The 144,179-nt window shown below is 42.6% G+C and overlaps 2 protein-coding genes across 2 annotated transcripts; one reads left to right on the top strand and one right to left on the bottom strand.

Annotated features, from left to right (window-relative positions):
* Positions 1-4,850: 4,850 nt before the first annotated feature.
* LRIT1 (leucine rich repeat, Ig-like and transmembrane domains 1) lies at positions 4,851-49,358 on the bottom strand. Its single transcript, XM_068258849.1, has 5 exons — positions 49,043-49,358; positions 44,513-44,979; positions 27,149-27,454; positions 12,281-12,457; positions 4,851-5,784 (listed from the first exon to the last, which is right to left on the bottom strand). The coding sequence occupies exons 1-5, from the start codon at positions 49,162-49,164 to the stop codon at positions 5,015-5,017; spliced, it is 1,842 nt and encodes a 613-aa protein (XP_068114950.1). The 5' UTR covers positions 49,165-49,358; the 3' UTR covers positions 4,851-5,014.
* Positions 49,359-88,583: 39,225 nt separating this feature from the next.
* On the top strand, positions 88,584-133,760 carry RGR (retinal G protein coupled receptor). Its single transcript, XM_068258848.1, has 7 exons — positions 88,584-88,947; positions 97,991-98,147; positions 101,012-101,133; positions 120,260-120,413; positions 125,344-125,461; positions 129,557-129,670; positions 133,445-133,760. Exons 1-7 carry the CDS (start codon positions 88,869-88,871, stop codon positions 133,586-133,588), a joined length of 888 nt encoding a protein of 295 aa, XP_068114949.1. The 5' UTR covers positions 88,584-88,868; the 3' UTR covers positions 133,589-133,760.
* The last annotated feature ends 10,419 nt before the right edge of the window (positions 133,761-144,179 follow it).

The following is a 144,179-nucleotide window of genomic DNA, read 5'->3' as shown; positions in this document are numbered from 1 at the left end:
CTACATCAGCTACATATGTAGGTTAACTCAATGCATTTTACTGCATTCTGACATTTTATGTTGCTGAAAAATGTACACTGGAGTCAGGGCCGGCCCGCTCATGAGGCGGGGTGAAACTTTTGCCTCAGGCGGCAAATTTCTAGGGGCGGCATCCGCCCATCGGTGGGTGCAGGGAGCCGGCCGCCCAGCTGGAGGGGTAGCGGGCAGGACGGGGGTATTGGGCCTAGCGGCGGGGAGGGGGATCTGACCCCCCCTCCCTCGCCTGGGTCCCCCGTCCTCCGCTCCCCTCCACCCTTAAATACATCAGAAGCGCAACTCGTAAGAGGCAGTGGGCGGGGAGGACTCACCTCTTCCTCGCTCGATCCAGCGTGCGCTCCACTGACGTCACTTCCTGCAACGCCGCCCACTGTATTGTAAATGGACGGCGCTGCAGGAAGGGACGTCAGTGGAGCGCATGCTGGATCGAGCGAGGAAGAGGTGAGTCCTCCCCGCCCACTGCCTCTTACGAGAGTTGCGCTTCTGATGTATTTAAGGCTGGAGGGGAGCGGAGGATGGGGGACCCAGGCGAGGGAGAAGGGGGGTCCGACCCCCTCCCCGCCGCTAGGCCCAATACCCCCGCCCTGCCCGCTACCCCTCCAGCTCAGTGCCCCCCCCCCCACGGGGGGGCGGCGGCAGCAATAATTTTTTCAAAATTTGCCTCAGGCGGCAAAAAGTCTAGGGCCGGCCCTGACTGGAGTAAGTATGTTTATTCACTGAGAAGAAGGTAAAAAGTATACCATAATGCATGTACTGATTCAGGTTTTTAGTGATTTGGAAAAAAATACATAATACTGTGGAAAGATTTTTAGCGTTAGAAGTTTGCTGTGTTCATTTCACCTTGGATTACCTTTAACTTTTGAATTGTATCCCAATGAGAGAGTATCACTATGCTACTGCTGTATTTTAAGACCACAACTTCTCCTAAATATCCCTGACATTGTTTCATGTTAAAGGATACACGAACTGACATGTGACATGATGAGATAGACATGTGTATGTACAGTGCCTAGCACACAAATAACTATGCTGTGTTCCTTTTTTTCTTTCTCTGCCTGAAAGAGTTAAATATCAGGTATGTAAGTGGCTGACTCAGTCCTGACAGGAAGTGACTACAGTGTGACCCTCACTGATAAGAATTTCCCCTTTTTTACCTCTTTCTTGCCCTCAGAAGCCATTTTCTGCTAGGAAAGTGTTTTATAGTTGGAATTTCTTATCAGTGAGGGTCACACTGCAGTTACTTCCTGTCTGAGTCAGGACTGAGTCAGCCACTTAAATACCTGATATTTAACTCTTTCAGGCAGAGAAAGAAAAAAAAGAACACAGCCGAGTTATTTGTGTGCTAGGCACTGTACATACCCATGTCTATCTCATCATGTCACATGTCAGTTCGGGTATCCTTTAATGTCATAGTTTTCATTAATGGGAACCTGCAGTGACAGGGATATGGGGGCTGTCATATTTATTTAAATAGACCTTGAACAAGCATGCAGATCAGATGTTTCTGAAAAAAGTATGACAAGATTAGCCACATGCTTATTTTAGGTGCGTGATTTAGATGATACTGATGATGATCAAGCTGGTATTGTTCACAAGTAAATAAATATGGTAGCCTCCATATTCCTCTCGCTTCAGGATTCCTTTAATTTCCAGAAATGCTCCAAAATCCAAGGAATCGTCTTTTCTGCCAGGACCCATTCCGGTTTCATTTAAAAAATAACCTCTTTTTTATGAAAGGTTCAACAACTATTATCCCACAATGTTAGAAACAGTAAAAATAAATTGCTACCAATTTCACAGCTTTTATCCTGGTAAATATGAAAAATGTTAACTACTTTAGGACCGTGGTGGTTGAAATCTACGCCGTTTTGGTGGGATCCTGGCTGGCAGGGCGTAGATTTCAATCACCGCCCACAGCACGCATCCGCTGTTTCCGTTGCTCACCGCCGATGGCACCGCTCAAACCCAATGTTTCTCGCCACAGCTCACAGGGTCTGCATGTCTCTATGACGGCAGAGCCAAGTGAGAAGGTTCCATTGGCTCCCGGCCATGTCTATCAATGTAAGCCGCTCCCATTGGCTTACATTGATAGACACGGTCAGGAGCCAATGAAACTGGCTCCTGACCGGCTCACATGACTCTTCTGTCATAGAGATGGCAGTGTCTATGTCCTGAGGATCCCGGCGTCCGGCGATGATGGTGGTTGCGGCAGGTATGCACGCCGATTCATCGGGGATTCCGTTGTTCTTGTACTAGCGGTCTCTGGTCCCTAAGGGGGCTGAGACTGCTGGTACTTAAAGCGGAATATAACCCTGCATTTCAACTTTGCTCTAAAACATTATTTACAGCATATTATATGCAAAAAGCATTTTTTTTTTACTAGACCAGCATTGGAAGGGTTAAACACAGAGGTTTTAAGTTCCGTGCAGACATTCAGATGGTTACATTCTATTTAGTTAGTGTGTAACTGTTTATCAATAGATACATCTCTTTGGCTGTCCTCCAAGCTCCTTCTCAGTGAGAGAGATGAGTCATAATAAACACATATTTGTAAACAAAAAGTATCTAACTCAAGTTCGGATTCGGTTGCAGAAATCTCTAGGGACTTTAAAGCCCTGTGTAACCCTTCCAATGCTGGTCTAGTAAAAAAAAAAATGCTGGTTGCATATAATATACTGTAAATAATGTTTTAGAGCAAAGTTGAAATGCAGGGTTATATTCCGCTTTAAGTGGTTAAAGTATTCCACATTCATGCAGACTACAAAAAAAAAAATTATATAACAGGTTACGACATGAGAACCTTGAGAAACTACCGTACGTTAGATATATTTAATAATAAATATTAAAGTGCATTAAGTGTATGTTGTAATATTTGATATTATATAAATCTCAGAGTCAGCATTTGTTAGTGTGCGGAATGATTGATTTGGTCTATGGATTGGTCTGGTAGCTCTTGATGCACATACACCTGACAGCCTCACTGTGAGCCTCCTTTTCTCATCTTGAGAAAATAAATAGGATGCCTCAACATTGGTATCAAAATTTATTTCAGTATAACATATAGGTTGTACAGAAATACACAAAAAAATATGATAATGTACCTGTATACAAAACACAGGAAATAAAACAATACCAGATACCTAAAAATATCCACATCATCTGTGTATTTTCCCTCTAACATTTTACACATTGACATTACCAGGAGGATGGTGAGTTTAAAAATAGCAATTTTAGTATAAAAATAAAATCCTGAATATATTTGTTCAGATGCCTTTCCTCATTTTGTCAGTAGGAGTGCAGAAACTTTCCAAGTCCCTTCTAACGTAACAGGATTGTGAAATGTCCCAGAGTCAGACTAGATTGAATGATACACTCAGTAGTATGATAATGCTACTTTGTTGCAATTGTTCCTACAGTTGTTTTATTATCTTCCTGATTCCTGAATGTGAGGCAGGGGCGTAGCAATAGGGGGTGCAGAGGTTGTGACCGCATCAGGGCCCTTGGGCCAGAGGGGCCCTCCCTCAACTGCAGCATTAGCTCTCTATTGGTCCTGTGCTGGTAATAATCACTTCTATAGATACTTTGAATGGTGGTAATCATTAACACACTGTTCCCCATCCCCTTTTTGCACCTCTGATACTGTAGTTGCCAATGGCAGGTTTTGGTGGGCCATATCAATTGTTATGTATAGAGTGCTTGGGGGGCCCCAATGTAAAACTCGCAGTGGGGGCCACAGCTCCTTAGCTACGCCACTGATGTGAGGGATGGGGGAAAGGATCCATATAGTGTGTACATCTTGAGCAATTGAGCTATTGAGCTATGGTTTTAAAATTATACTGGTGCTGCTTGACTGCATGTATTGAGGTTATATTCCTGATCCTTTAATGTGCATCTCAGGGCTGGTTCACACTCAGATTGCAGCAATCGCGATTTTGCAATATGATTTTTTGGTGATTTTCCAGAGGTTAATTTAGGGTGAAGCCAATTAACTCATGTGTGTTGTTTTGGGATGAGGGAGGAAACCAGACTGGAAGTGGGAGGAAACCCACGCAGACACGAGGAGAACATACAAACTCCTTGCAGATGTTAACTTGGCTGGGATTTGAACCGGGGACCCAGCGCTGCAAGGCGAGAGCTCTAACCACTACTTCACCATGCGGCCCACAAACTGATGAGGAACTATACCCTTGGCCCATGACCCATGACCACATCAGCAGTGAGTGCATTTGATTGTACCACTTCTAAACTGTTTACAATTTGCACCTAATTTGCATGCAAGTCAAAATTACTTCTATTTCATTGACCATATATACTAATGTTAGATTGCCTGTGACACCTGTAGGCATTGAAAGAGTTGTGTAACTATGGCTGCACTGTATACTTATGAAGGTAAAAAGAAACTGCAAGAAAAATAATGGCCATAAAGTGTACCCGAGGCGATGTGGCATGATGAGTGTATGTACAGACAAAACATTAATAACCAGGCTGTTTTACTGGTTTTATTTTGCTGCCTGAAAGATTTAATTTCTAGGCATGGAAGTGAAAGCTTCTGTCTTGTCGGTACCTGACTGATAAGCAAATTACAGCCTTAAAAGTTTTCCTGGCACAATACAACTGAGGGCAGGGAGAGAAAAAAATACATGAACTATTGACCTCTGGGACACCTAATAGGCTGATAAGAGATAGTCAATGAACGAATGTAAGTATGCCTCTTTCACTGCTTTGTCAACTGATTTAAACATAAATTTGATAAAGTCCATCAAAGTCTTGTATGAATATCCAGAGTCCTTGTAACTGAAATAAATATTAACATGTTGTGAGTTTATAGCTTTAATGAAGCCACAGGCTTAAAATCAAGTCATTTTTACATCCACAGTTCTGGCACATTGTGAATTAACTTCTTTTACATGAGTAAACTGTATATGTATGCACAGAAAAGCCAGTTCCAAAGTATACTTGGAAGTGTGCAAGTCCATCATCAGCAAAAGAATTCGTTTGGCTGTCCATCAGGTTTTGGTATGGCTTCAGAGTCTACACTAGACCTTGCAGACAAGAGTCTGTTTGATTCATCTGGATGGTGTCTAGTCAAATATTCCCCTTCAGATGTCTTTGTTTTATTGCTTGTGGAAAGGCTTTCAAATGTCACATAAGAGTCCTGAAGATCTTTAGATTTCCGGCAGAAGCCTTTTTTGCATCGTCTCTTCAAGGCTCCACAACAGACTATCAAAGTAAGAGGGACAGCAATAACACAGGCAACACTGATAACCACAACATTGATCAGTTTCTGCGTGCCACCAGCGCTAACAGCCTCATCTGTAGAAAAGATAATGCATTGCTCCTTTTTGGGGATCAGTCCTTTCACACAAACGCATGCAATATATTTTGTCTGCGGTATTAAACCATCTATAGTAATTTTGGTTTTGCCAGGCTCCACGTTTATTCTTCGCATGTCCCTCTCTCCAAATATTGCATACAGAACACTAAAAACGGTCACATTTTTTGCAAGAGGAGCTTTCCATGCAAGAGACACACTGTGATCAGTATCACCAATGACTTTAACACCTCTAACCAAACGTTCTGTCTCAGGCTGCTTTGTTCCAGAACTCAGTAAAATGTTACCAGGATCCTTAGTGTCTGATCTTATAACGGAGTTAGGATTAATATTCTGTACTTCACTGTCTTGACCTTGGTTACCACTGAATTTGTATCTCTGTATGCCATTGTTCCCTCCTGCAGACAGAGGTTTCCCTGCAAAAATAATACGTAATACATCTTTAAGAATTTTAATCTTAAAATCCAATATTTAGGTGCTACACTATACATTTTAAAGCATTTATTTAAGTGTGGATTCTTTTCCTGCAGTACAGAACAGAGAACATCTATCTATTCCAATCACATGATGATGTCACATGTCTCACAGTACCACCTCCAAGAAGTTCCTGAGAGGTATAAATAGCATCTGGGCTACTCTGGTTGCCAAATAGGTACCAAGCTCTGACACTCCTTTGATCAGGTAAGATCTTTTTCTAGCCCCCACAACTTTGTTCCTGGTGCACAGTGTTTTTTTTGTATTGCTCTTTTGGCTTGTGCAATTAAGAGTGTGGGTTCTTTATAGCATGTAACCATTAGGGAAGAACAAGGAGATGCAAATACTTCTGAAATAATGCACATTTTTATGTAAATGTATGCAGCTTGAAAAAAGACCAATCAATTTAAACCTGGGTTTAAATTGATTGGTTTATTTTTCAAACCGCATACATTTGTATAAAAATTTGCATCAATTTGCATCAACTCAGAAGATTTTGTATCTCTTTGGTCATCCCAGGTAACCATAAATTTAACCCAGCAACTTATGACATTAATCACTCCACTCTTACTACCACATGTAAGAGTTTTTTTCTGAATGTCTACTTCATAGATGGGCTTTTCTAATCCACACTGCTTTGTTTAGGTTACTTATGTTTTTGATTACGATGCTTTTACAGCACCACAGTCAAAGTATATTAATCACTAAACCTAGCCAGATAAGATGTACAGCAACTAACATGCAAGTAAACATTTTTGCATACAATTTATATGAATGAGAAATTCATGATCAATTCTGGACTCATATAAACTGCTAATGTACTATATTGGACTAGTCATTCATATTTGTGTGACTAACCGTTATGATGTAAATCCACCACAAATTATTTTCTATCCATTAGTGCCTTTGTGTTCTTCTTTAGCTCTACCTAATCTTATCAGTAACTGTCCATTAGTGGAGCTGCAAATCTAATGCCATAACAATGGTGTTGCACTGCTGGTGTTGCTGCTCCTAAATGTCAATAAAGATGCATACAACATTGTGTATGTGGTACTTACTTGTTTTCACAACAATGTGTATGTGGTACACACTTGTTTCCAGCACTTGCTTCATGCTTCCTGTCATTGAATACTCTGGTGGTGCAGTAGTTAGATATGATATAAGACTCTGTTCCCTCTAGAGCCGAGAACAGACTTTTTTGTTCGTTCGCCACTCATTGCTATGTTATACATAGGAGCAGTTCAGACTTGTCACGCTGCAATGGTTATACAGTATCCTTGTCAGTAAGCGGACGACACTTCTGTGCAGTCCGCAATAATCCCGGGCCAGGTGGATGCATTCCCCCATATAGCCTATGTCGGAGAGCATCTGTCGCATCACTGTGGACCAGCAGAGCAGACATTATACTGTCCGCTCCCAACGGCCGAACGGGATGTGGAAGTAAGTGGGAACCAAGACTAATACCAAAAACACACAAACTATCACCAATAATTTTTTCAAAACCAGTATTTGTCAACGGACCTTAAAAGGAACACTTTCACACAAAAAAATACATTTATAATACATATTTATAAGAAATACAATTCTCCCAGAATAAAATGCACCATAAATTACTTTTATCACAAGTCCCTGTCGCCTAGAGGACAACTGAAGTGAGAAGAATACGGTGGCTGCCATATTTATTTCCTTTTGTGCATTGCCAGCTGCCTGGCAGCCCTGTTGATCTATTTGGCTGCAGCAGTGTCTGAATAACACCAGAAACAAGCATGCAGCTAATCTTGTCAGATCAGACAATAATGCCAGAAACATCTGATCTGCATAGGCTTATTTAGGGTCTTTAGCTAAAAGTATTAGAGGCTGATTAAATAGGGACATAGATTAAACATCAACACTGCTCTGGTCCATAAGGGGAAAACAAGGTCTGGAAGCAAAGTGGTTAAAGAAATTACCTAAATGAAGTGTGCATACATTCATTCTACGGTTATCTAGTTTCTGGGACTTGGTTAACTGAGCCACAGGCAAGCAAGAAATACTCAGAATAATTTTTACAATACTTTTTCACCTACTTTTTGGTAATTTTTAAATGAAGAGTGCTGAGAAATTATTTTAAGCAGAACATGAAAAATTATCTTTTAGGAGAAAACTTAAAGGGAATCTGAAGTGAAAATAAACTTTGAGATAATGAATTGTATCAGTAGTACAGCTAGGAAATAGAACAGTAGTAACAAAGATTTGAGTCTCACATTGTTTCCAGTACAGGAAGAGTTAAAGAGAATCTGTACTCTAAAATTCTTACAATAAAAAGCATACCATTCTATTCCTTATGTTCTCCTGGGCCCCTCTGTGCTGTTTCTGCCACTCCCTGCTGCAATCCTAGTTTGTAATTAACAGTTTTAGGCAGTGTTTACAAACAAATGACTGGCTTCTAACCAGAGTATCATAGGCTGAGAACTAGCTTACTGTGTGACTCATGCAGAGCTTGGAGGGGGTGTGTAAAGCTTCTGCCAATGACAAGCAGTGCTGCACATTCCACACATTCCAGCCTCAGCCCGACAGACATGACAGAGGAAAGGAGATAAGATTTATTACAGAGGCAGTGCAAGTAGGAAAGGCTGCAGTAAGACAGACCACATTAGAACAGTAATAGGAACTTATAGGATAGAAGAAATAAGGCTCAAAATTTTGTTACAGAGTCTCTTTAAGAAATTTCACTTTGTATCTATGCAAAAGAGCTTCTCTGGGCTCTCCAACAAATGCAGTGCTATTTCTAAAGCAACTATACATCAAAGAGTTAAAGTCAACTTCAGAAAGGATATTATTGCAGGGAAGTTGTAAGGGTCATTAGCTGTGCTGTTTCATAATTTGAAATGCAGAGTGTAGTTTGTAAACTGCAAATATTAGAGAATGATGCTGTGTTATATAACAAAAAGCTATATAACTGAAAATAAAAATATGAGACTTTCTTTGCTACTAATGTTCTATTAATTATCCAGACTACACATACAATTCATTATATCATAAGTTTTTGGGGTTTTTTTTCGATTCAGCGTCACTTTAAGCGAAAAGTGCATTGGATCGGTTGGACCCAATGGTCCTTTTTTTCAATTCACTTTTTTCTCCTAGGTTTTCTACTGATATTTTAAGACCTGTTATCAATAAAATGGCTTTTAACCACTTGCCGACCGCACACTCATAACGTGCGTCGGCAAAGTGGCAGCTGCAGGACCAGCGACGCAGTACTGCGTCGCCAGCTGCAGCCTAATTAATCAGGAAGCAGCCGCTCGTACGAGCGGCTGCTTCCTGTCAAATCACGGCGGGGGGCTCCGTGAATAGCCTGCGGGCCGCCGATGGCGGCTCGCAGGCTAGATGTAAACACAAGCGGAAATAATCCGCTTTGTTTACATTTGTACGGCGCTGCTGCGCAGCAGCGCCGTAAGGCAGATCGGCGATCCCCGGCCAATCAGCGGCTGGGGATCGCCGCCATGTGACAGACCACATCCTGTCACTGGCTGCACAGGACGGATAGCGTCCTGTGCAGCCCGGAACACCAGGGGGAGGCAGCAGGTAGGAGAGGGAGGGGGAATTTCGCCGCGGAGGGGGGCTTTGAGGTGCCCCCCCCCCGCCACCCACAGCAGGCAGGAGAGATCAGACCCCCCAGCACATCATCCCTATAGGGGGGAAAAAAGGGGGGCAATCTGATCTCCCTGCCTGCACCCTGATCTGTGCTGGGGGCTGCAGAGCCCACCCAGCACAGATCAATCAAACCAGCGCTGGTCCTTAAGGGGGGGTAAAGGGTGGGTCATCAAGTGGTTAAACCACTTGCAAGACCAAGAAAATAATTTTGGCAGTCAATTTTTAACTACTTTTTGATACTTTTTCAATTACACAGTGCTGAAAAAATATTTTTAACAGAAGATGAAAAAGTATCCCCTAAAAAAAAAAGAGAGGAAAGGTGAATTGAATAAGGGTTTAAAGTATCAGATTAAAGGAAAAATATCAAAGAATGTAGTTTTGTGGCAACATTTTTAATGGATTTAAAAGCAATATAAATAAAAGTGGTGGCTGGATGGTGTAATGGTTAAGGGCTCTGCCTCTGACACAGGAAATCCAGGGTTCGAATCTCGGCTCTGTCTGTTCAGTAAGCCAGCACCTATTCAGTAGGAGACCCTAGGCAAGTCGTCATCCTAACACTGCTACTGCCTATAGAGCATGTCCTAGTGGCTGTAGCTCTGATGTTTTGAGTCCACCAGGAGAAAAGTGTGATATAAATGTTATTTGTCTTTGTCTAAAGTACTCTGCATATGTTTTTGCTAGTAGACGAGTAGTTACAGGCAGCACCCAACCACCTAAATGCGACATGCTATTGGTCGTTGTCCCTCTGTCTCCAGGAACAGCAAGCAGAAACTCCAAGAGAAGAGACCCAGCACTGTCTTCAAGTGTATTATAAGCTTTTATTTATTTAAAGCATCAGAAAGACAAAAAGGGCAAGTCTGTGCGACGTTTCGAGAGGCGACTCCTCTCTTTCTCAAGCTGACAAGCCCTCTGAATACATGAAACACAATCAGCCTTAAATAGTCCTTGCTCTACTAGGGAGCCAATCAGAATGGTCTGGACGCCCTGTCATCAACCAATTAGGCTAAGTTCCTGCTTGTAGGCCCTCCCATCTGGTGGAGGACCTGATGGGGAACTACATCTATTTATACACTTCAATCATTTTAAAATGGCCACTGGAGGGCTGACCAATGAGGGTAGAGCATGTTCTGAATAGAAAAAAAGTCATTTAACCGTCACGTGGAAATCCGCATTGAAAATCCGCATGTGGTTAAATTCAATGCGTATGCGTAAAAACGTACGCGTAAAACCACGTTCCAATCCAATTACCACGCGGAAATCCGAATTGGAGATCCGCATATGGTTAAAGTCAATGCGTACGCGTAAAAACCCGGAAGCAAAAATCGTCTAAACCATAGACGTTTCAATCCAATCGCCTATACCGGTTACGCATTAAACGTATATTTTCAGATTAAAAAAGGGAACATGCTCCTAACCCTAATGGGAATGAGTGTCAACAATATATAATAAGAGAAATCTGAAAAAATGAAAAAAAAAAAGCAAATGACAAAACTAACGCCAGGTGTCTGGCGGCCACCTACAGTGGCGGCCAGACACCGAACATCGCAACAAAGACAATAATCACATCTCATCCCCCCAGACTGGCGTCCGCCTCAATAGTGGTGGCCAGTATGGGCCGGCGAGAACAAAAATCATGTTTTTGCTGTGTAGTTTTTTTTCTTTAATGAGCTTCCCATCAGTGGCGTAGCTAAGAAGCGGTGGGCCCCGGTGCAAGTTGTACATGGGGCCCCCCAAGCACTCTATACATAACAATTGATATGGCGCACCAAAACCTGCCAAGGACTACAATAGTGTCAGAGGTGCAAGTAGGAGATGGGAAACAGTTTGTTAATGATCACTACTATTTAAAGCATCTATAGAAATGATTATTACCAACACAGGGCCAATAGAGAGCTAATATTGTGCTTGAGGGAGGGCCCCTCTGACCCAAGGGCCCCGATGCGGTCGCTACTGCTGCAACCCCTATTGCTACGCCACTGCTTCCCATAGAAAGCAGTAGACAGAGGAATAGTCCACTTTTGTAGGTGAGGTCATTGAGGTTAAATATGTAGTGAAGCCTTCCCTGCCCCCCCCCCATTTGTAAATCACGTGGTCACTGCAGTAATTGCTAATATGTCTGTCAGTAGGAAATACATGTCTGTCATGTATTTCTTTGAACACTGTGTCTGCCGCGCCATTGGAGGTTTTGCTGTTGCTATGCAATGGCAAAGAACTAGGCAAAGGAGAGCGGAAACATTCCATTCTGCAGAGCAATTTGGTTATATTTTAGTGTAGACGGTGCGCAGCATAACAGGACACTTCTGCCCTCCTTTGCTCAATGATGCAGCAGACACAGTTGGTGCACAAGAAAGGACAGGAGCAAGAGAAGGGAGAGACACTCTCGCTCCTCTAACATCCTATTGGTGGGCATCACAGCAATTACTGCGGTGGCCATGTGAGTTAAAACTCGCGTTGGGGAGGGGGTGAGCAGCATAACAGGAGCAAGAGTGGTTCTCTTGCTCGCTCCTCAAACATCTCTGTGTGTTGTGGGGAAGAGGCAGGGCCATGCCATCCAGTTTTTACATCAGAGGCATCACCCACAAAGGTGGGCTATTCCTCTGTCCCGATGCTGTCAGTGTTCTCAGGGGACACTGACTTACAGGTACCTAGGATATAAAAGGCACTACAGAGGAGAAATATATGCAGATGCCATTATTTATATTGCTTTTATATCCATTACCAATGCTGCCACAAAACGACTTTCTTTATAGTGTTCCTTTAAATAATACATGTCAAACTAGTACATTTCAAAATATTGCAAATTACCACTGTCATTTGGCTCATCAGTTGTGTTGGAGTCAGTGACAAAGACAGAAATATAGGCTTCTGTCATTCCCAGAATGTTTTTAGCTTTGCAGATATACTCTCCAGAATCTTTGAAGGAGGCAGCAGGCAAGTTTAACATGGACCAGCTCATTCCATCACTAGATATTTCCTGGTGTACTGCAAAAGAATAGCAATAATCAATCAATGAGGGTACCTTAATTAATATTGTGAAACAGGTACATAGCTAAAATTGGCTTTACTGAATCTACAACATAATTTATATTAAAGCAACTGGTCATAAGTGTACAAAAAAATCCTTTCCACACTGCTCTATTGCTGCGGAAACGTCAAGTGTTTTTGCGGATCAGCCAACATTTTTATACATAAAATACGAGATAAAAGTTGAGGGTTGGCGTATGCTCAAGTAAAGATCAATGTATCAATAAAGATAGGATCCCCCATGCAGATTGCACATTGGAAATGCTGCAGAGTATGTGTTGGAAGCATGCCCATATTATAGCTACCTCTCCTGGCTCTGGCAGGCTCTGGGGCTCTCTTTCATGTGACCATAGTTAAGACCTCATGCTCTCGCACGAAGCTTGAAGCAGAAGGGGAGATGGGATTATCGCTACCGGAGCCAGGAGAGGTAACTATACTTACAGTCATGCTTCCAACGCACATGATCCCAGGTTAAATGTCAAGGCAATGCAAAGGAATTCCAGGCCAGCAACAGCTTGATACAACCACTCTAATGGTACACTAACTATCATTTACAAGGAACAATAGTTACCAGATGAACAATATTGGAACGACTGGGATGCAACGATGGGATGCAGCAATCATCATACACATATTAACGATCGTTCTCGCAGTAAAGAACGATCAGAGGGAAATGTTGCGTACATATTTATATAAAATTAAAAAAAATATCAAACATGGGGTTACAATAGATAAGAATATATGATAGTTAACTTGAAAACAAAGTTTGTTTAAAATTTATAATGTAAGAATTGTTCTGGCTCGCCCTACACAGGAAGTACAGAAGCGGGGCAAAATCCAGCGCAGACGCATTGGCCCTTATAAGGATCGTGCTTGGCAGAGAACTTCACACACTATAGTTTTGTAACGATTGTCGTTCAATATGATCCGTCCTGTTGGATTTTCTCATCATGCCGATATCGTTCGTTCGTCGATGTACTTAATGTTTGTTTGGTAATGGTAATGTTCTTTACCCGATTGTCAGCAGACTGATCATTAAGCTGCTGTTTCAAACGACCATAGTCGCAAGTGTGTACGTACCATTAGGATCTCTTTTTTTCTCTACTATTATATCTTTCTATCACGCGCTACCTTTTTTGTCCTCATAATTAATGGGTGAAACAGAAATAAGTATACCTTGCAGCTTTTGGGCAATACTGTACTGTATTTTTGACCATGCAGTATATGCACCATACTTTGGAACTTTATACCTCTGGAAAATGTTTACACCAGATAGGAGGAAAATTCTCAAGCTTTTGGACAGTAAATCTTTTCTAGGTATTGCTGCTTAATGTTAATCTGTTAGGATTAGGTTAGGTTTTGGAGAGAAATTTAGATGCTTGTGGAGCCCAATAAAATAGCGGGCAGGCACCCAAATTTCCTTCATGTACATGGGTGCCTATAGGGTGCCCAAACTTCATCAATACCTGATATTTTTTGTTTACAGCAGTGAGTGTGGTGATTGTGGGGTTTGCAGCATGGGACGGGTGGGTTAGGCTACTTTGGGGGGGGGGGGGTTAGGGAAAGGAAGTGGGGGGGGGATCGGTTAAGGTTAGACATCATTGGGGAGGTAGTCTAAACTTAGGCATTGGTGAGGAGGATTTGTTAGGGTCGGGTTATCAGTGAGAGGGATTGGTTAGGCATCATGGGGGGGGGGGGGGGGTTGGGTTGGTTATATTTAGGAATCAGTTGGGGGATTGGTTAGGGTTAGGCATAGAGGGAGGATTCTGTGAGAATTTACTGATTTTCCAGAAGCAACTATTTCCAGCGTCCATATTTTTCTGCCACCCTTTTTGCATGTATGCTCGAAAGGGTACCTGAAGTGTCATGAAGTATGATGAGATAAACGTGAACATACAATCAGTCCTGCTTTAAACTTGCTTGTGTTTATTTTCTGATTTTTCATTGCAAAGATTTTTAAAGGACTCAGCTGGAACAAAACTACAAATCCCATCATGCCTCTGCCTACCCGAGTTATGCTTAGAGCTGTCAGAGCATTGCAATGCCTCACGGGACTTGTAGTTCCACCACAGCTGGAGTGTCAAGGTTAGCCATCACTGCTCCAATGTATCTAAAATAATCACTTCCCTCTTAATAACAGTTGAAAACATAGCAAATCAGCTTTCATGATGCAATATGCACAGGCCTATAATATTTTGATGAAATATTTGAACAATATTTAGATGAATTCATAAGGATTTCTTTTTTTCTTTAGATAAGTTTAGATATGCTTTCATATTTTATCGCATCATATACATCCTGTTTTTTGATCAAAAATGTAAAAAGCAGTAGGCAGGAATACTGATAAAATATATGTAGCAAAAAAATAAATAAATACAATTATAAATTAAGTGCTATTTGTCCAAACTGCGCTATCCCAACCCAAAAAATTCTACAGATGCCATCCTGTAAAAATGGTTTGAGTTTAATGGTTTGTTCAATATTGCACTTACATTTGGAGAAAAGTCTCAAGCTACCACTGCCAGTATTACTGTTGCACAAATCATGACTTACGACTAGTAATGGAGAAGAAATTCTTAAAGTGTACCTGAGCCAAAGCTGTGGTATAAAATTAGCTACTTCCCTAAAGAGAGGGAAGCCGCAGGATCCTATGGAGGCTTCCCTCCCTGCTCTGATATGAGAACAGATTGCAAAATGCTAAGTACACTTTAACTAGTTACTGCACCGCAGGTCTTCACTGCACTGCACTGCATTCCGCAGGGGGCGCATGCTCACACAGTTTCCATTCACCGACCTAAGAGAAACTTGGCCTTGGTTACCAGTGGACATTTCAGCATGACAGTGACCCAAAACACACAGCAAAAGTGATGAAGAAAGTCCTGACTTGAATCAAATTGAGAATCTGTGGAGGGAGCTAAAGATCAGGGTGATGGCAAGAAGACCCACCAATCTGAAAGATTTGGAGCTCATTGCTAAAGATGAATGGGCAAAAATATCTGTGGAGACATGCAATAAGCTGGTATGCAATTATAGGAAGCATTTCATTGCTGTATTAGCCAATAAAGGTGTTTCTATTTATTATTGAGAAGGGTATGAATAATTTTGGACTGGACACTTTTTGCTCAAATGTAAATAAAAACTGAGAAATGTTTTTTTTCCACAATAACAATGCCTCTTTGCACATCGTCGTATCTTTTGGGAGACACGTATGTCATTTCTCATCAAAAATTACTTGCTGGCTAAACCCATCCATGACTCTGACGATGAGACCACATCCCAAACCTCTCAAGCCGAAATACCGGACCGGGACGCTACCTTGCTCCATAAAATCAAGTCCCTGCTGCAACGCGAGCTCCACCGTGAACTCGACTCCGCCACCACAAAGCTGGCCGCGCATTTCACCCGTGAGCTCACTAAACTGGGTTCGCGGGTAGAAGAAGTAGAGGAACGAGTCGACAATGCCACAACAGTGCTTGAAGCCCATGAGCAGGACATCGTGGAGTTAAAAGCAGATAATGCCAACATGAAGGCTGATCTAGCGGATGCTCACCTCAGGCAGGAGGACGCTGAAAATAGAGCTCGCAGAGGCAACCTCCGGATCAGGGGCCTCCCGGAATCTATCGAGGACATCAACTCCACAGCCACAGCCCTCTTTCAGGAGCTTGTGCCCTCCATCCCAATCGAACGTCTCGAGTTCGACAGGATCCATAGGGCGCTAGGCCCTAAACGCCCTGATGGCACGCCACGCGACATTGTGATTGCATTTACCTTCTACAAGACGAAGGAGGCCATCTTGAGAGCCGCATGGGAGAAAAAGGACCTGGAGTTTCAGTCCCATCCGTACAAAATCTTCCCCGATGTGGCACAGTCAACATTACTGAAGCGAAAAGCCATGAAGCCCTTCACTAACATCCTGATCTCCCAAGGGATCAAATATAAATGGGGGCATCCATTCAAGCTCATTTTTACCTACAACGGCCGCACACATGGCGCCAATACAGCAGATGACGCGCAGTGGCTGTTTGAAAAGTTGAAGCTTGTCTCCCCAGAAGCGAAATCTAACCGCTCCCAACCACCTGGATCGCAAGACTCACAACGGCCATCTACATCACGCTCGGAATGGAAGCGAGTCCCCCAGAGGAGGCCCTCCGCTCGTGGTCTATCTCCGAACCGCAACCTGTCTCCAGCCCGCAGCGAGAGTCCCTAAACCATGCACTCTACCCTACCGTTAGTGCCGCAGCACTTGAAAGGAAAATGATTTGACAACCTGAGCCTTCCTCAGGTACTCACCCCGATGTCCGTTCCGGGGCCCCGTGAACAGAGGCCACCCCATCATCTGATCACGAGGTACATTAATGTCTAGATGAAGCCTCAAACTGTAAGTACAACTTTTATAGGTTATGCGACATTTCCGCTCCCTTAACTAATGGAAGATTGCACATTGTGATAATTCCACTCACCATGGGCACTGTTGCACGTACTATCTGAATGGGGCCTCCCCGTCACTATACACCTGGCAACCTACCCCTATAACCCGGACATGGTGCCCCGCGTGACTAGGCCTTACCCATGGCCTACACGCGGACCGCTAAGCTAACCCCTCCACAGCCCTATCTGGAGGAGGACTGCCCGTCGTAAAGACACTCAGACACTTGCGGGGATAACCTTCATCATATTCTCTATGGTCTACTGGATCGAGAAACCCATATCGCTCTATGCTGTAGACCAGGTCACACCCGGAACGGGTGACACTATCACTATAACTCATGAACTGTACACTCCCGGGGTGAGGTTTCCATCTCAATATACAGTGAGTTGCCGATTCCTAGAAAGCACATGGAGCGCCTTATCAGACTAAGCCTTACTGGGGGGCCTGTGAGTGGGCCACCTAGTCAGGCCCTCCGGAGATCCCTGCACAACTCAGTGGAAGATTGCCCACCGTGAACACGCTTGATCGTCCACAGTAATAACTCTCACTATAGGCCTCACGGCAGGACCAAGGATTGCACGTTGCACCGTGCTGAAGTCTCAGCCACACCTGGCCCGGGTAGCACCTCACCCTGCTTAATCTGTGTTAGCCTTCTTTAACTGCACCCCATGCATAACTGCTGTTATTATTGCATATAAAAAAGCCTCTTAGATCGCTGCTATCCACTGAAGGGAGGATTCATGTCAATTTTTATACATTTCAATGCTAGACTTCGGGGTTAGAATGATGTTCAAGAATGTTTTATGCACTGTACAGATTGGTTCCCGGCTGTGGCGGATGCGACACCTTGGCAACATGGCGACTTTTTACCACCCGCTAGGAGTGACTGATTTGCCACTTTAAGATGTAGGGATACCTAAAATCCACTCCTGCCGATACCTGTACGAGAGAAAGCTCGAGAAAGCTTATAGGGGAAGTTTTCCTGCTACGCACTGCTACCCCCCGAGCCCACACAAGCCCAGACCACACAAAATCTTTCTGTCTAGCCCCGGGCATCGGCGCCATCTTAACTGCTCCCAATAGGGACTAATACCAATTGCCCACCTCACCAGCATACTGCTCGCCCAGTAACGTGCCCCATACATAATGCGGGACTGGCCGGCATGGAAACAGGGACACGCATGCCTTTATTAAAATCCCAATGGTCTAACAGTCCGGGACACTCAAATTATGCGCCGGCCCTGGCCGCACCTAACTCAGGAGGCGCCACGCGAGACTCCCGCCACACTACGCTATATTCTTGGTCATTGACTAAACCTGCGTGTCGCTCTCGGTGTCGGCGGGTCCCCGGTTTGAGCAAGCAGGAAGCCTTCACCCAACGACTCCTTTCTTCCAATACACCATAGGAAACAATGCAGGTGTCACCTCTACCTTTCTCACGGCAGGCAGCCCGCCACGATCTAACGGTGTGGAGGGCCCCAAAGCGTTCCCTGTCATGATATACTTAGGATGGAGGACGCTTTCCCCCCTTTTTTTTTTCCCCAGCATGGTTTCCCTTATCCTACACAGAGAGCAACTATATAGCCATGAGAGAACGCTGAGGGGGCCGCATCCGCTCCAGCCGGGACACACACGCCTGAAGGTTTATATCAGCTTGCAACCTCCAAATTACTGTAACTGTTATTGGTTAAGAGATATTGCATTGAACAGTATATACTGATGCCTGGCCCCATGCTCTGGCAGGAATGGCGCCTCACCGTTATTTGGGGCACCATCCTGGTCAGACCCCATAAGAGCATTAATCAGGAGTTCCTTACAGAAGCCAAGCACAAATGAAATATTGCAATGTGCATGTGTCGTCTGCTTGGATGTGCACGAGATCATGCCCCCTACCCGGCCCCTAACCACCTTCCTCCACCCTTTCCTGCCTGTCAGCCCGCGGGACATGTTCCCGTGCATACTAATATTCCGATGAGGTTTTATCATACACAAAGCCGATGAGTCCTTAGCTGTGCCCTCTCCTCCTGTGACAGCTCACTATGGTGCCTGACACCCTATACCCCCCCAGCAGCTCTCACGTACGCTGTTATACCAGTCTGCGTTTAATAGGCAACTCTGGATGGCACCTCCTGAGCATTTTGCAGGCTACTACTGAACCTCAAGGCGCAGCGCGCCCACACCTACAACTTACCTAGGGACCTATAACCCCCACATCTATAATCTATTAACATCATGATGGAGCTCCACTAACTGGGCACACAGGAGAGAGATCCACACGAATTCCCCCTTCCCTATCCTCCCCCTACCCCTGCAAAAGGCCCCGCTAGTCTGTTTCTCCCGGGTTATGCAGAAGTCCCCATGGGATGTATGATAACTCCGCACTATTAACTAACATGATGTCTCTCTTAATAGGCTCCTCAGCACGCTCCCGAAGGAGCTTGCTTTAATTACCCCTTACTCTGACAAGTAACCTGTGAGAATCAACTGTTTTTAGCAAGCCACCGACACCCCCAAATTTACCCCTTTATGGCCTAGCCTGGAACAACAATTGGACTTCGCCTCTGGTACCCCCTCTACTGTCCGGGGTTTTACAACCACTATGCCTCTTCACCTGGGGAATGCCCGTGCATTCCCGCCTCATTACCCAGCCATGCAGCTGGCAGTTGCGACCCCCACTATGACTCCCAACTATGACCTAGAGTCATTCTGGGAGATCTTCTTGTGCCTTCTTGTATACTCCCCGACTCTGGCCATCCTGCCCCTCTTTACTGTCCCTGCTCTCTCACCTCTATTCTCTCTTTTCCTCCCTCCTCTTATGCTCGAGCCCTCTGGAGTCCCCTGGAGTGATGCTTACCTTAGCGACCAGCGAATCCAACATGGCGTCTAACCCACTCCGCTTCATTTCACATAACGTCCAGGGTTTTGGAGTTCCCCAAAAACGCTCTAAAGCGTTCCAATACTACAAATCATGTAGAGCTGATATCATTCTACTACAAGAAACCAGATTGGCCACTTCCTCCTGTCCTAAATTTATGAGTAAACACTACCCCGACTTCTACACTGCATGTGCCCATGATAAAACTAAAGGAGTTCTCATCTGCTTTAAAAAAGGTCTACCATTTCATTGCGAAAAACAAATTGCAGACCCCGAAGGCAGATATCTACTTTTAATTGGTCAACTATGACCAGGAATTAACCATAGTGAACTACTACGCCCCCAACACACGCCAAGAACAGTTTCTTAGCCACTTATTACAGGTAATAACCCATCACAAAAAAGGGACTATCTTAATGGCCGGTGATACCAACATGGCTTTGGATCACAGTTTAGACAGATACAGGCCGGATACCCAACCCCAACCCCCATACGCATCCTCACAGTCTACAGGCCTTAAAATAGTGCAGAAACTAATTGAGTATACCTTAATAGACATATGGAGGGAACTTCACCCACTCACGCGCGACTACACTTTCTACTCTAATGCCCATAACAGTTTCAGCCGGATAGATCACTTCTTTATTCCCCAATCAATCATTCCAAACGTCACAGAAGCCAAAATTCTTACAGTGTCTTGGTCTGACCACTCCCCGGTCTCACTGACATGCATTTCATTTATACCAAAAGGAACCACCTACCCCTGGAGAATCAACGACTCTCTTTTATCTCAACAAATACACTCTGATCAAATCAGGCAACACCTCACACAGTACTTCTCCGAGAACCAGGGGTCAGTCACCTCCCCATACACTCTTTGGGAAGCCCATAAAGCAACAATGAGAGGACATCTCATCAGTTTAGCATCTTCTATTAAACGCGAAAGGTGCCTTAAGATTAAAGAAGCACAGGCCAACTTAGAACTCCTTGAAGCACAATGGAAAGCACACCCCACAATTACCAATAGGGCCTCAAGAAACAAAGCTAGAACTGAACTGGACCTCCTGCTTAGCGAACAGGTAGAGAGACAGCTCCGTTGGAGACGGCAGTTTTACTACTTTTACGCTAACAAACCACTAACCCCTCTAGCCCGTAGACTGAAAAACAGACCCCCCGTCACACCCATCCACAGGATTCGCACGCAATCTGGTACGGTTACGGCTAACCCCAAAACCATCACGGACGTCTTTTCTTCCTTCCTCTCTAAACTCTATACACAAGAGGCACCTTTCCCTAGAGAAGCAGCTGACAACCTTTTCACTAACCTCCCGCTACCCTCCCTTCCACAGCCCAGCATCGAGGCCCTTAACTCAGAAATCTCCACTCTCGATGTCCTTCAAGCCATTAAGTCCTTGAAACCAAATAAAATAAAACACCAGGTCCGGATGGATTCTCGGGCACGTACTACCGCAAATATGCAGACCTTTTAGCCCCTACACTGGCAGCATGTTTCAATGCCCTACGTAGTGGCAAGACACCCCCAACCTCCATGTTACAAGCCACAGTATCAATGATACCCAAGACTGAGCAATCAACACTACAAGCCCATCAGTTCCGTCCCATTTCGCTTATTAACGCGGACCTCAAAATCTTGGGGAAAATCTTAGCCCAAAGATTAAACTCTTTTCTCCCTCAGATTATACATAAAGATCAAGTCGGATTTGTACCGGGCAGACAAGCTAGTGACAACACTAGAAGAGCGGTGCATCTTATCCATCTTCTCCGATCCCGTAATTTACCTGGCCTATTCCTCTCACTAGACGTATATAAAGCCTTTGATACCTTGTCATGGGACTACCTAGAATACACTCTGAACAAATGGGGCTTTGGTACCCATTTTCTCACTTGGGTTAAGATGCTCTACTCCTCACCCACTGCTAATGTTCGATACATAGGCCATGCCTCAAAGCACTTTCAAATCCAGAGAGGTACCAGGCAGGGGTGCCCCCTGTCACCCCTGCTATTTATCCTAGCTCTAGAACCGCTAGCCATAGCCATTCGTCAGCAGGAAAATATTTCAGGTATAGAATGTGCTGGAGTCCATCACAAAGCCCTATTGTTCGCTGACGACATGCTTCTTGCTATCACTCAACCCTTGACTTCTATCCCTAACCTATTAGCTCTCTTGGAAGGTTTTTCACACATCTCAGGCCTCACTATTAACACCCACAAATCCCTGGCGATGAATATAAACGTAAGCCTTGCCCTCAAGGAGGAAATTTCCTCGATTCTGGACTTTCAATGGGCCAATACCATACCCTACTTAGGGATTACCTTAACTCCACAGATAGACACGCTGTTTGAGCATAACTATCCTCCCCTTCTCAGGCAAATGACTACACTAATGACAAAATGGTCTCAATTACCGCTCTCTATGTTTGGCAGAATAAACACCATTAAAATGTCCATTCTGCCAAAGATCTTATACCTATTCCGGACACTCCCTACCAGTGTCCCACCTCACTTCCTGAGATTACTCCAAAATAAAATACTGAATTTTATCTGGAATGGCCGGAGGTCCAGAATCAACAAATTTACTCTGCTCTCCCATAGACTAGACGGAGGTTTAGGAGCTCCCAACCTACTGTTGTACTACAGAGCAGCCATAGCAGCCCGTCTCCTATCCCTATATAAGGAGCACGATGCCCCACTCTGGACCTTCTTAGATATGCCCGATAGTCACCCCATCAAGTTACGCACCCTCCTTTGGATTCCGAGGCATCTTAGACCAAAACAACTAAGCCCATTCCTTACTTCAGATTTAGTGACCTGGGACTCATTCAGGTACTCAGGAGGACTGCAATCCCCACATTTACCCCTATGCCCAATCATACATAACCCTCTTTTCCCACCGGGTTACGATAACCCTGACTCCTTTAAATGGTGGGGGGACCACCAATTTCTCCTAGTCAAAGACTTCCTTACAGGAAGAGGCCTCCTGACATGGACGGACATTAACCACTTCAGCCTACAGCTTCGAAAATCTTATGCATCCGAGCAATGTTCACCTCCCATTCATTCGCTAATAACTTTATCGCTACTTATCAAAATTAATTGATCTATATCTCGTTTTTTCCGCCACTAATTAGGCTTTCTTTAGGTAGTACATTTTGCTAAGAGCCACTTTACTGTAAATACATTTTAACAGGAAGATTAAGATAGAAATGGAAAAAAATCATTATTTCTCAGTTTTTGGCCATTATAGTTTAAAATTAATACATGCTACAGTAATTAAAACCCATGCATTTTATGTGCCCATTTGTCCAGCTTATTACACCATTTAAATTACGTCCCTATCACAATTTATGGCGCTGATATTTTATTTAGAAATAAAGGTGCATTTTTTTCAATTTGCATCCATCACTATTTACAAGCTTATAATTTTAAAAAATTTAATAAGATACTCTCTTGACATGTATATTTAAAAAGTTCAGACCCTTAGGTAACTATTTATGTAGTTTTTTTTTTTTTTAATTGTAATTTTTTTTATTTTTTTTTTAATACAAAAATGTATTTGGGTAATTTTAGTTTGGGAGGTAAATAGCCAATTTTAGATGTAATATAATGTATTTTTATTCAATACAGGTATGTGGGTGCAGTTTACTATTTGGCCACAAGATGGCCACATTCAAAAAATTCCTAGATGCGAACGATGTCGCATCTAGGAACTAAAATGAAGAGAAGTTGTTTCCTGGGGGCAGAAATACCACGCTCTCTGATGAGAAAGCGTCGGTATTTCTGCCGGGGACTTAGATCGGTGAATGGGAATTATATTCCCATTCACTGATCGGGGGGGCAGCGGGAGGAAGCGGGAGCGCGCGCGGGCGCGCGCCCGATCGCGCGCAGCACACGGCTGCAGCACCACTGCCTATCTGGACGGATATATGCGTCCAGATATGGCGAAGTGGTTAAAGACAAATTTGACCCTCCCCCACATGAATACTTCAGGTTTTTACAGATAAGACATTGGATTTCCGCCCTCATACGAGACAAAGAACTCCCATTGCTGACCTCCTTTTTCGAGGGTGCGTGCCTTGGAAGTCCATCCGGCCCTGGCTCCATCTCTAGTATCTACTCCAGACTCTCTCGCCCAGAATCCGCCAGATTACACCCATATATCTCGAGCTGGGAAAAAGAGCTGGATCAACATAGGGAAAGAGCAGACTGGGCTGACTGCTGGTCACGTATAGCCAGCTGCTCCACAAACGTATACGCTATAGAATCTGCATACAAAGTATTGACCAGGTGGTACCTTGTCCCCTCAAGACTACATATCCTTTCCTCAGCTATTGACTCTAAATGTTTCAGAGGTTGTGGAAGGGAGGGCACAATGTACCATATATGGTGGCAGTGCCCACGCCTCACTCGTTTCTGGAGCAGGACTTTTGGCCTTCTACAGTCCCTCTTCCATATTACCATACGAAAGGATCCATGGATAGCTCTATTCCATGGCAAGGTAGAAGGTCTCACGGCGAACCAAAACAAGCTTGCATCCTTCCTTTTTCTATCTGCTAAAATGACAATAGCTAGGAACTGGAAGAAAACACCTTCAAACTTTCTGGAGGTTAAAGCACGCATGTCAGAATTTATGGTCAATGAGAAATTAACCAGTGTCCTACGTAACACACATAACAAATTCCTCCACATTTGGCAACCCTGGATCGACCTGGAGTATCCAAACACAAACGCTAACCTATTTACAGCATACTAGACTCCTCTGGGCTCTGCTCTCTCTTTCTCTTCTTCTTTTCACCCCTTTTCCCCTCTGTTTCTTTTCCTGCCCTGCCCCCTCTTCTCTCCCTTTGCAGTCCCTTGGCCAGGGGACGGGGAACATAGAGGATAGAGGGACAGTTTAGCCTCTCCCTCCTCTCCTTTAGCCTTATCTGTAAACGCCAGCTCCCAGTCCTGACCACTGTGGAGCCTATAAGGATCAGGTTCTCTGTTATATGTTCATTTTTTGTTATGATAGTACATACTGTATGTTTGGGTTTGACCCTTCTGGTACATGATGCCTTAAGCTGCCAGAACGCCTTCAAACCATGACTTGCTTTATAAGAACCATATATGTACAACTGTTTGACTTGTTCACTCTGTTTATAAAATCAATAAAAAATATTGAAAACAAAAATTACTTGCTGGCTGAATAAAAGTAAGTCAAAATTTGCCAGGGGTAAGCATAATTATGGGCAGCATTGTATGTTGTTTTTTTTTCATAACATTCAATGCTTTCTTAGGGTAATATTTTTTAAGTACCAGTATTATTTAATTTCACTGGCAGTTTATCAAGAATTGGTAAATGCAAAAATTACACATTTTTTTCCATGTTCTCCCCTTCCTAACCTTTACATAACAAGTACTACAGTTTTAAAACACCCCAAAATACATTATTTGGCTCATCCTGGTTAAATCAATACCATACATGCCATATTTCATCACTGGTTGGGCATGTAGCATACCATTATCGCCAGCCTGTGCCTCTATAGCGATTGCATGCGATCACCAGGGCACACAGTTTGGGGACCCCACTGCTGTATAGATGCATTGCTAGGCAACAACATTTCCATGCATCTATACAGTATTGAGCCCCAGAGCTGATTGGACCAATCAAATGTCATTGCAGCTAATATTGATTGAGTTCATGTGGGCAGCACATTGGCGTAGTGGTTAGCTCTCTCGCCTTGCAGCGCTGGGTCCCTGGTTCGAATCCCAGCCAGGGCACTATCTGCAAAGAGTTTGTATGTTCTCTCCGTGTCTGTGTGGGTTTCCTCCGGGCACTCCGGTTTCCTCCCACATTTCAAAAACATACAGATAAGTTAATTGGCTCCCACTAAAATTGGCCCTAGACTTCAGTACTTACACTACATAATATAGACATATGGCAATGGTAGGGATTAGATTGTGAGCTCCTTTGAGGGACAGTTAGTGACAAGATATATATATATATATATATATATATATATATACACTGTACAGCACTGCGTAATATGTCGGCGCTATATAAATACTAAATAATAATAATAATAATCTGCAGACAAAATGCAACTATATTTGCATCAATTTACTGACCATCCATATTGCCTAGCACTACCTTCCTATCACTAGAATCTACCTATCACTGAAATCTGTTTCTTATTATCTGCCTGTGAAGAAGGCAGGTAAGAAGCAATCCACCATTACAAGTTTTGTGTTATTGGCATCAGTTTCTTGTGACTTGTATTATCTGCTTATTGGTAAATTTGGCCCATATTTGATAAATTCTGCACGTCATTGGTAATATCTGCATATTGCTAGAATTCTCTTCATTATCTTGCATGGTTTTATCTCCAAAGAAAAGAGGGCAACCTAAGGGTGTGGCTGAGGGGTGGAGTTTAGGTTATCAAACTTCAGTGCTTATAGGCTCCTTAGCTGTAAATATTGCTCAGACTGATTGTCAGAGATGAATCAGCTGAGCAAAAAAGACTTGGAGCAGCAGCAATTATGTATAGTACATCTGGTCCACGTCTACTCTAGTACGATCTCTCCCTCCAGTACTAATAGTCACTGGTTTATTGTGGCTTCAGATGACATTTGGTATGTCTTATCTAGGCTATATTGCACTATAATGGAACTTAGATTACGATAAAATACATAATACTGAACCACTGCAAACACATTTCTGCCTATTAGTATTTCAAACACTTTTCTGTATACATATTATCAAACAATTAAAATGTGATAGATAATCGGGTTGCAAATGAGAAAGTAGAGGCCAATCAGGCAAGTTATCAGCTGTGCACATTTTTCTTATCATTCCAACTACTAAGCCGCTAAAGCCCCATACACACGCTCAACAGCTGTCTTATATGCAGTACAATTAATATCTAACAACTTTTGTTGTGAAACAAGTTGAAACAACCCAAAAAAAGTTGCTTGCTATTCTTCACACAACTGATAAGACTTATAAGACACCAATCCTACAATTAGATTGATGTCTTCTCAGTCTTCTCAGTTCTGTGAACAATAGCAAGCAACTTTTTTTGGGTTGTTTCAACTTGTTTTACAACAAAGTTGTTTGATAATTGTGCTGCATAAAAGACAGCTGTTGAGTGTGTGTATGGGGCTTAAAACATGAATTTACAACAGACTACATAGAACAAATAGTGAAGGGGAAAAATATAAAAGTAAATGTACTGTCAATTACTCCAAAGTTACATGGGAGAAAATTATACTCCTTTGCATTTTATCAACATCCTGTAGTTTAGAAAAAGAAAGTTTTTTTTTTATCTAAATGTGTTAATGGTCCCACCTGATCCATTGATTTGATTTCCATCAACTCTTCTCCAGCTCAGCTCAGGAATTGGAATTCCCATGGTACCACACCGTAGTAGAACTGTACTGCCAACCATTGTCTTGAGTTTTGCCACAGAAGTGTGAATAACAGGACTCTGACATTTCCGTAGCTCAACTTGGCTGAACTGTACACCGGCTAGGCTGCGCGGTGAGTAGCACTTTAGACGAGGTTCTATGAATGCCACAGCAGGGGATGGGAAGTTGAGAAAGTGAACCATTTCATAAAGACTGCAGTCACACAACCAAGGATTGTCTTGCAGTCCTGGAGAAAGGTGATTTAATAAAAATATCAATACATATAATAACTGCACAATTAAGCAATCTTTAATAATATTGAGCTTTAAATTAGCGTAGAAACCCAGTTCAGCCTCTCATTTCTTTACAGCATATTACAGTAAGGTTGCGGGAATTGCCAATGCATTGCACAAGTGAACTTTCTCTAGTAAATATATTTACTACATCCTGTAGCTCTTTTTGAATAGGACTGGTCTCTCTGGTCGTTTTATTAAACTAGGTCCCCAATCTTATAATATGCCAAATGGGTAAATCTGGGAGTAGATGGGAGGCAGCACCACCTAGCCTTTTCCTGTGAGCACAGAGCTGATAACTTGACTGCTCCCACTTCCGCACTGAGAGATTAACTCTTTGTGGACAGTATTGCAGCTCTGTAGCCTCTGCTATCTAAATATAACATGGCAACAGAACTTAGGTTTGCAAAGCTGCATCTGAACAAACCACAAGATTCTGGGAACAATGTCCTTTGGAGAATCGAGACCAAAGTGGAGAGGTTTGGTCATATTGCACAGTGCCAGGTTTTCAAAAACATACACACCAGCACTGCATATCAGCAACAGTACATCATACAAAAAGCATAGTGTAAAGTAGTGTAGTGTAAAGTAGTGTAGTGTAAAGCATAGTGTTGGAGGAGGGATTATTTGGTCATTTTTTGTGACTGTGTGACCTGGGCACCTTGCAGTCATCACCATGAATTCCTCTGTATACCAATGTATTCTACAGTCAATGTGAGGTTATCTTTGTGACTGATAAAGCTTGGTGCAAACTAGGTCATGCAACCGAATGTTGATCTGAAGCTTAAATCTTTAACAGAACAGAATCAAGGGCCCCCATTCAATAAATTTGTTCTCTGAGTTTTCTACCATTTTCATTTTATCTAACAATTGAAAAAGCACTAAACAGTAGGTGAAAAGTAATATCAAACGTATTTTGAGAAATGTCTTACTTACATACATAGTTATTTGGGCTGAAAAAAAACATACGTCCATCGAGTTCAACCAGAGAACAAAGTACAACACCAGCCTGCTCCCTCATATATCCCTGTTGATCCAGAGGAAGGCGAAAAACCCTTACAAGGCATGGTTCAATTAGCCCCAAAAGGGGAAAAATTTCTTCCCGACTCCAGATGGCAATCAGATAAAATCCCTGTCTCAACATCACTGGGCGTTACCTAGTAATTGTAGCCATGGATGTCTTTCAACTCAAGGAAAGCATCTAAGCCCCCTTTAAATGCAGGTATAGAATTTGCCATGTCTACTTCCTGTGGCAATGCATTCCACATCTTAATCACTCTTACTGTAAAGAACCCTTTCCTAAATAAATGGCTAAAAACATTTTTCCTCCATGCACAGATCATGTCCTCTAGTCCTTTGAGAAGGCCTAGGGACAAAAAGCTAACCAGTCAAGCTTTTATATTGCTCTCTGATGTATTTATACTTGTTAATTAGATCCCCTCTTTTCTCAAGACTAAATAAACCCAGTTTATCTAACCTTTCTTGGTAAGTGAGACCTTCCATCCCACATATCAATTTTGTTGCTCGTCTCTGCACCTGCTCTAAAACTGCAATATCTTTCCTGCAGGGATGAGCAGAAACTATGCCAGTGCGAATTTACGCATCGTAGTTCGCATCTACGCATCGCAGTTCGTAGGTGAAATTTCAAAACTACGCTTACGAATTTATTGTACTATGCGTTACTCGCGTCTAATTTTCCATGTGCGATTGTATGCTTACAAATTTACGCATTGGAAAGGGGAATGTACGCATAGAAAAGTTCCCAGTATAAGCATTTAAATAGTAATCAATGCGTAACATTTTCTGCATACGGGCATAAGCATCCGCTTACACTACGCTTCGCACTACGCGTAATGGCAGATTTTAACGCATAGTCTACGAAATGCATACGAAGCAAAAATTTGAGTTCGAAGCCATAGTTTGGCGAAACGTAATAGTTTGGCGAAACGTAATTGCGTAAAACTACGCGTAGTTCCAGCGTAGCGAAGTTGGCTGACTACGACCATCCCTGCTTTCCTGTAATGTGGTGCCCAGAACTGAATTCCATATTCCAGATGTGGCCTTACTAGAGTTAAACAGAGGCAATATTATGCTAGCATCTTAAGTTTTTATTTCCCTTTTAATGCATAGATGTGAATCGTCTGCGAGTAAAGTTTATTGAATCAGGGCCAAGGTGCTGCAATGGTTCAGTCAAAATCTAACCTTCAACTAAATCAAAATACTGTGGCAGGACCTTAAGAGAAATGTGTATAAACAAATGCCTGCAAACCTAAATGAACTAAAGCAATGCTGTAAAAAGGAATGGGCCAAAATTCCTACCCAATAATGTACTACAGAATACAATTACTATGGTTTTTACAAAGTACTGAATCAGGGGGTATAAATAAATCTTCACAGATGGCTCCTCTAGCTTTGATTTATTTTTGTTAAATAAATAATTACACGGCTGTGTGTTTTACACCTGAGGTTAGATTTAAATACATTTAGAACATTTTAAGGACTAAATGATCTTTCCAGGTCTCTCTCTCCCCAAAAACATTGTGATTATTGCTGGCCTCTAAAAGGTAACATTGTGTGTTTTTTTGTTTTTTGTTGTTTTTGTTTTTTTTTAGTGGGGAAATGTGACTGCAGCTCTCAAGGGCTTAGAGTCCGGCAAGAGAAAAGCTTTGTGCAAATGTTAGTTTTTCAGTTTTGTTGTTTTTTATATGCAGCTTAGAGGGTAACAATTCACAGCTTAAGGTGACATCTTAATGCTGTACACAATATTGTACAATTTTTCGGGGACTTTTTATGGAGATGCTGTACTTTGGCAGTGCCTACTTTGCTTTATATGTCATGTTTTTAAAAAATAACCTTCTTTGTACTCTACATTAGCAGCACCCCAAAACATTTTAAAGAAATGACAGTCTAATTAAAAAGCTTTTGCCAAGTGGTGGACTTAGTGGAGGAGGAATAGGATTTGCTGGGATTTACCTCTGTCCGAGAAAGCCAGTAGAGAATATTTAAGTGGCATGAAAGAGATGGGAAGTGGAGGAGGAAGGTGCAAATACAGTCGTGTAACAGGGAGCTGGGTAAATATTTCAAAATATTGCTGAACACTCAACCCTTTTATAAATTGATTATAGTTATCAGGGATTCAAACCAGAACACCAAAAGCCCTCTATGGGTTAGGACACCAAGCACAATTCTGAACAGATTCAGGACTTTACCTGGATAGATGAGCTGATAAACTTTTTATTTCACTTGCCAAAGTGCAAGACAAGCTATAAACCACAAACTTCCCACATATGGTAAGAAACAATGAGTATCAAAGCTTTATTGATCAATATTCTGTAAGTGCCTATCCCATCTAAAATCCTAAAATAATCTTAACAAAAAAGAGCCTGCAAGCAGGGAGAGCAGGAGAGAAATAAGTGAATACAAAAGGATTTTGCACTATAGAACATAGTCACAAACATCACATCAGAAGTTTATAGAGCCAATATTAAGCTCATACACAAACTCAGGGTCATATTAGCCACACACGCCTACTTTTCATCATGGGAGTCAGATTTAAAATGGCTCCTATACTGTAAAAAATGCAGTTGAGCAAAAACAACAATTCATTATATCATAAATAGGTCTCAAGGCATTATTTAAAGAGAAACTCCAACCAAGAATTGAACTTCATCCCAATCAGTAGCTGATTCCCCATTTTACATGAGAAATCTATTCCTTTTCACAAACTGATCATCAGGGGGCTCTGTATGACTGATATTGTGGTGAAACCCCGCCCGCAAGAAACTCTGAGGACCATGGTACTCCTGGCAGTTTCCTGTCTGTGAACCTCGTTGCATTGTGGGAAATAGCGGTTTACAGCTGTTTCCAACTACCAAAACAGCAAGCAGCAGCTACATCACCTGCCAGCAGTAAAAATGTCACCATGTGGTAAATGTCAGAATGTAAATCAGGGATTTAAAAGATTTTACAATGGGCAAACACTGACTAAATCATTTATGCATAATTATTGTAAAAATAAAGCACTTTTTTGTATTACATTATTTTCACTGGAGTTCCTCTTTAAACACAGATGTGGCAGATGACCAAGGTTAGGCCAGAAACCAAGATGTTAAAGAATGCCCAACCAGTAATGTTCCTGCTTTTCACTACCTTCTCCCAGGATGTTGCTACAGCCAGTGATGCTCGGATACCCCCCAATCACGGATACAACTACTCGGCCGTGGTTGAAAAAAAATCCGGAAATGGCGCGATTCATTTTTTATTTTTGATTTGAAAAAGGACTCACGGATTCGACCCGGATTTTTCCCGTGAATGAGGCAATCACAGAAATTCATTTCCGTGATCACGGAAAAGCGTTTTAGCATGGATTATAAAGGGTGACGTGGCTACAACTTAAAAAAAAAATCTAAAAGAATTTCAAACAAAAAAGTATTCGTGATTAAAAACCCACCAAAACCCGCCGACTTTAGTAAATAGCAAAGCTCCCAAATGTGTTAGTTTTTAAAAAAATCGATTTTAAAATTTCAAAGGAAAACGTATACATTTAAATGTGGCAAATGACAGTTCTTAGTGAAACAATTCCCACCGACATTAGCAGTTAGTAGCAAAGGCCCCTTACATCCTAGCAACACCAAATTTGCAGTATATGTTAAAAAGATAGTGGGAAACAATATTAAAAAAAAATTAAATAAAATGTTGTGTGCTGATAGTGGGAAATAGTAACTATCAGAAAAACACAAGAAGCAAGCTCCCTGTACTCTTGAACACCAGCATAATTCAATACTTGCAACCGAAACCAGTGAAAACCACATCCCCAAATCCCACCACTGCAGGAGAGGCCGTAGGGGTGGCAGAAAACTAAGAGCCAGGCAGAACAAAGAACCTCTCTAGAAGACCAATAAACTCACCAAAATATTAAATTTTTTCCAACCACATCTTGTCGGAATAAGAGAGAAGCATACTCCAAAAGGGGCCGTCCTTCTGCCCTACCACCCAAGAATAGACCTTTGAATTATTGGTAGACCTACAGTTACACATAAGAAAACTGTACTTATGAAGATTCTTCATTCACAAAGACCTAATAAAAACCTGGAAATGCCGAATCAGAACAGATAGATATCATAAAGCCCACAGATGATATAGGATCTAGCAAACACCATCTGTCATACACCTATCACCAGTCTTCATTTAATCCAACACAAAGTAGAGGGCCATACGTTGAAACTTTCAATACCTTAATGATGGCAGAATTTAAAAAATTAAAAGACTCACCCTTAACATTACGCAAAGTATCAAAAGCTGAATTCAAGGCCCTCAAAACCTGGAATCAAACAACAATAGTCATAAGAGAAGCCAACAAGGGTGGTGGCAATGTGAAACAGAACTGCAATGACTACACCAGAGAAGCTTTGAAAATTTTACAGGACACCTCATATTAGAAAAAAAAAAAACTGGATAAAAACTCTACAGATACATTTCTATTTCAATATGAGACACATATCACTGAAGCCTACAAGAGCAGAATACTATTGAAAAAACGAATACAATAAACCGACAAACAAACAGCTCCTGCCCTCCCAGGCCAGCTACCATGCACAACAAGTATCAACCCATTCATACTACTTCCCTGCCCTCCTCACAATACACACCTGCCCACTTAGTAACCTGTCTGTCTTTTCAAGAGCATGGCAAAACGCCAATTAATGCACCCCTCTCCTACCCACCAAAATCCCAGGCACCATGCACATCACTCTGATTGCTTTACATTCATTGCTATGTGCCAGTCACATTGCATGCCATATTATCCACTCTGTGCAATCTTTTAAGCGCACCGGAAAACAGCCCAACCTTCAATTGTCTTCCGTATCATTGGTATGAGATACACTTGTTAAACCTTAAAACTGCAGTTTGACTTTTCCTTCTTAAAGTGTAACTGTTGGGCATAAAATCAAAAATCAATTCTTTATTTTTATCTGGAAATCAAGTAATATGCATGCTAACCAGGCAATCCAAAAGTTAAAATCTCTATTACTTTTCTTGTTTATAAATGATCATTCCCCAGTTTCCCCGACTCTTATTTGGTACGTTGCCGCAAAAAGAAAGTTGCAGGGCATGCTGGGTTGTCTTTTTTTGCTTCTTTATTTCCCCTCAGACTAAACTAATGTACAGAAGCAAAAAAAGACAACCCAGCATGCCCTGCAACTTCCTTTGTGTGGCAATGTACCAAATAAGAGTCAGGTAAACTGGGGAATGATCATTTATCAGCAAGAAAAGTAATAGTGATTTTAACTTTTGGATTGCCTGATTAGCATCCTTATTACTTGTTTACCAGACAAAAATAAAGAATTGATTTTTGATTTTTTGCTCGACAGTTATACTTTAACGAAACTTACAAAGAACCAACAGACCACCCCTTTTATGACACTTCCTGAAAGGGAGGGACTATATAAATGTTTGCATCATGTACTGTTATTCATCTATGCTTGATAAAGCAGGGGTGCTCCCCTAGAAAGTATGTTGCAGAAAACCTTCTTAACTTTCCAAAATACAGCCTCATTTATCACTGCGGCCAGTGGCGGCTCCAGGAAATTTTTTTAGGGGGTGCTATGCAGGTGCTGGACCAATTTCCGGGGGAGCTGACGGCAAAAATGGGTGCGGTTACAACCTGCGGCGCGCGAAGCGCGCCGCGGCGAAAAAATGGGCGTGGTCATGACCGGATGAGGGCGGGGCTAACTGTAATTTAAAGTGAACCCAGGGTGAGAGTGATATGGTGGCTGCCATATTTATTTCCTTTTAAACAATACTAGTTGCCTGGCAGCCCTGCTGATCTATTTGGCTGTAGTAGTGAACTGAATTACACCTGAAACAAGCCATGCAGCTAATCTTGTCAGTTCTGACAATATTGTCAGAAACCCCTGACCTGCTGCATGCTTGTTCAGGGTCTATGGTTGAAAGAATAAGAGGCAGAGGACCAGCACGGCAGCCAGGCAACTGGTATTGCTTAAAGGGAGATAAATATGGCAGCCTCAATATTATTCTCACCTCGGGTTCCCTTTAAGGGCCCGTTCAGATCACAAATGCGGATGGCCATGCGTGCAGAACGCAATGCGTACGAACGCATGGCCATCCGCGATTGTGTGCGTTGCGTGGCTGATCCCATCACTGAAAAGTGAATGGGACAGCCACGCGTTTTAGCAAAATCTGCGTGCAGCATGCGTTCCCGGACCGCACAGGTCCGGAACGCATTCAGTGTGAACATCATACATTGCACTCTATGCAATGTCTGATGTCGTGCGTATCGGCCACCTGCACGCGTTTCCAAAACGCGGCTGGAAACGCGTGCAGTGTGAACGGGCCCTTAAAGTGCAACGCAAAGACAGAGGGCCCAAGTTTTGGTGACCCTTTTCCCAGAAAATTCACATAATTGTGCAGGTTTTCTCAAGAAAATACACGTAATATGAGCAGATTTTAACAAAAAACACGTCCAATGACCCCAATATGCACAATCGGTGGCAGATATGGCCCCAATATGCACAATCGGTGGCAGATATGGCCCCAATATGCACAATCGGTGGCAGATATGGCCCCAATATGCACAATCGGTGGCAGATATGGCCCCAATATGCACAATCGGTGGCAGATATGGCCCCAATATGCACAATCGGTGGCAGATATGGCCCCAATATGCACAATCGGTGGCAGATATGGCCCCAATATGCACAATCGGTGGCAGATATGGCCCCAATATGCACAATCGGTGGCAGATATGGCCCCAATATGCACAATCGGTGGCAGATATGGCCCCAATATGCACAATCGGTGGCAGATATGGCCCCAATATGCACAATCGGTGGCAGATATGGCCCCAATATGCACAATCGGTGGCAGATATGGCCCCAATATGCACAATCGTTATCAGATATGGCCCCAATATGCACAATCGTTATCAGATATGGCCCCAATATGCACAATCGTTATCAGATATGGCCCCAATATGCACAATAGGTAGCAGATATGACCCCAATATGCACAATCGGTAGCAGATATGACCCCAATATGCACAATCGGTAGCAGATATGACCCCAATATGCACAATCGGTAGCAGATATGACCCCAATATGCACAATCGGTAGCAGATATGACCCCAATATGCACAATCGGTAGCAGATATGACCCCAATATGCACAATCGGTAGCAGATATGACTCCAATATGCACAATCCGTAGCAGATATGACCCCAATATGCACAATCGGTAGCAGAAATGACCCCAATATGCACAATCGGTAGCAGAAATGACCCCAATATGCACAATCGGTAGCAGAAATGACCCCAATATGCACAATCGGTAGCAGAAATGACCCCAATATGCACAATCGGTAGCAGAAATTACCCCAATATGCACAATCGGTAGCAGAAATTACCCCAATATGCACAATCGGTAGCAGAAATTACCCCAATATGCACAATCGGTAGCAGAAATGACCCCAATATGCACAATCCGTAGCAGAAATGACCCCAATATGCACAATCCGTAGCAGAAATGACCCCAATATGCACAATCCGTAGCAGATATGACCCCAATATGCACAATCCGTAGCAGATATGACCCCAATATGCACAATCCGTAGCAGATATGACCCCAATATGCACAATCCGTAGCAGAAATGACCCCAATATGCACAATCCGTAGCAGAAATGACCCCAATATGCACAATCGGTGGCAGATATGGTCCCAATATGCACAATCCGTAGCAGATATGACCCCAATATGCACAATCCGTAGCAGATATGACCCCAATATGCACAATCCGTAGCAGATATGACCCCAATATGCACAATCCGTAGCAGATATGACCCCAATATGCACAATCAGCATCACCTGAAAAAGAAAAGAAAAACCCATTTACTCACCTACAGCCAGAAGACCTTCTTTCCCGACCTCCTGTCCCGAGTCCCGACCTCATTGTGGCGCGCAGCGCCCGCGCGCCCACGATCCTCTTCCTTCCCGACGTCACGACGAGACTTCCTGCCTGCATGCAGAGAGCAGGGCTACGGGAAAATGGCCGCCCGAAGTCTGCAGAACAGGGCTCCGGGCGGCCATCTTACCGTAGCCCTGCCTGCTGCTCCGTGCTGCCGCTGTGTGAACTGACTTGGCGTCTTTTAGACGCCTGAAGTCAGTTCACTCCAGGGGGTGCTTTGGGGGTGCTTGGACAATTCTAGGGGGTGCTCGAGCACCCCCAAGCACCCCCCTGGCGCCGCCCCTGACTGCGGCTAACCCCGCTTTGCTTTACTGGCTGTATCTACTCTAACTACATACATAAAGTCCCCCCGAGTTTAGCGACAAGATTTGTCGCTAACTCTGAGGTAAACACAGGGGAGAGGGATTTCCTGTTTAAAACGCCCACCAGGGGCGTTAAGGGTTTCCTGAGCTGCCATTGGGCAGCTCTCTCCCACTGGCCGTGCCTCCTGCGGCTCCCCCACATCCCTGCAAACAATGAGAGACAACACAGTCTGTCAGTGCAGTGTCGTGACCCAGGGGTCACGTAAGTGAAAGTGGGCATTGCGGCCCACAGGAGCAGCGAGGAGCGGCGTTTTTTGTGGCTATCTGACTCGCTCAGCCCTGCGGATCAGGTAGCCTACTTTCTTTTTTATTATTTGAGCCCACCTCGGGCTCACTTTAAAATGCATTTTATTGATAAGGTGGATAAATATCTGCCTGGAAAAATACTCAGAAAACTCATATCTCTTCTACATTATTTATTTTAGGTATTAACCACTGATAACTAATTAGCAACAGAGAGGATGGGACTAAAGAGTATTGTTCTGTATGCTCAAGAGTAGGTATTCAAAGGTAAATCCTATTTTTTATTTTTTTTTACAAAATTGTCATAACCATACACAAATCTTTTTGTAAAACGAGGTTATTAAAAAAAATGTTCTGTCTACAGTCAACTAAAAAAATCCAAAACTGACAACAAGAGCCAATTACATTTCTTTGCAACCATGGCAACAGTCTGATGTTTGGAGTACAGAGTGGCCTTACCCTTTCACCTTGTTGAGCGAGTTTTCACAATACAGAGTGGAAGCCATTGCAATTAATCTTCAAGACCTTAAAGCACACCTGAAGTGAGAGGGATATGGAGTCTGCAATATATATTTCCTTTTACACAATTGCCTGGCTGTCCTGCTGATCCTCTGCCTCTAATTCTTTTAGCCATAGACCCTGAACAAGCATGCAGCAGATCAGATGTTTCTGACTGAAGTCTGACTGGATTAGCACTATGCTTTATTAAGGTGTGTGATTCAGACACTACTGATGACAGAAAGATCAGTAAGACTGCTAGGCAACTGGTTTTGTTTAAAAGGAAATATATTTGGCTGCCTCCATATCCCTTTTAATTCAGCTGTTCTTTAACTAATTACTTTTGCAACAGAATTTGAGGAGTCCTATCTGTAGGATTCTGTTACATAAGAACAAAGTAAACAAGCTCAAATAATGTCCAACTAGCAATATAAGTGAGCAAAACTGGATGTACTGTGCTTTCCTTGTCAAAAGTTAAGTTTGCATACATATAACATAACATCTATGATAAGCTATAGCAGTAATCCACCAAAACTAATATAAATCCTTAAAGAGAACCAGATATTAAGAAGCTAAAAGATTGTATACATACCTGGGGCTTCCTCCAGCCCCATAAGCCTGGATCGCTCCCACGCCGCCGTCCTCCGCTTCCTGGATCCGCCGGTACCAGGTCCCGTACTTTCAGCCAGTCGGCGGAAGCACGCGGCCAATTGTTCGCATCTGTCTGCATCACAGAGGCTCCCGGCATACCCTTACGCGTGCGGCTGCATACTGCGCAGCCGCACGCGTAAGGATATGGAGGGAGCCCCTGATCATGCGGACATTGGTCACGTCCGCCGGAAGTGACGGGACCCAGTACCGGCGGATCCAGGAAGCGGAGGATTGCGGCGTGGGAGCGATCCAGGCTTATGGGGCTGGAGGAAGCCCCAGGTATATATGAAATCTTTTTCTTTTTTTAAGTCTCCTTCCTCTCTGGTTCCCTTTAAAGGCTACCTTAGTCCTGAACTGGATGCCCTGTGTGTGTGGGGAGGTGCGCATAGGCTTACTGCACCTCCCGTGGCCTGGTGTCCAATTCCAGTTTTAGGGAGTCTTGCCCAAGAACTTCTTAATGAATAGGTGCGGGCTTACTGAATAGGAAGTGCCGAGATTTGAACCCAGGTCTCCTTTGTCAGAAGCAGAGCCCTTAAAGGGAACCTGAAGCGAGGAGAATTATTTAAAATAAACACATGATGTACTAACCTCACCGTCAGTTCCACTCAGAAGCTCACCATTTTATTCTTACAGTGATCCCTTCCAGTTCTGACAATATTTTGTCAGAACTGAAATATACCAGTTGCTGTCAGTTATACATCAGCAGCTGTCAGTTACAACTGAATGTGCAAGGTAATGTCCATGTTTTTCTATGGCTCAAGTGGGCGATATTACAGTTTAACAGTGTGCTGACCAGAAAACAGTTATGGGGTAATGGCCATTTTTAAAATGGAGGACGGAGAATTCTACTGATCATAGTGGACAAACAGGACGCAGGAGAGGAGAAAGAGATTGAGTAGTAGACTACACCGGAGGTAAGTATAACCTGTGTATGGTTATTTTGACTTTTTTATTTTCAGTTCAGGTTCTCTTTAACCATTACACTATCCAGCTACTGAAAGGTATGCATATAATAATGGTTCCTGTTAAAAAAGGTGCCAGATATAGTTGATATTCAATTTATTGTTTAGTAAATTGGGCGCCAGGATATGCTGTAATATAATGTTTATAATACTGATATTCTACTATTTCCCACTGTAACCTTTATTTTTACATCTAGTAAAATGGGCACCAGGAAAAGTGATAAAATATTGGTTAATTTACCAATATTATATTACTTCATTCATATAGTAAAATATCGGTAATATTTAGCAATATTTTACTATGACCTAACTTCTCCCTATTTTCACACAGAGCTCTGCCCTGGTGGTGCCTAACCTTAACCCTCCCTGGTGGCACCTAACCTTAATCCTAGGCTATGAGTAAGGATATGATCCGAAACATGTCAGACGTTTTTCTGTATTTGTGAGTTGGATTAAAATAAAAACCCTTGGACTTTACCTGCGGGTGTGCGGATTTCATCTTCACTGCTAACCTTAACCGTCCCTGGTGGCGCCTAACCTTAAAGAGGAACTCCAGTGAAAATAATGTAGTAAAAAAAGTGCTTCATTTTTTACCATAATTATGTATAAATGATTTAGTCAGTGTTTGCTCATTGTAAAATCTTTCCTCTCCCTGATTTAAATTCTGACATTTATTACATGGTGACATTTTTACTGTGGGCAGGTTATGTAGCTGCTCCTAGCGGTTTTGGCTGTTAGAGACAGCTAATTCCTGTCTGTGAACATTGTAACATTGTGGCAGTTTGCCCAGAGTACCGCGGTACTCAGAGCTTCTTGTGGGAGGGGTTTCAGCACAAAATCAGTCATACTGCGCCCCCTGATGGTCTGTTTGTGAAAAGCATTATATTTCTCATGTAAAAGGGGGTATCAGCTACTGATTGGGATAAAGTTCAATTCTAGGTTGGAGTTTCTCTGTAAACCTCCCTGGTGGTGCCTGACCTTAAAGGACAACTGAAGTGAGAGGGATATGGAGCCTGCTACATTTATTTCCTTGTATGCTGGTTTCACAGTGGGACGTTAAAGTCCCACGTTACAGTAGCCAGTAACACAGCCTAACTCACAGCACTGTAAAATCAATGTGCTGTTCACAGTGCACACGTTGCGTTAAGGTATAACGCTGCACGTTAAATGAAAGTGCAGCATGCTGTACGTTATACCCCTTTAGAGCTGCATTAGGTTGTTTGCACATGCTCAGTGACTAGCCACATGGCTAATTAATATTCACTGCACCGTGGTGACTCGTAGTGGGACACGTAGTGTTGTCCAGATCATGAACAAATCGTTCATTTGATCCGGATCTTTTTTGTGAGTCGAATCATCCTGATCATCATAATGAAAGATTCGGTTTACAGTGGATGTCTGTCTGGAAGAAACAGGAACATACAGAATGTACAGTGCAGGGAAAGTCCTGTCCTGCTAGTCATTTCACCAAGTCTGCTTCCCTAGTAAAATGATTCTAATGATTCGGTTCAAAGATACGGATCTTTTCAATTATCCGATTCAAATGATCCGAATCCTTAAAGAAAACCTGAACTGAGAATTAAAACTCAAAATAAGCATGCACAAGTCATACTTACCTCCCGTGTAGTCTACTCCTCAATCTCTTTCTCCTCTCAAGCCTCCTGTTTATCCACTGTGATTAACCACTTTACCCCCGCGCGTACGTATTTCTCCGCCCCTTTTTCCATCCTTTAAAAACCAGTGAAGGAGAAACACGTACTTTCCGCGTTCCCGACGCTGCCCGCGCTCCCGCTCGTAAACACGCCGCCCGCCGCTAGTAAACACGCCGCCGCCCGCTCGCCCAGAGATCAATGAACGGGAAAATCCATTCCCGTTTGTTGATCTAAGCCCCGCAATGATCAGCTGCTCTCCTATGGGCAACGCGATCATTGTGAGAAAAAACTCACGTGTCCAGCCTCCTTATTCTTCCTCCAAGCTTCCGGAAGGAAGCTTGGAGGTCGCATTAAAACAAAAAGTTACTGTGGCCATCTTGTGGCCAAATAGTAAACTACACCCTACACATTTTTCACATACAAATAAATTACTTTTACACATAAAATTAACTCATTACCTCCCACACTCCCCATTTTTTTTTTTTGTAATTAAAAAAAAATTAAAAAATTTACAATTAAAAAAAATACATAAATAGTTACCTTAGGGACTGAACTTTTTAAATATTTATGTCAAGAGGGTATAACACTGTTACTTTATAAACTATGGGCTTGTAATTAGGGATGGACGCAAAACTGAAAAAAATGCACCTTTATTTCCAAATAAAATATTGGCGCCAAACATTGTGATAGGGACATAATTTAAATGGTTTTATAACCGGGACAAAAGGGCAAATACGTTTCATGGGTTTTAATTACAGCAGCATGCATTATTTAAAAACTATAATGGCCGAAAACTGAAAAATAATTATTTTTTTCCCCACATTTTTCCTATTTTCCCATTAAAACACATTTAGAAAAAAATAATTCTTGGCATAATGTCCCACCTAAAGAAAGCCTAATTGGTGGCGAAAAAAACAAGATATAGTTCATTTCATTGCGATAAGTAATAATAAAGTTATAGACGAATGAATGGAAGGAGCGCTGAAAGGTGAAAATTGCTCTGGTGCTCAGGGGGTAAAACCCCTCAGTGGTGAAGTGGTTAAGGGAATTCTCCATCCTTCATTTTGAAAATGGCCATTACCCCATAACAGCTTTCTGATCAGCACACTGTTAAACTGTAACATTGCTCACTTGAGACATACAGAAACATGGACATTACCTGGTGCATCAGTTGTCCCCTCAGCTTTAACTGACAGCAAATGATTTATTACTGACAGCAACTGATATATTTCAGTTCTGACAAAATGTTGTCAGAACAGGAAGGGATCATTGTCATAAGAAAATGGTGAGCTTCTGAGAGCAACTGATGGCGAGGTAACTATGTAATGATCATTTGAAGTAACCTCATGTGTTGATTTTAAATTATTTTACTCAGTAAAGGTTCCCTTTAAAAAGATCCGTACTTCCCATCACTATCCTGGTGCGGCTGCTTTGAGAGCCGCATAACGCGGCTCAATCTGACGTCCAACTTCAACACCACCATGCACTGCGTTAGGGGCACGTTATGCGACCTTAAAGAGAATCTGTACTCGAACATTATTACAATAAAAAGCATACCGTTCTATTCCTTATTTTCTCCTGTGCCCCTCTGTGCTGTTTCTGCCACTCCCTGCTGCAATTCTGGCTTGAAATGAACAGTTTTAGGCAGTGTTTACAAACACATGACATGGCTTCTAACCAGAGTATCATAGGCTGTGAACAGCTATCTGGTGTGACTCATGCAGAGCTTGGAGGGGGTGTGTAAAGCTTCTGCCAATGACAAGCAGTGCTGCACATTCCACACATTCCAGCCTCTGCCCGACAGACACGACAGAGGAAAGGAGATAAGATTTATTACAGAGACAGTGCAAGTAGAAAAGACTGCAGTAAGACAGAGCACATTAGAACAGTAATAGGAACTTATAGGACAGAAGAAATAAGGCACAATTTTTTTTTACGGAGTCTCTTTAACGTCCCCTAAAACGCAACGTCTTGGTGTGAAAGTAGCCTAAAGCAATATCAGTTGCCTGGCTATCCTGCTGTTCTTCTGCCTCTAATACTTTTATCCATAGACCACGCATGCAGCAGATCAGGTGTTTCTGACATTATTGTCAGATCTGACAAGAATTGCTGTATGCATGTTTCTGGTGTGATTCAGACACTGCTGCAGCCAAATAAACCGGCAGGGCTGCCAGGCAACTGGTATTGTTTCAAAGGACATAAACATGGCAGCAACTGGTATTGTTTAAAAGGAAATAAATATCTCTGCCTCCATATTCCTCTCACTTCAGTTGTCTTTTAACTCCCCCTGATAGTACCTAACCTTAACTCCCCTAGCAGTACCTAACCGTAAACCCCCCAGCAACTAACCTTAATTCGCCCCATCCACTCCGTCATGTTTGTGTAATATAAATCAGCATATATTTCGTTTGTGAGTTTTATGTAACATAGAATAAATAAAAATTGTAATCGAGGAGGCAAAACATAACAAACGGTTTTTTTATATAAGTGAGTTTTTTGAAAAAGGATAATTTGTAATGGTGGCCATACACGGTACAATAAAAACGTTCGATTTTCGCGTTTATTCGATCTAAATGATCGAATTGAATGAAAGTTGAAAATATTTTTTTTTTTCGATCAAGAAATTTGAACGATTATCCCGTTTTTTCGGGAAAAATGATCGGACATGCTGGAAAAATCTTTATATTCAATCTAACGGAATAATCGAACTAAATTATCTAATTGAAAAATTGTACCATGTATGGCCACCATAACATAGATGAGAATTGTAGAAACTGCTCATTGTGGAGCAAAAAGTTTAAATGTGCTGTAAATTATTTTTTTTCTAAAAAAAAAAAGCATAGGAACAGTTTTCGAAACGATTATACATTTTTCGAAACGATTTTATGTTAAATAATGAGTTATTGTAATCAATAAAGTTGGTATGGAAATTAAAGGTGAAGATAATACAGTCAGCAATATAGTTGTTTTATATTTACCCAGCGCCATTTTTATACATTTGGCTGCAATAGAGAAAAAAGGTTTGTATTGATGTGAATGGGGCACCTTTTTTAATAGGCGCCATTATCAATATTACATTTGAAAGTACTGCAGCTGGCCAACAGCATCCAAATGGTGTTTTACACAAATACTCTAATAACATCAATGACTCCTTAAAAGATCATTTCAAAATAATAATAGAATAGGTATGTATGAATCTCCTAGATCAGAGGTGTAAAACTCAATTTACCTGGGGGGCCGCAGGAGGCAAAGTCAGGATGAGGCTGGACCGCATAAGGAATTTCACAATCGCGGCGCATCGCCGCCTCTGCCCGCCCCTCTCACTCTTCCTTCACAGAGAGGGGCGGGGAGAGGCGGCGATCCGTGCAGCGATTGACATCAGGAGGGGCAGAGCTGAAGCTGAAAGCTCTGCCCCTTCCAGGAAATGCCGGCGGATTGCCCCTGAGGCGATTTGGGGGCTCTGCAGCCCTCGTTTAGCGGTGGGGATGCGGTGGATTACTTGGGAGCACTGAAGCAAACTATAAGGAAGCTTTTGCCGGCGAGGGCCACAAAATATTGTATCGAGGGCCGCAAATGGCCCGCGGGCCGTGAGTTTGAGACCCCTGTCCTAGATGGATATGCTACATTACACTATAGTGCAGAACCAATTCCACAAGAGTACCTACCAAGGATTAGCGTAGAATGATCATTAGAAAAATATGATGCAGAATGGAGATTTAACCAGGATGCAATGAGTTCCTGAGGGAGTGTAACAAGTTTATTACTTGACAGATCCAGGTAAGTAATATTTTTTATGTAACGGGCAGCGTCTTTAGGTACTGAAGACAAATCATTATTGTGCAAGTCAAGCAGCCTTAATCGAGGTGTACTGGCCAAAGCTTCCCATGGAAATGTTGTGAGGTCATTGCCATCCAATCTAAGTTCTTGCAGCTTACGCAGGCCACGCAGTGTCACTATGCTGAGGCTCACAATCGAGTTATAGGGCATCCAGAGAAACTCAAGGTTGGAGAGAAGATGGAAGGCATCTCCTTGCACCCGTCTAATAGTTGTCTTTTCTATGCGAAGTTTGAAAGTATCCGTTGGTATGTTGACCGGTGTTAAGGTCATCTCAGGATCGTTACAAAGCACAGCCCTGTTTTAAAAAACAAAACAAAATAACAAATCATATCAATTCAAAATATAAATGAAGATAATTCATAATTCTTTATCTGTAATACAGCATGTATTATGTATATTGTATACAGTATGTATAGCTAGAAGTCATGACCAGGATGCAGGCTTAGTTATATTATTTTATATACTATAGGATCAAGAGAAAATCTATTATTGTCCATAGCACCTAAATAGGTTTTGAGTTTAAAATAAGGAGTTTGGTCACTGAATACAACCATTCCACTTGGGATAAACGGGCATGTCTTACTGGTTTTGTTATAATAATGTTAAACCTAAAAGGGCCAACAGAAGATGCAGACAATCTATTATGTTCTTTGTATACCAGAAATGTCCTCCTAGAAAAACTGTAATGAAACTTTAATTTCATCATTTACCTTTCTATTCCTTTTTTATGTACACTTGTTTATCCAGTATGGAAAAGGGGCATGTTGTGTGTCCATTTGTTAAATGATGCAATATTTTGTTTTCAGTTGAGCTAGCATCTCTTTTCAAAGAGAAAGCTCCATGTATTTGGTTGTTCCCCCTATTCCGACCTATACACAGACCTTCATAGGACCCTATCCTCCCTCCATCATACCAGTACAGTTGTGGCATTGTACTAAAAAATAAGTGCATGGTTGTCATTAAATGTAGACGAGTAGTTACAGGCAGCACCCAACCATCTAGATGCGACGTGCTATTGGTCGTTGTCCCTCTGTCTCCAAAAACAGCAAGCAGAATCTCCAAGAGAAGAGACCCAGCACCGTCTTCAAGTGTATTATAAGCTCTTTTATTTATTTAAAACATCAGAAAGACAAATAGGGCAAGTCTGTGCAACGTTTCGAGAGGAGACTCCTCTCTTTCTCAAGCTGACAAGCCCTCTGAATACATGAAACACAATCAGTTTTGTCTTTCTGATGCTTTAAATAAATAAAAGAGCTTATAATACACTTGAAGACGGTGCTGGGTCTCTTCTCTTGAAGTTTCTGGTTCTCATTAAATGTAATGGGGTGCTTTCCTGACTGCCTCCATAGCACCCTTCACTGATACTTCTTTACACATAAAAAGGAACAGGACCCTAAATGTGCATAGAGAACACGCTAAGTAGACAGAAAATTCCCATTATTCTAAATAACTTGGATTGTACAGAAAATCATAATAAAAGTTTGTGTAAGCATCTTCAAGTGCACATTCCCCAGGGATTAATGAACCTTTTAGTATTTTCACACAAAAGCCCATCTTCAATTCACTTTTTCTTCTAAAATGTAATTACATTAATAAAATGTCTTTTAAGCCACAAGCAAGCAAGAAAATACTCTGAATCATTTTGACAGCAATTTTTCACCGACTGTTGATACTTTTTCATTTGCAAAGTACTCAAAATGTATTTTTAACATAGGAGAATAAAGTGAACTGAATAGGGGTCAAAGTATATTCTAGGTTCTTGGCTACTGGCTCATGTATACAACAGACAGAAGGTTGATTTGGAACTCCATAGGGAAAACAACTCTCTACAATAATTCCTAAAGGGGCACAACAAGTGTGAGGAAAGTGTTGTGGTTGTGCCCTGCACCATTATCCCTGATGTCCACCAAACTGAAAAAAAAAAAAGCCGTCGACACAATATTTATGGATAAAGAAACCTGTATTTTGCTCATACAGCCATCATAATATTAAAATAATACAAGCATTATAAGCATAACATTTCCTGCTGCAGCCCTAGACTTTCTCCAAGCATCTGGGAAACACGTAAAAGGGGTACTGGCACAGAATGGTATTCCAAATTGTTCTCACCTTCCTTTCTGCTGACATAATTCAATAAAGCATGAATCTTGCTTTTAAATGCAACAAACTTTTGCTACTGACTGCATCGTTGGCTGCCTCATGTATCCCTGATAAAGCCAACTAGAACCTGTATGACTAAATGTGTTAAAAAATATATTGATCTATCCCACACTCCCTGAGTTGCTAACATTTTCATTACATGCCAAAATATTTTGATACTGTATATAAAATAGACATTTTTCAATATTCATGTTTTGATTTCCTATTCTTTTCTCAGCATGTGTTTATACAAACAGCAGTGTAGGCAATTGTGCTGTTTAACCCAACAAATCCTGACAGCCCTTTCTGGTATTGTGATTCCTTCATAGTAAAATAAATGTTATTATAAAGTATTAAAAGAATCACAAACATTGGAATCAGCAGTTAACCAGACAAAATATCACTGTGTTAAGAAATTATTGCCCAATATTTTTAGCAGTGTCAAAATGTATATTATATTATATTTTAGAATGTTGTAAACTCAATACTTAATGTCAATAAGTCCATTTTTGATATTTGACATTATTGACTTGTTTTGACTAAGTAATGATTTATCTTGAACAGTATGCATACATTTGAATATAAAACTGTGACCAGACAAAACCACTAATTGGATAATAATTAAGAGTGGTAAAATCAACCCAAACATTGCTTGCAATGATCAGGCAATTACTGGGTTGAGTATTGTTTGTGTATAGATGTTCAATATGTGCTTGGTAGTGTATTGTAGGTGTATAGATGTACAGAATGTGCTTGTTAGTGCATTCCAGGTGTATAGCTGTACAGTTGAAGCTGCATTGAAGGTGTATAGATGTACAGTATGTGCATTGTATGTGTATAGATGTACAGAATGTGCTTGTTAGTGCTTTGTAGGTGTATAGATGTACAGAATGTGCTTGTTAGTGTATTGTAGGTGTATAGATGTACAGTATGTGTTTGTTAGTGTATTGTAGGTGTATAGATGTGCAGTATGTGCATTGTAGGTGTATAGATGTACAGTATGTGCTTGTTAGTGTATAGATGTTCAATATGTGCTTGGTAGTGTATTGTAGGTGTGTAGATGTACAGAATGTGCTTGTTAGTGCATTCCAGGTGTATAGCTGGTACAGTATGTGCTTGGCAGTGCATTGAAGGTGTATAAATGTACAGTATGTGCATTGTAGGTGTATAGATGTACAGTATGTGCTTGTTAGTGTATTGTAGGTGTATAGATGTAGAGTATGTGTTTGTTAGTCTATTGTAGGTGTATAGATGTACAGTATGTGCTTGCAAGTGCATACAGAAGTGATATAACATGAATCTGCATGCAATCAGATATTGATAATTTTATTCTCCAATAGTGGAAACTAACAAGATGTTCTCTTTGCTATGTTGTCATATTTGAGAAGAATGTTGCTGCTGGCCTTTGGGTTATGTTGATGCCATGAAGGATGAGACACTGGATCATGTCTAACATTTCCACAGAGGGCTATTTAAGATTCAACCATCTATTGACACTACTTTTATCACACATTATATTGCGTATGTCTGTCTTTTGGCTGTCTGTAATCACTTGTGTTTAGTGTAAATAAGAAGCATATACTAAGAAAATCAAATTTTTCCAGCCTATAACAATCAGACCGGGTTGTCCACTATTATGTTCACAGCCATACATATTTGCAGAAACTGGCTCAACTAATCACTATGGTTATATTTGCTTCATGAGAATATGAAAATATTATTTAAATCACATTGCTGTAGAAATAATATTCAACTAAACTGTGTGTTCACCACAAACATGTCGCACAACATAATGTGTGTGTGTTTGTCTACACTGAAAATATGCAGTAAATGTAGGATTTTTATCTTGCAATAAAAAGAGAAATTCAATTTACTAGGAAGAAAAAAAAACACCAATGTAGCTACCGGCACTGTCTTCACAAAAGAAGTCTGATTTGATGGGCATGCCTTTGTATTTTCTGTAACAGAGTGTCCTAGTTTCTTACATAGAGCACCGATACAGTTCTACAGCCTCTGTGCAGCACGGAAGGCATTCAATGCTTTCTTTAAAATCAGATTACAAACTGCTCAGAAGTTAATCCTCTGAACACAGGAAACAACAGAACGCAGTGAATGAAGCGAAGAAGGTATATATTATAAAATGTGATGGTGAAACGGGACATTCCAAAATTAATAGTGCGACTGGTGTAAGTGAGCATATGGTACATGTGCGGCCATACCTGGACTTTGATCCATCGCTGAGTGAGTGGAATGTGCAGCTGCACTGAGTTGGACAAGAGATGCAGAAGAAAGGAAGGCCTCCGAACACCAGGCAGCTAAATACGACAAGCAGGATACACATGGCGAACTAACCATAAGTTACACCTCTACGGAGAGGTTGAGATCCATAAGCAGTAGCGGGTCACATTTTGTCAAGTGTCTTCCACTTCCAGTCACAGAGAGATGCTTTAGCTGCAGCTCAGTTCATCAGATAAAATAGGATAGGGGATTAGTGAGGGGACTATTTTCCTGTCGCTGCCTATTGCTTCCTGGAATGTCACAGGAAAGCGTAATTCTAAGCTGCTGCAGATGAATGGCACTAAATTACACAGGGCCACTTACTTAAGTGACAAAATATCGCTTATAGTGGCAACAGGAGTATGATGATAAATACATGTTGTTAACGACTAATATAAATACAAAATATACTGACTAAACCAGAACTGTGGAGGTTATATTAGGTCAAGTGTTTAAGCTAATGATAATCTTTTGTTACCCAGGGAACAAAAATACTTGTGTACTTACCTTTGAAAAGTAGATGTATAAAAATGATTCCATAAATTTGTTTAAGCACATTTAATACAGTACATGTATTGCTTCTTAATAATGTGTTTGTTGAGGTATTTAATTACAATATTTTGTACAGAAACACTGATTTATTGAAGCATTTTATAATATATTTCCATAATGTTTTATCTTACTAAATGTATAGATTGTATACCAGATAAAAATGTGCAAAGGAATTACACACCTGTGGGTTTTTTAGATTTGACAATAATGTCAATGCTTCTGATTGTCTTCTGACTTCATCAGAAACCATACAATTTCAAAGAAACATGTTTAAAAGGGAACCTGAAGGGAAATGTATACAGTATGAAGGCTGCCATGTTTCTTTGTAAGCAATATCAGTTGTCTGGCTATACTGCAGATCCTCTGCCTCTAATACTTTTAGCTATAGACCCTGAACAGGCATGCAGCAGATCAGGTGTTTCTGACATTTTTGTCAAATTTGATAAAATTAGCTGAATGATTGTTTCTGGTGTGATTCAGACACTACTGCAGCCAAATAGATCAGGTGGTCTGCCAGGAAACTGGAATTGTTTAAAAGAAAATACATATGGCAGCCTCCTTATCCTTTAAGTATTGTTGATTTTCTCTAGTTCTCAGCTATTTCCTCAATTCCAGTAGCAACTAGTACAGTCCAAGGTTCAGCATTCAAAGCGGCAGCTAGAACAGCTGTTCACACCTACATGCTAGGGGCTAGAATGTCAAGGAGCACTAGGAGGAGAGAGATGTAGTCATGCCTTTGACGCGTTTTGCTCACCCCCTGTGGGTTTGATTTGAATGCAGCCTCTCTCTTTCTATCTCCCTCTCGCTCTTATTTTCATGGCATTGAGTGAGTTGTAAATGGGTGCTCTAGACTAGACCATCTTTAGAATACATCTGCATCCATCTGGCATAAAGACCGTTATTCAATTAACTTTATTTTCTAGGTTATTTTTAAGCACCTTGTCAATAAAACGCCTCTCAAGCCACCAGCAAGTAAGACAAAGCATGTACCTCATTACATATGCAAATTTAAAGCAGGAACATAAATGGTAGTCAGCCCTCTAGGACAATGGCTCTTTTTACTGTGTGCTCCACAGTCATTAAACATCACCTGGGTCCATATACAATTCACTTTTTCTCCTGTATTTTCTCCTAGGAGATTATTTTTCATTGTCTCTTTAAAATATTTTGTCACCATTTTGTAATTGAAAAAACACCACAATGTAAGTGAAAAGGTCCTATAGAAATTTTGAGTATTTTCTTGCTTGCTAGTGGGTTTTAAAGGCACTTAATTAACCACTTCCCGACCACCGCATGTACAAATGGCGGCCGGGAAGTGGACCCCGCAAGGACCGCCACATGTACAAATGGCGGCGGTCCTTGTAAGGGCATGGGCGGAGTGATCGCGTCATTCGTGACGCGATCCTCCGCCGGGGACTGGCTCCGCCCCCCTTGCGCTGTAACCCGCCGCCCGTTCGGAAGCGCCGGCGGGTTACTAGCACCCGGATTGCCGCATACAAAGTGTATAATACACTTTGTAATGTATACAAAGTGTATTATACAGGCTGCCTCCTGCCCTGGTGGTCCCAGTGTCCGAGGGACCACCAGGGCAGGCTGTAGCCACCCTAGTCTGCACCCAAGCACACTGATTTCCCCCCCTCCTGCCCCCTGATCGCCCACAGCACCCCTCAGACCCCCCCCCTGCCCACCCCCCAGACCACTGTTTGCACCCAATCACCCCCCTAATCACCCATCAATCACTCCCTGTCACTATCTGTCAATGCTATTTTTTATGCCCTAAACTGCCTCCTGCTCCCTCCTGATCACCCCCCACCCCTCAGATTCTCCCCAGACCCCCCCCCCCCCCCGTGTACTGTATGCATCTATCCCCCTGATCACCTATCAATCACCCGTCAATCACCCATCAATCACCCCCTGTCACTGTCACCCATCAATCAGCCCCTAACCTGCCCCTTGCGGGCAATCTGATCACCCACCCACACCAATAGATCTCCCGCAGATCCGACGTCAGATCACCTCCCAAGTGTAGTGTTTACATCTGTTCTCTACCTTAAACACCCACTAATTACCCATCAATCACCCCCTGTCACTGATACCTATCAGATTAGACCCCTATCTGCCCCTAGGGCACTCAATCACCCGCCCACACCCTCAGAACGCCCTCAGACCCCAGCCCTGATCACCTCACCAGTGCATTGCTTGCATCTATTCCCCCCTCTAATCACACCTTTAGACACCCATCATTCACCTCCTGTCACCCCCTAGCACACCTACCCATCAGATCAGGCCCTAATTTGCCCCGTGTGGGCTCCTGATCACTCGGCCAAACCCTCAGATCCCCCTCAGACCCCCTTCCGATCACCTTCCCAGTGCATTGATTGCATCTATTTTCCCCTCTAACTACCCCCTGAGACACCCATCAATCACCTCCTGTCACCCCCCTAGCACTCCTATCCATCAGATCAGGCCCAATACAACCTGTCATCTAAAAGGCCACCCTGCTTATGACCGGTTCCACAAAATTCGCCCCCCTGAACAGTCATTTTGAGACATTTGGTTTCCAGACTACTCACGGTTTTGGGCCCGTAAAATGCCAGGGCGGTATAGGAACCCCACAAGTGACCCCATTTTAGAAAAAAGACACCCCAAGGTATTCTGTTAGGTGTATGACGAGTTCATAGAAGATTTTATTTTTTGTCAAAAGTTAGCGGAAATTGATTTTTATTGTTTGAGGGAGACATCTCTCTGTAAATGGACAATTGTGTGTAAAAAAAAAATCAAACAATTGTCATTTACAGAGATATTTCTCCCACCCAGCATGGGTATGTGTAATAATACACCCCAAAACACATTATACTACTTCTCCTGAGTACGGCGGTACCACATGTGTGGCACTTTTTTACACCCCAAGTACGCTAAGGGGCCCAAAGTCCAATGAGTACCTTTAGGATTTCACAGGTCATTTTGCGACATTTGGTTTCAAGACTACTCACGGTTTAGGGCCCCTAAAATGCCAGGGCAGTATAGGAACCCCACAAATGACCCCATTCTAGAAAGAATACACCCAAAGGAATTCCATTAGGAGTATGGTGAGTTCATAGAAGATTTTATTTTTTGTCACAAGTTAGCGGAAAATGACACTTTGTGAAAAAAAAAAACAATTAAAATCCATTTACGCTAACTTGTGATAAAAAATAAAATCTTCTATGAACTCACCATACTCCTAACGGAATACCTTAGGGTGTCTTCTTTCTAAAATGGGGTCATTAGTGGGGTTCCTATACTGCCCTAGCATTTTAGGGGCCCTAAAGGAGTAGTCTTGAAACAAAAATGACCTGTGAAATCCTAAAGGTACTCATTGGACTTTGGGCCCCTTAGCGCACTTAGGGTGCAAAAAAGTGCCACACATGTGGTATCGCCGTACTCAGGAGAAGTAGTATAATGTGTTTTGGGGTGTATTTTTACACATACCCATGCTGAGTGGGAGAAATATCTCTGTAAATGGACAATTGTGTGTAAAAAAAATCAAACAATTGTCATTTACAGAGATATTTCTCCCACCCAGCATGGGTATGTGTAAAAATACACCCCAAAACACATTATATTACTTCTCCTGAATACGACAATACCACATGTGTTGCACTTTTTTGCAGCCTAACTGCGCTAAGGGGCCCAAAGTCCAATGAGCACCTTTAGGCTTTACAGGGGTGCTTAGAATTAGGCACCCCCAAAATGCCAGGACAGTAAAGACACCCCATAAATTACCCCATTTTGGAAAGTAGACACTTCAAGGTATTCAGAGAGGAGCATAGTGAGTCCGTGGCAGATTTCATTTTTTTTTTTGTCGCAAGTTAGCAGAAATGGAAACTTTTTTTTTCTTTTTTGTCACAAAGTGTCATTTTCCGCTAACTTGTGACAAAAAATAAAATCTTTTATGAACTCACCATGCCTCTCAGTGAATACTTTGGGATGTCTTCTTTCCAAAATGGGGTCATTTGGGGGGTATTTAGACTATCCTGGAATTCTAGCCCCTCATGAAACATGACAGGTGGTCAGAAAAGTCATAGATGCTTCAAAATGGGAAAAATCACTTTATGCACCATAGTTTGTAAACGCTATAACTTTTACCCAAACCAATCAATATAGGCTGAACGGATTTTTTTATTAAAAACATGTTTGTCCACATTTTTCGTGCTGCATGTATACAGAAATTTTACTTTATTTGAAAAATGCCAGCACAGAAAGTTAAAAAAATCATTTTTTTGACAAAATTTATGTCTTTTTTGATGAATATAATAAAAAGTAAAAATCACAGCAGCAATCAAATAGCACCAAAAGAAAGCTTTATTGGTGACAAAAAAAGGAGCCAAAATTAATTTAGGTGGTAGGTTGTATGAGCGAGCAATAAACCGTGAAAGCTGCAGTGGTCTGAATGGAAAAAAAGGGTCTGGTCCTTAAGGGGGGGTAAAGCCCACGGTCCTCAAGTGGTTAATACGTTATGAAAATATCACCTAGGAGAAAAGTCAGGAGAAAAAGTTAATTGCATATGGGCCCTGGCCTCTCAGAATGTTCTGGGAGTAGAATTCCACATATTTTAACAGCCTTCACTGGAAGGGTGGAGCTATATACCAATATACAGAAATATATAGATATAATAAATAGATATAGGAAGTGCTTCTGATGCTGAAACCAGAATCATTTATTGCATTTTACTATATCACTGAATTTCCTCTTTAATCTATTTTTAGCATTGTTGAAATGAGGAATCAGGCAAATAATTACATATGTATGGGGCATCCCAAACAGAGTTGCACCTAACTCACTATACTTTTTTGAAAACAGTGATGACCCTAACCACCTTCCATAGCGCTGTACAGTATACAAAAGCATGCAATAATGAGGAACATAGGCATGAGCAGTTCAACATACTGTACAATCATGGCAACTGGTGATACAAGTACAGATACATACAATTGATGTGTAGTTTGAAAAACATCAGTACTATTAGTTCTAACCTACTTGTACCCTAGCACTAATTCTCCTAATACTACCCTTATCATTTGCATCTTATTTTAATGCGCTGTAAAATGGATATCCAGCGCCTGGTAGAATATCTGTACAAGCTGATATTGTAATTATGTAGCTGAATCACAGAATCTATTGAAATACATGCTATGTGTTAGTCGATCAGTTATGTAATAGCCAGTGCTTGAGTAAATAGTAGGTGCCTAGTGCCCAATTTACACTCTGCTAGTGGGGACCCACACAAACTTTTTCATCTGTTAACCTATTCCTAAATCCATTACTTATTCCTAACCACACACCTTTCACTGTACACCAGAAACATCTTCCCATGCCTAACACCAGCCTTAAAAGACAACTATTAAAGTCAACTAGAATTCTAAATGCCACATGCCCTCCCAGATTTCCACCTCACAATCGAAAACACAACCATTCTCCCTACCTCCCAGGCCCGCTGTCTGGGTGTCACCTTGGACTCTGACCTCTCCTTCATTCCACACATCCAAAACATCACCAGAGCCTGCAATTTCCACCTCCGTAATATCTCCAAGATCCGCCCCTTCTTAACCCCGGACACGACCAAACTGCTCATCCATGCCCTCATCATCTCCCGACTTGATTACTGTAACTCCCTCCTTTCTGGCCTCCCCCTGAAACGCACTGCCCCCCTTCAATCAGTGATGAACGCGGCTGCAAGACTCATCCATTCTTCGCACCGCTCTGCATCCATATCTCCCCTTTGTGAATCCCTGCACTGGCTGCCTATCCGTTTCAGGATAAGTTTCAAGATTCTATGCCTGGCGTATAAATCTGTGCACAAAACCTGCCCTACCTACATCTCGGAGCTTGTTCACAAGTATACACCGGCTCGCCCCCTCCGTTCCTCCAATGACCTTCGCCTCACCACCCCACACATTTCACACTCCCATGCCCGCCTGCAGGATTTCTCAAGAGCTGCCCCCACCCTCTGGAATGCCCTTCCACCACCCATCAGACTTGCTCCCTCTTTCAACACATTCAAGCAAGCCTTCAAAACCCAACTCTTTATGATGGCCTACCCACCTCCTACCACACAGTAACTCTCTAAGGAATATTTAACAGCCCCACCTAGTGTTTCCACCCCTCCCTTTAGATTGTAAGCCACTGGCAGGGTCCTCCACTCCCTAGTGTAATCTACAGGATCATGCTGCGTAATATGTTGACTCCTGTCCTATGACAGCCTGTACTTGTATTACTGGGCCTACCTAACCAGCCCATATTCCATGATCATGTATTTTGTACAATTTGCATGTATAACTTTGTTCTATGTGTATAACCCTATGTATGTCATCCTTGTATCATTGTATATATTTATTGTCCAGCGCTGCGTAATATGTTGGCGCTTTATAAATACAATAAATAATAATAATAATAATAATATTTCCAGTGATTGCTAGCGAAGGCTTTTTTTTCATCTTTTCATGTTTTATATGAAGAAAATATGACATTTACAGAGAAAGTTTTCACTGTGGGCATTACTATGGAGGACTGTGCCTAGCACATCCAGCATACAGAAACGATCTTCACTTGCAGTAATCCTGTGAGTAAAATGTGTTCAGAATGATAGAAAGCAGAAATATAGCTGCAAAAATGTGTAAATAACATCAGCTGCAGCTCTGTGTGCCTGATCCTGTCTCTCTCTCTTTGACTTGCAGTGTAAAGTAAACAGTTTACAGTCAGGGAGGTCTCATTCTAAAAGAGAGTGTGTGTGTGTGTGTGTGGGGGGGGGGGGGGGGGCTGTCAAGAACAGGAATAAAGTAAGCCTCCTTCTCTTTAGAGCCTTCTCTGTATCTAAAAATCCCTCTGCTGTTCTCATGTGATCTGTGAAAAAGCAGTGTGTGTGTAGGCAGTGCAGAAACTAACAGTAAATACAGTAATTATTTTGTTAATTGTGACAGAGAAGTGTAACCTAGCTACATGGTATAGCTCTTGCCTCTAGCTTCAACGCCAACACAAATTGCTACATACAGTTGGTAAACAAGGCATTTTTTTTCACATAGGCTATGATGAGAGACCTCTGGAAAGCTTTCTAGTGTTGCTGGCTAAAAGCTCTATAGGTATGTGTGGTTTACAGAAGAACAGTTTCTCTGATAGTTAAAGGCCAACTGAAGCAAGAGGGATATGGGGGCTGTTATATGTATTTCCTTTTAAGCAATACCAGATCCTGCTGATCCTCTGCCTCTGATACTTTTAGCCACAGACCCTGAAGAAGCATGCAGCAGATCAGGTGATTGACATAATTGTCAGATCTCACAAGATTAGCTTTTTCTGGTGGTATTCAGACACAGCTACAGCCAAATAGAACAACAGGACTGCCAAGCAACTGGTATTGTTTGAAAGGAAATGAATATGGCAGCCTCCATATCGCTCTCACTTCAGTTGTACTTTAATCGCCATTGCAACTTTAGTAACTAACTAGAGTAAAAGTCCTACTGGCTAAGTGTAATTATTAAATAGGAATATTTGAATATGAGTTTTTTTGTAATACTATGTTTACACTGTACATGGCATGCGATCTGCATGGTAACATGAAAGTTCATAGTCCATACCTCTATATAACCATTCACAATGCAGTTGCATATTGCTCTGCGGCCTTTTATAGCACTTTTGAGGACATTTTTGTGGGCGACATATGCATACTGTGCCAAAGTATCCCCAATATGGTGAGTCCTACTCTAACTATGCAAAAATGCTAGTTTCCAGAAATGGACTCACTTTGGTGGAAATTGGTAAACGAAAAATCAGAAGTCTACGGAAATACAGCATTACTGCAACTCAGGAATTTTAGCATAATCACAGAACTCAGAAGCAGTGGCGTAGCCAGGGCCGGATTTGTGGGCAGGCCCCCAAGGCCGGTTCCAAGGGCGGGGACTAAATTCTCACTTCAGAGGGCGGGTGGAGAGCCGCACATGCCATTAACGTTGCTAGAAAAACCTTGTCTGACTGCCCCGTCCTGTCCACAGCTGCTCACAGGGTAAGAAAAGTGCTCCAGATCAGCTGGAGCTCAATATTTTACTTGAAGACTGCCGGGGCTGAGCGGGCGCTTCTCTCCCTGCCCTTATCTGACATTTTATTGTAGCCTGGCAGGGGAAAGAAGAATGTGTTGTGCATCTGCAGCAGCCCCGCCCCCGCCCCTCTGCACGGACACAGAAGCACGAGAGAGCCAGGGCAGGACAGCTGCCTGTGTTTCTGCAGAACAGAAGGAATGAGTGAAGGCTGCAGGAATGTGAACGCTCACCTGCAGAGTTTATTCTAAGGTACCACACAAGGTCTATATCTAGAACAGAGAACACTGATATGTGATATGTGCTGCAATCCTCTGCACTGCTGGTCATTATCTTATTACACTTATTTCAGCTCTCTAGAAAATTATTATTGGCAAAGTGTAAAAAGAAAGTGTCTGTATCTCATATAAACCTAAACTCATTGCAGACATCCTGAAGATATTGAGGTTGCCAGTAGTTTGGAATTGGGCAGTGTGGATTTATAGCAGAGGCAGTGAGACAGGAACAGGAGGATAAGGCCTGGTTCACACTGGTTTCTGTGGAAAGGTTGATGGTGGCTCGTAGCAGATGCTAAACACTCTACTACTGAGCAGAAAAGCGTTCAGCATCAGTTCATGGTGATTTGCTGTTGCGTCATGTTTTGAGCCCCTCGGTGGACATGGAAGCACAGGAACGCAGCCAAACCTGGATGCTATATGTAGCAACCAAGATGACGGGATCTACTGCGGCATTTATGTGAACAACGCTTTTGTCGACCACAGAAAATGCCACTTTTACCACCTGTCTGAATCAGCCTTACAGAGAACCCGAGGTGGGATTTAATGATGTTAGTGGGGCACAGAGGCTGGTTGTGCACACTATCACCAGCCTCTGTTGCCCTATGGTGTGCCCCCAGGACCCCCCTGTGCTCTGCTATCCCCAGTGCTGTGCTAGCGACACACAGCGTGCCTCCAACAGGCTGTTTACCTGTGACTGTCTGTCAGCGCCGCTCCCCCGCCTCCTCTGCATCGGCGCTACCCGCCTGCGTCCCTTCCCTCCCGCTGATTGAGGAGAGGAGGCGGGGGAGCGGCGCTGACAGTACATAGACATAGTCATGTCACTGACTGTCCTCAGAGGAGCTCATAATCATATCCTACCATAGTCATAGTGTAATGTCCTACCATATTATTATTATTATTATGTATTTATATATCACTGACATCTTCTGCAGCACATTACAGAGTACATAGTCATGTCACTGACTGTCCTCAGAGGAGTTCACAATCTAATCATTACCATAGTCATAGTCTAATGTCCTACCATATTATTATTATTATTATGTATTTATATAGCACTGACATCTTCTGAAGCACTTTACAGAGTACATAGTCATGTCACTGACTGTCCTCAGAGGAGCTTACAATCTAATCCTACCATATCCTGTAATTTCCCGTAACCACCTTTATGTTACTTTTACCTTACTTTAATGCCCTTTTGTTCAGAAATGCCAACACTAATTTATTAGTATCGCTAACCTCCCTGCTTTCCCATGTCCAATAACCCTATCCTAACCCCGCTGTGGGCATGGGGCGGCTGGTGATAGTGGGCCTTGGGCGGTAAAAAGTACAAATCTGGCCCTGTGCGTAGCTAAGGAGCTATGGGCCCCAATGCAAGTTTTGCAATGGGGCCCCCCAAGCACTCTATACATAACTATTGATACGGCACAGCAAAACCTGCCAATGGCAACTACAGTGTCAGAGGTGCAAGAAGGGAATGGGGAGCAGTTTGTTAATGATTACCACTATTCAAAGTATCTATAGAAGTGATTATTATGAGCACAGGACCAATAGAGAGCTAATACTGTAGTTGAGTGAGGGCGCTTCGGGCTCCTCTGGCCCAAGGGCCCCGGTGTGGTCTCAACCTCTGCAACCCCTATTACTATGACCCTGCTCAGAAGCATTGGACCAATTAGAGAATGCAGATTTTTTCAGCGGATTACAGTAAAGTATTAGGCCAATTAGGGAATTCTGAAGTTTACTGCAGTTGCCAATCGGAAAAGCTGTTTTCGCATAGTAGTGTACATTTGCATTTTGCGGATTTCGCTATTGTTATTTATTAATATAATCAACTAACTTTACTGACTAAAAAAAAAAATTCTTTGGAAATATACAGAAATCAACAAATTGGATTTTCTTGGAAATTCACGGAATCAGAAAGTCACTTTTCCAGAAAGCAGAGATTTTATTGGAATGAGAAATCAGCATTTCCTCAGCCTCACAACTTATCCTCTTTTACCCGTTTTCTCCCTTTTCTCTTCCTTTCTCCTTTTCCACTCCTCCTTCCTCTCTTCCACTACAGTCAAAGTATGGTTTGTGATGCTCTACAGCATTAGTGCAAGTGCTTAACCACTTGAGGACTGTAGGCTTTACCCCCCTTAAGGACCAGACCCTTTTTTTCCATTCAAACCACTGCAGCTTTCATGGTTTACTGCTCGCTCATATAACCTACCACACCTAAATTAATTTTGGCTCCTTTTCTTGTCACTAATAAAGCTTTCTTTTGGTGCTATTTGATTGCTGCTGCGATTTTTACTTTTTATTATATTCATCAAAAAAGACATGAATTTTGTCAAAAAAATCATTTAACTTTCTGTGCTGACATTTTTCAAATAAAGTAAAATTTCTGTATACATGCAGCACGAAAAATGTGGACAAACATGTTTGTGATAAAAAAAAACCCATTCAGCCTATGTTTATTGGTTTGGGTAAAAGTTATAGCGTTTACAAACTATGGTGCAAAAAGTGAATTTTCCCATTTTCAAGCATCTCTGACTTTTCTGACCACCTGACATGTTTCATGAGGGGCTAGAATTCCAGGATAGTATAAATACCCCCCAAATGACCCCATTTTGGAAATAAGACATCCCAAATTATTCACTCAGAGGCATGGTGAGTTCATAGAAGATATTATTTTTTGTCACAAGTTAGCGGAAAATGACAGTTTGTGACAAGGAAAAAAAAAAGTTTCCATTTCTGCTAACTTGTGACAAAAAAAAAATGAAATCTGCCACGGACTCACCATGCCCCTCTCTGAATACCTTGAAGTGTCTTCTTTCCAAAATGGGGTCATTTGTGGGGTGTGTTTACTGTCCTCGCATTTTGGGGGGTGCTAATTTGTAAGCACCCCTGTAAAGCCTAAAGGTGCTCATTGGACTTTGGGCCCCTTAGCGCAGTTAGGTTGCAAAAAAGTGCCACACATGTGGTATTGCCGTAGTATAATGTGTTTTGGGGTGTATTTTTACACATACCCATGCTGGGTGTAAAAAAGTGCCACACATGTGGTACCGTCGTACTCAGGAGAAGTAGTATAATGTGTTTTGGGGTGTATTTTTACACATACCCATGCTGGGTGGGAGAAATATCTCTGTAAATGACTATTGTTTGATTTTTTTTTACACACAATTGTCCATTTACAGAGATATTTCTCCCACTCAGCATGGGTATGTGTAAAAATACACCCCAAAACACATTATACTACTTCTCCTGAGTACGGCGATACCACATGTGTGGCACTTTTTTGCACCCTAACTGCGCTAAGGGGCCCAAAGTCCAATGAGTACCTTTAGGATTTCACAGGTCATTTTTGTTTCAAGACTACTCCTCACGGTTTAGGGCCCCTAAAATGCCAGGGCAGTATAGGAACCCCACAAATGACCCCATTTTATAAAGAAGACACCCCAAGGTATTCCATTAAGAGTATGGTGAGTTCATAGAACTTTTTTTTTTTTGTCACAAGTTAGCGGAAATTGATTTTAATTGTTTTTTTTCACAAAGTGTCATTTTCCGCTAACTTGTGACAAAAAATAAAATCTTCTATGAACTCACCATACTCCTAACGGAATACCTTTGGGTGTCTTCTTTCTAGAATGGGGTCATTTGTGGGGTTCCTATACTGCCCTGGCATTTTAGGGGCCCTAAACCGTGAGGAGTAGTCTTGAAACCAAATGTCGCAAAATGACCTGTGAAATCCTAAAGGTACTCATTGGACTTTGGGCCCCTTAGCATACTTAGGGTGTAAAAAAGTGCCACACATGTGGTACCGCCGTACTCAGGAGAAGTAGTATAATGTGTTTTGGGGTGTATTTTTACACATACCCATGCTGGGTGGGAGAAATATCTCTGTAAATGACTATTGTTTGATTTTTTTTACACACAATTGTCCATTTACAGAGAGATGTCTCCCACCCAGCATGGGTATGTGTAAAAATACACCCCAAAAGACATTATACTACTTCTCCTGAGTACGGCGATACCATGTGTGACACTTTTTTGCAGCCTAGGTGCGCTAAGGGGCCCAACGTCCTATTCACAGGTCATTTTGAGGCATTTGTTTTCTAGACTACTCCTCACGGTTTAGGGCCCCTAAAATGCCAGGGCAGTATAGGAACCCTACAAGTGACCCCATTTTAGAAAGAAGACACCCCAAGAGATTCCGCTAGGTGTATGGCGAGTTCATAGAAGATTTTATTTTTTGACACAAGTTAGTGAAAAATGACATTTAAAAAACAATAAAAATCAATTTCTGCTAACTTTTGACAAAAAATAAAATCTTCTATGAACTCGTCATACACCTAACAGAATACCTTGGGGTGTCTTTTTTTCTAAAATGGGGTCACTTGTAAGGTTCCTATACCGCCCTGGCATTTTACGGGCCCAAAACCGTGAGTAGTCTGGAAACCAAATGTCTCAATATGACTGTTCAGGGGTATTAGCATCTGCAAATTTTGATGACAGGTGGTATATGAGGGGGCGAATTTTGTGGAACTGGTCATAAGCAGGGTGGCCTTTTAGATGACAGGTTGTATTGGGCCTGATCTGATGGATAGGAGTGCTAGGGGGGTGACATGAGGTGATTCATGGGTGTCTCAGGGGGTGGTTAGAGGGGAAAATAGATGCAATCAATGCACTGGGGAGGTGATCGGAAGGGGGTCTGAGGGGGATCTGAGGGTTTGGCCGAGTGATCAGAAGCCCACACGGGGCAAATTAGGGCCTGATCTGATGGGTAGGTGTGCTAGGGGGTGACAGGAGGTGATTGATGGGTGTCTCAAGGTGTGATTAGAGGGGGGAATAGATGCAAGCAATGCACTAGCGAGGTGATCAGGGCTGGGGTCTGAGGGCGTTCTGCGGGTGTGCCCTAGGGGCAGACAGGGGTCTAATCTGATGGGTAGCAGTGACAGGGGGTGATTGATGGGTAATTAGTGGTTGTTTAGGGTAGAGAACAGATGTAAACAATGCACTTGGGAGGTGATCTGACGTCGGATCTGCGGGCGATCTATTGGTGTGGGTGGGTGATCAGATTGCCCGCAAGGGGCAGGTTAGGGTCTGATTGATGGGTGGCAGTGACAGGGAGTGATTGATGGGTGGCAGTGACAGGGGGTGATTGACAGGTGATTGACAGGTGATTAGTGGGTTATTACAGGGAAGAACAGATGTAAATTATGCACTGGCGAATTGATAAGGGGGGGGTCTGAGGGCAATCTGAGCGTTTAAGCGGGTGATTGGGTGCCCGCAAGGGGCAGATCTGATGGGTAACAGTGACAGGTGGAGATAGAGGGTGATTGATAAGTAATTAGTGGGTGTTTAGGGTAGAGAACGGATGTAAACAATGCACTTGGGAGGTGATCTGACGTCGGATCTGCGGGGGATCTATTGGTGTGGGTGGGTGATCAGATTGCCTGCAAGGGGCAGGTTAGGGGCTGATTGATGGGTGGCAGTGACAGGGGGTGATTGATGGTTGATTGACAGGTGATTGACAGGTGATCAGTGGGTTATTACAGGGGGATAGAGGCATACAGTACACGGGGGGGGGGGGTCTGGGGAGAATCTGAGGGGTGGGGGTGATCAGGAGGGAGCAGGGGGCAGTTTAGGGAATAAAAAAAAATAGTGTCAACAGTGACAGGGAGTGATTGATGGGTGATTAGGGGGGTGATTGGGTGCAAACAGGGGTCTGGGGGGTGGGCAGGGGGGGGGGGTCTGAGGGGTGCTGTGGGCGATCAGTGGGCAGGTGGGGGAAAATCAGTGTGCTTGGGTGCAGACTAGGGTGGCTGCAGCCTGCCTTAGTGGTCCCTCAGACACTGGGACCACCAAGGCAGGAGGCAGCCTGTATAATAGGCCTATTATAAGCATTAATCGGCGCTGCTAAGTGGCCGGCGAGCTGGAGGCTAAATCCCCGGCCATCGATCTCCGGCGGAGGATCGCGTCACGGATGACGCGATCGCCCCGCCCATGCCTGTACAAGGACCGCCGCTTCTGTGCATGCGGCGGTCCTTGCAGGATCCACTTTCCGGCCAACTCTATGCAGTGGGCGGTCGGCAAGTGGTTAAGCTCGCTGACTGCAACAAAGTGTCCCCAATATGGTGGTTCCTACTGTCACCAACAACAATAGCTAGTTCTTTCTACATCCGTCTTATGGGTACAATACCAAAAGCCCAAGAGTCAAATGAGAGTGAAAATGAAATGAAATGAAAACACCTCACCTTCCGACTAGCTACTGACTGAACTTTCTGGGAATAAGAAATATAAAAATATATATTATGAAGAGGCATGCATACTAACTGTGCATGCCAAGTGCTTTTTTACTCTACTACGGGGGGTGATACAGCATGTGCTTATGAACTTTTAACTAGATATTAAATGGATTTAATTGGATATCAGTGGACCTTTTGATCTTTTTCCGGGATCCCTTTTTAAAGCATTTTTTTCCGGACAATCTCACTGCAGTGAGTCTGAGTGAGTGTGGTGCGTCTGTGAACGTATGTAATTTAAATGGGATGGTGCTAATTTTTAGTTTAAGATCATTAAGCTACTACTGTTTTTTATTGTGAATCAATAAAAAGTAATTACCTTTGACTGCTGTGGACACATATTTTTCAATTCAATATTAGGGTGTTGGAGGAATACCTAGTCCATTATAGCTGCTGACATTTTAATTGGCACGGATTTTCTTTATTACATATTCATAAAAATATATATATTTATATATACCGTATATACTCGCATATAAGCCGACCTGCGTATAAGCCGAGGTACCCACTTTTCCCTCAGAAACCAAGAAAAAGTTATCGACTCCGTATAAGCCCCCTCCTCAGAATAGCCCCTTCCCCATAGCCAAATGTGCCCCAAGGATGATACAGCTGTGTCTCAAGACGCCACTAAATTACATCATAGATATGAGACACAGCGATTGCCACACAGAAAGAATCCCCTAACATTGCACCTGGCACGCTTGGTGGTATATCCTCCTCGGTCATCACACAATGCGGATTCTGACGTGAAGGAGGTACACACACCAGCACGAGGAACCAGGATATCCCCAGTTTAGTGGAGGAGAGGACTGACTCCAATAGGAGATGTGGCGCACAGAGCAGGCGTAGATCCGAACAGCCACAAACAATCCTTCCACTATAGTGGCTCAGCGCAAGGTAGCGCTGAGCGCTTAAACCAGAACTCAGAAGATCAGGACAGGTAACAAAATGAACGCTTGCTTAACTAGTCACTGCTTAAGTGACAGCAAACGTCCAAGACAAGACAGACTGGAATGAGGCAGCCAATGCGATTGCAGCGGTGGCTTGCCTCACAAGGACAGGACAGAATAGTCGGGAAATAGAGTCAAAGAAGACAGACGTAATACACACAAATGTACAACAGGTATGATTTCCTAGCGTATTACGGTTACAGCTATCAATGAACTACAAACGACTAACTGACATATGTATATATCGGCGATAAACCGATATATGACATAAGCAAGGAACCCTAACTAAGAACTGGAGCAGGACTAGGAAGGATTCGCCACTTCTACGCAGAAGCGAGCGCAATCCACGCAAGGCAACAGGAACAGGACTGACTAGCTAAGCACAGGTGATCACGATACGCGCATCCTACCAAAATGTGCTGGAAGCTGACTGACTGAACACAGGATATAAACAGTTTGTGTACGTATATATCAGCAACACTGATGTATTAACGTAACACGAATACAAGGTAAATAACAATTGCGCTAGTATGCATATATATTGGCGATGAACCGATATATGATGCAAGACGAGCAAAGTAACAATTACTGATAGCAAGAGCTGAACAGGAAGGACTCACTGAACCTTTCGCAGGAGTCAGTGCAGTCCACATGAGATCTAGGAATGGGTGGCCTCGGAAAGAGTAACAGACTGAATCTGACACTATATAGTTACATAGTTATTTTGGTTGAAAAAAGACATACATCCATCGAGTTCAACCAGTATAAAGTACAACACCAGCCTGCTCCCTCACATATGATAGCCCATGGAGCACTTCAGGAAGCAGTCCTTTATACTGAGGTCATCCAATGGGAGCAGACATGCAGATTCCCACACAGGTGAATGGTAATCAATCACAGGCTGACAGCAGGAAAGGGCAGACAATGATATGCAGCCTGCAAGAAAGGGATTGCAGCTCCATTGCAACAGACAATGTTTGCTTTCACAAAAGCATATTAATCTGTCATTAACTTCAGAGCGACTGCAGATGGAATCAACGCTCAGTGTAAGCGCACGCAAAACTATGCGAGCAAATGCACGCAAAAAAATCAAAAACTGCTTGTCTTCAGTAAAACTGCAGCCAGCAGTACATGCTGCAGCAATGATTATAACAGCACCACTGACACGTTGCTTGCACTCTGCGCTCCACAAGCCAGGGGCCACAGCCCACAGGTAGTCTTTGAGCAGTGCACTCTGCACACCATGTTGCAAGGGATGGTAGTGGCCATGGACACAGCTGAGAGCCAGCTGGCAAGAGCAAGATTACTAGTGCATCATCATTACGTTCCTCCACCAGTAACAAAACTTGCTCCACCATCCATTCTGCTCCACTGACTCGCATATAAGCCAAGGGGGTAACTTTTCAGCACATTTTTTTGTGCTAAAAAATTAGGCCTATACGCAAGTGTATATCCGAGTTTTTGAGGCCAAAAAATGGCACTTAAGTGGGGGTGTCGGCTTATACATGTGTCAATAGTATTTTGTGAACCACCACAATCATCTTGCAGCACAATGTTTTTTAAACAGCTCATGTGCGCCCCCCCCACCACCACCACCATCGCCATGTGTAGTTAAGCGAATACAATTTGTACCGGTTATCCTCCATCCTCCGCATGCTGCCAGAATTTCCCTGTCCTGCAGCCATACCTTGAACATGTCTTCTCTGTCGCCAGTGTCCATGTTGGCATATACAGAGTAGGGGGTGAGTGTGCTTCACACGCTTCACGATCCATGCATTGATTCCTCTCCTGGCCAGTCGTAAGCTCCTTGTTATGATGCCCTCTAGTGGCACCTCTTATCATATGCATCACTAGAGGGTGTCCTAACACGGAGCCTGCGACAGGGCAGGAGAGGAATACATGTGTGGATCGTAAAGCACCCCCCCCCCTCCTCCCTCCCCCCGGGGAAAGAGAGGACATGTGTAAGGTATGGCTGCAGGACACATTCCTCTGGCAGTGAGCAAGAGGGTGGGGGATAACATTACTACACATGGCGGGGGTGGGGCTTAAGCAGCCGCACTGAGCTGTTTAAAGTGGAGCTGAACTCTTGCACAGGACAGAAGGAAAACATAGTGAAAAGCACCCTGTATGTATTTAGAGAGTTTAACCTGTCTAATCCCCTCATCTGTGGCTAAACACAAGTTTTAATTCAGCTGGCTGCCTCAGCAGAGAATTAATGGGTAAACTCAGGTTGTTAATGGGTCTGCTTCCATGAAAGCAGGAAGTAGACAAACTGCATATTAATTGCAGGATTTGTATTAGCTGTAACAAATAAATGTTTTTCTTTAAAGGTTATTATGTTGTTGCTTATGTTTTAGAGGAAGTTCTGAGTTCAGGTCTGCTTAATGCACACTAGGTACCAATTGTATATAGCAAAGGGACAGAAGGAACTGCTTTCATTTAGCACTGCCATCAGCATTTCTCTGCATACAGGGCATCTTTGCAGGAAGGCAGCTTTTACTGCTGTCGCTTGTTGTCTGTAGTTTCCTTGCAGTTTGACCAGGATTTCTGCAGGGCAGCAGAATTGTGTCACTAACTGTTTTTTCCTACAGCCCCAGGTTTACATCTACACCTTTTTGTATATCCCAATGGCACCACTCTGGGGAACACATGGCACACTTCAAAGGTATGCTATACATTCCGATCTGGTGGCAGATGCAGTAACACTCCACTATGTGACAGCAATACTATACACATCGTGGGAGAACGCACTTTTAACCACCTGCAATGTTTTCGCTTTCAGTACTAGTCAACTTACTTCTACAAGCAATGCTTTGTTCTATGCCATAAGGTCACTGCAGTTTCCCCCCTAGGCTTACTCTCGAGTCCCCAGTTTTCTGGTGGAAGCAGTGCTTTCAGCACTGCTTCCACTCATTTAGCAATAACTTTATCACATCTAAATGCTCTATACATTTGTTTTCACTACAAATTAGTCTTTCTTTTGGTGGTTCTTTTTGCTAAGAATTATTTTATTTTATATGCATTTTAAAGGCAATATGAAAAAAAAACGAAAAAAAACAACCTTTGTTTCTCAGTTTTCAGCCATTATGATTTTCATATTTAGTAGGTGTGCATTGTGGGTAACCACAAATGTTCATTTATAACTGAATTATTGCAAATTTCCTTCTGTTTTAAGAAGGCAATTACACCAAGCTTTGCTTTTTTAGTAGGAGGGCTTTTTGGTTCCTTTCATCCCCCTATACATTCCTAGTAGTTTGGGTCACCCTAAGCTGCTTGGTTACTCTGATTTTTAAAGAAAATGTGCTTCTGTAAATAAAACGGTCACATTTTATTTGCCCATTTGTACCATTTATTACAACATTTAAATTATGTACCTAGTATAATGTATTCATGTGTTTTTGGTTTTCTCATTGTACTCAGTCAATAATTACAAGTCCTTATTTGCAAAAATGGAATGCAGAAGTGGTGAGTCATTCCTCGCCTGCTGCCGCTGACACTGCTCTAATATCTGGAAGAGGGAGTGCCGAAGGGGGGACCCAGGTAAGAGAGAAGGAGGAGTCTGGCCCCCCTCCCCACCACTATGTGCCCGCTGCTCCCCCTTTCAGGCTACCTATACTGGAGACACCTATAGCTAACTACCTATAGCTTGCTACCTATACTGAGGAAACAATACTACCTATACTAGGGGCAACTATACTAGCTACCTATACTGGGGAAACTATATTACCTATACTGAGGGCAACTATACTAGCTACCTATACTGGAGCAACTATACTGGCTATCTATACTGGGGGCAACTATACCTGGCTAGCCTATACAGGAGCACCTATACCTGGCTTCCTACCTATCTATTCTGAGTGTAAAAGTTTTAGGGTGCTGTGCGATCATTCCAAATTGGGGAAGGGGAGGGGTGCATCCTCACAAATTTGCCTCAGGCAGCAATAAGTCTAGAACCGGCCCTGCCCTAAGGTAACAATATGTATATTGTCTTTTATTGTGTTATATGAGGGAAGGGGTCAGAAAGGATTAATGGGCTTGTTATAGGTATAGGAAATGTATTTTGTAATCTTTATTGTATTTTTTTTTACCCACTAGATATCCCCACACAGTCTCCTGTCTGGTTGGAATGCTGAATCACTGTGTTCCAGCCTGCAGGAAGTGACAGATTTTTTTTCTACAATAAATTGATCACTGTTACTTATGCTTATACAGATTATTGGGTGGGGCTGGGGAAGACTGGCTGTCATGGTATGCATTGCTGCCAATGACAAGATTAGTGGGAGATGGAAGGTCCTCAAAAATGATTTTCAGGTACTTGGAAATAAACTTAAAGCAAGGACCTCCAAGGTGGTGTTTTCTGAAATACTGCCAGTGCCACGTGCTACATCTGAGAGACAGAGGGAGCTTAGGGAGTTAAATAAGTGGCTGAGAAATTGGTGTAAGAAGGAGAGGTTTGGGTTCCTGGAGAACTGGGCAGACTTTGCAGTTGACTACAGGTTCTACAGCAGGGATGAGCTGCACCTTAATGGGGAGAAGATGGCTAAATGGTTGGAGATTTTAAACTAGGATCTGGGGACAAGATCAGGTAAAAAGACAGTGGGAGCCTAACATTTTGGGGGGTGGGGGCAGGGAAAAGAGTTAGGAGGGTGGTAAAACTTCAAATAGCCCATTTCATGTAACCAAAAGTTGGAAAATGTGGTGGTAAAAATATAAAGTGCATGGTAACCAATGCTAGGAGCCTTGCAAATAAAATGGACAAACTAGAGTTAATTCTGATTGACAAAGGCTATGACATTGTGGGAATTACAGAGACATGGATGGATCAAAGCCATGACTGGATAATGAATTTAGAGGGATACAGTGTGTTTAGGAAGGATAGAGCAGGAAGAAAAGGTTGAGGGGTTTGTCTCTTTATTAATAACTCTTTTACAGCTGCCATGAATGGATGGATAGATGGATGAAGATTGTGAAGATGTTGAGTTTGTTTGGGTAAATGTTTATGGTGGAAATAACTGTTGCCATTTGCTTATTGGGGCCACCACATATTCATGAAGCTGCAGAACTGCAATTACTAAAGCATATTAAAAAAGCTGCAAATAAAAATGAGGTCATAGTTATGGGTGACTTCAACTTTCCAGACATTGACTGGGGTATTGAGGTTACCCATTCTGGTAAAAGTGGCATATTTCTGGCAACTCTACAGGACAGTTACCTGACTCAAATGGTAACTGAACCAACTAGGGGGAATGCATTACTAGATTTGATCATTTCAAATAGACCAGATAATGTATCAAATGTGCAGGTTCAAGAACATTTGGGAAATAGTGATCACAACATGATAATGTTTGATCTGGTGACTAGTAGGTCGCGGAGCATTGGGACAGCTAAAACTATGAATTTTAGAAAGGCAAAGTTCAATCAACTCAGGCAGGCACTAAGATTGGTGAACTGTGATAATGTACTACAAGGGAATGACACTAAAGGGAAATGGCAAGCTTTGAAAATTATTCTCAATCAATACTGTAGTAAATATATCCCATATGGAACCAAAATGTCTAGGAATAAAAAAGGCCTCTATGGGTGAATAGAAAGGTTAGAGATAAAATAAAGTGGTAAAAGAATGCTTATAAGGTCCTAAAACAGGAGGGAGCCGAGGCTGCAATAAGCAATTATAAAGAGTGCAATAAAAGTTGTAAAAAAAAATTAGGCTGGCAAAGATCGCTAGGGATTTAAAATATAACCCAAACAAGTTTTACAAGTACATCAACTCTAAAAAAAAAGAAAGGTTGTCTGTATTAGACTCCTAAAGGATGAGGGCGGGAACTCACTGGTGGATGACCAAGGTAAGGCAGAGTTATTAAATGCTTTCTTTGCTTCTGACTTCAAAAGGGAAACATCACTGTTGCATGTTGAATAAGGACCACCCCTCTCTCTCTCTCTCTCTCTCTCTCTCTCTCTCTCTCTCTCTCTATATATATATATATATATATATATACATACACACACTGTATAATATATATATATATATATATATATATACATATATATATATATATATACGCATACATAAAATCGGATGTATATGTGTGTGTATGTATGTATGTGCCGCGATCACGCGAAAACGCCTTGACCGATTTGAACAAAAATTGGAATGCAGATTTCTTACTACCTGGGATGATATGTTCCGAGGGTCTTGCGTCCCCCCTGCACATATGGGCGGAGCTACAAACAGCTAATCAGATTTCACACATTCCTGTCAATGGAAAAAAATGTAAAAGGCTGCCGTTCTCACAGTAATCAAGCCTAGGTCCCCACACTTGGCACAGTTGGTCACTTGGTGACCGAGGTTAACAATCCAGGAAAAGTGGGCAGAGCATTAAAAAACCTATCAAATTTCAGCCATCCATTTTCAATGGGAAAATGTAAACGGCAGCCATTCTTACACTGTTAATCGCAGGGTTTTCAAACTTGGCACACTTGGTCACTGGGTGACTGAGATTAATATTCTGGGAAGTGGGTGAAGCCTATAATAGCCAATCAAAATTCACCGGTTGATTTTCAAGGGGAATATTTAAACTGCTGCCATTCTTACACTGTTTATGGCAGAGGCTTCAAACTTGCTACAGTCGGTCATTGGGTGATTAGGGTTAAAAATCACTAAAGGGGCAAAAACAGCTAATCAGAGTTCCTTGGTGGATAAACTGCTTCCATTCACACATTTTTGATGCCAGGAACCTGAAAGCTCACAAACTTGGTCATTGAGTGACTTTGTGTCAAGGTTACAAAAAGTGGGCAGAGCCAAAAACAAATTTTACTATTAAAATATAAACTGCAGCCATTCTTACATTGTTATTGGCAGGGTTCTCAAACTTTGCCCAGTTGGTCACTGGGTGATTTAGATTAATATTCAGGAAAGTGGGTGGAGCCTTCAACAGCCAATAAAAATGCACTTATTGATTTTCCATTTTTACACTGTTAATAACAGATGCCTCAAACCTGGTACAGTCGGTCACTGGGTGACTGGGGTTGAAATTCTGGAAAGGGGCAGGGTCACACACAGCCAATCAGATTTGTTTAATTTTTATGGGACTATACAGATTATTGATACCAAGGATCCCAAAGATAATAAACTTACATAGTTATTTGGGTTGAAAAAAGACATACGTCCAACGAGTTCAACCAGAGAACAAAGTACAACTCCTGCCTGCTCCCTCACATATCCCTGTTGATCCAGAGAAAGGCGAAAAACCCTTACAAGGAATGGTCCAATTAGCCCCAAAACAGAAAAAATTCCTTCCCGACTCCAAATGGCAATCAGATAAAATCCCTGGATCAACATAATTTGGCATTACCTAGTAATTGTAGCCAAGGATGTCTTTCAACCCAAGGAAAGCATCTAAGTCCCCTTTAAATTTAGGTATAGAACTTGCCATAACTATTTCCTGTGGCAATGCATTCCACATCTTAATCACTCTTACTGTAAAGAACCCTTTCCTAAATAAATGGCTAAAAAGTTTTTCCTCCATGCGCAGATCATGTCCTCTAGTCCTTTAAGAAGGCCTAGGGACAAAAAGCTAATCCGCCAAGCTTTTATATTGCCCTCTGATGTATTTATACATGTTAATTAGATCCCCTCTAAGGCGTCTTTTCTCTAGACTAAATAAACCCAGTTTACCTAACCTTTTTTGGTAAGTGAGACCTTCCATCCCACGTATAAATTTTGTTGCTCATTGTTAGAATGTACTTACATACTTGAATTCTAGGCCTCAGGTACTAAAGTCTAGTAAAGACTTGAGATGCAGGGTCTCTTTAAGCATAGTTTCTTGGAGAGAAATTATGAAGTCATTTACAAGAAGCATGTTCCTCTAGAAGGACATATAATGGGTTATTAGGTCTAAATGTCCTGACATTCAGACTACGAAAAGATAAACAAAGCCGATATTTGGAAAACATTGCATTCCGTGCATCTAGGGCATAAAGCACGGGTGCACTAGATGATGATGTGGGTCACATGCCCATGCCTGCCAATTGTAGGCTTGGGGGTGTGGCTCGGGTGATGTCAGAATGTAACTCTTTGATGTTCATATAAAAGTAAGAGACGGGATGGCAGAACGGACTTCTTCTTCTGCATGCTATCCTGCTCTCTACGCTTCCTATTTAGAATAATAGCTTCATGTCTGTAGGCTGTAAATATATGTGATGTACATAGGACATAGGAAAGACTGTTTGTACTCTGAAGAAATCAACATGTAACAAACAGCTGATGGCCTAGACTCCTGAATATGAGCAGTGTAATGATTCTCCTCACTGATGTGAGTGTAGTGAAGATATAACGTATGGCACCATGGAGAGGATGTTTGTTCTCTCCATCAGTGGCGGACACAGGCAGCAGTGGGCCCCTGTGCAAAATATTAATTGTGGGCCCCCCTGACCTGTGGCGCGCGAAGCGTGCTGCGGCAAAAAATGGGCGTGGCGATAACCTGCAGCGCGCAAAAACGGGCGTGGATAGAACCTGCGGCGCTTAGCGCCGCGGCAAAAAATGGGCGTGGCAATGACCGGATAAGGGCGGGGCTAACTGTAATTTAAAGTGATCCCGGGGTGAGAGTGATATGGAGGCTGCCATATTTATTTCCTTTTAAACAATTCTAGTTGCCTGGCAGCCCTGCTGATCTATTTGGCTGCAGTAATAAACTGAATTACACCAGCAACAAGCATGCAGCTTTATCTTCTCAGTTCTGATAATATTGTCAGAAACCCCTGACCTGCTGCATGCTTGTTCAGGGTCTATGGTTGAAAGAATAAGAGGCAGAGGACCAGAACGGCAACCAGGCAACTGGTATTGCTTAAAAGGAGAGAAATATGGCAGCCTCAATATTATTCTCACCTCAGGTTCCCTTGAAAAGTGCAACGCAAAGACAGTGGGCCCAAGTTTTGGTGACCCTTTCCCCAGAAAATTCACATAATTGTGCAGGTTTTCTCAAGAAAATACACATAATGTGAGCAGATTTGCCCAGAAAATACATTCAATCATGTCGGCAGATTTGCCCAGAAAATACATTCAATCATGTCGGCAGATATGCCCAGAAAATACATGCAATGATGTCGGCAGATATGCCCAGAAAATACGTGCAATGATGTCGGCAGATATGCCCAGAAAATACGTGCAATGATGTCGGCAGATATGCCCAGGAAATACGTGCAATCATGTCGGCAGATATGCCCAGAAAATACGTGCAATGATGTCGGCAGATATGCCCAGAAAATACGTGCAATGATGTCGGCAGATATGCCCAGAAAATACGTGCAATGATGTCGGCAGATATGCCCAGAAAATACATTCAATCATGTCGGCAGATATGCCCAGAAAATACATGCAATGATGTCGGCAGATATGCCCAGAAAATATGTGCAATGATGTTGGCAGATATGCCCAGAAAATACGTGCAATCATGTCAGCAGATATGCCCAAAAAATACGTGCAATCATGTCGGCAGATATGCCCAGAAAATACGTGCAATCATGTCAGCAGATTTGCCCAGAAAACACATGCAATCATGTAGCAAATTTGCCCAGAACATACATGCAATCATGTCGGCAGATTTGCCCAGAACATACATGCAATCATGTGGCAGACCTGCCCAGAACATACACGCAATCATGTGGCAGACCTGCCCAGAACATACACCTGCTAAAATAAATAATAAAAAAAACCATTTACTCACCTGCAGCAGCAGACCTCCTGTCCCAGCCTCCATCCGGCGCGCAGCTCCCATGGGTGGTTGGGTGGATAGGTAGCCTGGTGGGTAGGTAGGTAGGCAGCCGGGTGGGTAGGTAGGTAGCCCTTAGCCGGGTGGGTAAGTAGCCTGGTGGGTGGCTGGGTAGCCGGGTGGGTGGGTAGCCTGGTGGGTGGCTGGGTAGGCGGGTGGGTAGGTAGCCTGGTGGGTGGGTAGGTGGGTGGTTAGGTAGCTGGGTGGGTGGGTGGGTAGCCTGGTGGGTCTTCAGGTAGGTAGCCAGGTGGGTTGGTAGGTAGCCGGGTGGGTAGGTAGGTAGGTAGGTAGGTAGCCTGGTGGGTGGGTAGGTAGCCGGGTGGGTGTGTAGGTAGCCGGGTGGGTGGTTAGGTAGCCGGGTAGGTAGCCGGGTGGGTGGTTAGGTAGCCGGGTAGGTAGCCGGGTGGGTGGTTAGGTAGCCGGGTGGTTAGGTAGCCGGGTGGGTGGTTAGGTATCCAGGTGGGTAGGTAGCCGGGTGGGTGGGTAGGTAGCCGGGTAGCTAGCCGGGTGGGTGTGTAGGTATCCGGGTGGGTAGGTAGCCGGGTGGGTGGGTAGGTAGTCGGGTAGGTAGGTAGCCGGCAGGGTGGTTAGGTAGCCGGGTGGGTAGCTAGGTAGCCGGGTGGGTAGGTAGCCGGGTGGGTAGGTAGGTAGCCGGGTGGGTGGTTAGGTAGCCGGGTGGGTAGGTAGGTAGCCGGGTGGGTGTGTAGGTAGCCGGGTGGGTAGGTAGCCGGGTGGGTGGGTAGGTAGCCGGCAGGGTGGTTAGGTAGCCAGGTAGGTAGCCGGGTGGGTGGGTAAGGTAGCCGGGTGGGTAGCTATCCGGGTGGGGGGCCCGACTCCTATCCTCCCTCACTCACCTCGGGGCACCCCTCCCGGTATGCGCCGTGGCCGGCAGGAGAGCAGAAAATACAGGAAGTCTCCGGCCGGGGCTGCAGCAGACGCTAGAGGCAGCTGCCGCTTGGTCTCCGATATGTCTCCAACTTTGTATACTGCTCGCTACTTCCTGGTTTAGTAGCGAGCAGTATACAGAGTTGAAGACAGGGGAGACCAAGCGGCAGCTGACTCTAGCGTCTGCTGCAGCCCCGGCCCGGAGACTTCCTGTATTTTCAACTCTCCCGTCGCATGAGGGGGGGGGGGGCGAGGTGAGGGGGGCGAGGTGAGGGGGAGAGGCCCGAGGTGAGGGGGGAGGACAGGAGTCGGGGCCCCCCAGGTTAAAAAAAATTAAAAGAAAAATAAAAAAAAAAACCCTGCAATACCTAATGGGCCCCTGAAGCAGCGGAACTTCAGGGGCCCTCGTGCGGCGGCACGGCCTGCACGGCCGTATGTCCGCCACTGCTCTCCATGTATTTGCAGCCTCTGTGCTTGGTTCCCTGATCGCCAATCCCTTGTCTCTCACTCTTTTCCTTTTCTCTTTACTTACTCTCTCTTTTTGAGTACTGTACTACTCTTTTCTTTTTTTCCTTTCTCTTATACCCTCTATGGGTAAGGTATCTATATGATGTATCTAGGGTACTAGGGGTGTCCTAGGTTCACCCCAGATTAGGTGCTGTGTATATGCTCCCAGATTGTACTATAGCTTTTAAGCTGGGTTGAGACACAGGGAAATGATCTCTCTGGGCCCTGAGTCCTCCTCTTTATCACCATCTTCATGATCTACAGTCTGGTCATTAGTATAAAGGTTTAGCTTTATTACTCAAATTATTTAAGCATATCATCTTTTCCGGTTAAATGTTAAATATGATTTTCCAAGGCTCCGGTCATGGGTTTATGGTTATCCCTGGTGCTCCCTAGGAGCCACTCTTTTTCTCTATAACCAGTTTTCTTTGTAGGTACGGACGTTTCTCCACGGCACTGGCTGGCTGTGTAAACTGCTTCTTTTTCATTCTTTTCCCTTCTTTCTTCCTGTTTTATGGAACGTTTGTAATGTATATTGAAAGATACTGAAAATAGCTATTATTGTTTGTTACTCTATCTCCTGTATGCTGTCGCTGTGAGTTGCAGCTCTAATGAGTTGCTGGTGTTGGAGTAAAAGGTGTGTTGTGCTGCTGCCAATAGCAACCAACGTATAGGTTCTAACAGTTGGTGCCTGAAACCCTGGGCCGATCCCAGATCGATGATTGGTGAACCAGGTGTGCACAAGAGTCAGTCTAATTAAGACTTCTTGAAGCAGCGACTTACATCTCTGTGAAGCAAGCACAACAGAACAGGAGAAGCTCAGAGCTGAGCTGTAAGAGTTAAGGGCGGGCTACGAAGGCCAGAGACAAGAGATCAAAGCTTATCAAGAGGAGATAAGCACAGTGCAGAGTGAGTCTGGAATTTTCCCGGCGGCAGGTGCCAATGTAAGCGGCCTGTGACTGTACACGCAAGTGAAGGTGTCCAAGGCAATGGGTTTGGGCAGATCCCATTAGAAACTTCAGCGCATCGGATGCCTGTAAGAAAACTGCCAAGAAAGCTGGGAGGTAGACTCAGAGATCGTCTGGTACAGAGGCCACGTGACGCAAGAAGTCTTAACAAGGAGTTTGGCGAATATGGAATCGAGAAAGCTGAATTACTGGCAGCAGAGGCAGAGATGGAGATGTCAGTCGGATGTGCAAAAGTTTCCGGCCAATCCTGCAATGGGAAAGAACGAGTTTTCCAATATTGGACAGAGACTAAAGACACTGTCTGAGCAAAGCATAATCCAAAGTGCATATGTTTTTCTTTCCCAAGGAGGTGCTTTAATAATAAAGAGTACCGTGCTGATGGTGATCATAGGTTGCCATGTCGTCCTAAGAGACCGAGGAGAAGAGAAGACATTCTCATGGACAATGAGGGGTTAATGAGTACACAAGGCCAAAGCATGTTCAGGTTTGGAGATAAAGGTACTGATCCTTTTGCACTACCCTCAGATTGGTCAGTACGGACCAAGTCGGGTAGGAGAAAAGGATCATTGTTGCCAAATGGAAGCCAATTTCATGGTGCAATGGTGGTAAAAGGTATGAAGGGTCAGTTGTGCTGGAAGAATGATATTAACGGAAGCTTAATGCTACTCCTGAAACTCATGCTCTCCCAGCACAGACACCGATCCAAAGTCTGGTTATAAGGTACATTGCACTACAATGGATATATGCAAAAGGTGAAGTGTGTGGTGCAGGATTACCTTGTCTTGGTTCTCCGGAGTGAGATGGTTCTAGTCTGGAGAGGAACAAGCAGTAAGCATCACTTTTCCTCCAGGAGAGAAGTAGTGTTGGGCGAACAGTGTTCGCCACTGTTCGGGTTCTGCAGAACATCACCCTGTTCGGGTGATGTTCGAGTTCGGCCGAACACCTGATGGTGCACGGCCAAACCGTTCGGCCGCATGACCGAACTAAGAGCGCATGGCCGAACGTTCCCCGAACGTTCGGCTAGCGCTGTGATTGGCCGAACGGGTCACGTGGTTCGGACCCGAACGCGCTCTGATTGGCCGAACGGTCACGTGGTTCGGGTAAATAAATACCCGAACCACGTCATATCTCCGCCATTTCTCTGTGGGTTTAGCTTTGGGTAGGCAGGCAGGGTAGTTCGCTCCCCAGCCACGCTAGCCAGGGTCCCCCCCAGTCATTGTGTGTTGCTGCTGGGAACAGTAGTACACCGCTCGCTCAGCCACACTATATATAGCATTGTTTACTGCCACTGTGTACCTCGCTCAGCCACACTATATATAGCATTGTTTACTGCCACTCTGTGTACACCGCTCAGCCAGACTATATAGCATTGTGTGTACTGCCACTGTGTACCTCGCTCAGCCACGCTATATATAGCATTGTGTTTACTGCCACTCTGTGTACACCGCTCAGCCAGACTATATAGCATTGTGTGTACTGCCACTCTGTGTACACCGCTCAGCCAGACTATATAGCATTGTGTGTACTGCCACTCTGTGTACACTGCTCAGCCAGACTATATAGCATTGTGTGTACTGCCACTCTGTGTACACCGCTCAGCCAGACTATATAGCATTGTGTGTACTGCCACTCTGTGTACACCGCTCAGCCAGACTATATAGCATTGTGTGTACTGCCACTCTGTGTACACCGCTCAGCCAGACTATATAGCATTGTGTTTACTGCCACTCTGTGTACACCGCTCAGCCACACTATATAGCATTGTTTACTGCCACTCTGTGTACACCGCTCAGCCAGACTATATAGCATTGTGTGTACTGCCACTCTGTGTACACCGCTCAGCCAGACTATATAGCATTGTTTACTGCCACTCTGTGTACACCGCTCAGCCACACTATATAGCATTGTTTACTGCCACTCTGTGTACACCGCTCAGCCACACTATATAGCATTGTTTACTGCCACTCTGTGTACACCGCTCAGCCACACTATATAGCATTGTGTGTACTGCCACTCTGTGTACACGGCTCAGCCAGACTATATAGCATTGTGTGTACTGCCACTCTGTGTACACTGCTCAGCCAGACTATATAGCATTGTTTACTGCCACTCTGTGTACACGGCTCAGCCACACTATATAGCATTGTTTACTGCCACTCTGTGTACACCACTCAGCCAGACTATATAGCATTGTGTGTACTGCCACTCTGTGTACACTGCTCAGCCAGACTATATAGCATTGTTTACTGCCACTCTGTGTACACGGCTCAGCCACACTATATAGCATTGTTTACTGCCACTCTGTGTACACCGCTCAGCCAGACTATATAGCATTGTTTACTGCCACTCTGTGTACACGGCTCAGCCAGACTATATAGCATTGTTTACTGCCACTCTGTGTACACGGCTCAGCCACACTATATAGCATTGTTTACTGCCACTCTGTGTACACCGCTCAGCCAGACTATATAGCATTGTTTACTGCCACTCTGTATACACGGCTCAGCCACACTATATAGCATTGTTTACTGCCACTCTGTGTACACGGCTCAGCCACACTATATAGCATTGTTTACTGCCACTCTGTGTACACCGCTCAGCCAAACTATATAGCATTGTGTGTACTGCCACTCTGTGTACACCGCTCAGCCAGACTATATAGCATTGTTTACTGCCACTCTGTGTACACGGCTCAGCCACACTATATAGCATTGTTTACTGCCACTCTGTGTACACCGCTCAGCCAGACTATATAGCATTGTGTGTACTGCCACTCTGTGTACACCGCTCAGCCAGACTATATAGCATTGTGTGTACTGCCACTCTGTGTACACCGCTCAGCCAGACTATATAGCATTGTGTTTACTGCCACTCTGTGTACACCGCTCAGCCACACTATATAGCATTGCGTACTCTGCCAGTCAGTGTGTATATTGCTGGGATCAGTAATACTCCACTCACCGCCAACCACTATATGAGCTCACCATGAGTTCCTCAGAGACCTCCGCTGTGAGCAGCACTCCCAACAACAGCAACAGCCAACGCCCCACGCAAGCTATGACATCCACCCCAGCAGCCAGTGGTCAGCAGCAGCCCTCCCCGGAGGAGAACGTTGTGTCCATCGGTCCGTCGCCAGAGCGATTAATGAGGGCTGCCATTGAGGAGATGATGGTGCCTGATGTGGAGGAGGAGGTCTGGCTGAGGCCAGCATCCCAAGTTAATGTTGAGGACGATGAGGGGTCTGTGTCTGGGGATGTTGGGGTGGCAGAGGTGGTGGGTGGGTCAGACTCAGGAGAAGAGTTGTATGATGAGGATGATGATCGGGACCATCTGTATGTGCCTCAGAGTCCGACCCCGGAAAACATGTTGTATCGTGTGTTTAGGTACTAAAATCTGCGTTCCCAGTAGTGTTGGGCGAACAGTGTTCGCCACTGTTCGGGTTCTGCAGAACATCACCCCGTTCAGGGTGACTATATAGCAGACTATATAGCATTGTGTTTACTGCCACTCTGTGTACACGGCTCAGCCACACTATATAGCATTGTGTTTACTGCCACTCTGTGTCTGCTGGGAACAGTAGTACACCGCTCACCCGCCACTGTATAGCATTGTGCTCTGTGTCGCTGCTGGCAATAGTGGTACACCGCTCACCCACAACTGTATAGCATTTCTGTACTGCCACTGTACTGCTGCCAGTCAGCGTGTACTTTAAGGATAAGTGAAATGAGGAAGAAATCCGGTGAAAGAGGGACGGGCAAGGGAAGAGGTGTTTCCCCTGACGGTTCACGTACAGGCCACAGGGGAGCACCCAAGAAAACCCACTCAATACCGCCCATGTTGTCCAGGACAACCACCCTCACAGATCCAAAAGAACAGGACCAGATAATTACTTGGATGACCTCTCAAGCGTCCAGCAGTGGGTTAAGCAGCACCAGCACATCACGCACGAGGTCCGAGTCCTCAGCCAGTTACAAGGAGCCAGTGGGCACAAAGCTGACACAACCGGCAGCGACACCACGCACACAACTGCCAGATAACCAGACGACGTTGGAGTAAGCTGCGCAGAGGTTGTTCTGGGGAGCTCTACTCCACGGCGGCGGCCCCCCACAATGACATATGACGAGTTTGTGGAGATGGAAGAGGAGGGTATGGACAATGTGGACATAGACCCAGATTTTGTTTGTGAACGAGAACATCGCCGTCGTAGCAGCAGCACAGATGAGTCTGTTGAAGAACCCACTGCTGCACGAGTTCGCCTTGTGCCACAAGGTAGGCGGCGCGCAATTTCAGGCACCACAAGCGTGGAAGTTCAAGTGAGAGGCAAAAGAGGCGCAAACAGAAATCGCCAGCAAGGCAGGTGCTCCAAAGTCTGGGCTTTCTTTGAAGACTGCACTGAGGATGTTACCATGGCGATTTGCAAGGTGTGCAAGACCCGCCTGAGCAGGGGGAAAAGTATTAACAACCTCTCCACCACCAGCATGAGCCGCCACATGCTATCCAAACATCCCACTCTGTGGGCAAACGCGGCAGGACAGGGTACCACCAGCAACACTGCCTCCCTTGGGTTCACCAGACTCACCACCAGACCCGCCTCAGCAGCAGCAGTAGCCCAGCCATTGTGTGGTTCACAACATTCACAAACATCAGACGACGCTGACACTGTCACTTTCCGGAGTAGTGCTCTTGAGGTCTCCCAGTGTTCATCAAACACAACAACCAACAGCCCTTCGGTGTGCAGCCCTACGGTTCAGTTGTCTGTCTCGGAGATGTTTGAGCGCAAGAGGAAATTGCCAGCAAATGACCCCCGGGCCGTGGCAGTAACAGCCAGCATAGCCAAGCTTCTGGCCTGCGAAATGCTGCCATATCGAGTGGTGGAGACAAACAGCTTCAAGGGCATGATGTCAGTGGCCATCCCACGTTACGTGGTTCCCAGCCGCTACCACTTTGCGCGCTCTGCAGTGCCTGAGTTGCATGAGCACGTGGTCAGCAAAATAACCCGAAGCTTGAAGAATGCCGTTGCCTGCAAGGTTCACCTCACCACTGACACCTGGACGAGTGCGTTCGGCCAGGGTCGATACATCTCCCTTACCGCGCACTGGGTGAACCTTGTGGAGCCTGGCAGCGATTCCTCACCTGCTACGGCTCGGGTGTTGCCCACGCCTTAAACAGCTGCACCGCCGTCCCTCCCACTGGATAACAACAGCAGCACCTACCTCTCTGACTCCTTCTCCTCCAACGCATCTCAAAGCTGTACCTCATCCGGAAACGCTAACCCAGCACCAGCAGCAGTAGGATCGTGGAAGCAGTGCAGCACAGCTGTTGGCATGCGTCAGCAAGCGTTGCTGAAGCTGATCTGCCTTGGGGATAAGCAGCACACAGGGGAGGAAATTTGGAGGGGAATAAAGGAACAGACGGATTTGTGGCTGGCACCGCTGGACCTGAAACCGGGCATGAAGCTAGACACCTGGCACGAACTGGCAATGTACGCAATAGAGGTGCTGGCTTGCCCGGCAGCCAGCGTTATGTCGGAACGCTGTTTCAGTGCTGCCGGAGGCATCGTCACAGATCGGCGTATCCGCCTCTCCACAGAAAATGCAGACCGTCTGACTCAAATTAAAATGAATCAATCCTGGATTGGAAATGACTACGCAACACTCCAGGACCCCAACCAAGTAACATGACCAATGAACATCTGTGATGGTTTAGTGTTTCCGGTCCCTGTTTATTGAACCTCTCATCTGTATTACATTTATGACTGCATGGCGGCAAAAAGCATTGCTTCTATATCCGCACGCTTTTTGTCCTCATGCAAGGCCTGTGTTGTTGTGTCTCAAAAAGCATGGCCTTCTCCTCCTGCGCCTGCTCCTGTTCCATCACGTGTGCTGCTGCTGCTGGGTTAGCGTTGCCGGTCCCTGTTTATGGAACCTCTTATCTTTATTACATTTATGACTGCATGGCGGTACAAAGCATGCTATCTGCACGCTTCTTGTCCTCATGCAAGGCCTGGGTTGTTGTGTATCAAAAAGCGTGGCCTTCTCCTTCTGCGCCTCCTCCTGTTCCATCACGTCTGCTGCTGCTGCTGGGTTAGCGTTGCCGGTGACGGTCCCTGTTTATGGAACCTCTTATCTTTATTACATTTATGACTGCATGGCGGTAAAAAGCATGCTATCCGCACACTTCTTGTCCTTATGCAAGGCCTGGGTTGTTGTGTCTCACAAAGCGTGGCCTTCTCCTCCTGCGCCTCCTCCTGCTCCATCACGTCTGCTGCTGCTGGGTTAGCGTTGCCGCGTGGTCCCTGTTTATTGAACCACTTATCTTTATTACATTTATGACTGCATGGCGGTACAAAGCATGCTATCTGCACGCTTCTTGTCCTCATGCAAGGCCTGGGTTGTTGTGTCTCAAAAAGCGTGGCCTTCTCCTCCTGCGCCTCCTCCTGTTCCATCACGTGTGCTGCTGCTGGGTTAGCGTTGCCGGTCCCTGTTTATGGAACCTCTTATCTTTATTACATTTATGACTGCATGGCGGTACAAAGCATGCTATCCGCACGCTTCTTGTCCTCATGCAAGGCCTGGGTTGTTGTGTCTCAAAAAGCGTGGCCTTCTCCTCCTGCGCCTCCTCCTGTTCCATCACGTCTGCTGCTGCTGCTGCTGGGTTAGCGTTGCCGGTGACGGTCCCTGTTTATGGAACCTCTTATCTTTATTACATTTATGACTGCATGGCGGTAAAAAGCATGCTATCCGCACGCTTCTTGTCCTCATGCAAGGCCTGGGTTGTTGTGTCTCACAAAGCGTGGCCTTCTCCTCCTGCGCCTCCTCCTGCTCCATCACGTCTGCTGCTGCTGGGTTAGCGTTGCCGCGTGGTCCCTGTTTATTGAACCACTTATCTTTATTACATTTATGACTGCATGGCGGTAAAAAGCATGCTATCCGCACACTTCTTGTCCTCATGCAAGGCCTGGGTTGTTGTGTCTCAAAGCGTGGCCTTCTCCTCCTGCGCCTCCTCCTGTTCCATCACGTCTGCTGCTGCTGGGTTAGCGTTGCCGGCGCGTGGTCCCTGTTTATTGAACCTCTTATCTTTATTACATTTATGACTGCATGGCGGTAAAAAGCATGCTATCCGCACGCTTCTTGTCCTCATGCAAGGCCTGGGTTGTTGTGTCTCACAAAGCGTGGCCTTCTCCTCCTGCGTCTCCTCCTCCTGTTCCATCACGTGTGCTGCTATTGGTGCTGGGTTAGCGTTACCGGTCCCTTTTCCTGGAACCTCTTCTCTGTATTACATTTATGACTGCATGGCGACAAAAAGCATGTTACCTGTGCAAAGAAACATGACATTTTCCACATTTAAAAGACAGTTTTTCCTTTGAAACTTTACAATCAATTTTCTCAAAAACTATAAGCTCTTTTTCAAATATTTTTTTTCCTCTTGTACCCACTCCCAAGGTGCACATACCCTGCTAATTTGGGGTATGTAGCATGTAAGGAAGCTTTACAAAGCACGAAAGTTCGGGTCCCCATTGACTTCCATTATGTTCGGAGTTTGGCGCGAACACCCGAACATCGCGGCGATGTTCGGCGAACGTTCGCGAACCCGAACATCTAGGTGTTCGCCCAACACTAGAGAGAAGCAGGGAACAATATCACACTCTAGAGCAACCAACAGAGCGTGTATCTGAGACAACTATACACACGTAAAGGCTGGAAAGCAGAAGGGTTTTGGTTCTCGGAGAAAGTAAAAAACGAGATCCAGCCACATTTTCAGGTGACAAGGGGGGGGGGGGGGGGAGAGAGCGATCCCAGAAAAGGGAGAGTCAACACAGGTAACATCATCCTCACTACACGGGTCACAATATGAGACAATACTACACAGTCCATATTCAGCCACTTATCCTCATGTTAGATGGTTAAGTGACCAGATACTCTTAATAGAAAGATTGCCGAGAGTACATTCTTCCCGACTGAAGGTACGTATTTTGCCTCAGGACATAAGGCGGGGGGGGGGGGGGGGGGCAAAGGTCCAATGAGGACAGTTGGGATTAGCGTTTGTTATTGATATGCTAATCAATTTCCCTGAAGAGAGAGTACCGACCGTATTTTTCTGGGGAGTGCCACAAGGGTTAGCATGGGATGTTAGTTTAATGGATCAGGGGACATTTTGGAGTAGAGAGGTAGAATCCTGGGATACATCAGGTAGCACCCCGGGAACTCTCTATGATAAAAGGGTGATGGGACTAAAAAGAGGTCATTCAACAATTAGGCCCATTGGGACAGCAGAATGTGGGTACTCAGCATCATCTGAACATGGCTTTGGAACAGCTAACGCACAACACCTATAAGGTTCAGGGGTACACTCAAAGGCACATTTAAACAATTCTCCAAAAGATGATTGCACATGGTAAAGGTGTTGCATGGGAAATAGCATGTCTATCCATGCAGACTAAGTTAACGGCAGATTTCAAGATAATGGCTCAATACTTAAAAGTTCATAAACTTGGTCATTGAGTGAGTATATCAAGGTTATAAACAGTAGGCGGAGCCAAAAACAACTAACCTTTTACATGGAAAAGTATAAACTGCAGCCCTTCTTACACGGTTAATGGCAGGGTTCTCAAACTTGACACAGTTGGCCACTGGGTGACTGGGATTAATATTCAGAAAAGTGGGTGGAATATTTAAACTGCTGCCATTCTTAAACTGCTAATGGCAGAGGCCTCAAACCTGCTACAGTCGGTCATTAAGTGACTGGGGTTCAAATTCACTAAAGGGGGCAGAGCCACAAACAGTCAATCAGATTTCTTTGCTGGATAAACTGCTTCCATTTACAAAATTTTGATGCCAGGAACCCAAAAACTCACAAACTTGGTCATTGAGTGACTGCATGTCAAAGTAAGTAACAGTGGGTGGAGCCAAATACCAATTTCAGTGGGAGCCATTCTTACACTGTTAATAGCATGGTTCTCAAACTTTGCACAGTTGGTCAGTGGGTGACTGTGATAAATATTCAGAAAAGTGTGGGGGTGGGGGGGGGGGGGGGGCAAATACAAACTCCAATCAAAATGTACCTATTGATTTTCAAGGGGAATATTTAAATTGCTGCCATTATTACACTGTTAATGGCATAAGTCTCAAACCTGGTTCAGTTGGTCACCGGGTGACTGGGGTTCAAATTCAGAAAGGGGATGGAGTCACAAACAGCTAATCAGATTTGTTTAATTTCAATGGGAATATACAAATGAATGATTACCAAGCTCTTAAATTTGGTAATTAAGTGACTGTGTGTCAAGGTTAGAAAAAGTGGGCAGCACCAACAACTAAATTGTTTACATGGGAAAATATAAACTGCAACCATTCTTACATTGTTAATGGCAGAGTTCTCAAACTTGACACAGTTGGCCACTGGGTGACTGGGATTAATATTCATGTGGGTGGAGCCTACCACAGCCAATCAGAATTCACCTATTAGTTTACAAGGGGAATATTTACATTGTTACCATTCTTACACTGTTAATGGAAAATTCTGAAAAGGGGCCAGGCCACAAACAGCCAATCAGATTTGTTTCATTTCAATAGAAAAATACAAATTATTGATACCAAGGACCCCAAAGTTCACAAACGTAGTCATTGAGGGTTTGTGTGTTAGGGTTTCATGAAGTGGGCAGAGCCAACAGCAGCCAAATACATGCCCGGGCAACGCCGGGTTATCAGCTAACATATATATACTATATATTATACAGTATAATATTATATATTATACTGTATATAGTAATAAGTGTTTACAGTAGCAACACAGACATCATTCCAAGGATAGCTTCTGAGAACTATATTGGGCAAACAAATTTTGCTAGGATTGGTCCATCACTGGTCCTGTAGAAGATGCTTACCAGTAGCAATTGACAAAATTCTAGTGAAATTAATAGACAGAAAAAAACGATATGCTACTGTGTAACATTTATTGAAAATATCTTTAATTTTAATAATGCAAAAAATATGTATGCGTTAAAAAAAAATGAAAAATCGACATATGTGGCCATGTAGTTAAAGAGTACTTTTCTATAATTTTTAAATACTTTAAAATAAAAGTTCTAACTCAGAGTTGCAAGGATCAGTGAGTGACAGTGACAGTAAGTCACTCAATGCCCATAAATCATTATTAGAATTCTGAATCTCTGCCCCCTTCCAGCTGTAAGACGTCTGTGCCCATCTTTATTTAAATTGTTCCTAAGCTCATTAACCTTAAAGCTCTGGAACAATTTAGGAAAAAAAATACCATGGTGGTTTTGCCAAAAGGGGGCTGAGTTTCACAGCTCTGATGATTTGCAGGTGAGCAGGTGAGATACTGCCACTGACTCCTACCAATCCTTGCAGCTCTGAGATATGGCTTTACATTTAAAGTAGAACCAAATTAAAAATACAAGATGTCAGAAATAAAATCTATTTTCTAACTTATAATAATAAATAGCAGCCTTTTTCCAGCTGCATGATGACAAATATAAAATAGTTTACATTTATAGTATACATTGAATAGTTTACCCGCCCTTCCTTTCATATTGCCAGGACATAATCCGGCAAACTGGTGGAGGAGATAAAAAACAAAAACAAAACACTGGCTGCTACTGATGATGTCACACGGGAGGTGATCTCAGCTTGTGTGAGATTTCACATAGCTGACCCCCTGTGAGGGAGGGTAGCTGATGACAAACACACCCATGATCTAAGACCTCCTCCTAAGCTCAGAAGTAATGACTGCCACTTGTATAACCCTAGTTATGAAAAGAGAAGGGTGAAAAGCATGCACTGAAATGCTCATAGGCTTGAAGGAGTGTTTATTTATCTTTGTATGTGTCAGAGTGGTGCAACTAGATATTTTGAATTAAAAAAATGTTTGGTTTGGGTCCGCTTTATGGATTTCAAAATGATTAAAAAGTGCTCTTTAATATGTATTGGTTCTTTCCTTCTCTCTTAAAATGAAATGGAATGTGGCAATATTTCCCTTGCTGTGACCTTTTACTGTGCATATTTACCCACCAAACAAACCCCCTTCCAAAACGGCATGCGCTGCTGCCAATTAGAAGCTACGCAGATAGTGTCTTTTCTTTGCTCCAGTGCCCTGAGTCCCTTTCTTCTCAATAATTGTATTGCGGTTCACAGGGAGAAAACACAGTTTTCATAATCAACTATTCACAAAACCCTTGTTGTCAGTGCCATGAATGCAGCCTTTTTAGCAGGGTATGCAAATGCGATTTAGGAAAGGTGGAATAGGATAGGGTGGAGGGGTATTTCACAGCACAGGATTCTGCATTTATTCACATCATTAGGGAATTCTTCAGGGGATTGTGATGTTTCAGGCATAACTGCTGAGGGAAAAAAAAAAAAAAAGATTTTATATAATGCCTTGCATGATGCTACATGTGAAACAGACCCTTTAAAAGGAGGTATTCACACTCTGCACTATGAGCGTGTGGAGGGGAAGCAGCAGACAGTTCAGCAGGGTGTCTGCATCACTTTCCCAAACATGGTTACATCTTACCCTCTTCCCGAAGGTTTTACTGAGATTGAAGTCTTTGGAATAGGCACAGTTCTCTTGGCTGAAGGTAAGACCACCATTATGTACATTACAGTGCTAAACCCTACACAAAAATAAAGAAAAATGACATTTGATTATGATCTATAGTTACATAAGCTGTATGACTAGCTTTACATACAGAAAAGGAACATATCATCAGCCTAGTTTGTAGCTTAAAGTGCAACAGTAAAGAAAATACAGTAATAGAAAAAAAACAAATATCTGTTAACATCCCTGCAACAGGCTGTGTGTTCATCGTATTTAACTATCTTACATAAAATACATGAATGATGTTTTTCGCATCAGAAGAAATGACAAGATTGTGTACAGTGCAGATCCTGTACTTATGATCCTGTATTGTTAAAAATTGCTAACAATTAATATTGATTATTGTTTTAAAAAGTCTGTTAAAATTTTTCTCCAGTTTGACATCTAGTCTTTTCAAAAATATGTAAATGATTTGTATCACAGACTGACAGCAATTAGATGATTTAAGGCCTCACGGAGTTGATTTCCAAAGCTTGTCTTTGAATTATTTCACTAAGTATCCAAGCCAAAATCAAAATGACAGAATTTTGAGCTTGCACTTATGAATCAAGTTACAAATTGCTTCTCTCCCACATTTTCATAATCTACTGATCACTAAGGCCAACTGAGTTACATAGTTATGTAGTTAGCTTGGTTAAAAAAAAGACTTTTGTTTATTGAGTCAAACCACAAATAAATAAATAAGTAAGCACCTGCACCCTCACATATCCCAGTTGATCCAGGGGAAGGCAAAATACCTCTTACAAGGCCAATCAACCTTTAACAGGGTAAAGCCCCATCTACACCATACAATTCCACACGCAATCGCTAAAATTTGATTGGCTCGATTAAATCTGGCATGCCCGATCGGGAAATCGATAACTATGCAAAATCGACCACACTCTACCGATCGAATCCCGATCTTACCTGTCGGATTTCATAGAACCAATCGAATATGATCCAATTGAATTCGATCGATCACGTGTGGAATTGTATGGTGTCAATGGGGCTTAAAAATGACTTCCCGGCTCCAGATGGAAGTCAGACAAAATCCTTGGATCAATTTTTCTGGGAATTAACTAGTAATTATAGCCGCAAATGTCCTTCAATGAAATCAAAATTTCTTTTAAATGCACATATAGAATTTGTCATAAATACTTCCGGTGGTAAAATACAAAAAAACCAAACAAACAAACAACTCTTACTGTAAAGAATACCTTCCTAAATAGAAACACAAACACAGATCATGTCCTTTGTAGAAGCCTAAGGCCAAGAAGCTCATCTGCCAAGCTTTTATATTGCCCTCTGATGGTTATTATTATGATTAATATAGTGCCAGCATCTTCTGTGGCGCTGATAAATTTATACATGTTAATTAGGTCACTACTTAGCCATCTTTTTTCAAGATACATAAACCCGGTTTGTCCAACTTTTGATAAGCGAGACCTTCCACCCCCTGATTCATTTAGTTGCCCGCCTTTGTACCTGTTCTAGGATGTTAATGTCCTTCCTATAGTGTGGAGCCCAAAACTCCATTACACACTCCAGATGTGGCTTCACAAGTGATTTGTACAGAGGGAGTAGCATCTAGTGATTTTATTTCCTGATTTATACATCTCAGAATTAAATTTGCTTTACCTGCTGCTGCTTGTCATTGAACACGGGTATTTAGCTTGTTATCAATGAGTATTCCCAAATCTAATGTTCCCAGCTGTAAACCATTTCTTTTATAGGTCGCTCTACCATTGGCACAACCAAGGTGCATGGCCTTACATCTATCTACATTAAAGTTCATCTGACATCTGTTTGCTCATATTACCATGCTGTTGAGATCTTGTTGGAAAATGTCACTATCCTGCTTAGTGTTTATAATTCTGCATAATGTTGTATCATCTGCAACGAGGGCGACATTACTCTGTATTCTATCTGCTAAATCATTAATAGATAGATTGAAATGGATTGAACCTAGACTAGCACTGACCCTTGTAGGACCCCCCGGCTAACAGTTTTCCATTTTGAATGTGACCCATTTACCACCACTTTTTGTCTTCTGTCCCAGTTCTCTATCCACAAAAACACGCCTTCTCGTAGTCCCTGTATCCTCAGCTTCTGCACTAGGCAATTGTGGGAAACAGTGTGAAAAGCCTTTGCAAAGTCCAAGTACACTACATCTATAGCTTTCCCAACATCTACCACCCACTTCATAAAAGCTGAGCATGGGCCAGTGGCAGTGCACACTAAAAAGCGCTAATGTAATTGCAAATGTTCAGCGCTTTTTGAATTGATTTTTCAAGGCAATTATAGGCATGTGCCTAACAATTTTCTATTGATATGTAGCGATTTGGCGTGCACCAGCTCCATGTTGGTGAGACAAGACTTGTCTGATGAGCTGAAATTAGATTATTCAGTTCTATAAAATCTTGTATAGCATCTTAAGAATATCTTCAAATAATTTACACACAACTGATGTAGCTGAAATTGTAGAAAAAACAACATTAATATTTACAATATCTTTAGCCAATTGTGATTGAGCTTGTAGGGATGATCAATGAGATGCAAATAATTTCTCCTTCCATTCAGATTCCATGTAGATGTTATGCAGCTTGAACTTGGACCAATTAAAATTGACAGGAAGTTATTCTGATTGGTCCAATTTCAAGCTGCGTATAATTTACATGAAGTTTGAATGGAAGGACAAATTATTTCATATATCCTCCCTAAGTATGTCCTGCATTATGGACATAATTATATACGTATACAGTCCTGGCCAAAACTTTTGAGACAAAATTATTGGAAATTAGAAAAGTTGGTGCTTACGTTTTTATAATAGCAATTTGCATATACTCCAGAATGTTATGAAGAGTGTTCAGATGAATTGCATAGTCCTTTGCCATTTCATTGCTGTCATTAAAGGACCTGCTGAGATCATTTCAGTAATTGTCTTGTTAACTCAGGTGAGAATGTTGACGAGTAAAAGGCTGGAGATCATTATGTCAGGCTGATTGGGTTAGAATGGCAGACTTGACATGTTAAAAGGAGGGTGATGCTTGAAATCATTGATCTTCCATTGTTAACCATGGTGACAGCAAATAAACACATGCAGCCATCATTGCGTTGCATAAAAATGGCTTCACAGGCAAAGATATTGTGGCTACTAAGATTGCACCTAAATCAACAATTTATAGGATCATCAAGAACTTCAAGGAAAGAGGTGCAATTCTTGTTAGGAAGGCTTCAGGGCATCCAAGAAAGTCCAGCAAGCGCCAGGATCATCTCCTAAAGAGGATTCAGCTGCAGAATTGGAGTGCAACCAGTGCAGAGGTTGCTCAGGAATGGCAGCAGGCAGGTGTGAGCGCATCTGCATGCACAATGAAGCAAAAACTTTTGAAAGATGGTCTGGTGTCAAGAAGGGCAACAAAGAAGCCACTTCTCTCCCAAAAAAACATCAGGGACAGATTGATCTTCTGCAGAAAGTATGGTGAATGGACTGCTGAGGACTGGGGCAAAGTCATATTCTACGATGTAGCCCCTTTCTGATTGTTTGGAGCATCTGGAAAAAGGCTTGTGAGGAGAAGAAGAGGTGAGCGCTACCATCAGTCCTGTGTCATGCCAACAGTAAAGCATCCTGAGACCATTCATATGTGGGGTTGCTTCTCATCCAAGGGAGTGGGTTCACTCACAATTTTGCCAAAAAAACACAGCCATGAATAAAGAATGGTACCAAAACACCCTTCAACAGCAACTTCTTCCAACAATCCAAAAACAGTTTGGTGAAGGACAATGCATTTTCCAGCACGACGGAGCACCGTGTCAAAAGGCAAAAGTGATAACTAAGTGGCTCGGGGACCAAAACGTTGACATTTTGGGTCCATGGCCTGGAAACTCCCCAGAACTTAATCCCATTGAGAACTTGAGGCAGGTGGACAAACAAAAACCAACTAATTCTGAGAAACTCAAAGAAGTGTTTATAAAAGAATAGGTTGCTATCAGTGAGGATTTGGCCCAGAAGTTGATTGAGAGCATGCCCAGTCAAATTGCAGAAGTCCCGAAAAAGAAGGGCCAATACTGCAAATACTGACTCTGCATAAATCTCATGAAATTGTTAATAAAATCATTTGAAACATATGAAGTGCTTATAATTATATTTCAGTACATCACATAAACAACTGAAACAAAGATGTAAAAGCAGTTTAGCAGCAAACTTTATGAAAACTAATATTTTTGACAGTCTCAAAACATTTGGCCAGGACTGTGCAGTATAATCTCATTATAATGAACTCTGATATACAGGATAGGCCATTTGTATGGATACAACTTAATAAAATGGCAATGGTTGGTGATATTAACTTCCTATTTGTGGCACATTAGTATATGTGAGGGGGGGAACTTTTCAAGATGGGTGGTGACCATGGTGGCCATTTTGAAGTTAGCCATTTTGAATCCAACTTTTGTTTTTTTTCAATAGGAAGAGGGTCATGTGACACATCAAACTTATTGGGAATTTCACAAGAAAAACAATGGTGTGCTTGGTTTTAAGGTAACTTTATTATTTCATGAGTTATTTACAAGTTTCTGACCACTTATAAAGTGTGCTGTCCATTGTGTTGGATTGTCAATGCAACCCTCTTCTCCCACTCTTCACACACTGATAGCAACACTGCAGGAGAAATGCTAGCACAGGCTTCCAGTATCCATAGTTTCAGGTGCTGCACATCTCGTATCTTCACACTATAGACAATTGCCTTCAGATGACCCCAAAGATAAAAGTCTAAGGGGGTCAGATTGGGAGACCTTGGGTGCCATTCAACTGGCCCACAACGACCAATCCACTTTCCAGGAAATTTTTCATCTAGGAATGCTCGTACCTGACACCCATAATGTGGTGGTGCACCATCTTGCTGGAAAAACTCACGGAACGTGCCAGCTTCAGTGCATAAAGAGGGAAACACATCATCATGTAGCAATTTTGCATATCCAGTGGCCTTGAGGTTTGAGGCAGCCATTTGCTAACTGTAGCATGAGAGATGGGTGGTCTCGTAGGGTGTCTTGCATTGAAATCTGCTGCAACGACCCGGTTACTGCGTTCAACAGACATCAACACAATTTCTATCCGCTCCTCACGTCTTAATCTCGGCGACATGTCAATGGCTGTAAACAAAGAGAAACTTGTAAACAACTCATGAAAGAATAAAGTTACCTTAAAACCAAGCACACCATTGTTTTTCTTGTGAAATTCCCAATAAGTTTGATGTTTCACATGACCCTCTTCCTATTGAAAAAAGAAAAGTTGTATTAAAAATGGCCGAATTCAAAATGTTCCCCCATCACATATACTGTCAGAAACAGAAAGTTAACATCACCAACCATTCCCAGTTTATTAAGGTGTATCCATATAAATGGCCCACACTGTAGTAAACATTTGGGTAACCTACCTCTTCAGGTCCCAGCCAATCTCCATTATAAGTCTATGGGAGCAACGCTTGGTATAGTGAACTCTAATACAGTATAATAAAACTTCTGTTATAGTAAATATATTTTTAAGCCTCTACGTGACACCAACTCTGGATAAAGTAAACAGTGGGCGGTGCATGCATCATATGTCAGTGTGAGACCCATGGTTGGCTGCTCTCTTCAGGCTGGTTGCAAGTGAGTTGATGCCTGATAACATTTGTAAGACAAAAAGAATGGCACCAGCGCTGCATATAGAGTAATGTTCAGAAAAGCAGCCTGGGGAAAATTAGGAATAGTGTGAACGTAAACAAAAGAGGATGCAACGTTACTACTTCCACTCTGCAATCACTGAGGCCCGTTACACACTGAAAGTGTGCAGGAGAACGGCTCCTGCACGCGTTGCGGCGTGTCGTCGGGAAACTCCAGTGCGACGCTGAGTAGCGGCGGTAGTAGTTAATTAACCCGAAGGGGAAACGGCGATTCCCGACGATAAAATGCGCCGGGACGCGTCGTACCGCAACGTATCGAAACGCAGCGTCGGGTGTGAAAGGTAAAAGGAAAGTCTATGGACTTTCCTTTTACCTTGGTTAACGCAAAGTATAGACTTTGCGTTAAAACGTGGAAAATGGGCTCTGGTGTGAAAGAGCCCTGATGAAAGTATGGTCACAGTCCTCCCACGGATTGTACACACTCCTGGATATCTCTTCCCTTATTAGCGATGACGCTTCCAGTAGCATGTGGAGCGCAGCACAGTCTACTTTCACTTGTAGTGCAGATCAGAATAGATGGAGAATAGAGTGCCAAGTCCAGCCCATGGAGTTATAGGAGCCACGCACATACAGATGAGAGTGGGTTATTATGATTCACTGCATTTTGAAGAGAGGCTTTATGACTGGCTCAAGTGTGAGCAGAAAGTTTGTAGGGCACAGGCTGCAAGTGCCACCCACATAGCGTAGGTATCTGAGCAACTCACAGGAAGTGAGTCACTGCCTCTATTCAGTGACAGCTGCAATTTTTAGGGGTCCTGGATACTGTACTAGTGATTTGTCCAGCCTGGCTATGCAGCCTTAAGGTTTACTTAACCTTGTAGTCCACCAAAAGTGCAAGTGCTTGTACTGTACCTCCAATGGGAGGACACAGTTGGTCCTTTGCAGCAGAGAATGTACCAGGGCATGCTGGGACACTTCTAGGACAATTTCTGATATAGTAAACCACTTTTCCTGGTCCCTTGGCGTTTACAAGTTTATACTGTGCATGTATACTATCTTTATTTTAAAATATCTACAATAATTGCCCAGTCTGGTCTGTTACTAAGCAGCCATAGCTTTTCTGTTTTTTCAGATCTGTGGGGGATAAAATCTAGATGGCCGGCAACTACCAGTAAAGGGGTGTCTCCACTTCATGCATTTTGGTTCTATTTTCAGAATTCATGTGTTTTCCTAATTAAAACAACATTATCGTTGTTTGGCAGTTCCACTAGTTCCATTACATTTTTACACAAGCCCACTGTCTGCTGCAATTTGTGAGCATTTATGATTTGTGTGATATTCAATGGGAGCGCACCAAAATTGCGTATAAAATGGGGTGCTATGCCATTTCCTGCAAACGCAATGGCAAATTTGGCAGAGGTGCCAAACTTTACCGGGACCTAGAGCTGTGTGATACTCCTGTTGTTTAATGCCTGAAGAAGCGGGATCTTGCCCGTGAAACGCGTCGCAGTTGTTATCGGAGTATGTAAATACATTTTTGTTGACTTAAGCGACAGCATTGAGTCTGTTTTTGGGTCGGTTGGTCCACCACCACCACCCGAATATTTTTAAACCTTTAGTGTGTTTTATCCTATTGGCACCTCTGTACATTGCTTTATCGAGTTTTTCACCCTGGGTGAAAGGGTGCTGCACCCTTTTCTTCTTTCAGGGAGCGACATCTTAATCCTGAGTGGGGACAGGTCTAATCTCCCCACCTGCTGATATAGTGGTTGCCTGGACGGCAACCCACGTTTGTGAGTATAATACTTACTTGTCAATCTACCCTACCTATTCCAATACATACTACACTATACCGGGCTCTCGTTTTTTCCATTTTTTTCTATTGCAATGGCAAATTTGTATTAATTGGATATTTGAACCAAGTTATATGAAAACCCACTTTTCTATTACCACTTCCAAATATAGTAATTTTTAGGGGTGCTATGCCATTACCTGCAAACGCAATGGCAAATTTTAAAATCGCAAAAAACGCATAAAAATAGTATCATATCATAGTATATAAGATAAATTTACCAATATTAATGCTATGGTCTGCTTCTTGTGTCAAAATTAAGAACGTTTGCAGGAAAGTTCTAAATAGAATTCTGTACTGAAAGTGATTACTGTTGTCACAGAGCACATGGGTGGGGCTACAGAAGCAGACAATGACTGGAAGTTGTCACTATATTTTTTTCAGGTTACAATTAGGCATAGTTTATTTTAAAGAATCACTGTAGTGACATGCAAGTGAATTATTCGTGATACCCATTAATTTTTCTGGTTTCAGCATCAGAAACACTTCCTATATCTCTATATTGCTACATACTGAATGTAGCCCTGCCCTCCAAGTGAGGTTTACACCCCCAAAGTAACCAAGCATTCTGCAGAGCTGCCCCTGACAAAACTAAGGCTACTTTCCCACCAAGACGTTGCATTTTAGGGGACGTTATGGTCGCATAACGTGCCCCTAACGCAACGTATGGTGGTGTTGAAGTTGGACGTCAGATTGAGCTGCGTTATGCAGCTCTCAAAGCAGCCACTCCAGGTTAGTGATAGGAAGTCCGGATCTTTTTAAGGATTCAGATCATTTGAATCCGATCATTTAAAAGAATCATTTGAATCATTTTACTAGGGAAGCAGACTGGGTGAAATGACTAGCATGGCAAGAACTTTCCATGCACTGTACATTCTGTATGTTCCTGTTTCTTCCAGACAGACATCCACTGTGAACCGAATCTTTCATTGTGATGATCCGGATGATTCGACTCACAAAAAAGATCCGGATCAAATGAATGATTCGTTCATGATCCGGACAACACTACAGTTCCACCACGAGTCTCTGCAGTGCAGTGAATATTAATTAGCCATGTGGCTGGCCGCAGAGGAGGAGGGGAGACCTCCTCCTCCAACATTACTGAGCATGTGCAAACAGTCTAACGTGGCTTAGCCCAGTATAACGTACAGCATGCAGCGCTTTGTTTAAACGTGCTGCATTACTATGTAACGCAACGTGTTACTGTGAACAGCAACATTGATTTTACATTGCAGTTAATTAGGCTACGTTACTGGCTGCTGTAACGTGGGACTTTAATGTCCCACTGTGAAACCAGCCTAAAGGTGTTGCCACCTGTGATAAATTTCATTTCAGAATGTAAGGAAAGTGGGCAAACACAAAGTAATTCATAAGTTAATATTGTAAAAAAAAAAGTATTCATTACATTTTTTCTCACTACCTCTATTCCTCTTTAATTTGGCAGTGATATGGTAACCGAGAACATTCATAAATAAGTTCATATTTTTGTGTCACAGCTTATTTTACCCTCCCTCACTACCATTCTCTTCCAGCTCTGCTTGGATTTATTTTAAATGCTTTGACAATCGCTTCCTTCTACAAAGTAAGAGAGCTCAGGACACCTAGCAACCTGCTCATAATAAGCCTGGCTGTAGCAGACACTGCACTGTGTATGAACGCTTTTGTAGCTGCATTTTCCAGCTTCCTGAGGTAAGATAAATCACACAGTACACAGGCTATATTTTAAATTATATAATGCAGCTTTTTAACAACATCAATACACGGTTTGCAGAAAGGTGTTCAAATAGAAAAACTAACTTTGAAGTTCCATTCCGTGAATAGAACAAGTATTTTTATCTTCAGTGTCAGGTTATCGTACCTGGGAAAGAAAGGTTTTTTTCAGTTTTTTTTTAACTACAACCACTCCAGAGTGAAAACCTAACATACTCATTTGTGAATACATGACCATGTGGTGTCAAGTTGATAGGACTCATGCTAGGGCCATGGGAATGACTAGATTTGAGGAGATCAGTCCATTTGTTCCAAGGTTTAAAGTGGATCAATCTGAAGTTTCAATTTGCAATTTCAATGCATTCACCCAACCTGCTGGACCAATCCAATCTATGGAAATGAAGCATGTGATTTGTTTAATCAGCTGATAGATATGCAAATCTCTGTTTTGCTTTGATTTTCTGTCATGACCATGCAGAATATGATAAGAGACTTACATCTATATCACCTGACCAAACTGAGCACATCAGTGGTGTCACAAGGTGGGAGGGGGGGGGGGGGGCAGCCCGCACTAGGGCTAACTACATGTGGTTACCTATGGGGGGATGTATCTATGGGGGTGTCGTACCTATACTGGGGGGACACTATTGGCTAACTATGGAGAGACACCATTGGCTACCTATGAGGGGAACCTACCTATACTGGTGGACACCTTTGCCTACCTACTGAAGGACACTATTGTATTCCTTTGGGGGGGCCTACCTACACTGGGTGACAGCATTGGCTACCTATGGGGGAGAACTACCTATCCTGGGGGACACCAATTGGCTACCTATGGGGGGGAGCTACCTATACTGCGGGACACCTTTGACTACCTATTGGGGGATTAACCATATATGGGGACAATCTATCCTGGAGTACACCTTTGGCTACCTTATACTGGTTGAGACACATTTTGCCACCTATACTTGTGGGGCAGCTCCTCTGCCAAGATCTGATGCTTCACTCACAGGGCCCGAGAAAAAGAACAATGTTACAACCATGTCCAATTTTCACACTTAAATGCACTTAACGTGCCATCCCCTCAACACCCCCCTCAAAAAAGTTTGCTTTATCAAGGGGGGGGGGGGGGGGTGTAATTAATCTAATTAATCAGCACCAGGTGTCAAATACGCAAGCTATGCTACTGGATCACATGTTTCTTCTTGAGTTTTTCTAGACATGACGATCATTGGATCATTGTCTATGGACTGTCTAGAAGATTGTTTAGATCTCCTACTGGATCATTTAAAGTCACGGTGCACTTGCCCAAATTCTATGGGAAAATAATCACCTGAATCCCTTACTAAACTTAATAGTTGTTGTGCCACAGAAGCGCAAACCTAGATCAAGTCATTTTTGGCATGGGGATTGGCAGGCATCTAATACACTCTAATGCAAATTATAGGTAATTGGACACCCAGGTGGTGACTTGAGTTGGGTGTCTTATTTAGATATTTTCTGATCAGCAAAAAGTCATTGCAGCCAATGGTCTCTTTGTAGACAATCGGCTACAAATAGCATAAAAAGTTATGATCCTTGATAGTTACCCATAACCTCCAAGTCTCTGTGAATGAGAGAGACCAGGGGCCCGATGGTGCAGTATCGTTCGACAAAGGGATGTAAGCACACGTATTATTAGAACAATAATAATAACAACAATAATAATAAAATAAATAATGGTTTGTCCTTGTGAGAAGGGAAGAAATGATGCTTCTCATATATACAACATCTAGTAGTATCATATCATCAAGGTCGACTACACCAGTGTTTTTAAAGGCTACAAATAGTGCTCATTTTAGATGAGGATTAGTATTAGTATAATGAGGGGGAGGTTAGTTGTAGGCAGGAAGGGGGTAAGTGTTAGGCATAAGGTGGGGGATAGTGTTAGGCATTAATTAGGTGGGAGATAGTGTTAGGTGTTAGGTGGAGGATGAGGCCTAGCGTTAAGCACTAGGAGGGGACTGTTCATGATGAGAATAAGGGCCAGGTTAGTCTGTAGTAAAATATTGGTATTGTAAATTATCAGTATTCTTAGTAGCGGCACCACCCACCACTGAACTGAAATGGTTGCTGCACTACACATACGCACACAAACCTACTTTATGAAAATGATTATTTTTTTAAATAAAAAGGCATCAACGTGAGAGTAAAAAGGCTCTTAACTCACCGTTCCCCAAATGTACTTATGTAAACCGTATACTGGGCGTTCTGATTCCCGCGTCCATGCGGCCAAGGGAGGGTTTTTTCCGCCTGATTTTTTTTTTATCTCATGTAGCTAGCCTAGCGCTAGCTACATGATTCTCCCCTGCTGCCGACTCCCTCCCACCCTTCCGATCGCCGCCAGCGATCACGCACATAAGGAAATCCTGTTCTGAACAGGATTTCCCTTAGGGCTTCCCCCGTCGCCATGGCAACGAACGGAGTGACGTCATCGACATCGTGACGTCACAGGGACTCCCGAACCACCCTAAAGCGCAGCCTGGCGACTATTGGCCAGGCTGCGCACGAGGTCTGCTGGGGGGGCCCTCTTTCGCGTCGGGTAGCGGTGGATCAGCGGTGAGTAGTGGCGATCGGGTAGGACACGCTGCAAGCAGAGTGCTTGCTGCGTGTTTTTTTTAAAAAAAATTATTAAAATCGGCCCAGCGGGGCCTGAGCGGTGCCCTCTAGCATCTCTGGACGAGCTCAGCTCGTCCAGAACGCTAGGGAGGTTAAGTGTTCTAGAATATTACGTTACAGCCCTTTTTACTTTTTATTTATTTATTTATTTTTTTACTTATATGTGGTTTACCATTTTTCAATAGGTATTGGCCCTATGGATCAGAAGGATGTCAGATTCATGGCTTCCAGGGATTTGTTGCAGCGCTTTCTAGCATAAGTTCATGTGCTGCAATAGCATGGGATCGCTATCACCAATACTGCACTCGTAAGTGTTCCATTTTCATAGTTAAATAGAAACATGATGTTTGGCAACATTTAAAGTGTAATTGAATAAATTTCACCTCTAGGGCATTAACCACATTATTCTAACTTCAACCTTTTTTTTTTATAAAAGTGTTTAAAAGGGTTCATAGATTTAAAGGGACAATGTAGGGGGGTCAGGGGAAAATGAGTTGAAGTTACCCGGGGCTTCTAATGGTCCCCCACAGACATCCTGTGCCCGCGCAGCCACTCCACAATGCTCCGGCCCCGCCTCTGGTTCACTTCTGGAATTTCAGACTTTAAAGCTTAAAACCACTGCGCCTGCGTTGCCGTGTCCTCACTCCCGCTGATGGCACCAGGAGCGTACTGCACAGGCCCAGTATGGTCTGGGCCTGCACCATGCACTCTTGGTGACATCAGGGGAAGCGAGGACATGGCAACGCAGGCGCAGTGAAATTCCAGAAGTGAACCAGAGGCGGGGCCGGAGCATCGGTGAGTGACTGCGCGGGCACAGGGTGTCTGTGGGGGACCATTAGAAGCCCCGGGTAACTTCAACTCATTTTCCCCTGACCCCCCTACAGTATCCCTTTAAGCCTTGTACACTACACACGTGATATGGGTCTCTGCTGATATTATGAGCATTTGGGGCCACCTCTGATGAAGGTCTTGCATGTGCATGACAGCCCATGATCCAACCCATTCTCTACCTTCGTTGGTCAGGGAGAAATGGACCACCGGATCATTTTGTTTGAGCAGTAACAAAGTCTATTGTTCTTCCTCCTTACAATCCCCCCTTCCATGGTGTGTTGCGCGTCATCCCTCTGCCTCCTCCATAGCAACAGAACGAGTTTCTAGCCTGAAGCTAACTGTCTTTTATGCTAGACTGTAGTCCCACTTTAAAGTTCTTTTTTGTGCAACGCCACAACAGTAATTATCTGCAAATCATTTACAGACAGCCTTGTTCTGCAAATATGCCTGTGCGGGAGATTCAGAAAGAGTGTCCCTGAACCACTGTTACTCAGCGCTGCTGCATTGTTTTTTTTTACTCATCACTCATTAACCCCTTAAGCACTCCTTTTGATTTCCAAACCGCATTCCATGTTTTATAGTAGCATAATGACATTATGAAATATACATGCATGCCAGAATCTCTGCATGAGAAAACAATAAGGTACACGTTTTTCTGAATGCTATACTAAAAAGAACTAAGCTCCGCAGAATTTATTTTTATTTGTAGAAATTAATGCATAGGCATAACAATAACTCCATGACTGTGTGTGTAGGGGGGAAAGGGGGGGGGGCACCTGGGGGCTAAGGTGGCCCAACACTTCCTCTCACCTTTATGCAGAGCAGCACAGCATGTGGGACCTGAGCGTGCAACTGCATTCCTCCATAACGCCCAGCTGCCCCAATGCAGAGTGAAGAGGAGGGAGGGCAGCTGCGGCACACGTGTATGTGCAGTTTGTGCACACTGCACACGGCATATCTCATTAAGGGGGGGCCCCAGGGTCACAGAGACAGGCCACACTTGGGGAGGGGGGGGGGAGTTTCTTTAAGCATGGGGCCCCATTAATTTTTTTGGTGGTGGGGGAACAATGCACCCTAGTTACTGTAGTTTGCTCATATGTTGCCTTTGTCAACAAATCTTTGGTCTAATCAATTAATTGGCTCCATTTCTCTGTGTCATTTTTATAGCTGACAATCCAAGTCACTCTCCTCATCTATCTACTGTATTTTTAAAGGGTTACAGTGACAATGAAATGAAAAAAAGAACCTTATGATATAATGAATTGTATGTGTAGTATGGATAATTAATAGAACATTAGTAGCAAAGAAAAGAGTCATATTTTTATTTTCAGTTATATAGATTTTTTTAAAATATAACATAGCATCATTCTCTAATATTTGCAGTTTACAAACTTATCTCTGCATTTTAAACTATGAAACAGAGCAGATGACACTTTGAACGTCAGCAAAATATTATCTGAAGTTGTCTTTCATTGTTTCTTTGTTTTATAAGTGCTTTAGAAAATAGCATACTCTCTTACTAAATTAGCCAGAGAACTCAGAGAAGCACTTTTGCATGAATAACAAGTGAAGTTTCTTAACTCTTATTGTACTGGAAACAATATGAGACTCATATTTGTGCTACTAATGTTCTATTACTTAGCTGTACTACACATACAATTCATATTATAAGTTTATTTTCTCTTCAGATTCCCTTTAACCACTTTAGGATCTCTGGTACGCATATCTACGCCCCTTTAAACTTCACGTGCGGATCAGCGGGGTAGATACTGCATACTGCTACGTTACGTTACCGTCTCGTTCACAATCCCCGCACTGTTTTCCACCAACGCAGCCCCCTCCATCTGTGATCAGGATGTGAGAATCTTTTAATTCTCAATTCCGATCACCGTTCCCGTGTCTTCGGAGAGCTTGAAAATGCCACTCACGCTCTCAGACCGGACACTTCTGTGTTCTTCCCTGTTCTATTAATAGAAACATGGTCAAAAAGTAAAAATACACCTAATTATACCAGTATACTGTTTTACATAGAACGTTTATTATTATTTTTTTATTTTATTACTTTTAACCCCTTCCAACCCTGCCCCACAGTTACAGAAATAAAATACTTGGTAAAAAAAATTAAAAAAATTACATCATTTACATTTTTTTTTACTTAAATGGTTACCTTAGGGACTTTTCTAATATGGCATGAGAGTATATTAATTAATTTAGCACAAAAAAAAAAGGCTTGTAATAAGTGAAATAGTAAAAATCCTTAAAGTGACTCCGAGCTCATAAAAAAAATGAAAGTTGTACTCACCTGGGGCTTTCTCCAGCCCAGTGCTGGTCGGGAGGTCCCACGACGGCGTCCTGGCTCTTCTCCTTCTCCCCGCTCCGGAATGGCTGACAGGCCGCAGCCCGGGCGACACTCGCCCGAGTGTCGGGCTGCTCCTTTCGCGTATGACGCGGATTACGTCACACGCCGGCCACCGTGATGACGCGAGGCGGCCGGCGTGTGACGTAATCCGCGTCATACGCGGAAGGAGCAGCCCGACACTCGGCTGAGTGGTTAAGTAAAGGAAACCTGATTAGAGAGCAATGTGTATTGTACACTTGCTAAGTATCCTTCAAACATCCTACTTGCCTGTCTGTTCTGTTTATATTGCCTTATTGCCTTTTATACACTCTGAATCATTGACCATGACTTTTTTCCCTACTGGCAGCATCCTTGATCCAGGTGGTTAACTGACACTGTTGAAGGCAAATGTTCAGCGTGACAGCCAAGTAATTAGCATTTTTAAATAGGAAAAAAGAACAGCATCTAGATTTTTTTTACGTTTTGATACCCCATCCATAAATAGCCACATTCAGAGCATGTTCTGTACATAACTTGAGTTTCTTTACGTCCGCTAGGTGCATTACATACCGTAGTAGAAAGGAATGGTGTGATGCACTCCTCTTGTTGCCAGTATAGGATGTGCCTAGGCTTTGCCCAGCAGTACTACAGACAGACAACGTAGTTGTACAACTATGTGCATTACATAGGAATATTTTTGATAATCAAAATGCCAGCCAGCACACCGATTTAATGTATAAGTTGTTTTTTGTAAAAACAAAACAGAGGACACCAAGAGCCCAATAGTGCAATATTGTCTGGTAAGCTCAATATATAATGTAATGTCAAAGGTTCTTATACTCACAAAGGTGGGTTACCATCAGGTAACCACTTGACAGGCAGGTGGGGAGTATTAGTACCTGACCCCACTCAGGTATAAAAGTCGCTCTCTGTAGATAGGAAAATGGGGAAAGAACCCGTCCACCAGGGGTGGACTTAATCGTGCTGTAATATGTACGAACAGAGGCGCCAAGCAGAGTAAAACAATGTTCTAAAAATGATAAAAAGAGGGAAGTCAAGGTGGACTTACCTCCCTCTGGTAGTGGACATATACTCAAATGTTTAAAAAACGTAAAAAATATACAATTTATTCACAGCTCCATAAAATCGCAACACGTTTCGCGGTCAACAGTCCCGCTTCATCAGGCAGTACAGGAGCATATAAAACTGGTTCAGGTCCATAAAGCGTGTCAGCGCCTCTGTGACGTGGAGCTGTGAACAAATTGTATATTTTTTTACTCTGCATTATATGTCCCCTACCAGAGGGAGGTAAGTCAACCTCGACTTCCCTCTGTTTATCATTTTTAGAACATTGTTTTACTTTGCTTGTCGCCTCTGTTCGTACATATTACAGCACAATGTATAAGTTGTGTACAGTTTTATTCACATAAAAAGTTTTGAGCTCATAGGGACCTCTTTCTCAAGAATATCAAGAAAGCTTATGCAATTCTCACATAAAAAGCATTTGCTGTCAAATGTGGAAAATTGTTGCAGACATCGCATGCAATTTGATATATACTGCGCACAGTGTTCCACAGCAAACACACATTAAAACATATTCCCACCTTCATTAAAAAGTGTGAACAAGGCCTAGCTCCTTAGAAGACTGCAGCATTAGCTTACAATTTTCAAACCGTGGCTGAGCCTCACCAATATTTCTTTGCAATTGCCTAGAGCTTGAGTCCACCAAACAAGTGTAACCAGAGATGTCCATGGCACCATTCTCATCTTGAAGAAATAAGCAGCAGATGAAAAAAATAACCATCCTATGCATGATTCATCAACCAGGACTGCACGGATTTTAAAGATAGACACAGACACTGTTACACATGAAGTCAGTCAGACAGTTTAATAATTGTATGTGAAATAGGGTGTTATCACTTTGTCATACCTTGATAAATGGTTTATAAGGCTGTATACTATTGCTAAGCTGGAAATTTAACTGTAAATATTTGCTTCTGTCACCAAAAGCATTCTGTCGATTTGTGAGCAAAATTGTTACATAGTTACATAGTTATTTTGGTTGAAAAAAGACATACGAGTCCAACCAGTATAAAGTACAACACCAGCCTACTCCCTCACATATCCCTGTTGATCCAGAGGAAGGCGAAAAAACCCTTACAAGGCATGGTCCAATTAGCCCCTAAAGGAAAAAATTCCTTCCCGACTCCAGATGGCAATCAGATAAAATCCCTGGATCAACATCATTAGGCATTACCTAGTAATTGTAGCCATCGATGTCTTTCAATGCAAGGAAAGCATCTAAGCCCCCTTTAAATGCAGGTATAGAGTTTGCCATAACGACTTCCTGTGGCAATGCATTCCACATCTTAATCACTCTTACTGTAAAGAACCCTTTCCTCAATAAATGGCTAAAATGTTTTTCCTCCATGCGCAGATCATGTCCTCTAGTCCTTTGAGAAGGCCTAGGGACAAAAAGCTCATCCGCCAAGCTATTATATTGCCCTCTGATGTATTTATACATGTTAATTAGATCCCCTCTAAGGCGTCTTTTCTCTAGACGAAATAAACCCAGTTTATCTAACCTTTCTTGATAAGTGAGACCTTCCATCCCACGTATCAATTTTGTTGCTCGTCTCTGCACCTGCTCTAAAACTGCAATATCTTTTTTGTAATGTGGTGCCCAGAACTGAATTCCATATTCCAGATGTGGCCTTACTAGATACTTAAACAGGGGCAATATTATGCTAGCATCTCGAGTTTTTAGTTCCCTTTTAATGCATCCCAAAATTTTGTTAGCTTTAGCTGCAGCTGCTTGGCATTGAGTACGATTATTTAACTTGTTGTCGATGAGTACTCCTAAGTCCTTCTCCAAGTTTGATGTCCCCAACTGTATCCCATTTATTTTGTATGGTGCTAGACCATTAGTACGTCCAAAATGCATGACTTTACATTTGTCAACATTGAATTTCATCTGCCATGTATGTGCCCATATAGCCATCCTATCCAGATCCTGTTGCAATATGACACTATCTTCCTGAGAGTTGATGATTCTGCACAATTTTGTATCATCTGCAAAAATAGCAACATTGCTCACTACTGCATCTACTAGGTCATTAATAAATAAATTGAAGAGCACTGGACCCAGAACAGACCCCTGTGGGACCCCACTGCTATCAGTCTCCCATTTTGAGTACGATCCATTGACCACAACTCTTTGTTTTCTGTCCATTAGCCAGTTCCCTATCCATGCATACAGACTCTTCCCCAGTCCTTGCATCCTCAACTTTTGCACCAGACTTTTGTGGGGAACAGTGTCGAAGGCCTTTGCAAAGTCCAAGTATATCACATCTACAGCATTCCCAATATCCATATTAGCATTCACTACCTCATAAAAGCTGAGCATGTTAGTCAAACAGGACCTGTCTTTAGTAAACCCATGTTGATGCTGAGAAATACGATTATTTTCTACTATGAAGTCATGTATAGTATCTCTTAGTAACCCCTCAAATAGTTTGCATACAACTGATGTTAAGCTAACAGGTCTATAATTTCCTGGATCTGATTTTTTGCCCTTCTTAAATAATGGGAAATGCATGGGAAATAATTGAAAATGCATAAGAATGTTGTATCTTATTAGCTTCATAGAGAACTAATAGGAAGTTATCACATACACAGTTTTTGGTTTTAACAGAACATAAGAAGGTCAAGGATAGATTTTTGGAAAGGCCAAGTGAACCCAGGACTAAGGCAGCAGATTCTCAAGGGGCAGGTGGACATGGAGGAGGGGTTGCTGGAAATAGAAAAGGAGAGAAACAACACTTGGACTAGGGGAGCTGTTGCCTAAGGGAGCTGTACATGAAAGACAGGGGCTGCTGTACAATACATGAGTGTTGCTCATCGAACGAGGCTGCACATTTCATGGGAGAAAGGCTGCTAGACATAGAAGGGGAGCCAAAGTAAAGTAGGCCTAGGGGCATGAGACATGTGAACCCGGCCTTGAGTAAAATTTCTGAATGGTTATTAAATTAGCAGTTGTACAGCAGTGGTGCATGCAGCTATTCTAGGAGTCCCTGCTGGTCACTGGTTCATTTTACACTGTAGATCTTTTGCCCCCCTTTCCACTGGGGATATGCAGTGAATATCCCAGATCCCTCTTCTAGGTAAGGTGCCCCCTGCTTGTAGTGGCAGCGAAAGGGCCTTGTCATTTTATTTATTGCTCATAAAAAGGCATAACCTAGCTACAATCTTTGAAAATGCATCAAAAGATCAGCACTGGTGTCACGGTGACACATGAAGAGATTCAACCTTAAAGTAAACATGAAGTTCATCAAGCACTGGCAGTGAGGAAGGCGAGATTTTTATTTTATTTTTCCTAATAGTTGATTTTTGAGCATAGCGTTGAGTTCCACTTAAAAAGTTAGATTTTTGCTGTGAGTTCATCCATGCAATAACACAAACTTCAGTTCACGAAACTCTCAGCAATCCACACTATGTTCTGAGATGTCTGAGGTGAGAATCGAAAACTTCTTCCACTAATAGCAAATAATGTTTTGTTTAAAATCCAGTCCTGCTTTGCTTGGATAATAATGTTCTTTATTGCCACCACTCTTCTCCATCCATAAAAGCCATCCTCACAGTGGTGTTAATGTTATAGCCATACAAAGTATCTGTATACTTGACATTAAACATTCTGCATTCTTTCCAGCCTCAAAGTCCTTCAAAAATTTCAAAACATATTGCTTTTACTCAGGCTAAGACAAAGATAATGCCGAGGCAATGTTCATGAACCATACACATGTTCTGTATACTCGTTATTCACAGCTAAACTAAAACATGTCTTAGGGTAAATACAGTAGAATTCAATCTGAGAAGCATTCCAATAATTCCTTACTCTACAAGCAGCATCAACCTTATAGAACATGCTATGTATAAACTGATAACCAAATAAATAGTCTAGGCTGCTAGTATCCGATCACATGTAAAACTGATCATAGATCTCCATAATCAAGCAATATTACAGAAACGTATGCAAGCTTGCTTTCCCATCCAATTGGAAGGGGTGAACATTTCAGAAAGGGAGAGCAGATATATACAAGTACTTAGTATGTCTGTACACTGTCCTCCAGTGCTTGGACCAAATAATTCCAATTTCCAACACCATGGGCAGTAATTGCAACATTTTTCTATATATGTATGGAATATGTTCCAAATAAAATTGGGTCTGCAAATAAAGATAACAGACAGAAACATGTCTCAGATCCGCAGATCAAAAATGACAAGACCAAATACATACTTTTTTTAACCCCCTAGGCCAACCCTCATTCAATGTCACTCTCATCCCAGCTACCAGCACACCTACACTAATATTTGTACAGCAATATTTCTCTTCCATGTGCACTAGAGACTACTCCCTTTCCATACATGGGCAGCAGACCCTTCTCCCGGAGCAGTTAGTCACTGCTTATGTGGCGTTTGCAGAAAGCGGATTGTGGTTTCTGGTACAGAATTACTTTTTGCAGGTGGGATTAGCTGGTCCTTTTCTTTGTAAGACAATCAAACAAGGAAACAGGGAAAAGGGAATTGTCCTGCATAGTCTACACTTCGCGGGCATTCAAGGGCACTTTCCCACCATGACATGTCTGCCCTGGCAGATGCACTAGTAATCATATAATCATAAAAAAACAGAAAGTGGACACATTTACATCTCTGCAAGAGGATGGCTGTTCATAAGTTACCATGTCTGTGTTTGGTGCTCAGTCTTGCATACAGACCCTCAAAGGAAGCATACATTGAAAAAAAGCTACAAGTTTAAGGGTGCAGAATAGCGGTAATAGAATATTGGTAGTGTTACCAATATTCTACTACATTAACATAACAAAATATTGGTAATATTTACCAATATTTTACTATGACCTAACCTCTCCCTTAACGCTATGACCTAACGCTAACCCTTAACCCACCTTGGCGGTTCCTAACCCTTAACCCCACACCTGGTAGTGCCAAACCCTTAATCTCCACATCTACAAATAGCAGCAACAATTGTAGCCACTATAATACTATGACCTAATCTCTCCTTACTCTAACCCTTAACCCCCCTTGGAGGTGCTTAACCCTTAATCTCTGCAACTACAAATAGCGGCTACAACTGTAGCTGCTAGAGCATCTGTACATAAAAAATATCAGCTACAGATAGCAGCAACACATTAAAAAAAGCAGCTATAAATAGTGGCTACATATTGTAGCCGATATTATAGCGGACGCCAATTGAATACTGTCTGTGCCAATTGAATACTTAAGGTAGCCATACACTGGTCGATTTGCCATTAGATCGACCAGCTGACAGATCCCTGTCTGATCGAATCTGATCAGAGAGGGATCATATGGCTGCCTTTACTGCAAACAGATTGTGAATCGATTTGAGCCTGAAACCGATCACAATCTGTTGAGCTGCTCCTGCCGCCTGTGCCCCCTCCCCTATACATTACCTGACGCTGGCTCCCGGGCGTCTTCTCCGCGCTGCACCGCTCTGTTCTTGCTCCATCCCGGCGCTTCCTGTGTCACTCCATGACCAGGAAGTTCAAATAGAGCGCCCTCTATTTGAACTTCCTGGTCACTGCAATGACACAGGAAGCGCCGGGATGGAGCCGGAACAGAGCGGTGCAGCGCTGAGAAGACGCCCGGGAGCCAGCGTCAGGTAATGTATACCTGATCGGATCGGCCGCCGCTAGCGACGCGCACCCTACCCGCGGGCGATCGAGGGTAATTTTCCGCACGGCGCGATCGACGGACCGATCCGATTTCGGGAGGAAATCGGATCGGCGGGTGCGTTTAGCGCGAACGATTGCCAGCAGATTCGATCCCAGGATCGAATCTGCTGTCGAAACGGCCGCGAATCGGGCCAGTGTATGGCCACCTTTACTGTCTGTATAACCGCTTTAATCTATAAAGTAGATAGCCATGCCCTTTAAAACTTGCGGTCTTTTCAAATGATCCTCAAGGGAAGGCCACAGTGTAGGAGTATCAAATGTCCCCCACTGTGGCAGCTCTGCCACAGATAATAAACATTTCACAGCCTCTTAAAAAGAGAATATCATTTCTCAGTTGAAAAAAAAATATTCAATACAGCAAATTGTAAAAGGAAAAAACAATCTTATTCAAAGATTTGCTGGAGAGATCTTCCTCACAGAACTCACATATTAGGTATCTCTGAAGGAAACTTATTATGGAAGAGATACAGGGCAATGGGGAAACAGGAAAAAAGGATGCATGTGGCAGGTGGTGCTCCAATAGGTGCCAATACTAAATATAGGTATTTGGACACCGGAGTGGAAATTTGGGTGCCCTGTAAATAGTGTTTAAGGGTTAGGCAGTAGATAAGTTGTTTGCGCGGGGGGGGGGGGGGTTCGGGTTAGGAGCAGGGCCGGATTTCTGGCAAGGCCACATAGGCCATGGCCTAGGGCACCAGAAGTTTAGGGGCGGCTCAGTGAGTGGCAGTAAAGCTGTTCTATGCAGCCATCCCTATCTACAAGGACAGCTTTAACCTTTGAACTCTTTGTCCTGTACTTGTGCTGTCCCTGCAAGATATGTAAGCTCTATCTTGCAGGTACACATCAGCCTAACTCTCATGGTGACACATTGGGTCCATCATTAACGAGATGGCAAGCATACCACAAAAGTTCAAAACATAACATATAATCTATACGCATATTACTAAAATAGCTATTGTCTGTGACACCAATAATGGAAAGTAAGGAGAATTCTCGCTGGGGCACACAGAGCTAACAATCATACAGACGATATAGTTGGCCTTGGGCGGTAAAAAGTATAAATCCGGCCCTGGTTAGGAGTTAGGAAGGTAATTTGTGCGGGGGGGGGGGGGGTTAAGGCTCAGGCAGTAGGCATTAGGTAGCTAGTTTGTGTGGTGGGGGGGAAGGTTTAAGGGTTAGGCATCAGGGGGGAGAGTTTTGTGTGAGAGTAGGGTTAGGTTTGGCCATAGTAAAATATTGGTATTTAATATCGATATTTTACACTTTTATAGTAATATATCGGTATGTAATACTGATTGTTTTACTATCAGCCTTACTACGCACCCAAATTTCCAGTCGCCCATAAACAATGTATGCAGTCAGTGGACCACATATAGCTGCGCACAGAAAATTGTATAGAGCAATAGCTGCAGAGATCAATAAGGCAGATCCAGGACCTCAATGACAGGCTATTAGCAGGAATCAGCAGCACAAAAGGGAGATGATACTCAGCACTATCATTTTACCTTCTCCAAAACTTTTATGCACAATACCAACAGAATGGCATACTTTTACAGTATACATATTTAGTTTACTATGTGGTATAGGCGCTCCTCTTTGCACTCTTAAACTATATGGCCAATTTTTTGAGTAAATGTACCACCTCCACCCTGGCAGATCGCTACGTACGCTGGGGGGTATCACCTCCCTAAAGGACAATCTTTGTGTATGCGTACAGCGCTCCTACTCTGTGACACAGATTATATACAGCTTCTGCAATATGGCAATTAAGGTTTAGTGACCGTCCCTACTTAATAGTATAGGTATTAGTTAAATGTCAATGATCCTATCACATCAATGTCCTCTATTATTCAGATCCAGTATCTAGATTAATCCTGCACAGTCCCGGATTCACATATATCAATTCAGTTGAATAAATCCTTCATTCCACATCCCATTTGCATAACTCAGGACCACTGTACAATAATTTACTCTCACCGATGTCCAGAGGCTGACATATGTAGATATCAGCAAACGCGCTCCATTACTTATTCACACAGCAGTTTTCCTTGGCAACTTCCCCCTATATATGTCTCAAACAAACAAGAGGAAAAGGCATAGCGTAATCCTGCTTAAAACCGACTTTAAAAACAACTTCCTCCACCAGTGATGTTTGCACAATCAAAGACACCCTTCGTGTGTGTGCTATCAGCATGCACCCCACACCGCTGATACATATAGCGCTCACCAGATTGATTGGCTGACCGTCTATAGACCAGCAACTGCGTTTAGGGTGTTGTACATCAGAAGATTTCCACCAAATCAGCTATCTCCTTAAGAACTCAAAAGAAAGGTTTCCATAGCATAATACCGTTTATTTTAAAAAGATAAAACACAAGGTTGCACTCACAAGTATAAAATAGATATGCGCATATCGTATATGGACGTCCTCATCCGCTCTCTCTCGTCTGCGTCTCCACTGCCGCCGCGCCTGAGGCCACGCCCTACCGGTTTCGTCAGTAATGACTCATCAGGGGCTTGCCCAGGCGTCGGCAGCGAGACGCTTTGAACTGTACTGTATGCTAATTACTTCCTCTAACCTGACGCTCCATTCCTCTGCTTGCCAGTACCTCCCGCCAGGCTACTAAAACTTTTAAACATATTAAAATGATATTAAACTTACACAGATCCCCTCCTCGAGTTCCTAACTGACAACATGGGCATAAATGGAATTCATTTTCAAAGCAACCAGTAGTAATCCCACCAATCCTTAACGCCCACATATTCAGTGTATTACTTCGTAAACAGTGACACCTACCTACCCAGCTGATAAGTTCAGCTCCTCAATTCCCCCACTGTTACACTTAACACTTTCCATATTATATTATATACATTATTGCATTCTGGGCATGTGGTACGTGCCCAGTTCCGACAATGCCAGCCCTTAATAATTAGTGATAAAGATAATTATGACCAGAAATAAAACCATATAAATGTATATTCAACTCCCATTTTTTTAAATCATATGCCTTGACATTAGGAAAGTGCCACATACCCGGCATCACTCCACCTATTAGTACAAGAATAGAACATTGCTGTACATATACTGAAATGAATGCCCCTATATTGACTGATGATAAAATGTGTACAACCCCTGCCTCAGCATAATTGATATACTGTTATCTAGCCTGTGTCTATATATACAAACCTAAAATACTATCCTACCTATAAATTCTACACATATGGCTGGTGGCTGGTCTGATATAAGGACCATGTATTGATATAGGTGCTGGGATTCGTGACTTCCACCTATGCTTTATAGGTTAGAACTATGGGATCCCCAAGGGGGAGGAGGGCAACCATCACATCTTTAACACAATATTTATGACCTAGCACTGGTATAGGTCACTAATCCTATGCACATAGGTATGGTTACATTATGTGTAGAATTTATAGGTAGGATAGTATTTTAGGTTTGTATATATAGACACAGGCTAGATAACAGTATATCAATTATGCTGAGGCAGGGGTTGTACACATTTTATCATCAGTCAATATAGGGGCATTCATTTCAGTATATGTACAGCAATGTTCTATTCTTGTACTAATAGGTGGAGTGATGCCGGGTATGTGGCACTTTCCTAATGTCAAGGCATATGATTTAAAAAAATGGGAGTTGAATATACATTTATATGGTTTTATTTCTGGTCATAATTATCTTTATCACTAATTATTAAGGGCTGGCATTGTCGGAACTGGGCACGTACCACATGCCCAGAATGCAATAATGTATATAATATAATATGGAAAGTGTTAAGTGTAACAGTGGGGGAATTGAGGAGCTGAACTTATCAGCTGGGTAGGTAGGTGTCACTGTTTACGAAGTAATACACTGAATATGTGGGCGTTAAGGATTGGTGGGATTACTACTGGTTGCTTTGAAAATGAATTCCATTTAAGCCCATGTTGTCAGTTAGGAACTCGAGGAGGGGATCTGTGTAAGTTTAATATCATTTTAATATGTTTAAAAGTTTTAGTAGCCTGGCGGGAGGTACTGGCAAGCAGAGGAATGGAGCGTCAGGTTAGAGGAAGTAATTAGCATACAGTACAGTTCAAAGCGTCTCGCTGCCGATGCCTGGGCAAGCCCCTGATGAGTCATTACTGACGAAACCGGTAGGGCGTGGCCTCAGGCGCGGCGGCAGTGGAGACGCAGACGAGAGAGAGCGGATGAGGACGTCCATATACGATATGCGCATATCTATTTTATACTTGTGAGTGCAACCTTGTGTTTTATCTTTTTAAAATAAACGGTATTATGCTATGGAAACCTTTCTTTTGAGTTCTTATGGAGATAGCTGATTTGGTGGAAATCTTCTGATGTACAACACCCTAAACGCAGTTGCTGGTCTATAGACGGTCAGCCAATCAATCTGGTGAGCGCTATATGTATCAGCGGTGTGGGGTGCATGCTGATAGCACACACACGAAGGGTGTCTTTGATTGTGCAAACATCACTGGTGGAGGAAGTTGTTTTTAAAGTCGGTTTTAAGCAGGATTACGCTATGCCTTTTCCTCTTGTTTGTTTGAGACATATATAGGGGGAAGTTGCCAAGGAAAACTGCTGTGTGAATAAGTAATGGAGCGCGTTTGCTGATATCTACATATGTCAGCCTCTGGACATCGGTGAGAGTAAATTATTGTACAGTGGTCCTGAGTTATGCAAATGGGATGTGGAATGAAGGATTTATTCAACTGAATTGATATATGTGAATCCAGGACTGTGCAGGATTAATCTAGATACTGGATCTGAATAATAGAGGACATTGATGTGATAGGATCATTGACATTTAACTAATACCTATACTATTAAGTAGGGACGGTCACTAAACCTTAATTGCCATATTGCAGAAGCTGTATATAATCTGTGTCACAGAGTAGGAGCGCTGTACGCATACACAAAGATTGTCCTTTAGGGAGGTGATACCCCCCAGCGTACGTAGCGATCTGCCAGGGTGGAGGTGGTACATTTACTCAAAAAATTGGCCATATAGTTTAAGAGTGCAAAGAGGAGCGCCTATACCACATAGTAAACTATTTGAGAGGTATCGTTGTGGTGGGGCTGCATACTCAGTTGTTCAACATGGAAATGTTTAATATACGGAGAAGAGGCATTATAGATTTGGATAGAGTATTTATTAAAGAGCCAGACATGGAACACCAAAGTCTGGACACCTTGTTTAGACAGCTTCAAACACTGATGATCAAAGAAACCAATACATGGTGGGACCTAGCTAGTCTCAATAAACATGCTAAAGAAGGGATTATTCCCAAGCGATTCAGATGGGATATATTGCCAACAGATGGGGAGGAAAATGATGAGAATGACAAGGAACTGGGTGAGTTCCTAAATCAATGTGGCATTAACCTCCTTAAAATATTGGGGAAAAGAAAACAAAATAGATTAGAAAGATTAGGTAAAGAAATAGAAGAATTAAAAGATAAAATGGAGGAATATAAAGAACAAGAGGAATTTACTAAGAAGGCAGGTGTACTCACTAAGATAGTACAAAAAAACGAAAAAGAAGTAAGTGAGATCAAGATTAGAAGATTCCAAAATGAGTGGCAGGAATATAAAAGCAAAAAAGCCTACAAATGGCAGGTGGAACAAACCAAAAGGAAAAAAGCACAGGATGAGGATACAAATGCACAGAATGTGAACCAGCAAGACAATAACGGTAATGAGGCAAGTGTACAACAAACCTCCATTATACAAAGGGTGGAGGAGAAAATTTTAAATAGGGGATCAAAATATATTCAATACTATCCACAATCCCCGAGGATAAGACCGCCCCCTGTAAACAAAAAGATACATGAGGGTAATTGGCAACAGCCAAAGTATAAGGCCAGAAACCAAGTACAATATGATCGGGGAGAAGGCTACAGGGGGCCTGACCCGCCCCGCCTAGAACCCCAGAGAAGATACAATGAGCGAGAACAAGTGCAATACCATCATACGTTTAGAGATAGAAGACAAGAATCACTCCCTACTTATAACCGCTATGAACCATTAGAACGGCAAACTGCAGAAACTGTACATCATAATTTTTTGGGGGGACAGTCGCCTCAAGTGGATTGGGGAGACATGGAATACAACCCAAGAGGTATCAGGAAAAGAGGAATAGAAGAGGTAGAAGAGGAGGCAGAGATAATAAAAAGAAGGAGATAACCAAAGGTGAGGGTATCTTCAACATCAGTGGAGTACCTTTGACTGATGCTGAATTAAGGGTATTGGACAAAGGTTTGAAATATGCCCCCCAACAAGGATTGAACAAATTTAGTACCTTTATTGATGTCAATAAATATGTCAGGAAATTAAACATTAAAAAGTATTTTTTATCCAAACAAGGTCCAACTAATAAAGCCAATGAAGGTATGCCAGTGGGAGATTTCACCCACACTAATCTAAAAAACAAATCCACATTCAACCCCCAAGACGCCACAAAAGATGGCACTATTCAGATTTTTAAAAATATGGTATTGAAAGATCTAGAAAAAATAGAAGTTCGACAGTATGGCAATGAAATAAAAGCAATTAAAGAATTAAGTAGGAAGAAGGATGTACTGGTAAGACCAGCAGATAAAGGAGGAGGTATAGTAGTGATGCATGTTGACCAGTACAAAAATGAGATGGAGAAGATCCTCAGTGATCAATCCACTTACAGAAAACTCAGAGGTGATCCAACTAAACAATATATGAGTGAACTTAGGCAACTTCTGAGGGAGGGCCTAGATCAAAATATATTAAATGATACAGAATACAAATATCTCATGATCGACGCCCCAAGGATCCCAGTAATGTATCATAATCCAAAAATACATAAAGATCTAGAATGCCCTCCCGGGAGACCGATTATAAGTGGGATTGGTTCACTGAATCAACGAGTTGGAGAATACATAGATTCCTTTTTGCAACCCGTGGTTAAACAATTATCGGTGTTGCTGAAGGATACAAAACAGTTTTTACAGAATAGTGCCATCTTTTGTGTATGCGCTGTACGCATACACAAAGAGTATACATATTTAACCACTTCCCGCCACAGGTTATTATCCCCTTAAAAATCAGAGGAATTTTCACATTTCCCTCTCCTCTCATTCATTTCCCAATAATGTTATCGCCACTTGATCTATACATCTTATTTTTTTTTACCACAAATTAGGCTTTCTTTGGGTAGTACTTTTTGCTAAGAATTATTTTATTTTAGCTGCATTTTAAAGGGAGTAATAAGAAAGAAAAAAAAAAAACTTTTTTCTCTTTTTTCAACCATTACAGGTTTAAAATAAAATGGGCTGCAATAGATAAAACCAACACGTTTTATTTGGCCATTTATCCTGGTTAGCACAATGCTTAAATTGTGTCCCTGCTACAATGTATCACGACAATATTTTATTTGGAAATAAAGGTGTATTTTTTCCATTTGCGTTTCTTTATACTAGTTCAATAATTACAAGCCCTAATTTGCAAAAGTAATAGAAATTGAGTAATTAATTACTTTTAGTAATTAAGTTAAAATCAATGACATAAGTATTCATGTTTTTTTTTTTTTTTTTTTTTTTTTTTTTATGCTGTCACTGTTTTATTTCAAACAATAACAATTACTATAGTTATATAGATAGGAGGGGGAAATAAGGAGTTAAAATTGGGTATTTGTTTATTTATTAACATTTGTAGGTGAATTTTTATTTTTGGCCACTAGATGTCCCCATTCTGTACAGTACACAGGAAGTAGTGAAGAACGGTGAATGATGATCGGCATCTCATTGATGCCAGATAATCATTCACTACTAGCACTGGGATCGGTGAATGGAAACTCATGTTCCTATTCCCCCGACCAGTACTCTGCCATGGTGGGGGAGGGTTGGAGGAGCCACAGGGGGAAAGGGGTCACGTGATATTTGTGTCTACACTCCTGGTGCTGAAGTGAAGTCCACAGGGCGGTAGATACATGGTACAGCCATGCTAAACAGGTTAAACTATGTTACTGCTGTGACATTTTGTCCACATTCACAGTGGTACATAGTGGTGCGCCCCTTTGTAATGTAACACACTGCACTGCAATGAACCACCTATGTGATATTCACAGTACAGTGGGTGCATTGCAGCACCGTTGAGTATGGCATGATAACACTCTGCATCCGGTGCATTACCACAATATGTCTGCATTACTGATTGAGGTGAAGCATACTTTTCATTGACTGTATGTTTCACCATATGCAATGAATGGATAACATGCAGTGCCACTTTTCCGAGCCATTGCATTTCTGCTCTCACAGGGAATGCAACAATTACTGTGAACGGGGCCTGAATTACTAAGAGATCATCTGACATCTACAAGCATTTTCAGTATTATAAGTCATCCAGAAAACCTAGGCTGGATTGAATGAACATTGTTTGCCGAATCAATGGTTAGAATTTGCCACCCTCACATCATATAATAGAGGTGTTTCTGTTAGGTATGTGGTGGTCTTACCACAGCTGGTAGCAGCAGCATCAACAAGATTATTTAGCTTCAATAAATCCATGATGATCAGTTATAGGAAAAAAAATCTTACTGTGGGGCCTGCATGAGACTACAATCATGAAATGGCTTATTTCCTAATTCTAACTGTGACAAAAATAAAGGCTACAGTCACTTACTACTGAAGTTGTACAAATGCAGGTCCTGTTTGCCAATTCCTTTAAAGCGGACCCAAACCAAACATTTTTTTTAATTAAAATATTTAGTTGCACCACTCTGACACATACAAAGATAAATAAACACTCAAACCTATGAGCATTTCAGTGCATGCTTTTCACCCTTCTCTTTTCATAGCTAGGGTTATAGTGGGGGCAGCCATTAGCAATTCCTCCATTGCCGGACACCACCTAATCCACCAGTTTGCCAGATTTTTCCTGGCAATTTGAAAGGAAGGGGGGGGTTCCTTCAATAAATGTAAAATATTGTACATTTGTCATCATGCAGCTGAAAAAAGGCTGCTATTTATTATTATAATTTAGAAAATAGATTTTATTTCTGAAATCTTGTATTTTTAATTTGGGTCCACTTTAAGATATCTCCACTGGGACCTCTGGACATGCTTTGACTTAGTAAATCAGGCCCTTTTCACTGGTCTGCCTCCTTTATGTAATTGACTTTAGTTCTGCTGTAATGGAACACTGTCATGCCGCAGGTGCATCTCAGGTGGGCCTGGTGAGTACAGAGATCAATCCTCTCGCCCACACTGGGGTGATCACTGGCTGAGGTTTTGGGGCATCAGGGGCTGTTATACACATTAGATAATCAGTACAGGTGGTCGCTATTGGCTTGTACCTTGTATGAGTTTAATCTAGCATGTGTACATAGCTAAAGCCATTTTGATAGATTAGCTTGCTTTTGGGATATGAAATTATAAAGTCATTAAATCTGTTACCTAGGAAACTGATTACAATATATTATTAACCAATATCATTTTTGCAGGTAGCAAATTACACTGGAGCACCGCAATAACAGTGGTGTTGTTTGTCTGGGGCTTCTCTGCTTTCTGGTCTGTCATGCCATTGTTTGGTTGGGGTGAATATGACTATGAGCCTTTAAGAACTTGTTGCACATTGGATTATTCTAAAGCCGACAGGTGAGTATTATTAAGGAGATTTAATTCTTATTTTATAAAATATTTAAAAGGGATGTATTGCTTTGGTATGTTTCTACTAGACATAATTATATTTGTCCAGATGAATTAAAGAGAGCCTCTGTAAAATTCTAATGAAGTATAGTAGACATGTAAAAACACCATGAGCACAATACAACTCACTTTTTCTCCTAGGTGAGATTTTCACATCTTCAAAAACATGCCTTTTAAGCAACAGCAAGCAAGAAAATACTCAGAAAAATATTGACAGTACTTTTCTGTTAATTTTTGCTACTTTTTTTAGCTGCAGAGTCCTGAAAAGTATTTTAAACAGAAGAAAAATGATTTCCTAGGAGAAAACTTGGAGGAAAAGTGAATTGGATCAGGACCTATATGTTTACCTATATGATGCATTTATTTGTTCTGATATGACCATTATTTATTATTTATATATGCAATGTTCTACCCACCACATTGCCCAACCATCGCCAATATCCAGCCATTAATATTGATGACTGGATTAGTAGGCACTGTCAGTATTAGTACAAGTAATGATGATATAATTGCTACTCTAGCCTACGCCTTACACTCTTCAGGACTTCAGTACAATCAATACATATATCAGCAGCTTGATGTAAGTGCCAACTTCTCTGCATTCCCTTTAGACAGATCTGCAGTTGTACGATTGGACAGAGGCATAACCCTGCTAAATGTAGGACAAAGGCATCAGTGGAACTAGCCATTTTAACATACACAAAGAACATGATCAGAAATTATAAACCCAAGCTACAAAACATTAATTCTGCAAATAACATGAAAGCTCTTATTTTATTCCAATATATCTTTACACATATTTTGATACAAAGTTTATATAAAATAAAAAAAACTGTTAAAAGTCCTCTCCAGATTCATCTAACTTAAAGTGGACCTTGCGCAGCACAGAAGAAAAACAGAGAAATGCGCCCTGTATGTATTTAGAGAGTTTAGTCTGGCTAATTCCCTTTCATCTGTGACTAATCACAAGTTGTGTCAACTGGTTGCTGTGGCAGAGAGCTAATTGGTAAACAAAGGATGTTAACAATATGTCTGCTTGCATGAAAGCAGGAAGTAGACACACTGAAGATTTATCGCAGTATTTGTATCAGCTGTAACAAAAAATGTTTTTATCTTTAAAGGTTCTCATGCTGTTGCTTATCTTTTAGAGCACAAAAAAAGTTCTGAGTTCAGGTCCACTTTAACCTGGAATCTTGTATTTTTACAACAATATAAAAAAAACTATATTGCAAAGAACTCAAGCAATATTTATAGACTTGTAACTGTCTTTGGAGAAGAGTCATTTGACACAGTATAGGTTTGTCAACCAACTAGGCAAACTGGCCCTGATTCACCAAACTGTGATAAGATTGCCAAGCTTCTAACCCTATAGGAGCAACTCCTATTAACAAAACAGCGCCATGTGCGTAACCAGGACAGCATGCACTTTACCAGTAGTACCGGTAAAATAGCCATGCCCTCCTTGCACATGGCAGTCCTGCTACAGTTTGGTGAATACGAGCCACTCTGGCATCCAGTAATCAAAGATACACAATTAACTAGTAATATGGTAGCTCCTGATATACCACTCTGTATACAAAACTTCCTATAGCTGACATTAACCATACAATCCTGATGGAACAATCTTACCATATACTATATAGTATGATGGGGTACATATCTGTTCAAAGTATATTAGGGGCCTTTACCACCCAGCATACCTTTATTACTTAGATTTGGTAAAATTGTACATACTGTAATTGTAAAAAACAAGATTGTATAGTCTATTGGCACTTTTGGTTGGGAAGAGGGAGGAAGAGGGACCCCCAAAGCCTCTGCAGGGGTCGCAGGGGTGATTGCTACGCCCGTGCCCCCATGCCACTTCCCACTTAAGAATTAGACACTTAAAATGAAGGGCATCAAGCCAGAATTAAATGTCTGTTTGATTTATCGAAGCATGTAATCAACTCACAAATCAGGATGCTAATTTTGTGATGATAAAGTGTTTCTTCTAAACAGAAATTTTAGTAGTAAACTACATTTAAGCCAGGGATGGGGGGACTGATATCTACTTTCATAGCCTGGTCAATGTATTGTTGCAGCCAGTATGTTCCTTTGTCCTTGTGTAGTTTGTAAATGTGGTTAAAGATACTCATACAGTATAGTATTGAACAATAACAATGATAAAAGGCCATAAACATAAACAATAGTTGCAAGCAAGGTCAATGATACCCTTTAACCACTTCACCACTGAGGGGTTTTACCCATTGAACACCAGAGCAATTTTCACCTTTCAGCGCTCCTTCCATTCATTAGTCTATAACTTTATTATTACTTATCGCAATGAAATGAACTATATCTTGTTTTTTTCGCCACCAATTAGGCTTTCTTTAGGTGGGACATTATGCCAAGAATTATTTTATTCTAAATGTGTTTTAATGGGAAAATAGGAAAAAATGTGGGAAAATTTTTTATTATTTTTCAGTTTTTGGCCATTATAGTTTTTAAATACTGCTTGCTACTGTAATTGAAACCCATGAAATGTATTTGCCCATTTGTTCCGGTTATAAAACCGTTTAAATTATGTCCCTATCATAATGTTTGGCGACAATAGTTTTGCATCCATCCCTAATTACAAGCCCGTAGTTTATAAAGTAACAGTGTTATACCCTCTTGACATAAATATTTAAAAAGTTCAGTCCCTAAGGTAACTATTTATGTTTTGTTTTTTTATTGTATTGTATTACAAAAAAAAAAAATTTGGGGAGTGTGGGAGGTAATGAGTTAATTTATTGTGTAAAACTAATCCTTTGTATATGTAAAATGCTTTAGGGTGTAGTTTCACTATTTGGCCACAAGATGGCCACAGTGTGTTTGTTTACATGCGACCTGTAAGCGTCCGGAAGGACGCTTACAGGAAGCAGTACGAGGCAGGGTAAATCACAATGATCGCGCTGTTTCTCAAAGAAGCAGCAGATCATTGCGGGGGCTTAGATCAACGAACGGGAATGGATTTTTCCCGCTCATTGATCTCCGGGCGAGCGGGCGGCGGCGTGGGCGAGCGGCGGGAGCGGCGGGAGCGCGCGCACGAGTGGCAGAAGCGCGGACAGCAGCGGTAGCACGTAAGGTACGGATTTCTCCGTCCCTGTTTTTTTAGGGGGGAAAAAAGGGACAGAGAAATTCGTACCGCGGGGGGTAAAGTGGTTAACACATATCAGCAGATAAACAAGAGAACCCAAAACATAGACCTCATTCTCTATTCTGCTTCTCATCTCATCATCACCCTTCATTACACTAAGTCTATAGCATCACAATATGCCATTGTAAGGTCCATCATGGTATATGCACTTTACCAATGGATATACTTTATTCTTTATTTCCAAAAGTGTCAAATGTTTAGGTGTCCACAGCACTGACTGAAAATAACCCATTCACACCAGCTTAATGCAGTGCCTTTGGTTACGTTTTACACGGCACCAACATTTCTTTAATGCAAAGGTGATCATTCAAACCAGTGCACAGCAGTGGAATGTAATTTAAAACGTAGTGTGTGCATTGTGAAGCCGTTCCCATTATTTTTACATTGGGATAAATAGAAAACTGTAAAGTTCCCATACATCTACCAATTTTATTGACCATCTTATTTAATAATTTTAATTGAATTGGATTAAAATCACTGCCATAACAAGCATGCCCCATCAACCATCAAACATTCTGGAAATATCTCATTCAATCGTTTGATCACATGCAGAGCAGTAGCGGTGTTCAATATCCCAACAACCGACAAACTGCCTGCCTGGCTGCCCTGAGTGTAAATGTCCACCCATGTGGCAGTGGTGGCTTCTCTAGGCCAATTCAAATCTATCAGAAATCGGCCTGCGGTGTATTGGCAGGCAACAGATCTCTCTCCAATCAGGTTCGATCAGAGAAAGATATGTCTCTTTGTCGATCTGGCACTAGATGTATGGGCACCTTAATGATTTGCAAATCTCTAGTGACCCAGGAAGTTGAAGCTACAGTAGCAAATAAATGCCACAAGCTGAAATTCAACTGGCAGCTTTTTAATCAGCTGCCAGCTAATTAGTTGGCAGTTACTGAATTTAATTAGCTAGCAGGGCTCCTACTTCCTGAATCAGTGAAGATCTGCATAATTAGGAGAATTACATGCTCATTACTATTTATAACATTAACTTTGAAGTGAACCTCCAGACTAAAAATCTACTCAGCAGAACTGAAAAGGCTTGGTGTTTCTTTAACAGTTTCACAGCATCAGAACTTTGTTTTTCTTTTAGAAGTCTCATTTGTAGGTGCATTTTTAGCTAAGCTCCGCCCCATCAAAGAAAACTGCCCGGGCTTTTTTCCCCTGATGCTGTGCAAAGCATGATGGGATTTCTTATGTTGTTATTCATGTTGCCTAGCAACTGGGAGGGGTGATCAGGACACAGGACAGTTGGAACTGTGTCTCATGCTCCCTGTCACCTTTTTTCAACCAAAAAGATGGCTGCCCTCATGAAATCACAAACCTTTGCCTCTTCTTTTAAAACAGGGTGGGTAAGAGATTATATTACCTATCTATTTTAATTAACATAACTAATGTAACTTAATGACAGTATGTTTGTTTAGGCTGAAGTTCCTCTTTAACCATATTTGGTTAATCTGTAATTTTACTGTTTAACTATACTCATTGTTGAATAAGCACAGCACTATATTAACTGTTCTGCTTTGTTTTGAAAATTTAGGGAAAACATTATTTTGTTATAATAAGTATTTCTTTTGAACTATATTTTTCAGCTATTTTTTTTCTCTGCATCATATTTGTATACTACTGTTTTTATTATTTCTGTTATACAAATTTGTGATAACTCAAGACAGTGTCATTTTCAATCATTTATTTTAACAGAAACTTCATCTCCTTCCTTTTTCCCCTGGCATTCTTTGAGTATTTAATCCCTCTGTTCATCATAATGACTGCTTACCAATCTATACACCAGAAGCTGAAGAAAAGTGGCCTTGTAAAGGTAATGCTCATTTTAACCAAAGCTCTTACATACAGGGAGGTCCTATATATTTGGTGCAGCTCGTAATAAGCTTGTTGGGAAATCAAGGGATAATCCCTGATTCTGTATTTAAGGAGTACAATCAACTGTTTCTGCTGAGAAACTTTTAAGCATCTGAAATTATGCTGATGTAACAGCTAGGACATTTATGTAACTTGCTCATTGCATAATGCTTTGAATGTGGTTTTAAGTCTTTTCTAGCTGCTCAGAATGGAATGACTTTGAGGTCTGACCAACACTCAGCCAACTGGCTGGCTGAACAGTTCTTAAGATGTTCTGTCTACTTGTGTGAAAACAAAGACGTGAATAGCATGATGGTCAAAAAGCTCAAAGTCTAACAACAACAAAAAAGGGCAAAGAATAAAAGCATACTTGAAAAAGATTAATAATTATACAATGAATAAAAACCTTGTACTGAAAATGCACATTTCATTCTAAAGACAATCTGCCATATTAAACTAAATAGATTTTATATTCTGATGCTGCTGTTAAGTAGAGGGAAATGTTTTAAAATGACATTTATGTCAATAGATCCTTATACTTATAAAAAATGTCTGTGTCAATCTCAAATTGCGCTCATATTAATTAAATTTGAATAAATTTGTTGGTGGCGCAGTGGTTAGCACTCTCGTCACAGCCAGGGCACTATCTGCACAGAGCTTGTATGTCCCCCCCCCCCCCCAATGTCTGCATGGGTTTTATCCGGGCACTTTGGTTTCCTCTCACATCCCAAAAGCATATATATATAAATTAATTGGCATTCCCTAAACTGGCTCTACACTGGGATGCATAAAGTACTCGATATATACATAGACTTGCCGTGAGAGAGGGATCAGCACCTCCACCAGTGTAAATAATAGCTCTTTGTATGAAAACATAGCTCTTTATTATATAAGTTTAACTACCTAAAGACCGCCTCACGCCAATGAGAGGTCCTGGGGCCGGCTACTGCAGGAGATTGCGCGCAGCCTGCACGCGCATCTCCTGCTTGGTAGGCAGAGCTCCGCTCCGCCTTTAGTCTCCCAGCGGCAATCGCAGCTCGGGAGACTGTTAGATGGCGTAACCGTCTTTGAAATACCTCGTACAGCGCTGCGATCTAAGGCAACGCTGTACTGGGGACAGCCGTGTGACACGGCTGTCCCCCCTGTTGCTATGAAGTGATCCACTGTCATAGGCTGAAGCCTATGACAGCCGATCACGCTGATTGGCTGGCGGGGGGAGGGAGGGTGGGATTATAAAATTTAATAAAATTGTAAAAAATATTATTAAAATGAAGAAATAAATATTTATTAAAAAAAAAACAAAAAAAAAAAAAAACACCTGGTGGGCGATCACACCCCACCAACAGAGAGCTCTGTTGGTGGGGAGAAAAGGGGGAGGGGAATCACTTGTGTGCTGAGTTGTGCGGCCCTGCAGCGAGGACTTAAAGCTGCAGTGGACAATTTCTCAAAACATGGCCTGGTCTTTAGGGGGGTTTAACACTGCGGTCCTCTAGTGGTTAAAATAAATCAAAAGAGAGCAGAGCAGCGCTCTTTTAACTCATTTTAAACTGATGAAATAAAGAGCTATGTTTTAATACAAAGAGCTATTATTTACACTGGTGGAGGTGCTGATCCCTCTCTCATGGACTGCATTCCTGCCCGAGAGGTTCTGAAGGGCAGCTGGATCATGGCACTCCTTATACTTTGATATATGTGTGCTGATCTCCCTCTTCTTGTGACATATACATAGCCATATGACTATGGTAGGGATTCAATTGCGAGCTCCTCTGAGGGACAATTAAGGCACAGGACAATATACTCTGTAGATCACTGTGGAACATGTCGGCACTCTATAAATACTTAATAATAATAATAAAAATAATAATATATAAAGCACAGTTAAAGGCAAATGTCCTAAAAGCCTAATAACATGAATATAAACTAAAATTTCTGTAACTATTCTTAGGGCCCTTTTACACTTAATGCATTGCTATGCATTTTAATGCACTTTTTATTCTCCATAGCAGTGCATTGTGAAACAGCTTCAGTTTTTTAGTGTAAAGTGTGAAAGAGGCCATAGAGAAATATGGACACTGGACTGCACATCAGTTGTCTTTTCAGTTACAACTGACAGCAACTGATATAGTGTAAATGGATCCTCGGTTATATAAAAGAACATCTGAAAGCATTCCTAAGTATTCCCTGTGTGTAAAATTGCTTATTTTTCACTTCAAATAGCACTAGAAGCTTGCTTATCTCTAGTCATCAGCAAAGGTAAAAATCTCCCTGTACTTGTGTCTTCACTTTACCCTCTCCTGCTGAATAGACACATCACCATGGAAGCAGCTAATTCACTTTAGCAGAAAAGGAGTGCGGCAAAGAGAAGACACAAGGACAGGCAGATTCTTGCCTTTGCCGATGACAAGAGATAAGCACGCTTCTACTGCTCTCTGCAATGAAAATAAGCACCTTTACACTCTGGGAATACTTGAGAATGCTCTCAAATAATCTTATGCAATTAAGAATAGTTACTGAATATTTTAATTTTTTGGAGTTTCAATTTTTAGGCACTGTAGTGACATATAATAGAATGCAGTAAAATATTCAGTATACACACTTTTTCAGTAACAAACAAACTAACAAACACAGAACATTTATATTGCGCTTTTCTCCTGGCGGACTCAAAGCGACAGAGCTGCAGCCACTAGGACCCGCTCTATAGGCAGTAGCAGTGTTAGGGAGTATTGCCCAAGGTCTCCTACTGAATAGGTGCTGGCTTACTGAACAGGGAGAGCCGAGATTCGAACCCAGATCTCCTGTGTCAGAGGCAGAGCAGTCATTTTCCTGGTCTCAGTATCATAAACACTTTCTATATCTATATTTTGCTGTATATTGGTATGTGTAACCATGCCCTCCTAGTAAACAGCCTAGGCTGTTTAGCTATGTGGAATTCTCCTCCCAGAGAATTCTGGGAGAACAGGTATATTTACTACTGGCTTTAGAACTCTCAGTAAAGCATTCCTCAGGGATAACCTGACAGGAGTAAAGATGCCACCACCTTTGATAAATTTCAGAACGTAATTAGGGGTAAGGAAAGACAATGGACAAACATTGACTACATAATTTATAAATTAATTTTGTAAGGAAAAAAGAAAAAAAAAAGCAAGTTTATTCAGTATTTTATTTCCACTACAGTTCCTCTTTAAAGTAAACGTTTGTCCTTTCTATATATAGTGCCTACCATGTGCCAACTCTCTTGTTTCAGTGACAGCTGTCATGGTGGGTATTCCCCTCACTCATCTAAATGGTTTAACTTTCAGCAGTGTCTCATGGAGAGAGAGTGATGGGAAGTCTCCACAGAGGCCCCAGTGGGGATAGAGAGATATAAAGAAAAGCCTGACAGATTCTAAATGTCTCCCATCCTGTCAAAAGCTAAAGATATCAAATGCAATTTTCAAGCATAATTATTTAATTCGCTGTTAAAGGGGCACTATGGCAAAAAATTGTAACATTTAAAAGATGTGCTAACAGACAAATAAGAAGTATGTTTTTTTCTAGACTAAAATGAGCCATAAATGACTTTTCTCCTATGTTTCTGTCACTTACAGTAGGTAGTGGCAATCTGACAGAAGCAACAGGTTTTGGACTAGTCTATCTCTTCATAGAGGATTCTCAGCAAGGCTTTAATTCTTTATAAAGATATTCCCTAAAAAGGATTTAAACAATGATGCTGGCCAGCTTTCCTGCTCACTACACAGTTTTTTGGCAGTTGGATAGAGCAACTGCCGTTCAGTATGTGCTTCTGAAAATAAATAAATCCCTGAGAATCCCCCAATGAAGAGATGGGTTAGTCCAAAACCTGTCGCTTCTGACAGATTTCTACTACCTACTGTACGTGACAGCAACATAGGAGAAATGTAATTCATGGATCATTTTACGCTGGAAAGAAATGTACTTCTTGTTTGTTTGCACATATTTAAAATTTTACAATTTTTTCGCCATAGTGCCCCTTTAAGTGTTGTTGCTTGTTAATATTTTGGAAGTCCTTTAGAACACACATTTATTCTTTCCTCAGATGAACACTGGATTGCCTGTAAAATCACTGATGATTTGCTGGGGACCCTATTCACTGCTATGCTTCTATGCAGTCATTCAGGATGCAACCATTCTTTCTCCCAAACTTCGGATGGTAAGAACATACCTATTCTGCAATGGTGAAAAAGATGTATTGTACAAATAATAGATACATAGAGATTCTAAGTATCACAAAAGAGCTTATAGCCTTGGGAAAGAATAACAGGAAGACTGCAAAAAGCAGTATACTTCGTGTGGGTGTATTACGTGTCTCAGCGATGCTACTGCACTATGCCTCAGAGGACAATGGAAGAGAGGATTTTTAAAAAAATATATTTTTGTTAGATATAAATTGAATATATAAAGTGGTAGCAGAGTCCAAGATTAGCAGCAGCCTGTTAACAAAATGATTTTCTCTTAACAATAACAGATAACTGAAAGCAATGAAAGGGAAAAACAAAGAAAAAAAAATCATAGGTACAATTAGGTTATCAATGATAATAGGACTACAGGGCTGGTTGATTTCAGTTTACGAGTCTGTAAGCTTCTACACCGCTGTTATAGCCACTCTATATTTTCATTTATAAGATCTGAGATTCTGGTTACCTCACCAGAATAAAAATGCTGAGTGTGTTGGAGAGTTCTGTGGCCAAAGCTTTGAAGGTTATGCAATAGTATCTCGCTGTAGTGTCCTGTTAGGGCATTTACTTACAGAAATTGAGGAAATAAGTCTTGGCCGATGTGGCCTGTGATGTAACATACCTCAGTCAGGAGTCGGAAAAGTTTTACCATGTTTGTCACGTGCTCAATATAGAAGACATGTTCCTTAGAATACCTAAGGAGTTCTCTAGTTTTATATCCTACTACTAAATGGGATTGACCAGTTCACCACTGAGGGGGTTTTCCCCTCATGGACAGGAGCAATTTTCACATTTCAGCTTACCTCCCTTTCATTCGCCAATAACTTTATCACTACTTATCACAACAAAATGATCTATATCTTGTTTTTTCGCCACCGATTAGGCCTTCTTTGGGTGGTACATTTTGCTAAGTATATTCCAACAACTGGTGCACTGGTCCCCAAGGGCAGAGTTCACCCCGCGAGTTGCCACAGGGGAAGGCTGGTTGAAAAACACCAAAAGTATCACAAAACAAACAACCGCCACTCCATGAACTGTATGCCAAAAATAGTTTATTAGTAGAAAATATGTGTAACCTCCATCCCTCTAAAAAATTGAATCCCTAAAAAACACGACGTGGGCATCAAACACCAAGGAGTACTCCTGGAACCATACATACCAAACTCTCCTCACATTCACTCATAATACTGGATCAGCCGATCCTAGCATGGCGTGTGTGTATACAAGAGGCAGAGAATGCACCAAGGTGGTACTGACAAAGTCTATGCGGGACTTAATTTGGTTAGTCAAAGGCATCCATAAGTTCATTCCATGACATGTGCAACTAATAGTCCCTGCAACGCAGATGCCAGTAGCTTCTCTTGACTTGAGTGACTTCAAAACCGTGCACACTCCTATGGTCAAACTTATTGTGTGTGTGTGTGTGTGTGTGTGTGTGTGTGTGTGTGTGTGTGTGTGTGTGTGTGTGTCTGTGCGTGTGTCTGTGTGCGCGTGTGTCTGTGTGCGCGTGTGTCTGTGTGCGCGCGTGTCTGTGTGCGCGCATGTCTGTGTGCGCGCGTGTTTGTGCGTGTGTCTGTGCGTGTGTCTGTGTGCGTGTGTGGTGTCCAGCATAGGGCAGTGTGTAGATAAATGTTGAGCTGTGGGGTGCACAGTTTTGCTTCCGTGGTTGCTGAGGGGGGGGCGCGTCTTGTACGCGGGAGGATGCGGTACTTTTCTTCATCTTTGGTCTGTTTCTTTTCTCCCCTTTTTTATTTAATTTTATGAAATAATTAAATTTGATTGGCAAATTCTGATTAGCAAATATGATGAGACTTTATGCCCAACACCAAGAGCGTGGTGATGAAGCCTATCAATATGGTTGGGCCTTCATAAACTGTGGCTAGGCTCTGAGCTAATCAAGAAAAAAAAAAAAAAAAAAAAAAACTTATTTCAGCACAGTTCATATACTTTCACTTCCGCATCAGTGGGCATCATAGGAGTTCTTTTACCTTGATCTCGCTGGAAAACCCGTGCGACCAGCCGCGGCGTCCCGCAGCAAGGTACCTGTATCAGATGGGCTCACTCACCGCAATCAGGCTCTCCGCTCTGGTAGTGTGTTCCAGGCTATTCCTCCAGCCCCAATGTCATTCAAGCCCCACCCACATACGTTACGCCCACTAATACGTGGGCTTCCTCGGTGTGATTATGCGATGGTGGCCTGCAGGGACGGGTCTCCCTCCTTTTCATTCAGACAGCCAAGCCTTGTCTTGGATTCCTTCCTGTGTGTTTGCGTTTCACCAGTTTTTTTACTATTAACTCCTTCATTTCCTCGCTGCACACGCTTCATTGAAATCATGTTCACAGAGTTCTTTTATTCATATCAGCTTAATAGATTGTCCTGCATTTAATTTTTTCCACATCTTTTTTTATTTTTTAAATCATTTCTTTACCGTCATGATAAAACTTATAATGAGGGGGGGGGGGGCTATTCAAGTGTGATCCCAGCCTAACTGTAGACAGTCCACAGTAACATCTATTCAGCTCTGTAGGGATTTTCTTTATTCCACAGATGTAAGATGAAAAAGCAATCCACAGGTCGAGGAGGTGAAAGCTCTATGTATATGTAGAGTAGAAGAGGTAGCAACTGCCACACTCTGCATTAGAATTCCTGTCCTAATTGGAAGATGTGAGAAAGGGTGTTCTGCCCCTCTTGAGCATAGCCCCGTCATGGACCATGTGGGCTGGTATTATTCAGGTGGCAGTGCCCCATGCTGTCCAGTTCAGACATTCTGGAAATAGTGTGGGGGACACAGTATCAAAAAACCTTGAGTAGTACTGCTTTTTTAATAACAAAATAATATTCATTTGAAAAGCACTGATGCGTAAAGTGATCCATGGTGCTGCAAACAGCTGCTCACCTGGCATCGCACACTGAAATTACCTCGCATCTCATTTGAAGGTCCCCTGTGATGTTTGAGGTAATTTATTTAACATGCTGATAATGGAAATGTTACATCATGTAACACTGAATAGGCCACCATCTTAGACGAGATGCAGGGAAGATGAAAGACTTCATGCAGTCTCCTGGAATTGCATGGCTCCTACAGAGTCATAGCTAAACACAACACAAGCATATATTTACCATTGGCAATAGACTGAAACAATGTGCAGTGTTAATAAAGTGTATTTTTTTTTTTTTTTTTTATAATGGTCTTTGATGTGTCTAAAGTTTAAAGAATTTACATTAAAGGCTGAAGAATCAGCAGAGCATATTTTAGCACATTTAGATTAAGCATGGTTGACATGTTTTCACTTCATTACATCAGAATGATTTCAATTCCATTTCTGTAAAAATATTTCCTCGCAATGAACACTTGCCATGATCCAGTGTGGGGAAAGGGCAATTTTAGAGACACACATCTAAAATGATGTTCCCATGTCCATTTTTTTGCTATGATCCTCCATATTACTATTTTTTGATTTAAGATTGGTTTAGTTTAATTAAAAATATCAATGGTAACTATTTTTTCAAAGATCACTTTTTGTATTTTTTAAACATTATTATTTATTACATTTTAAAATATTATACAAGGTTTCCAAAACATTGTGGTATGGAACAAGAGCAAAATTCATAGCATACAAGGGATACAGTTTGTATACAAAGAAGCCTACAATTTACAGATTTAAACCCACATACAACAGGTCTTGTTAGACAGAGATTTTTCCAGCAGTGTAACATGGTAACCATTTTTTAAAATGTTTGTTTGCAGATGCCTGCTGTATTGGCCAAGATATCTCCTGCTGTGAATGCCTATGTGTACGGACTCGGAAATGAAAACTACAGAGGAGGGATCTGGCAGTTTCTCACTGGACAAAAAATGGAAAAAGCAGAAACAGATAATAAAGTCAAATAACCCAACTTTGACTCCTAAAAAAGGTTCTTTGATCTGTCCTGGCTTGACAGAAATTGCAATGTAAAGCAGATCCAGATTTCAGAATGCAAATGATGAGCAACTTCCATTATACTTCAAGCAGGGGCTCCTGTGTTTTCAACTAAATAAGTACAATAAAAAGGGTGTTTGTGTATTGTATTGATATTATTTAACAAAGGTTTAGACATTAGAAAAAAATGCTAACAAAATGAAAAATTTAGAATGTCACACTAACAAAGAAAGCAGGAAACAATAATGGAAATTCAAGCTAAGCAAAGGAAATTAATTTATGTTACATATTCAAGCCTTTTGTTATTTTACACTTGAATTTATTAAAGCATCAAGTGTATTTTTGAGACTCTTTGTTAGACTTAAACTTGCATTTTTTTTTAAGTACTTTAGAAAACACAATAAACGTACACAGGGATTGTGGTAAACATACATGGGATCTTGGTGAATACAAGTCGCCATAGCAAAACCTCCCTCTTACTTTTAGTGTATCCATAAGTACCCACTATCTTTCAGTTTCACTACCTAATAGTAACCCTTTTCTATTGGCCCTCGCTATAGCGGTCTTTCTTTTAGTGCCCACACGGTATTTATGCATGGGGTTACAGTGATTTGTACGTTGTAACAGAAGTGGTAAAAATGTACCATAAATGGAACACAATTATGAAGGTGGTAAAATACCACGACTTTCTCAGCCTCAAAAGTGTCTTTGTGGCTTTAGCCTCACTGCCCCTTATCTTTAAAATATTTTATCAGAATGGATCTTTTGGTGCATATTTTTTAGTACACATAACAGTCTCAGCAATCCATTCTACTCGTTGGTAAAGCTGTAAAGAAAAAAATGCTTCTCTGTTTAATGCAAAGTAACTGGCTAAACCCATAGAGAACCTGTCACTTTGCACATGTTTTCAGTGGATTAGTGTGCATGCAACAGACTGTCATGGCAGATGTTTACAGTACAAAACGAAACTGGGTTAGGTACAGAAAAAGGAGGTCACCAGACAACATCTGGACCTGCCGTAAAATCCAGGATAACGGTCTAAAACGGAGCTTCAGATAATCCCTATTTTCAGAAATGTAATTATAAATATATGACAGTATATTGCAGTAAAGTGCACTACATATACTCAATAATATCTGTGACTGAAGATTTGAATAGATCCCAAATGTCTTTTGGTTATTATTTTTATTATCTGAATATCTACATTCAATTTATGTAGTAAAAATTAAGTGAAAAAATGTAAGCAAGATGTGTTTTAGTTCCAACAATTTCTTATGGAAATTGTTTGCACCTATTTTTTTTTTAAAAGTGTTCGTGCAATGAATGTTTTCTGAACAGGGGAATTCACAGAGCATGTGTTGGTTAAGCTGTCTGTGTGTAACTAATAGCACAGTACAGATGGCAGAAGTGGAAAACTAGCTCGATTTTGAGCCACATCCTAACTACAGCCTTTTCCAACCAGTAATTGAGCTGCAGTGAACTTATCCATTTGAACTGGATGGGAATGCTTAATGTTGTGGATTCGCAAGTGCTAAGGGAGCAATTTGCAACTCAATTTTTATATCTGCTCATTGATTAGCAAAAGCAAGAATTGCCAATTTGTTTTTCTGCCACTTTGCTATATCGTGGCAGATTTGGGAGCCAGAGGCAACAGGGAATTTTGGGTGCCGCTATTGCTGTCCATGTTAAAAGCCATGGTTAGCAGCTACAGCATGAAATTTGAGCACGCATTGTTAATACCACTAGTCATTGCACCTGTTCAGGGTACCTGTGTGTGTGTGTGACAGGCAGCTGCACATTTGTAATTCCACTCACTGCACCTGTTCACTGTTCAGTGCACTTACCTACCTATACCTACGTGAGTGCACGCATTGGTGTGTGTGTGTGTGTGTGTGTGTGTGTGTGTGTGTGTGTGTGTGTGCGTGCGTGCGTGCGTGCGTGCGTGCGTGCGTGTGTGTGTGTTGCACATTTGTAATTCCAATCACTGCAGTGCATACCTGTAACCTGTTCAGTGCACCTACGTGAGCGCAAGCAGTGTAATATACCACCAGTCATTGCACCTGTTCACGGTACCTGTGTGTGACAGCTGCACATTTGTAATTCCAATCACTGCACCTGTTCACTGTTCAATGCACCTACCTACCTACCTACGTGAGCGCAAGCAGTGTAATATACCACCGGTCATTGTTCACGGTACCTGTGTGTGACAGCTGCACATTTGTTATACTAATCCCTGCATACCTGTTCACTGCACCTGTGTGACCGCACACTGTTTAGTATACCAGTCCGTGCATACCTGTTAACTGCACCTGTGTGACAGCTGCACATTGTATTGTAATACCAGTCACTGCTACCTTTCACTGCACCTGTGTGACTGCACATTGTATTAGTCAAGTCAGTGCATAGCTTTCACTTCACCCCCCCCCCCCCCCCCCCGATATAGACAAAACAACAGGCAGAGGCAGACCCTGAGGCAGGCCAACCGGCAGGTCTGTTTGAGGTCGTGCTGATGTGATTTCGTGTGGCCCTGGCCCAAAGTACAGTGCTCAGAAGAAGGCACGTCCCATCAACTCCCAAGATAGTCAGGATGTGGTTGACTATTTAACACAGAACACCTCATCTTCCGCATCCACCAGCGCTACTCCAAGTACCACATCCGCTACATTTGACACTTCGCAGGAGTTATTTGGTGGGGAAATCACTGATTCACAGCCATTATTGTTACAACAAGATGAAGGCGCTAAGCAAGTTACACCACCTCATATGTCTGAGTTAGGTGACACTATGGATGTAAGGTGTGAGGAGGAGGATGATGAAGTACCTGCTGTTGGTGCAGTTTTGGAGGTGTCTAATACAAGCGAAGCTTTGGAGGATAATTATGATGATGATACACCATGGATGCCACGTGGGATCCTAAGAGACACGATGACCAAGGGGACAGTTCAGAGGGGGAGTCAGAGAGGAGTAGGAGGAGACGAGTTGCTGAAAAAAGCAGGGGGAGCTCGTCGTCAGAAACAGCTGGTGGCAGTGTCCGGCGCCATGTATCGCCACCTATGGAAAGCCAGCCAGCCCTTCAACATCAGCTGCTGACGCCACCATAGTGCCCACACCCCAGGGTGGCTCAGCGGTGTGGACATTTTTTAGTGTGTATGCCAAAGATCAGAGCAATGCCATCTGTACTCTCTTCCACCAAAAATTGAGCCGTGGAAAGGCCAACACCCACGTAGGGACAACTGCTTTATGAAGGCACATGCAGAAAAGGCACAAACTGCAATGGGAAGACCACCTAAGGAAAAGCAGCACACAAAAGCAAAGCCACCCTCCTTCTCCTCTTCCTCCTTCAGGTGCATCATCTTCAGCTGCTTTCTCCCTTGCACCTTCACAATCACAGCCTCCCTCCTCCACTCCACCTCTCACCTTGAGCGGTTCCTGCTCCTCTGCCCACAGCAGTAGCCAGGTGTTCGTGAGGGAAATCTTTGAGCAGAAGAAGCCAATGTCTGCCAGTCACCCCCTTGCTCGGTGTCTCACAGCTGGCTTGGCAGGATTGTTATCCCGCCATCTGTTAACATACCAGCTGGTGGCCTCTGAGGCCTTCCGAAAATTTGTGACCATTGGGACACCGCAGTGGAAGATACCAGGCCGCAATTATTTCTCCAAAAAGGCGATACCCAAACTATACCATGAAGTTGAGAGGCAAGTGGTGTCATCTCTGGCACACAGCGTTGGGTCAAGGGTCCATCTGACCATGGATGCCTGGTCTGCCAAGCACAGTCAGGGAAGGTACATTACTTACACAGCCCATTGGGTCAACCTGGTGACCGCTGGCAAGTAGAGAGAATGTGGCTGTGCAGCGTACCTAGTGACACCTCCACGGCTTGCAGGTAGGCCTGCTGCCACCTCCTCCACCTGCTACATCCTCTTCGCTGTCATCCTCCTCCTCCTCCTTGGCTGAGTGTCAGTTCAACTCTACTGGAGCTGTGATCTCCTCTCCAGCTACACAGCCCCAGGTCCCCATGGCCTATGCTGCATGCCAGGTATGACGGTGTCACGCCATCTTAGACATGTCTTGCCTCAAAGCGGAGAGTCACACTGGAGCAGCTCTCCTGGATGCTCTGAACAAACAGGTGGATCAGTGACTGACCCTGCACCAACTGGAGATCGGCAAAGTGGTGTGTGACAATGGCAGCAATATCATTTCGGGTTTGAATTTGGGAAAGTTGACACATGTACCCTGCATGGCACATGTGCTCAATCTCGTAATTCAGAGATTTGTGTCTAAGTACCCAGGCTTACAGGACGTCCTAAAGCAGTCCAGGGAGGTGTGTGGGCATTTCGGGCGGTCTTACACGGCCATGGCACGCTTTGCCGATATTCAGGGTAGAAACAACTTGCCGGTGAGACGCTTGATTTGCGATAGCCCGACTCGCTAGAATTCGACCCTCTTGATGTTTGACCACCTGTTACAACAGGAAAAAGCCGCAGGCACAGACTGGCCAGGGGGGAAGGGGGGCAATCTCCCCCACAGTCCGCCTTTCATTCAGTGATTTAGGGCCGGTCTGGTGTATTCAGGTTTGTTGTTCTAAGGCAATGTGAAACACTATTTTAGCTGATTAAAGTACAATTAGAGGGCAGGCAAGCTGGTAAATTTACACAGCATGATGCAGAGCTTGTCTGGAGGGTCCGTGGGCAAAAATCTGTCTGGTCTCTCCCCTATGTTATAATGACTGCATTTGTGGATAAGGTGTTAAACAAGTTGAGAAGTTTTTGACAGTCCCTAGACTCCAGGAGGGCTGCTTTCTGACTTGAAAGAGACTGGCAGGGACAGGAGTCAAATTACGGACAAGTAGCCTCTGTGTGATGTGGGACTGCAATACACATAACCTCTCTGCTCCATCTCAGGCTGTTCTTGGTCTCTCTCCATTCCTCCTCTCTCTGGGCTAGTGCACGCCAAAATCATCATAGCAATCGCTAGCAATTTGTGAGTGTCATTTTGTGAAGCGATTTTTCAGAGCGATTTTTTAATGAATCACTCCAAAAAATGCTACATGCAGTGTGTTTGCGATTTTGAAAAAAATCACAACGCTGCTGTGAGAACACCGTCGTAGGGTAACATTAGCCAAGTGCTTTTCAAATCACTGTTGATTTGAAAAACGCTCAGAAGCACCCTTGGTGGGCACCAGTTTTCCCTCATTCAACTTTGTTTCCCCCCTTCCCCTAGTGCTGGGTGTCTGTGTCTTCTTGTCATACAGGAAAGCTAAGTAAGGCCCAGTGCACACCAAAAACCTCTAGCAGATCTGCAAAATGCTAGAGGTTTTTGAAGCAGATTTCAGGGCAATTAGAGACGTTTTCTAAACATGCCTAGCATTTTTTGGAGCGTTTTTGTGTAACAGATTACAAATATTGTTACAGTAAAAGCGGTTACTGAACAACTTCTGTAACAAAAACGCCTGGGAAACTGCTCTGATCTAGCGTTTTTCAGAACGGTTTTCCACTTTCCTATACTTTAACAATTAGGCAGAAATGCCTCAGATATCTAAACAATGCTGCAGCCCCCGAGTTTGCGTTTGTGGGAAAAAACTAACCTCTCTGGTGTGGACCATCGAATTCACTTTCATTAGCCAAGCGGTTTTCCCCCTGCAAGTGTTTTAAAAACGCTTCAGAACCACTCTGGTGTGCACCAGCCCTAGAAGTGCAATCATGGTGAGGAAAATTATTTATTATTATTTAGTATTTATATAGTGCCGCCATCTGCCGCAGTGCTGTACAGAGCATATTGTCTTGTCACTTAACTATCTTCTTTCTTCTCTTTCAGTTTTTCTCTTCTCACCTTTTCTCCCCTTCTCTGCATAAGGCCTCAGACACACTATAAGCGTTTTTCTGTGCGATTTTACCATGATTTTAATGTAAGTAAATCTTGCTATTAGAAACCATAATCTAAAGCTGGCCATACATGCATCAATTGTTATGGACAGATTATTTCACTATGATCGAATCATAATTGCTTTTCCACCTGTCAGTACTGAGTATGGATGTGGCCTATAGGGTTTCATACTATAGTAAAGTGGGTGGTGGGCAGGCAGTGATGCACTGCCACTGACCACCAATAAAAAGCAGGTAAGCAAGGCATGAATGTTGGGGGGGGGGAGGAAAACTGTCATGGAAGGAGGGATACCGAAACTTTGGAAATTAGCATTAACGCGGCAGGGATCATGGTGCCTGCAGGGAGATCAGTAAGGATATGTCTGGTAAAGGGGAAGGGGATATCCGAGGTGGAAGAGGGGCATATTTGAGGGTTAGTAGAGATGGTGGCGAAGGGGAGGACATAAGTGGGGGGGATGAGCTTTGGGGAATTAAGGTGGCCATACATCTGTTGACTTGACAGCCGATCAACCAACCGTTTTAATATTATCAAATTGGATAAAAAATTTGGGGGGAAATTGGTTGAATGTATCAATCTGAGATGTTGAAAAAACGGGCCAATGTGGTTGTCAGGTGCGATAATCACGGCATGCGATCACCAAGAATGATAGACACGACGTAAACCCTGGCCTTTGTCCCTCAAAATGTGTTATGTGCACCCCCCCCCCCCCCCCCCCCCCGGTGCCTGTACTTTACCTGTCACGCTGTTCCTAGAGTGTTCTTTCTATATTTCCGCATTGGCGCTACACGTGACTACTGGCATATACGACGTGGGGTGCGTGTGTGACGTCATTTGGGCTGGGGCTGCCATGCTAACGGGCCTCTAGTTTGTGTTTCCCCCCAGGCCAAAAGGTCCTAGTCTTCCCCTGGAAAGCCATCAAACAGTATCTCTACAACTACAGTCAAAGGACACAGTCTGGGGAGATGGGGATGTTCTGGCCGAAGTACTGGACACTCATGCGAAATGCCTGCAGGCTCATGCGGCCGTTTGAGGAGGTGACAAACCTGGTGAGTAGCAGTGAAGGCACCTTCAGCGACTTGATCCCATATGCCTTCTTCCTGGAGCGTGCCGTGCGTAGAGTGGTGGATCAAGCTGTGGAGGAGCAGGAACAGGAACAGGAGGAAGAGTTGTGGGATCAATTCTCAGCAGAAGCAGATGATTCCTCAACACCTGCGGCAGCACAGAGGAGGAGGGGGAGGAAGAGTCGTGTGGGGAAGAGGAGTCAGATGATGAGGAAGGTGTTGTTTTGGAGGGGGAGGATGAGGCGGAAGAACAACCACAGCAGGTGTCGCAGGGGACTTGTGCTGCTCAACTTTCCTGTGGTATTCTTCGTGGCTGGGGGGAGGAGGGGAACTTAGCTGACATCACTGAGGAAGAGCAAGAGGAGATGGATAGTATGTCTGCATCCAACTTTGGGCAGATGGTCTCTTTCCTGCTGTCCAGCTTGTTGAGGGACCCCCGTATAGAAAAACTCAAGGGGAATGAGCTGTACTGGGTGGCCACGCTACTAGACCCTCGGTATAGGCACAACGTGGCGGAGATGTTTCCAAATCACCAGAAGGCAGAAAGGTTGCAGCACTTGCAGAACAAGCTGGCATCTATGCTTTACAATGTGTTTAAGGGTGATGTCACAGTACAACGGAATAAAGGTACCACTGCCAGTAATCCTTCTCCCATGTCCATGCAGGCAAGGACAGGATGCTTCAGGGATATCATGGTGATATCGGACATGCGGACATTCTATAGTCCAATGCCTCGCCTTCCGGATCCACCCTCCACCAACGCCTGGACCAGCAGGTAGCCGACTACCTGGCCTTAAGTGTGGATGTAGACACTGTGAGCAGCGATGAACCCTTGGACTACTGGGTGCGCAGGCTTGACCTGTGACCAGAGCTGTCCCAATTTGCCATCCAACTTCTGTCTTGCCCTGCCTCAAGCGTCCTGTCAGAAAGGACCTTCAGCGCAGCTGAAGGCATTGTCACTGAGTAGAGAAGTCGCCTAAGTCAAAAAAAGTGTTCAGTACCTCACCTTTATCAAAATGAATGAGGCATGGATCCCGGAGGGCTACTGCCCGCCGGAAGACTAAGTCAGTCCCCACACACAGCATCTCTGCCTGCAGGCCGCTTGACTGCCTTCTCTGCCAGTGCCACCACCAACAGGGTCCACCAGGATTCCTGAATTTTTAAGGCTGCTGCTAGCAGCTGCTGCTATAATAATTTTTCTGGTGCGTGTACATACCTGCCTAATTTTTCTGGCTGCACTGCAGCTGCAACAACAAAACAAAATGGCATGTACATGTGTCAATTACCCTTCGTGATCGTTACCTTGATGCGGTGAAGGGGCTTGCATATCACAACGAAGCAATGGCCGACGGCTATATGAGTGTCTCGGGGGGGTGTCACACCAAGGATGATAAGGTTGTGGCTTCATTGTGGACAGACCAAATTCGATCTGTCATTGAAACCACTATCGCCTGCACTCTCGCCATGGTGCCCACCAGTCCAGCACAGCCGTCACAACACAAACAGCTGTTTGCGGTGTGTTGCACAGCGAGTTTGGTCTGTCAGTGTGAAGCAGTACTCTAATTACACTCCCTGATTGATGTATACACATGCAAGATGTTTTAAAGCACTTTAGGCCTCCAATTTAGCATGCAATGTGATTTCTTCCCTTAAAACGCTGCTTTGCGTCAAATCCAGATTTTTCCCCAGGACTTTTGGCGTGTATCCCACTCCCCCATGCAAAAACTCAGATGTTAAACCCCTTGAAACATCTTTTCCATCACTTTTGTGGCCAGCATAAATGTTTCTAGTATTCACAATTTGCCTCCCCATTGAAGTCTATTGCAGTATATATATAGTATATATATTAGAGGGTTATTGTGAGAATTAGGCTACAAAGGGTTAGTAGAATATTGGTAAACTAACAATACTCTACTATCGGAGATAGTAAAATTACAAATTTTCTACTAATGGGATTACCGGCACCCATTTCTCCATGCATGTTTTTTGTGTTTGAAACTTAACAAAATTATTTCAAACCACTCTAGACATTTGATAGTTGCTCACTACCACTGCAAACTAGTGCTAGAAGTGACCAGATATGCAACATTTTCTGGTCTGATGCAAATGTTTTGTAGTTTTCTATGCAACTTGAAATTGAGCCAGCCAAATGCTGCTGCTTTGGATTGGTCCAATTCCAAACAGCATAGAAAAAGTCAGAAAATTTTGCAATGCGTGTTTTCTCCTGAGTTCCCAGCGTTATCTACGTGACAGACTAGCGTATTCTGTAATAGTGCTGCATGGTGTAGTGTATAGCACTTTGCTTTAGTGTCCCAGCTTCTCTGGATGGAGTTTGTAGGTGTTCCTTATGTTATTGTGAGTCTACTCTGTGCAATTATTTTTGTTTCATACAGTCCAAAAACACAGAGATGTTTTTTTTTTCTTTCTTCTAATAGATGGCATTAAACGATGACTGTAGTAGGCATTAGATTGTGAGCTTTTCAGAGGACAGGTAGTGCCATTACTATTGACTCTAAGGCATGGACCGCACCTGCTTTTCTGAATGCTTTGTGATTTGAAAAGCTTTTGCTACAGTAATTCTATAGGTGTGATCCCACTTGAGCGATGTGATTTTATAAAAATCCATTCCATTGCATTAGCAAGATCTTTTTCAAATCACTAGTGCTTAGAAAAGGCTGCTAGTGGGTTTGAGCCCTAAAGTTTTGTTTACAATGTCAGCACTACATAGATACATAACAATTTTCTTATAGGACAAGTTCTCAACAATGCATAGCACATGCATAGCCTAGTGCAGTGTTTCTCAAACCTGTCCTCGTGACTCTCCAACGGTGCATGTTTTGCAGGCAACCTTACCTATGCACAGGTGGGGTAATTAGTGTCCAAGCTAGGTGCTTATTTATGTAGTTTTAAAACTTTAATGAAATAGTAAAAGCTTAAACACAAAGTGAACAGCCAAAACAGCATATTACATTAACGTCTAAAAATATATGAACTATAGACAAACTGGATAACAGTATGAACAATAGTAACTATTGACAGGGAGAGGCAGCCTTATGGCTAACTTCCAGATAACCCAGCTTACCCTGAGGGATACTGGCTCTCTGCTTCTAAATTTAAACTATAAATAGTCATAGTTTTATATAACACATGAGCCAGGAAAAAAAGAGGAAGGGGGAAAAATAATTTTCTTTCTGAATTATCTACACTTTCTTTCTGATCTTAATTTACATTTTTTTAAAAATTCATTTTATTATTAAGATATACATTGGATGTACTAAGAGAACCCTTCTGCATTTGTTGTATTTATAATATTGGTGTAATCTTCTTTAGTATCTGTAGAGGCAAATCATAGGTGAGAGTCATATCATGATGTCGACCATGGGTTGTAGGATTGGACAAAATTTTGGTCCTGTAGTTTACTGCAAAAATATAATAGTTAAATGCCCTGTAGTTTACTGCAAAATAGTAACAATTCCCAAAGATTTTCACCTGTCTTTATTAAAGAGTCCTCTTTCTTCACCATGGTTATAAATAATGTGGTATTCAAATGATTTATCTTATGCAGTCCTTAACTGCGGGATTTAAGCCTTAAGCTAAGGATAGAATGGCCTGTGTGCACTG

The sequence above is a fragment of the Hyperolius riggenbachi genome, chromosome 10 (assembly GCF_040937935.1).
Source record: "Hyperolius riggenbachi isolate aHypRig1 chromosome 10, aHypRig1.pri, whole genome shotgun sequence".
Lineage (NCBI taxonomy): Eukaryota > Metazoa > Chordata > Amphibia > Anura > Hyperoliidae > Hyperolius > Hyperolius riggenbachi.
The sequence above is the reverse complement of the archived record's forward strand: the minus strand, read 5'-3'. Positions and strand labels throughout refer to the sequence as shown.

Excerpts from the sequence above, each read along its gene's own strand:
- LRIT1 (XM_068258849.1), bottom strand. The coding sequence starts at position 49,164 with ATGTGTATCCTGCTTGTCGTATTTAGCTGCCTGGTGTTCGGAGGCCTT. Across the intron at positions 44,980-49,042 it reads AGCGATGGATCAAAGTCCAG|GGCTGTGCTTTGTAACGATC; the intron begins GTATGGCCGCAC and ends TTTTTAAAACAG. Across the intron at positions 27,455-44,512 it reads TCATTCTACGCTAATCCTTG|GACTGCAAGACAATCCTTGG; the intron begins GTAGGTACTCTT and ends ACCTTTCTCCAG.
- RGR (XM_068258848.1), top strand. The coding sequence starts at position 88,869 with ATGGTTACATCTTACCCTCTTCCCGAAGGTTTTACTGAGATTGAAGTC. Across the intron at positions 125,462-129,556 it reads AGAAAAGTGGCCTTGTAAAG|ATGAACACTGGATTGCCTGT; the intron begins GTAATGCTCATT and ends TTCTTTCCTCAG. Across the intron at positions 129,671-133,444 it reads TTTCTCCCAAACTTCGGATG|ATGCCTGCTGTATTGGCCAA; the intron begins GTAAGAACATAC and ends GTTTGTTTGCAG.